The sequence below is a fragment of the Schistocerca serialis genome, chromosome 4, assembly GCF_023864345.2.
Source record: "Schistocerca serialis cubense isolate TAMUIC-IGC-003099 chromosome 4, iqSchSeri2.2, whole genome shotgun sequence".
In the NCBI taxonomy this organism is placed as follows: Eukaryota; Metazoa; Arthropoda; class Insecta; order Orthoptera; family Acrididae; genus Schistocerca; species Schistocerca serialis.
Genome location: NC_064641.1, coordinates 42844881 through 42989059, shown reverse-complemented (window position 1 = coordinate 42989059; position 144179 = coordinate 42844881). Strand labels below are relative to the sequence as shown.

General features: G+C 40.7%; 1 protein-coding gene across 1 annotated transcript; it reads right to left on the bottom strand.

Annotated features, from left to right (window-relative positions):
- Positions 1-48250: 48250 nt before the first annotated feature.
- LOC126474113 (nucleolar protein 11) lies at positions 48251-126375 on the bottom strand. Its single transcript, XM_050101539.1, has 9 exons — positions 126057-126375; positions 112954-113118; positions 112635-112853; positions 87089-87233; positions 86833-87000; positions 74838-75195; positions 69561-69754; positions 60274-60605; positions 48251-48443 (listed from the first exon to the last, which is right to left on the bottom strand). The coding sequence occupies exons 1-9, from the start codon at positions 126186-126188 to the stop codon at positions 48318-48320; spliced, it is 1839 nt and encodes a 612-aa protein (XP_049957496.1). The 5' UTR covers positions 126189-126375; the 3' UTR covers positions 48251-48317.
- Positions 126376-144179: the final 17804 nt, after the last annotated feature.

Below are 144179 nucleotides of genomic sequence, written 5' to 3'. Positions count from 1 at the left end.
AAAAGAAATTTTGCAGCATTCTTTCCATCGAATTAAAAAGAATCCAACTCATTTTGTGCACCGGTATAATGTGAATAAAATTAAATCCCAACGTTTCAACATCTGAATATATGTTTGGAAGGTATACTGCACAGATGTAATATGTTTATATACCATCAGCTGCTGAACAAACTTGATTGAAATAAGCTTCTAGTTTTTTTTTTTCTTTATTGTTATTTTGCACCTCATACAAGGTGGGCTGGCAGCGGAAAATCTTACTCCGCTCTTCAGCCACAAGCAGTACAATAAAAGAGAAAATCAATGATGACAGATAAGTAACAGACTGGTGGTTCAAAGACAATAGGTACAATAATTAAAAACATGAAGCCATTCACACTCGACGAAAAAACAAGAAAACTATCGGCACTGTGCACAAACACTGATGATTTAGAAGGCACATGCGAACGAAGGAGCGTGGGCGGCGAAAAACACTAAATCACAAATATGACGGCACATACACTAAACTGATGGCGATGATCTCTGGCACGCGAATTTCCACTTAATGTGTGCGAGTCCGGGGACCTGCCAAGAGAGGAAGAAGGTGGTAGGGGAGGGAGAGGGGAGAGCAGAGATGCTAATGAGAGGGGAGATGAGGGGAGGAATGAAGGTATGGAGGTGGGGGAAGCCCGGGGGAGGAGGGGGGAGGAAGGGAGGGGTGAGGGAAGGGAGAGAGAGGGGAGAGAGGGTGCCCTGAGGAAAAAAAACACAGGAAGTGGGAGGGTAGGATCATAGTTGATAGGAGAGGTAGATGGAGGGGAGGAGGGCATCATCAGGGAGGGGAAGCTGGCGGAAGCCACCTTGGGAGAGGGTAAGGAGAATGGAGAGATGGAGAGCAGGTGGGATGTGGAAATACAGGCACAGCAACGGACAGGGGTGGGAGAGGATGTGAGAGATAAGCGGGTGAGGAGTATCAGGTTTACGGGAGGTGTAGAGGATCCGTATCCATTCGAGGAAAAGGAGGAGGTGGAGGGAACGGGATAAGGTCGTACAGGATCCACGTGGAGAAGGGGAGACGGATGTGATAGGCGAGGTGAAGAGCATGGTGTTCGAGGATTTGAAGGGATTTGTAAAAGATAGGAGGAGTAGAGATCCAGGCAGGGTGGGCATAGCAGAGGATAGGGCGGATGAGGGATTTATAAGTGTGGAGGATGGTGGAGGGGTCCAGATCCCATGTATGGCCAGAAAGGAGCTTGAGGAGACGGAGTCGGGAGGGTGCCTTGGCTTGGATTGTCCGCAGATGCGGGGTTCAGGAGAGGCGACAGTCAAGGGTGATGCTTCTAGTTTCAGACCACGTGGACCATATTCTCTTACCGGACGAAACTTCGTTGAAGCATCTGGCTTTGTAATGCATTAAACACATTAATTTTGACTTAAATCGGCCATCATCAATATACAGTGTGGTTAAAATTAAACTATAGATTCTTGAGCCAGTGTAGACTGAAAGATATTTGCAGTATAGATGTCCAACTTTACAATAATGATGCTCAGACTCAGCGCTACAGTATTTGTGTTGTTAGTTGCGTTAGTCTCATGGCTTGCCGTGAGGTGTCGGTACTGGACAAGGCGAGTAGAACTTTATTCGTAAAGCTGTTTTACGAAAACAACAGCAATAGTGCTGCTGCTCGTCGCGAATATCGACGCATGAAAGGAATACGGTGAGGTCTTCTTTCCACGCCGGGATTGGAGACCATGATTCGGGAGTTCGAATCAACTGGCGATTGGTGGTTGCTCCCGGGAGAGGCTGGCGGTTAGTTGCGCCACAATTTGTTGAAGAAGTTACTATCGTCATGGCTGAGAATGTTGGACGCAGTGTGCGATCTCCACGCAGTTCCAAGCAGTTCACGATTTGTGTCACAACAGCTGAACATTCCACGGTCCACCTTTGTTTCCCGGCAGCAGTATAGCAATCTATAGCGCGGTTCCAGGCTGTCGCGGATGTGGTTGATCGTCGTCTTGAGCAACGTTTGTAACCTGAAACGTACACAAGATATGCAATTAACAAATGTTATAATCTCATGTGGAAATCAAAATCTATTCCTTTCAATGGTTTATTTGTAATTTCTCGTCTGCATGGCCTCTCGAATGATTCCACAAAGTTTCACTGTCCTACGATACCTCGTTTTTTCATGAGGCCCTCTCAAGTAGCGAAAGTTTAATTATAACTGCCCTGTACAAACAGAAGAATGGTCACCAAAAGCCGAAAAGCCATCAAGAAGCTAGGAGAGTATTAGTGTTTGGTCGAAACTGTGATCCCTATCAACTTACTTCAAGGACGAAATAAGAATATTCACGCTGATATCTGCCGAAAGTGGGACAATTGCTGTTAAATCCGACAGACGTCATTAACCGTGGGCTGGATAAGTACTGTCCACGAAACTTAATTAAAGAAGGCCATAAACCCACTTGATTTAGTGGTACCATTTGGAAACTACTGTAACACAGAGGCTACTATATTGTCGCTACAAAAGAGACTGCAGGTAAACAGATAGAAAAAAGCTGGTAGCAACTCGTGTATCCGGAAAAAGTGCCACGCACGAAGCCTACAATAACTTTCGCAGTAAAATATCGGCGAAAGATCCAGCAAAAAATCCTAGGGAGTTTTGATCAGCCATAAAACCAATGAATATATCCAAACCCACCATGATATCTCTAAAATCTCTCGTGGATCTGTCTGGATTTGAAACTGAAGACAGAAGTTAGTAATCTTAAACTCCACATTTAAAAATGTATTTGCGCAAGAGAATGAAAATGTTTCAAATGAAATGGCGAAATACAAGTACCCTATTCACCAAAGAGTATTCATGTATGATTCATACGTGCGTATAGAATCAGTGTATGCAGTAAAGAGAGTATTTCAAGAGGTATCTCCTAATGTTAAGGTTCCTAATCAGAGTACGATTCGTCGATCGATAAATAAATTTCGCAAAACTGGAAGCATTCTTGCCAGGAAACATAGATAACCATGTACAGTACTCCCAGAAGAAACTCTGGATAACACTGGGCATGCTCGGAAAAAGTATACTAGAAAATCAGTTCTACGCCTTTCCCAGCAAATGGTGATTTCTTACGGCTCTGTTCAAATGGCTACAAAGTTACTGAAGTTACACCCCTGCAAAACAGTTGCAGTGCAAGAACTTGTGCATAGCGGAGAAACTGACCCTCACCTAACTTTCTTCTCACACGAATTGCGGTTCCACGTAAGTGGATACGTTAATTCACAAAATACCGTTATTGGAGTTCTGAAAAGCCTAACATAATACACGAGGCACCCCTGTATGCTCAAAACGTAACAGATCCTGTTTTTTTTTTTTTTTTTTTTCAGGAAACCACCGTGAAGGATATGTGGAGAACATTTTGCGCCCTTCTTTCTGGCCAGTTAACTGAGAGAAAAAAAGCTTCTGTGACTTTTCAGCAGGACATTGCAACGACACGTACAGCCAACTTCTCATCGCAGGAAATTCGTGACGTGTTACAAGAAACAGTTATCACTAACAACTTACAGCCTCCTCGTTCCCCCGATTTAACCTTCTGTTTTATCTCTGGAGGACATTAAAAGAGATATCAAATCGACACATTTTAGATTAACTTAAAACTGACATTCGTCAAGAAATTCCTGTCATCTCTCAGAGGGAATTGCAGAGTGGAATGAGCAGTTAGCGAAGTAGGTGTCAGAAATGTTTGAACAACGAAGGGAAGCAGAGTCTCCTTGCTTAATATAAGTGAGTAATTTTCTTTTCTTTTTAACTGTTTATGTTATGTACGTTAGAAGTAACTGACGCGACAAACCGTACTACATTTTCTGCAGACCTTCTGTCATCCGCCCTGAGAGACGCTGCAGCCGGCCTCGTCGGCCCGCCGTACATCACAAATGCGGTTGCTTTGACGACTTATCGCCCTGTAGATTCAAGTGAACAGATAGATTTCGTCTTTCTAGATTTCTGTACGGCATTCAAAACTGTATCAAATCGTCAATTACTGACCATGACAAGATCATACGGAGTATCTTCACAAATATGTGATTGGCTCGAGGAATGTTTGGCTAATATGACCCACTGCGTTATACTGGACGGCGAATGTTCCATACAAACGAAAGTAACATCGAGTGTACCCCAAGGAAGCGTAACAGGGCCTCTACTGATTTCAGTATACGTAAACGATTTATCAGACCGGGTTGTGAGCACCATAAAAATGTTCGCTGATAATCATTGTCACCATTTCCTCTCTCACTGAAGACACTACAGAAAAGATAGGGTCTGTTTTCAACCAGAAGGTCCAAAATATTTCTTTCCTGTGTGAGTTGTAAGACTAGTTGTTCGAGATAATCGTCTGGCAAAAATGGTTCAAATGGCTCTGCGCACTATGGGACTTAACATCTGAGGTCATCAGTCCCCTAGAACTTAGATCTACTTAAACCCAACTAACCTAAATATATCACACACATCGATGCCCGATGCAGGATTCGAACCTGCAACCGTAGCAGTCGTGCGGTTACGGACTGATGCGCCTAGGACCGCTCGGCCACACCGGCCGGCAATCGTCAGGCAACGTTTTCATTAAAATTTCGCAAATGTGTTTGTGCTCACCGCCAGTAACATATTCGTATCGTTTGCAGTCTGTACTGTGTAACTGACCTACTAGTACCGTATGTTCAGAATATTTTCGTGCTATCAGGTTTGGCTATTACTAAATGACTGTACAAATGACACCTCTGAATCTGGTGGACGGTAAAAATATCCGATTATTAATCTAAGTCGACCGACACCGGTTACTCTTGACCACATTAGTTCGTAGTCGGATTCATTTTGGACCTCATCAGACCTAATGCTTCTGCTTGTCTCCTCCTCATCCTCGTAATCCTCCTCCACCTCCTCTCCCCTCTACAGAATCTAATATCATTCCGACATACGTTTCACGCGTTGTTGAAAATTTGCCTACTATCTAATTCGTGTTTCCACCAATTATTAGTTTCTAGTATGATGTGCGGACATTATCGACTAATATTGTGAGATGCTCACTCCCCGCATTTACTATTCGGACTGTTGGATCAATTGGTCTATCTTATGATGGTTTTGCCTATTCGAGGGCTCTAAATTTCGTTTATTGTATTTAAAAAGAAATCAAGTGAATTTCAAATGTAGTTTGCCACAAGACTGACCATTTCCAATGTATAGTACACTTTGACCTACATAGGGCGTGGTTGCGTAGGGGAGGTCTATGAATCTATAGCCGACCTCGTCACAGAACCGAGAAAACCTATGGTTTAGACCTTCCACTTGGCTCCAGACAAGGGGCCCCAATCCGCCCTCAAACGACGCTGTTAAGAGACCTCACGATTAAGGCTCCGCCAGTCTCCGGAAAGAACTGAGAATGCATCAGACGTTGTTGGTGCCGCCGTGAGCTACTATCTACAGCAGATTGCAACCTGTGCTCTCATTTGTTTCAGAGATGGCCTCTTCCACCTTGCGGACAATTCTTTTCGGAGTACACACCAAGTGCTCATTCGCTTCGTTTCCCTCTCGTTTCCCTAAGCGAGACCATTGTAGGGACCCTATTACACGCTGCACCTGACAAGGGTGACCCATCGCACCCCCCTCAGATTTAGTTAAGTTGGCACAGTGGATAGGCCTTGAAAAACTGAACATAGATCAATCGAGAAAACAGGAAGAAGTTGTGTGGAACTATGAAAAAATAGGCAAAATATATATACTGAGTAGTCCATGGAAAGATAGGCAACTTCAACGGCGGTTTTAGCTCAGGAGCGCCGTGGTCCCGTGGTTAGCGTGAGCAGCTGCGGAGCGAGAGGTCCTTGGTTCAAGTCTTCTCTCGAGTGAAAAGTTTAACTTTTTATTTTCGGACAATTATTATCTGACAAACTCTTATGTTTTCATCACTTTTTGGGAGTGATTATCACATACACAAGAAAACCTAAATCAGGCAAGGTAGAAGAATCTTTTTACCCATTCGCCAAGTGTGCAAGCTAGGTGGGTCGACAACATATTCCTGTCATGTGATGCACATGCCGTCACCAGTGTCGTATAGAATATATCAGACGTGTTTTCCTGTGGAGGAATCGGTTGACCTATGACCTTGCGATCACATGTTTTCGGTTCCCATTGGAGATGTACGTCCTTTCGTCTACTAATCGCACGGTTTTGCGGTGCGGTCGCAAAACACAGACACTAAACTTATTGCGGTAAACAGAGACGTCAATGAACGAACGGACAGATCATAACTTCGCGAAAATAAAAAAATTAAAATTTTCAACCGAGGCAATACTTGAAACAAGGATCCCTCGATCTGGAGCTGCTCACTCTAACCACGGGACCACGGCGCTTCTGACCTCAGACCCTCCTCTATGTTACTTATCTTACACATGGACTTTCAGTTTGTATATTTTGCTTATTTTTTTCATAGTTACACACAACTTCTTCCTGTTTTTTCGATTGCTCTATGTTCAGTTTTTCAAGGGCTATCCACTGTGCCAACTTATAACTAAATCTGAGGGGGGTGCGATAGGGAGGTTCCCTTGTGAGGTGTACACCGCCGCAGCAGCGCCCCAAGCGTACATGTTTGGAACTGTAGACTGGTTCACGTCAACCTATTACACGAAAAACGCAGGATATTCACGCGACGAATCCACGCATGCGAACTACACTGCAATAACGCACTAAACTGGTAGGAGAATGTCTGACTTCTTGTAAAGTTCTTCACTCGAATTAACAACTTCTGAGAGCTCAAAGTTCCTATTTACTAAGTAATTGTTGTCTTACGTAGCTTTCAAAAAATTATGTTACTACTCTTCTGAATTACAGGCTCAGTTGTTCGTTTTATATTATGTCACTTGTTTCCACGATGATACTTTACCCAGATTTACGTTTATACAGCATTTCGCACATGGAGGACAGAGTTGTTGCTGGAGTTTCTGTCCTGGCAGTGTTTGTAGCCCGGCTTAGAACTACGATGACGACGAAAACGCTGACGTTGTTAGTTTCGACTCTGACTGGGAAGAACGGAAGATGGCAGGGGTTTATTTCCAACTAATGAAGGAATTGAGGTCCGAAGATCCGAAGAAATTTCAGAATTTCATGAGAGTGTCTTGACAAGCTACTGTTGACGATACAGGAAGGAATTTGCTTTAGTGACACAGTAATGTAACAGGCAATTTCACCTTGTTGGAAGTAAGAATTAAACCATTTGTTATCGATTTTGCGAGCAGATTCTGTCGCCGACTATATCCAGTTTCACCTTCCTAGCACGCTGAAATAAAGCAAAAGATGCAATCAAATTAAATGTGACCATCCGTCAGTTAAAGTGTTACGTATGCAAGTCGAAAAGCAGTTGTTAAGTTGTATACATATTTACTCCGTTTAGAGCTTGTTTGATACATGCCACTTCTATAATATGAAACAGTCAGAACAAAGAACGCTTTTCGCAAACAGCTTGCAATTCGCAGCAGCCATTTTAAGCTAGTCGACAATGGCCGACACAGCTTGCAACTATTCACGAACAGCGGCCAACTCCTTCATCACCATCTCGCAACCCCCACAGGAGCTACCCGTGTCTACACACGAAGTTAGCTCTTTCGAGTTACTATTTGCAACAATGGCAGAAGTGAAAGTGAATTAGACAACAGTAGAGCTTATGGCGACGTGGAGTGACATTAAGAAATCAACCCACGCAAACGCTAATGCTCTAAAAAATGCTCAGACAGGAATAAAAAGGTAATAAACACTATTCAACACAAACAAATAAACAAATACTGCTGCTTTCTTTACAGAACCACCTAAGATACAGGGTTTAAGTTAAACTATGCGCATAAACAGGTAAGCTGCTGTTTCTGGATCTGTTCTCAACTCGGCGGCTGGAGCTTTGCCTTCATCACAGTTCCTCTAAAATTGATGGACTGGAGTAAATGTTCAAAGTTCATCTTTTAATTAGGGTTCCGGTGACTATCGCTTCAACCAAACATAAATTCTGTCCTCGATTTCTTGACGACCATTTTGTCTCTAGCAGCTATAATTGTTAACCATTTGAGTACCAGAGGTTTCTGCCTAAAACCACCATTTCATTAAAACATTTTTAAATACCAGTGCCTTTCGCCTGAAACTACCAATGCTATTGCAAAACAGAGACATCTAGTGCTACACTGAGGTCCTTTACGAATGTCGTGCACTGTAGCAGTCACTTAAAGTGTTCAGAGCAAGAGTCGGCATGGAGACTGTGTAACGTGGCTATAATTTCGAACTTTACAAGGACTCATCTACCTACTTACAATCGTAATTAGGTATCATTTGATAGGTTGTACATCATATTTATCAATATTTAAAGAAGACTGACATTGTCAAGTACACCTTGTAAATACACTCCTGGAAATTGAAATAAGAACACCGTGAATTCATTGTCCCAGGAAGGGGAAACTTTATTGACACATTCCTGGGGTCAGATACATCACATGATCACACTGACAGAACCACAGGCACATAGACACAGGCAACAGAGCATGCACAATGTCGGCACTAGTACAGTGTATATCCACCTTTCGCAGCAATGCAGGCTGCTATTCTCCCATGGAGACGATCGTAGAGATGCTGGATGTAGTCCTGTGGAACGGCTTGCCATGCCACTTCCACCTGGCGCCTCAGTTGGACCAGCGTTCGTGCTGGACGTGCAGACCGCGTGAGACGACGCTTCATCCAGTACCAAACATGCTCAATGGGGGACAGATCCGGAGATCTTGCTGGCCAGGGTAGTTGACTTACACCTTCTAGAGCACGTTGGGTGGCACGGGATACATGCGGACGTGCATTGTCCTGTTCGAACAGCAAGTTCCCTTGCCGGTCTAGGAATGGTAGAACGATGGGTTCGATGACGGTTTGGATGTACCGTGCACTATTCAGTGTCCCCTCGACGATCACCAGTGGTGTACGGCCAGTGTAGGAGATCGCTCCCCACACCATGATGCCGGGTGTTGGCCCTGTGTGCCTCGGTCGTATGCAGTCCTGATTGTGGCGCTCACCTGCACGGCGCCAAACACGCATACGACCATCATTGACACCAAGGCAGAAGCGACTCTCATCGCTGAAGACGACACGTCTCCATTCGTCCCTCCATTCACGCCTGTCGCGACACCACTGGAGGCGGGTTGCACGATGTTGGGGCGTGAACGGAAGACGGCCTAATGGTGTGCGGGACCGTAGCCCAGCTTCATGGAGACGGTTGCGAATGGTCCTCGCCGATACCCCAGGAGCAACAGTGTCCCTAATTTGCTGGGAAGTGGCGGTGTGGTCCCCTACGGCACTGTGTAGGATCCTACGGTCTTGGCGTGCATCCGTGCGTCGCTGCGGTCCGGTCCCAGGTCGACGGGCACGTGCACCTTCCGCCGGCCACTGGCGACAACATCGATGTACTGTGGAGACCTCACGCCCCACGTGTTGAGCAATTCGGCGGTACGTCCACCCGGCCTCCCGCATGCCCACTATACGCCCTCGCTCAAAGTCCGTCAACTGCACATACGGTTCACGTCCACGCTGTCGCGGCATGCTACCAGTGTTAAAGACTGCGATGGAGCTCCGTATGCCACGGCAAACTGGCTGACACTGACGGCGGCGGTGCACAAATGCTGCGCAGCTAGCGCCATTCGACGGCCAACACCGCGGTTCCTGGTGTGTCCGATGTGCCGTGCGTGTGATCATTGCTTGTACAGCCCTCTCGCAGTGTCCGGTGCAAGTATGGTGGGTCTGACACACCGGTGTCAATGTGTTCTTTTTTCCATTTCCAGGAGTGTAGTTGTTAACGCTTCTTGCATGAAAGGTGATGGGTTATCTTTATTATCAAAACGGCGTAATCAATGATTGCTTATACGAGCAGAGGTTGAAACGCCAGTGCAAACGAAATGGCAGGCATATTTAAGGCCCTGTGTGGAAAAGCCTGCACAGGTTGAGTGACAGGAAATGGCCGATGTGAGATCCCGGCTGCATAAAAAACACAGGAAATAGCCCGGGGCACTTGAGCGTTGAAGCACAAGAGAGCGGCGGCCGACCGGTATCCTAACGAAAATTAACGGGTATAAGTATTTCCTCGCAAACTTTCCATGCTGGACGACAGAAGACTAAAATATGGTTGGTCGGTGTTCGGAGAATCTGTAGAGAGGAAGAGTATTCCGTGATTTAGAGAATATCATTCGCCTTCTGCAGTTATGAGGGAGGGAGCTGCGCTTTGCTGGGAAGCCAGCGGTGAAGAGAAAGAGGTCTTCCGTTTTGAGTGCCCGTGTTTGACGGTCGCTCAGTATCAGCTTTTGTTAGTACAGACGGACTTGATGCCTTTGATCTCAGGAGATTTTATAGTTGGTGAACGGTTAGGCAGTGTACTGTTGCGAATTTACACGATTCTGGACTTCGCCTCCAGGAAGGGAGTCGTCGTTAAGTACGCGGCGTTCAGTGAATGAGAGCACTTCTTCTGTCTATACTTACGCTGAGACGTTATCTGAATTCCGTCCTTGTGGCTGGGAGTTTGCGTTTCTCATCTGTTGAACACAGAGAGAAGAAAGTATTAGATTATCTAGTCAGAGGACCGCTTTCTGCCATCCTAGTGTTTGAATAAGTTCGTTTTATATATTTTGTGGCTGGAGTTCGTCGGTCATTGCAGACGTGTACGAGAACCATCACTTCAACGCACCGGACGCAGTACATATGGTGGTATTGCTAATCGCTTTGGCTTATTACGGCTATAAAGCTAAATAACTGTGATCAAGTATCTCTATTTCCACTCAGGTTGCACACCACTGTAGATCATCTTTGAAAGTAGTGTCTTCTAGTATTTGATACCTAGATGATGTGAGTCGTCTTGCGTTATTTATATTAGCTCGCGTAGCCATAAAAAGGGCAGATTTGGGCAATTTATTAGTAATATTAGTTAGGAAATTCATTTGTATCTCTTCATGTCCACTGGACATTAATAAATATATATTTGTGATATATAAAGGGGTTTCAATCTACAATAAATGTATAAGCAGAAACAATATTTATCATTCTGTAGTTACTAGTTCCCTTATTCATTTATGTTTTATGTTGTAATTTATATGTTAAAGAGTAAGAAGGAGGAAATAATATCACCCCAAAATCTTCATTTTCGCGCTCAGTATTTTCCATTGCGCACTTTCATTTTTACACCCGCCTGGAGTAGCATCTTGGATCTGTGGAACCTGATTGCAAGAGATTTTTATGCGTGCTTCTTTAGTACTGATCACATTGACGAGGTCACTGACAGTGAAAGTAAATGTAAGTGAAATTATTATAATGTAAATTTGAATTTGTACCACTGGTTTTATGGGTGGTTTCGAAATGAAGCCACTCGAATAGAAAGTATGTACAATATAAATTTATTAAACTACAAGCCAATTTTTGGTTGTTATTTAAGACTATGCATTCTTGGAAGTTTAGAGGTGTGGGATTGTGTCTAGGAAAAATGCGAAATTGCTTTCAAATATATCTCATGAAATAGTGCGTCCCAGTGGTTCCAAAGTGAATCCACAACCTCAAAACATTTCCCTGCGTCCGTAGTTCACCATGATGGTAAACGTTAATTTTGTGAAAATTTTTGAAACTATGGTCCAAAGTGAAACCACTTCCTTAAAATAACTGAGTGTTTTGTTTTTGCCAATTCCTTTTGGATTTGTTGTTTAATATGATGATAAACGCCAGTTTTGTGAAAAATTTAAATTTTTATATGATTAGGGCTCAAAGGGTTAATCCCTCTCTCCTCACAAGGTGAAATTTGAGGAGATGGTGTAGGATGATGTGATAGAAGATTTATCAATAAATTCCTGTCGATTTGGCAGTGAAATGTGGAATGCAACTAATACAGTGTGAATAGTACTGGTGGAGAAGCAATTGCACCCCTGTCCTTAATAACTTGTGCAAGTAATGGAGCCAAATGACTTTGCACCGAGAATAAAATTATTTTCAAGGATTATATTAAAATGTAAACACTGAGACTAGTGGTCGCCACTTTCAATGGTTACTATGAGCTTAAATTGTTGTTATGGTACAGAAGTTTCTTATGTCAACAAAAACTAAAGACTGATTTATGGTCATTCATTGCTTATCACAAAGTATTCAGTTTAAGATCATCTATATAATTTTGATCGTAAACATTTTGAACTCCATCAGTGTCAGTGATCTTACCTTACTTGGAGTATGAAGAAGTAAATAACAGCACTTGTTTGTGCTTAATGGATTGGATAGCTCCGAAACGGTGGCGGTGGGTTTACACGTAATAAACTGCACAAAGCAGGTGTTTCCAAGCGCTTAAAACAACTCTACCCGATTTACAAGCGATAGACCATTACATGAGAACTTAAAATAAAGCAGAATTAAAAACTCAAAGTCGACACATTATTAACAATTAAACAAAATACGAATGGAGTCTAAATTAACAGTGGTGTTGGCGGGAGCATTATTAGCACAGACTTCCACTTAAATTTCAAGTAATTACGACTGGAGCACCATCTCTAAAAGGTAAAAAAGTTGGGACACTTCATTATCTGTTGAAATGTTAGTTCCCTCGCCAGTTGGTGGAACGAATTTATTCTTCAGTCTCTACACGAAATACGACAGTATTTCCTCCGAGACTGCATATCGGCATTGAACAACGTTTAATTAAACCAATATTGACAATTTCGATTGTACAATGGTGGGTTGATAAGCCTAATAAATTTCCATGAAGGATGGAACATTTTTGTTGTGTCTTCATAGTGGGTAAGCTTGATTATTCCAAGGATCGTATAAAGATTTCAACAGCGTGCAGTGCATCGTTGACAGCCGTCTGAATTGGTCATTGTGTTGACTGCGATTGAAAATGCAGAAAACCGAGCTTCGTCCTTCAGTAAAACATTTTTATGAAGAATCCGACTGCAGGACAAATCAAAACAGAATTTGTTGAAGGTCAGCGGACTCTGCACCATCATTGAAGACCATTTACGTTTGGATTAATGAATTTAAACGTGTTCGAACAAGTACCGAAGACGAAGCGCACTCCAGCCGTCCAGTTGACGTCACTACAAAGGAAACAATTGAGAAAATCCACGTCATGGTAATGCAAGACCGCCGAGTATAAATTCTTGAGATTGCTGAGACTACGTTTCTCAACAGAGCGAGTGTATAGTATTCTGTACGGCGAATTCGCTATGGAGAAGATGCGTGTGAGATGGGTATCTCGACTGCTCACAGTCGACCAAAAACGCATCCGGCAAAGCATTTCAAGACAATGTCCAGCGAAGTTTAATCGCAATCCGGAAGTTGTTTTACTCCGGTATGTGAGTTTTGATGAAACCTGGATCAATCATAACGCACCAGAGTTAAAATGGTAGTCAAAACAATGGAAAAAGGCTGGTGAAAGCGCACCGGAGAAGGCAAAGACCATTATATCAGGTGGTAAGGTGGTGGCCATATTTTTTTCGGATTCTCAAGGAATAATCTTCATAGACTACTTTGAAAAAGGTAGAACCATATGGACCCTATTCTGCTTCGTTGCTGGTTCGTTTGAAACTTGCTTTCGCTCTAAAAAGAGTAAGGATGGCACGCAAAAAAGTGCTCTTTCACCAGGGTAATGCACCATCCCAAACATGAGCGGTAAAATTGGCAAAAGTACATGAATTGGGCTTTGAATTGGTTTACTAACCACCCAATTCACCAGCTTAACCCAAGTGATTTCTACTTATCCTCTAAGCTGGTACATTGGCTTGCTGGGAATAGATTTTCATCAAATGAGGAAGTGATAGCTGCAGTCAACGAGAATTTTTCCGAGTTTAATAGAACTTATTTTTCCGATGAGATGGAAAATATGGGGAAACGTTGGACCAAATGCTTATGCCTAAAAGGAGACTACGTCGAAAAGTAAGGTTACGAACCCTCGTACAGCCATTTCCAAGCAATCAAGTCATGGACTCATGTCATACGATATCCAAATAACAATCAGAACACATGACCGTGTGACATGTCACGAAACTGGTAAACATGTAAGGAAGGGCGCCCTCCGAAACAGTAAAGAAAGTGACGTGAAACACGACGTGCAGCTACATTACAATGATGTAGCATGTGTGTGACACGGTGCCAAGAGAAGCATTTTAGGGTTATTGATGTGGCACCGTGTGTACTTCAAACGTGGTGTTCTGACTGACTTCAGTTAATTAATGTTAATCAACGAAGCCTAAAAGACTGTTATATACAGCATTACTGGTATGCTAATGTGTACCGAAATTGTGCTTTGAAATTGCTTAATATGTATCCCGAAATATTAGAGTCATTGTAGAGACAGAACAGGAAGGTGTGTAGAAAGACTGAACCATCAATTTCGAAAAAGGACACCACCTTCAGAGTTACAGTGAATGCAAGGAGCGGTTACCATACTGGATGAGGAAGGTCTGTAGAATATTCTAGTTAGTGTCGAAGTTCTGAATTTTGGAAACTTCAATAAATTGTGACGTGATTAATGGTTCAAATGGCTCTAAGCACTGTGGGATTTAACATCTGAGGTCATCAGTCCACTAGACTTAGAACTACGTAAACCTAACCAACCTAAGGACATCACACGCATCCATGCCCGATGCAGGATTCGAACCTGCGACCGTAGCAGCCGCGTGGTTCCGGACTGAAGCGCCTAGAACCGCTCGATCACAGCGGCCGGCTGACGTAATTAAAATCAATTTGATAGTTCAAGCATTTTGTGTATTAGATCCATAACTTCGTACATATTCATGATTACGTATATTCTAAGTCATCTGTAAAACAGAATGTAGACCAGTATATTGAGAACTCACATCGGAATCAAGGAAAGCAACAGACACTTACAATTAATGCTATGTAGTTGTGAAACTGCCTATGTAGCTTCGTTCTTAGCCCAAGTGGACCATCGCCCTGGCAGCAAAAAGTATGTATGTAGGTAACTACACGCCAAAAGGGCATGATATTGCATTACATCCACTAATTAGCATAGATACTTGCAGAATACTTTACAGGAAGCCATGTTATGTATTTAGTTTCTTTCTCTTCCACAAGTAAAGTGAATGAATTTCACTTACTATACCTATCCCTGAAATTTCACTTGCAATCTTCTCCCACTCTTTATCTTGAGCGTTCCCTTCGCTGTATTCAGCACTACTGTGATCGTAAGTACATTCTAAGACAAAAAAAAAAACGACGTGCCACGAAGGAATTATCCGAATGGGACGGAAATCAGTATATGTGATGTGCGTGTACAGACAAACGAATGATTACAATTTCAGAAAAATTGGATGGTTTATTCAGGAGAAAGAGCTTCATGAACCGAACAAGTCAGTGATGCGTTCGTTCACCCCTGGCCCTTATGCAAGCGGTTATTCGGCTTGCCATTGATTGACAGAGTTGTTGGATGTCCTCCTGAGGGATATCATGCCAGATTCTGTCCAATTGGTGCGTTAAATCGACAAAGTTCCTAGCTGGTTGGACAGCCCTGCCCATAATGGTCCAAACGTCGTCAATTGAGAAGAGATTCGGAGACCAACCAAGGTTGGGTTCGGCAAGCACGAAGGCAAGCAGTAGAAACTCTCGCCTTGTGCCAGCGGGCATTGTCATGCTGAAATGTAAGCCTAGGACGGCTTGTCATGAGAGGCAGCAAAACGGGATGTAGAACGTCGTTGACGTACCGCTGTGCTGCAAGGGTGCCGCCGTGATATTAAATGGCACACTAGACAGTCACTTCTGGCTGTCAGGTCGTATGGCAGGTAACAGTCAGGTTATCATCCGACAGCTGTCTGGGCCATCTCCAGACACGTTTTCACTGGTCATCGGAACTCAGTTCAAAGGGGGACTCATCACTGTAGACAGTTCTATTCCAGTCAACGAGATTCCAGGTCTAAGACGTGTCTGGAGCGCCCTGGAGAGCAGTAGGATACCAACCTGACTGTCGCTCGCCGTATGACCCACAAATAGCAATGATGGCCTGGGGTGAAATTTCTTTTCGTAGCAGGACCCCTTTGATTGTCATTCGTGACACCCTTACAGCACAGCCGTACGTCGACAACATTCTACGATACATTTTGCTGCCCCTCATGGCAAGCCTTCCTAGGCTTATATTCCAGCACGATAATGCCCACCCGCAAACGGAGAGAGTTTGTACTGCTTGTCTTCGTACTTGCCAAACCCTACCTTGGCCAGCAAAGTCACCAGAGCTCTCCTCAATGGAGATCGTTTTGAGCATTACGGGCACGGCCCTCCAATTCGCTCGGCATTCTGACGACCTAAGGCGCCAAATCGACAAAGTTTGGCATAATATCCCTCAGGAAGACATTCAACAACTCTAATAATCAATGCTAAGCTGAATAACTGCTTCCATAAGGAGCAGAGGTGGAACAAGCAATGTTGACTTCCTCAATTTGTGAAGCTCTTTCTTTTCAATAAAAGATGTAATTTTTCTGAAATTGTGCATCACATCTACCAATTTCCGTCGCATTCGGATAATTCTTTCGAGGTGCGTTGGTTTTCGGTTTTTTTTTTCGGGTATATGTGGGTATTTCTCCACAAGACCAACAAAGTGAATATTGAACTGAGGATCGTCTCTCATTTTCCTGTATACAGAAACAATTGCACAAACCAAAGCATAAACGATAGTAAACTGCAGGGGTGATTCTAGAAATCGGTCAAGGGAGGGGCTAATGGGGGGGGGGGGGGGGGTAGGGGATTTGGGGGAATGGAATATCGCTTAAGAAAAGCAGAGTGGGGGTCTTCCAACCGACAAATTGGTAAAATTTGGTTTTGCTTAAAGTAATTTCTGGTAACCGTTTTGGAGTTCAGGGTAAAAAATGTGTATTCATAAATAATAAGTTAAATGATATTTATTGGTTTAGATAGGAAGCTATTTGATGCTGTTGTTCTTTTGTTAAAATGTGTTCGAAATACATTGCAACCCATATTACTACATAATTATAAAAAAAATACGAATCTTTTGGGGTAATATATTCACTGATTTCTGAAGTCATTTTATCCAGTGTAATATGATAATCCATTCGGGTGGAGGGCTATAGCCCCCATAGCCAGCCCCTTGCCATCGCCCCTGGTAAACTGTCACTAGCACAGAGATGGCAGTTGGCAATAGCCAAGCACGCTCCATTCATTTGGTACTGGCGATCCATGCCTTACGATTCGGTTAAATGGCGTCAGTCCTACAGGCCGATCTCTGTGAGACAGTGTCCAACCGCAGTTGCATTACGTTACAAATCTAGCGCCACGCCATGTGTCGTATCAGTTGCCACGTCACTCGAGTGGGCGCCCTGACTAACGACAACTGAGCACAACAATTGTTCTCACTTGTGCTGATGAACAAACAATCGTTGCCAGAGCGCTAGAAAAACCATATTCAAATATGCTGCTTGCAGTGCTTCCAACAAGTGTTGAAGTGTGTGTATGGCGAAATGTTCACACACCAAATACTATGAACAAGGTTATCGTAACATACGTTCAGTTGGGTTCAGATCTGAATAACTTCGGAATCAGAGAAGTACTCTGAAGTTTCGACCACGCTCTTCCAGCCATTTATGAACACAGGGTTTGTTACGTTCCTGGAGACTCCCAAACTCCCCGGATGTAGCATGAGTGAAGTTTATTTCCAACTGTGCACTGGTTATAAAATCAATCTAAGATGGTTTCCACATAGATTAATGTTCCTAGCATATGCCACAAAATAAAACTCCAGACCACAACGATGCTACATCGCCTTTTGTTATTATATGCATCATTCTGAAGCATTCAGTCTTTAAATTCTCTTGTGTGTGACTCGTTCAGAGAGCATCCAGTAGTGTACTAGATACATACTCCACAAATCACTATGGAGTGCATTGCGGAGGGTACGTCCTACTGTACAATTATTCCATTCACGCATAGATCACGGGACGGATGCTCTCGAAATTTTCTGAGTATATTTTCTGGGATATGAGGGCTGTCCAGAAAGTAAGCTACGATCGGTCGCGAAATGGAAACGACTATGAAAATCCGATAAAGCTTTGCAAAGATGTGTTGGGCAGTGTCTCTGACTCTAGGTAGAATTATGTCGCTCTTTTCATCCCTGAGCTCTTAGTGAGCACGTAAAGATGTTATAGAAAATAGTGTTTCCCGCCAAGTACGAGGGCCTGGTGAGAATTTTCCCCTGAAGCTATGCAACCAACATTACATAACTGTCGTGCGGTTTCTTCTTCAAGACAATTCTCAGCCTCATTCTGCAGGGGAAATGAAGATGTTCCTGCATCGTTTCAATTGGAAATGTTTGGTTACCCACAATACAGCCTGTAATTGTCTTCCACTGAGTTTCATCTCTGCTCAAACGAACCGCTGGCTATGAAGACAACATTTTGGCACAGACAACGAGCTTTAGGCCAGCGAAGAGAATTGGCGGAAAGCACTGGCGGCTGCCTTCTATGATGAGGGTATTGGAAAGTTGGTCAACGCTACGACGAATGTCTGAGTCAGAACGGCGACTACGTAGAGAAGTAGCTGAAAGCTGTAGCTAACTGTTACAAATGAAACGTTTCTGATTTTCACTTTGATTTTCATTTCGCGATCAATCGTAACTTACTTTCTGGACAGCCCTCGTAGTTTGTGTCTGACTTCAAACGCCTGTCAGTCCTTCTTGGTGTTGGCCCCGTATACTTGAACAACATTCTAGGATGGTTCGTACTAGTGTATTGTACGCAGTCCCCTTCCTAGACTAAATGCAGCTTTGTTTTCTAAATCTACATCTACGTAGATACTCTGCAAATCACACTTAAGTGCCAGGCAGAGGACTCATCGAACCACCTTCACAGTAATCCATTATTCCACTCTTGAATAGTGCGCGGAAAGAACGAACACCTACATCTTTTCGTGGGAGCTCCGATTTCTCTTATTTTTTAGGATGATCGTTTCTCCCCATGTAAGTCAGCGTCAACGAGATATTTCCGCATTCGGAGGAGAAAGTTGGTGACTGAAATTTCATGAGAAGATCCCGCAGTAACGAGAACGCCTTTGTTTTAATATTATCCACCCCAAATCCTGTATCATGTCCGTGACATTCTCTTCCCTATTTCTTGATAATACAAAATGTACTGCTCTTCTTTTAACTTTCTCAATGTACTTCATTAAACCTATCTGGTAAGGGTCCCACACCGTGTGGCAATATTCCAAAAGAAGATGGACAAACGTAGTGTATGCAGTGTCTTTTGAAGATCTGTTGTATCTTCTAAATGTTCTGTCAATAAAACGCAATCTTTGGTTCACCTTCCTCATAACATTTTCTATGTTTCTTTCCAATTTAAGTGGTTGTTAATAGTAACTCGTAGGTATTTAGTTGAATTTACGGCTTTTAGATTTCACTGGTTTACCGCGTAACCAACGTTTAACGGATTCTTTTAGGATTCGTGTGGATGACCTCATACTTTTCTCTATTTGGAGTCAATTGCCAATTTTCGTACCATACAGATATCTTTTCTAAATCTTTTGCAGTTCGTTTTGATCTTCTGACGAACCACAGTCTTCCGTCTGCTTTACACGCAACAGAGTCCATGTGATCGTTCCATTTCATATTGTTACACCCTTGCATTTGTATTAGTTGACTGGTTCCAAGTATGACTCATTGATATTACGGTCATAAGATACCTCTGAAGTGCACAATTTTACATACCACTTTTGAACACTTTAAGCAAGTTATCAGCCACTGCACCACTTTGAAATCTTATCAATATCTGATTGGATATTTGTACAGCCTCTTTCAGAAGGTACTTCATCGTCATTCTTGTCTGCAAAAAGTCTGAGGCTCTGTTATTATTAATTGTAATGTACTGACGGTAGCACAGCCAGGATGGGGAAGGTGTAGGCACATTTATTTGGTCCAAGCCTTGTTGACACAAACTTGGATGTATAACAATAATTTGTTATACATCCAAGTTAATACAATTAACAGTTTAAAGGAAATTTTAGCAATAGAAAAATCTTTCTTTTTTTAAAAAAACATTCTCCAGAAGAACATGCAGCCCCACCCTGAAACATTACATAAAGGTACTGTTAGTAAAAGGTATGCAGATCTTCAAAACAACTTACAAATAAACAATTTAACACATCACTCACAAAACTACACGAATTATTTCACACATACAGTCTATTACGAGCTCAACAGTCATTCCTGCCAGCTGTGTGATACCTAGATTTGATTCATACAGAATAAACACAGCTCGAAAGAATGATCTTCCAACATACTATAAAACAACTTTATAATAAAAGATGACTGCCCCTTTTTTCCATTCAGATTTCTGAATAACAGTTTTTGTACTAACAAGCTACAGTTGCTGCCTCTTACTTTCTACACACAGACAAACACATCTGTCAATAAATGAATGATTAACGAGGTGGCAATTCAGAGCTAGCAACTTCTTGTAACAACTGATTCTCAAATGCTGCCACGAAAAACATTCTACAAAACAGAATCACACAAATTAAAGTTCCACTCACTACCAAAATCCAACAAATCACACAATATAAATAATGGTCACTTCGTAACAATGGAACTGAAAAGGAATTGTGCCTCTCACTCACAACAGTCCTTTTAAGTGCATACACAACACAGCTCAAAATCTATATCCCAAGCAGTATTAGTAGAATTAGGGAATTTGCAATTTAAACGCACCAAGTTTAACAAGATGTAATGTAATAATAAGTTGGACAGAACTTAGCCAGGTGACGAGAACCACACCAATGCAGTTTCCTGTTACCACGAGTGCTAGTAGCAACAAATAACAGCTGGTCATGGAGAACCACGCTAAGCAAGCGAGCATTCCGACCTCCCCACATACTCGCAAACAGCCATCTTGCCGCAGTCCTCAACGGCAGGCACCAGTTGACTCCCAGTCCCTTCCGTCCTGTCGCCATCCGACGACCAGCCGACCGATCGACCAATGGCCTTCCGTTTGCGACCCCGGCGCGTACTTGCACCGTGCGGACCTGCCTGCTGCTGACTGCCAACTCGTCCAACCGCCTAGTAAAGCCGAACCCGACTCAGTGCACAACCCAACAGCGACTGAGACTTACAGCCGACCGAGTAACATGCGAGTGTCTGCCTTCTGACTGACTGTCGGCTCACTGCACCGACTCCCACACCGAGCGACTAACCGACTGACCAGACTCGCCGAGACTGACTGACTGGTCCTCTCGCCATGTCCCGACCGAGCCGTCCTCCAAAACTGTTGCTTCGCGCACCAGCGCCAACAGCGCTCAGCGATCACGCCCCCTATCGTTGTGGCGAAAACAAGTGAATAATCTCGCGGGTGCATCAAATGATTGCCCGCAAGGTCATTAATATAGAAAATGAACAGAAAAGGTCCCAACACACTTCAGTACAAAGCAGTAACAAACAATTTCAAGTCTTCTCCAAAACTTTGTGATGGATTAAAACTGTATTCTAGACCACAACACAAACCCAGCCAATTACATTTCAGGAGCAATGCTCTGACCAATTGAATTTTCCAAGCATGAGTCATGACTGCTTCAGTCCTTCAGCTCCATTCTGTTTATGCACCACTACTAGCGTAGGTTCAGAGAGCATCCACCTGCTTCAAAATCCCATATGCAATACGGTTTGCAGTACTGTGTGATATATTCACCCACTTACTGCTAAGCCTCGGCTGCAATACTTGTAATGCTTACACTACATTACTTAAAAACTAATGGAGCTGCAACATTACCTATTGTGTGTCTTGGCACCACTTTCAGCTAACCCATCTTGACTTATCAAGCACCAGCAGGTGATTGTGAGTGCAGTTGCATCTCTTAGCATTTAAATCTAACAGAAAGGAGATGGTACAAGGAAGGGTAGAAACTTCGTAAACTTGGTAATATACGTTTATATTCATTTATTATTTAACTGAATACGATTTTCCTAAAATGTAAAGTAACTACCATTCTATTTAAAGTCTTTAAGTATGGAAGCTGTAAATACTGTGGGCTGTCACTTATTGTCACAAATTTTATTTAAATGGGTAAAAAAAAAAAGCATCATCATCAAGCCTCCATATCTTTTATATTCTCTCACTGAGTCGCTGCCATTCAGATTTAAATGAAAGTTACAGCTGAGAAAAGAATGTATTATTAGCTGTGTCCACAGTGCACCCACTCATAAACAAAATTCATGACCATTTGTTCCAGCCGCTCAGCTATCACACCCTATGGAAACCATAGTAGAGGAGTAGTGTATGTTCCGAGCCAAAGTGCTCATGTCAGCATCAACATTCAAGGAATCGGTGACATCAGCATCCTCGGAAGCACTGATGTCAGCATCCAGTGCTCAGGCTGTCATACACTTATACACTGAGGAGCGAGAGAAACTGGTACTGCTGCCTAATATGGTCTACAGCTCCCACGAGCACGCAGAAGTGCCGCAACACGATGCGGCATGGTCTCGACTAATGTCTCAAGTTGTGCTGGAGGGAATTGATACTTTTAATCCTGCGAGGCTGTCGATAAATCCGTAAGAATACGAGGGAGTGGAGATACCTTCTGAACAGTAGGTTGCAAGGCATCCCAAAAATGAATAATATTCATGTCTGGGGAGTTTGATGGCCAGTGGAAGTGTTTAAACTCAGAAGAGTTTTCCTGGAGCCACTGTGTAGCTATTCTGGACCTGTGGGGTGTTACGATGTCCTGCAGGAATTTCCCGAGGCCGTTGGAATGCACAATGGACATGAATAAATGCAGGTAATCAGCCGGGATGCTTACGTGCATAGACGTGTCAGGGATCTCATACCACTCCAACTGCACGCGCCCCACACCATTGCAGAGCCTACACCAGCTTGAACAGTCCCAGCTTGAACAGTCGTGAATTTGTCTCGATGCCCGTACATGTCCATCCGCTCAACACAATTTGAAACGAGACTCGGCTGATCAGGCAACATGTTTCCATTCATCAACAGTCCAGTGTCGGTGTTGATGGGCCCAGGTGAGGCGTAAACCTTCGTGTCGTGCAGTCATCAAGGGTTCACAAGTGGGTGTTCAGCTCTGAAAGCCCATATTGATGATGTTTCGTTGAATGGTTTGCACGCTGACACTTGTTGATGGCCCAGCATTGAAATGTGCAGCAATTTGTGGAAGGGTTACACTTCAGTCACGTTGAATGATTCTTATCAGTCGTCATTGGTCCCATTCTTGCGGGATCTTTTTCCAGCCGCAGCGATGCTTTGCCGGGTTCCTGATGTTCATGGTACACTCATGAAATGGTCGTATGCGAAAATCCCCACTACATCACTACCTCGGAGATGCTGTGTCCCATTGCTCTTGTACCGACTATAACGCCAAGTTGAAACTCACTTAAATCTTGATAATCTGATGTTGTAGCAGCAGTAACTGATCTAACAACTGTGCCATACACTTGTTTATATAGGCGTTGCCGACCGCAGCACTGTATTCTGCCTGTTTGCATATCTCTTTATTTTAATACGCATACCTTCATCAGTTTCTTTGGCGCATCAGTGTACTTTGCTGAAACCAGCATTAGTATTGCTGGAACTCTGATATTATTGCATCCAGGCAGTTGAGCCACGGTCATGACATCATCATATCACTGCCCTATAAAAGTCACCTCTACAGAGAATATCCAGCCACATGTGGCGCCACCTCCCCCCCCCCCCCCCCACCTCCACCACAACATCTCCATGTCACGGGAGTGCGCTAATTAATTTGCGAGTGGTTCTGTTTAAACAGGCCAATGGCATTAAATATGTGTGAATCACTGTGAGACCTCAGGGCGCTAATGGCGTGCAAATTCAGCCTCCCAGCCTTCGAGCAATTTTAATTTTCACAATTTGACTGCATGAGTGCCTCATTTTCTGTCTGACTTTGTTAAGCATGAAGCGCTGCCAGCAGCAGCAGCTATCAGCTGGGACGAAGAAGTCTGGCAGTAAATATTTTTCAATTCTTGGTGGTTATTATTAGCAAAGGCCATCAGTCTGGATGCGCATGTCACAAACGTCCAACACACCATGAGGGTAACAGATAATGTTGTACTACTTCCACGCGTGATAAAGAACTATTGCATGTATATTTTACAGACACAATGACCTATTGTGATAAATTAATAACGTTTGGACAAACTCTGTATGCGTTACTTACGTTTTGTCGTTATTATTAATTATTATGATGTGGTGCTGGAGCAGGACACGGATGTGTTCTGAAATGAACTATTGCTCATCAGCGGCAGCCACCCTGACCACAGGATGTCTTCCCAGCCTTTCAGACTTGTTGTTTGACTGTGCAGTGGCACAGTCTCATCAGCAACTGTTCACAGCTCAAAGAGCCCCTAATCCAATAATGGCAGAAATGCTCTACCAGGACACAGAGGTGTTACACGACCTACTATTGCCTGAGACACAGCTAAGCCTTCTGCGTCAAGTTTATTTGGATGGTCAAGCAGTCAGGAGGAATACAGCATGTCACTGCCCTGTAAAAGTCACCCCTGCAGCGCATACCCAGCCACCTGCGGCTGACAAAGATTGGTTGTTACTGTCATTGTCAGCGGTAACTCAATATAGCCCAAAACTGTTTTTATTTTCAGCCCTATCAATCAATAACAGCACACACACTTGCAATTGAACTTGGAGCAGGAAGTATTGTAACTGTCAACTGTAGCACATTTTTCATTTGGTAGGAAATTCGTAGTATTGGTTATACACTTGGCAGTTTAGTAGGATGACAAATCTAGAAATTCGTAAATTAGCTGCACAACTGGTAAACTGGATAGGTTACCAAATCTAAAAAATGATAAAAATTGGTTATCAAATTGGCAGTTTGGAATGATGCCAAATCTGCAAATTGGTATGTTCTATATAATTGGTAAACTGGCGCCATGGCTATGTACACACCTCACATGCTCCCCAACTGCACCACATATACACCATGCACATGCCTCAATGACGCCACAGATACATCATGTTTACATTGTACATACACCACACATACTCCACACTTATGCCGTACATACGTCATACATATGCCATGGTAAGATACTTTGACAGTGTAAAATAATGATGTCACAATACTGTCCGCAAGAAAAGGTTTTTCTAGTGGCACTCAAGCTGGAAATTGGTAAAATTGGCTATAAAATTGGCTGTTTGGTAGGGAACCACATTGGAAATTATTAAAACTGGCAGAAGAGAGCAAAACGCAAATGTACCAGCCAAAAAAGAATTGGCATATATGTAAATGTAGAATGTACATAATTAAAAGTCCATATTCAAAACGCTGTAGTAAGAAAACCACCGTTCAGAATGACATCAAATTTGAACAGGAATTTATTGACACGGATGGAAACGTCATGAAACAAAACAATTCACCAATAATTTGACCAGTAGATGGCGCTGTAAGCATCAGAACATTCACACCAACAGACGTGCCATAAATGGCTTGTAACAAACCCGGGGATAAAGTGATATATTTGTTCTGCTCAAGTACTTTCTAAACACAGGAAGAGGGGGGTTGAATAATTAATGACTGTCTACGTAAGCACACGTACCTGGTTTTCCCATAGAGGCTGCTCTCATCTCCTTGCACTGCCTATGTCGATGGTCCTTAATAATTATTATCTAAAATGGTGCAGAGCCACTAAACCACACACAGTGCCAACTTAGTCTGGTAGAATCCAGTATATTCCGTTAAACACACACACAGGGTTGGGCTGCACTGTTCACAATTAACATTACTCCACAACTGACGTAGCCAGTATCTGCATTCCACTCACGCAAATTTTCTGATGAACTTGGGTTATTGTTTATACCATTCAAATAGTTGCAACACAGAACACACAAGAAATTCACTGTTCAGAAGGTGTTTCGTAAGTCAATGCAGACCACAGTTCTTCCTGTCGGTATTAAAAAATTCCTTTATTCATTACACGAGCATGTGCATGACCAAACTGCAAAGCAGATGTTTCAAATAGTCAGTGCGTAATATCCGAAATGAGGAATTACCTATGCCCGTGATATTCAGATAGTCCAACCACGCCGGCCGAGGTGGCCGAGCGGTTCTAGGCGCTTCAATCCAGAACCGCGCGACTGCTACGGTCGCAGGTTCGTATCCTGCCTCGGGCATGGATGCGTGTGATGTCCTTAAGTTAGTTAGGTTTAAGTAGTTCTAAGTTCTAGGGGACTGATGACCTCAGATGTTAAGTCCCATAGTGCTCAGAACCATTTTTTAGTCCAACCACACATGTTGCTTTCACTTAGAGCTTGCAATTAGAGTCAGTCCAGTCTACGTTATCTTCCCATAACCACCCCGATATGGTTGGTTATTGACCTCCCAACATGACAAATGAGAACGCAAAATTGTCATCTTTTAGATAAACGTTAATACTAAGTGGTGAAAGCTGATATGAAATGTACAACCTGCTTGACAAACATTTCTGATTACATCACAATAGCTTAAGAAATGCCTGGTGCAGTCACGGCATCAACACAGCACGAAGCCCACACCCCATGGCAACCAAGCTCCGAGTCTTCATGCACTCCACCCTCGGGAGAGAGGCGATTATAGGTAAGTCAGTGATACAACAATATGCTTGCACTCCCACACAGAAATGTTTTCGAATCCTGGAAGAGAACTGCAAAAAAAAAAAAAAAAACAAGAAAAGAAGTCCTTCCAAGAGTGGGTTTGGAGTGGGTGGAATACCCCTCCCTCGAGTACTGCCGTGGTTAAATGATGACGACATAGCGACACCATGACACCTAAACTAAACATCAAGAAACATAATATCACAATACATACGAAGGAAATCAAATTCATGTATCAGCCCGCCTAAAGTGCATCCCGTTACAACAGGGCATAATTACAAGCAAAAAGACAAAGAAAGCAAACACAATGGAATACAATATTATTTAAGTTACTGGAAAAGAAATTACGGATGCATAAACGCTTTGTAAGATGTAGTCATCTAATACATCTTTGAAACTGAACAGGAAGAAAAAGTTATACACTTACACAACAGCACTTGGCCATCCACACAAGAAAACTTCCACTATTCAAAGAACTGCACCATTGGGGCATTTGCTAGAGGGAAAGGTGGGGAGGGGTTGATGCACTGCAGTGCTGTCAGCTGTCACAGCATACAATTCTCACAACACACAGCCATCAGATTGCTATCATTACCTGGCAATAGCACGTCCACATCGTACATAAAACAAGTGTAACAGTACACTATCAGTACTAACTTACTCCTAAGCTACTCATGAGACATACAGCTTATACCTACCACTAGTAGCCATAGCACCGTACTCAAATAATATCAAACAAAAACACATGAACTCAAGAAGCATTAGAAAACTTGAAGTGGGCTTGTGCATACTGAAAATATTGTGCTTATCAGAAATACGCCTTTTCTTTATCAAAACCCAATAGTAATTAATCTATACTGAGAAAACTTACTAATAAAATTAAAACACCACCAATCTGTCTCTCTCTCAAAGAAAAAGACACACGGAACAGACATAATTAAATACACAATACATAGATAGAATATCAGATTACTCTGTATGTTAAAACTAATCACTGTTACCCACTATATCACTCTATTTGAGTGTCCTCACATATCTCTAAACACACAAAGGAAATATCACTAAACTGTTCACACAAGAACCAATAAACTTCTACATACCAATAAAAGGCTGTCATGTCCATAAGTAGCCAACTACATGATTACATACATTCCAGAATTAACTCACTTTACATGACCCAGAAACATATTTGTCGCTAATACTGATCGCAATGGTATGGTTTGATGTTCATCATGTGCTGTTTACCCTTACATTTACCAGATTTCATATCTTCCAACTATACAGTATTTGGACACTCAGTGTCTTTACACTCAATGTCTTTACGATATGGACCCTTGTATTCACAATGAAAGCTCTGTATCTCTTCATTCACCTTGGTTGAACCCATATGAGTTATAATTAACACTGGATCCCCTATCTCAAATTTCATAGGTCACATTATCGTACCATGGCACTCCTTTCTCTGTTGAACATTCTCACACAAATGGCTCTCAGCACTATGCGACTTAACATCTGAGGTCATCAGTCCCCTAGAACTTAGAACTACTTAAACCTAACTAACCTAAGAACAACACAAACATCCATGCCCGAGGCAGGATTCGAACCTGGCGACCGTAGCAGTCGCTCGGTTTCGGACTGAAGCGCCTAGAACCGCTCGGCCACTGCGGCCGGCGAACATTCTCACACAACCCTTCCATGGCCAACTCATAATTTTCATCCCATGTTCGATCTGCGGCTGGAGAGTTACTCAAAATCTCCGAAAATGTACTTTCAGGCAGCTGGTTAAATATAATTTCGCATGGGGTGAATACTGCTGCATGAGGCATTTACATTTTCATGTGTACTCCGTAATTCGCAAATTAAGTACCTGAAAGAGTGTTCATCAAACCACTTTTAAGCTGCTTCTCCACCGTCCAACTCTCGAACAAAGCGCTGGAAAAACAAACCCTTCGATCTCTATGCAAGCTTTGATTTCTCTTATTTCATTATGATGATTATTTCTCTCTGTGTAGGTGGGCGCTAACAAAATATTTTCACACTCGAGGAGAAGGCTGGTGATTGAGTTTCATGAGAAGATCCTGCTGCAGCAAAAAAATGCCTTTGTTTTAATCACTGCCATCCCAGTTCGTGTATCATATCCATGCCACTCTCTCCCCTATTTCGTGAGAACACAAAAACAGCCGCCCTTCTTTGTTTTTGATATCGTCTGTCAATCCTATCTGCACAGCAATACTCTAGAAGATGGCACGCTGTTAATCACTCCCTCAATGCCGGCCGGGGTGCCCGAGTGGTTCTAGGTGCTATAGTCTGGAACCGCGCGACCGCTACGGTCGCAGGTTCGAATCCTGCCTCGGGCATGGATGTGTGTGATGTCCTTAGGTTAGTTAGGTTTAACTAGTTCTAAGTTCTAGGGGACTGATGACCTCAGAAGTTAAGTCCCATAGTGCTCAGAGCCATATGAAACATTTTTGAAATCCCTCAAAGTCTTCTATGTATTCCTTCCACTTACTGAGCTTGTGCAGGTAATATGTACGAATTGCGACATCACCATTCCATTTTTCTCCATTTTTGTACCACAAATAATGAGTTGTTATACTGACTGGTCGATCGTTCGATGATTTTCATGCTGAACATCTTGATTACCTCCTCCACTGCTTCACCTCGACTGCGGGACCACATTTGACCATATGAAAAATGTTTAATGTTCTCTCACCTACAGTTTACACTGTGCACTCTTTATCACCCCTGGATCACTCGAGAAAACTTGCTTATGCCTCTTCAGAAGCTCATTCAAACTGCCTATCTCCAATCTCAAAAAAAAATGCAAATGGCTCTGAGCACGATGGGACTTAACTTCTTAGGTCATTAGTCCCGTAGAACTTAGAACTACTTAAACTTAACTAACCTAAGGACATCACACACATCCATTCCCGAGGCAGGATTCGAACCTGCGACTGCAGCGGTCGCGCGGCTCCAGACTGTAGCGCCTAGAACCGCTCGGCCACTCCGGCCGGCTCCAATCTCAACAAGAAGTTCAAGATCCACTGTATCAGCCTTGCCTTCCTATCTCCATTGCTTCTTACATAGTAGTGTAGTAGTGTCGAGTCTGTCTTTGTAATACTCCGTGTTGTGAACTGCAAATCAGTTAAACAACATAACTCAGTAGTTCTTCTATCTTCCCTAACATTAATTCTTCCTTCAAGGTCGGTAACTGATTCCTTTCCTTTCTGTTACACTTCTACACTACCTCTCTCAAAATTCAAGCAAGCGAGCTTCCTGCTCCATTAACCAATCAACACAGGAAACTATGTGCAATGCTAACCCTGTCTCACAAGTGCCAATACATTATGAAATTCACCATTAAGCCTCATTGTGACTAAGATTTACTCCATAATTACTTTGCTTTTTGCATTCGTAGCACTCGCAGTGCATATTCTAAGCACTGGAAAATTTGGTATCTCTCTTCCCTGCTCTAACAATTTCGTGTAGCTTCAGGCACACAGAATAGACATGGCTTCCTGCGCCGACCACATCTATCCAGGCTCCAAAAATATCTGCTTCTACTACAGACTGTATAATTTCATTATACTCATTATCACCTACCCACATTAAATCATCAATTATGCCAGTTTTGGTGCCTCCCTTGCATACTGACATGACTGCTGGCCGTATGTCATTTATTCCCGGCCGGGCCACATCAGGAATATCGCCTAGTTTACCGTACTTCCATCACACCGCATCATGTCATGGTCATTGTTTACATTTTATCCCCTGTCAACTCACTCGATCTCCTCAATTGTTACGCACTCAATGTTCCAGTAGCCATAACCGCCACGTTGTCCTCAGTAGCCTCTGCGACCTCAAAAACTGCGTTCAAATCTTCGTCATTCTCTCGATTCCAACGCTGGCCATTACACAATTTATCATTGCGCGATCACATACTAGTTTCTTTCGCCGTTCCATCTATCACGTTTACCTTCTTCTGTGACTTGTTGTTCATACAACATATCTAGTCGTCCTCAGGCTGACGTTATCACGTCTACATCATCCTTAGCAATCGCCAGTAATTTCTCTTGAATTGCTACGGTAGTTTACACATGAATAATTATACTATTCCCTCTGTCTTCATCGGTCAGTCTAAGTACATGTTTCTTACTTAATAATACTGAAATAACTTCTTTAGGTGCTAGTAACGCCCTTTATCAAACCTTCTACCTTGATGTAAGCTGTTTGGAATATTATTATTCTTTCGTGGAGACCAGTACTGTTTTAAAAATTCCTTTTTGAAGTCCTCATACTTATCGCACTTACGTCCAATCTTCATCTCCAGGTACCATATTCGCCCTCCATTCTCGATGCAACGAGGCGTATCTTCCGCTGTTCATCCCGTAGATCAGGTAGCACACCTTTAAATTGGTCTAAATAGTTTCTCGAATGCCATTTTCTGTTTGAATCAAAACGTCTAAAATTCCCAATACTAAGGAAGACCTCGTCATTTTTGCACACTAACTATGCTGCATCTTGTTATGCCTCCGCTGCATAATAACGTCTTCATTTTTGACCTGTTGCTCAACCAGTGATTGTGACTTACTTACATCATTGCATACTTGTTCTACATGATGCACGTAAGCATCTTGTTTCAGCACAACGGCTTGCACCTTATGTTTATACTCCTGCACTTCCCCATCCAGTCTCTCAAAATGTTCGTCGTAAGCTGCAACCTTCCCTCTAAGCTACTGATTTACTGCACTGTCTTCAGATTCGACCTTCTCAGAACGTTTTGAATAATCTTCGACCCGCTGATCTGCGCGAGCTATAAATGCGTCTATCTTTTGATTATGCTCATCACCCATCTTCTTTAATAACTGTAAGATTCTGTTCCATTTGCTTACTATTCTCTCCTATTTTCTTAGCAGTCTCTTCAAATTCCTTCTTCAGCATTTCCATCAGTATTGCGAACATGTCAGGCTCACACCTACATTCATCTCGTCTAGGTGTACCCAGAATAGATGACCGTTATTCACCTGGACTCTTCATCCGACAACAAACTACCGTCTCCTGTACAAGAATCTTTCAACATCTATCTGCTTGATGTTTCGCCCCTATCGGATTATTTTCGTCTGACAAATCTACATCTACGTCCATGATCATCGCAGCTGCATTGATTTCATTATCTGACATTCTGAACTAAAACATGTCACATGAACAAGAAAATAAAATATAATTGGAAAACTAAATCACAGTAACCCTCTTGCAGCCTGCCCGGTTAGCTGTGCGATCTAACGCAATGCTTCCCGCGCGGGAAGGCGTCCCGGTCCCCGACACGAACCTGCCCGGCGGATTAGTGTCGAGGTCCGGTGTGCCGGCCAGCCCGTGGATGGTTTTTAAGGTGGTTTTCCATCTGCCTCGGCGAATGCGGTCTGGTTCCCCTTATTCCGCCTCAGTTATACTATGTCAGCGATTGATGCACAAACACTTTCTCCACGTACGCGTACACCATAATTACTCTACCACGCAAACATTAGGGTTACTCTCGTCTGGTGTGAGACGTTCCCGGGGGGTCCACTGGAGGCCGAACTGCACAATAACACTGGGTTCGGGGTGGAGCGGCGGTGGGGTGAGTGGACTGCTGTAGCCTGTTGTGGGGTTGTGCACCACTGAGGGCTACGGCAGGGACGAAGCCTCTCCGTCGTTTCTAGGTCCCCATTTCCATAAAATACAATACAACCCTCTTGACAGTACAAAAACAGAACAAGTCAGTTTTCAAAGCTGTAACTGTTCAACGCCGCATTTTGTGCTGAGAAGTTGGTTGGTTGGTTTAAAGGGGGTGGGGGGTGGGGTGGGGGGGGGGGGGACGGGGGGGGTGGGGGGGAAGGGACCAAACTGCTAGGTCATCGGTCCGGCAGAGAAGCACTCCAGATATACACAGAATCAAGTGACCCAGAAATTTAGCTATATCTACACAATGTACTCAATTCTGATTTCGCATTGTGTTAACAGATTAGTGTGGGCTACTACGTAGAGACTGGGCAACGACATTTACATCAATGTACTGACTGACAAGTCTGCAGCTCGTGGTATCACGGTAGCGTTCTCGCTTCCCGAGCACTGGGTCCCGGGTTCGATTCCCGGCGGAGTCAGGGATTTTTCCTGCCTCGAGATGACTGGGTGTTGTTGTGTTCGTCTTCATCGTCATCTTTCAACCTCATTACGGTCGGAGGAAGGCAATGGCAAACCACCTCCACTAGGACCTTGCCTAATAAGGCGGCGTGGGTTTCCCGCGTCGCTCCCCTACGCTCTGTAAAGAAGTATGGGACTCATCATCATCATCACTGACTGACAAATGTCAAGACACAACATCAGTATTATAAGTTGCCTCAACTATATTCAATTATCACTATTTTGCATTTTACTGAAATTACCTAAATAAGGTCTGCATTGCCTCTCAGTTACGCTCCGGTGCTTCAATAGTGCGAGGGAGTCCGCCCCCGGTAGCTGAGTGGTCAGCGCGACAAACTGTCAATCCAATGGGCCCGGGTTCGATTCCCAGCTGGGTCTGAGATTTTCTCCGCTCAGGGACTGGGTGTTGTGTCGTCCTAATCATCATCATTTCATCCCCATCGACGCGCAAGTCGCCGAAGTGGCGTCAAATCGAAAGACTTGCACCAGGCGAACGGTTTACCCGACGGGAGGCCCTCGTCACACGACATTTCATTTCAGTGCGAGGGATTGCACCACTGTGTAACATTTCCATTGTTGTCTTCTCAGCAGCCTGTGCAACCCTGACAATGCACCAGCTCCAGACGTCGCCGTGTTGATCAGTACTGACACCCGCTGGCCGTTCAGCAAAATGCAGCAGCGTAGTTGTTTGCCTTGGCCGTAGATGCTCTCCTTTCGCAGATGACGCAGCACACAGTAGCAGACTTCTTCTCAAACACAGGTTCATTGCACTGTTCTCTTAACACACGAGTAGGATCACTGTTACTTGAACTCCTTAGTTTGCACCATGCTCAGTCTGTCTGACGACACACAACAATCCGAAATTGTTCACTGTTTGAATTCATTGTTTAAAGTTCTTCACAGTTTCAGTTTAAATAATGTGCATCTTATCAAAATTGAAATGGTTCAAATGGCTCTGAGCACTATGGTACTTCATATCTGATGTCATCAGTCCCCTAGAACTTAGAACTACTTAAACCTAATTAACCTAAGGACATCACACACGTCCATGCCCGAGGCAGGAGTCGAACCTGCGACCGTAGCGGTCTCGCTGTTACAGACTGAAGCGCCTAGAACCGCTCGGCCACACCGGGTGGCATGGCATTTTATCACCGAAGACTGTGAGTCCTGTCATGGTCACCATGTAATGCACCCAGGGATAAACCGATATACTTGTTCTGCAGAAACACAGGAACAGGGGAGGGTTGAATAATTACTGACTGTGTGCACAAACATCACACACCTGTTTTTCCCACAGAGGTTGTTCCCATCTCCTTGCACTGCCTGTTTCTATGGTGCGTAGTAATTATTATCCAGCACGGTGCAGAGCCACTCACACAAACAATACCAACTCAGTCTGATAGAATTCAGTATATTCTGTCAAACAAACATGCAGGTTTTGGCTGCAGTGTTCAGTTATTATTACTCCACAGCCGACGAAGACAGTATTTGCATTCCAATCATGCAATTTGTTGTGAAGTCCAAATGGTCCAAATGGCTCTGAGCACTATGGGACTTAACTTCTGAGGTCATCAGTCCCCTAGAACTTAGAACTACTTAAACCTAACTAACCTAAGGTCATAACAAACATCCATGCCCGAGGCAGGATTCGAACCTGCGACGGTAGCGGTCTCGCTGTTACAGACTGAAGCGCCTAGAACCGCTTGGCCACACCGGGTGGCATGGCATTTTATCACCGAAGACTGTGAGTCCTGTCATGGTCACCATGTAATGCACCCAGGGATAAACTGATATACTTGTGCTGCAGAAACACAGGAACAGAGGAGGGTTTAATAATTACTGACTGTGTGCACAAACATCACACACCCGTTTTTCCCACAGAGGTTGTTCCCATCTCTGTGCACTGCCTGTTTCTATGGTGCGTAGTAATTATTATCCAGCACGGTGCAGAGCCACTCACACAAACAATACCAACTCAGTCTGATAGAATTCAGTATATTCTGTCAAACAAACATGCAGGTTTTGGCTGCAGTATTATTACTCCACAGCCGACGAAGACAGTATTTGCATTCCAATCATGCAAATTGTTGTGAAGTCCAAATGGTCCAAATGGCTCTGAGCACTATGGGACTTAACTTCTGAGGTCATCAGTCCCCTAGAACTTAGAACTACTTAAACCTAACTAACCTAAGGTCATAACAAACATCCATGCCCGAGGCAGGATTCGAACCTGCGACGGTAGCGGTCGCGCGGTTCCAGACTGTAGCGCCTAGAACCGCTCGGCCACTCCGACCGGCGTGTTGTGAAGTACTAACGTTATTGTTGAAGTAATATTATACCATTTACATACTTGCAACACAAAACACACCTGAAATTCACTGTCCAAAAGGTGTTCTATAAGTCGATGCAAACCATAGTTCTTCCAGTCAGTACTAAGCAATTACTTCATTCATTACACAAGCATGTGCATGATTGAATCGTGATGCAGATGTTTCAAATAGTCAGTGTGCAATATTCAAAATGAGAAAGTACCTACGCTGGTGAAATTCAGACAGCCCAATCATACATGTTACTTTCACGTAGAACTCGTAGTTAAAGTCAGTCCAGCCCAAGTTATCTTCCTGAAACCATCCCAATGCGTTGATTATCGACCTCCCAACTCAACACAAAAGAACGAAAATCGTCAACTCTGGATAAACGTTAATATTGAGGGGAGAACACTGATATGAGATGTACAACCTGGCGCAAACATTTTTAATTACATCACAATAACTTGGGAAATGCATGAGGCAGCCACAGTAACAACAGGGCAACCAAGCCATGACTCTTCATAAGCTCTACCTCGTCAGAGAGGTGACTATCGATATACCGGTGGTACAGCAGTATGCTTACATGCTGTTCCTCAATCTCCGTCCGAGACGCCCAAGGTGACTGTCTCCATGAAGGATCTTGTGCTGCTGGTAAAGCTCGTTTACAAGAACGGTAACTGTGCACCAGTAGTCCTGCAGAAGTTCTGGAGATTTAAGGGTATGAAAAAAGGAATTGATGTCATGTCTGGAGAAAATGTTTACAAAATTCAAAATGACACGTTTTTATTAAGTACAACGTGGTAGGGGGAGGAAATCAGCTGATCCGGCGTTCGTCGAAGATGTGGCCACAGCATTGCAGGAGTGGTTGAATGGAGGTGTGCAGACATGCAGTGCAAGGGAAATTCCCCGAACGTTGAAGGGGGCCTGGAGCCATGGAGCATTAAATCCTTTGAAACCTCCTGCGTTGCTGTCTGTACAAAATAAATATGCAGAGTTGCAGAATGTGGCAGCAGAAAACTTGCATGCACATCAGCTGGATTTGGATTGTTTTGGGGGGAAGGGGACCAGACAACGAGGTCATCGGGCTCATCGGATTAGGGAAGGACGGGGAAGGAAGTCGGCCGTGCCCTTTCAAAGGAACCATCCCGGTATTTGCCTGGAGTGATTTAGGGAAATCACGGAAAACCTAAATCAGGATGGCCGGACGCGGGATTGAACCGTCGTCCTCCCGAATGCGAGTCCAGTGTGCTAACCACTGCGCCACCTCGCTCGGTACATCAGCTGGTACCACTTCATTCTGCAAAGGTGACTGTGTGGTGCGGGTTGAGGGTATCGTTTATCATAGAGCCACATTTTTTCGAGGAGACGAGTCCTGCGGATACTGTTACCTCCACCGCTACTGGTAAAAACCATAGTGAGCATTCACATGCGCAAAACAGATTTTGTGTTGTCAACACGAATTGCCGGCCTGGTCACGTGTTCTCGGGACGTTGTGTGTTTGTCCGTATAGCGCCCTGTATACTTCGAATGTCACTACATCCCTAGTACAGATGGATTCTTTCGTACGTGTTGTGGATTATTTATATATGTTCCGCAGACATTTTAACAGTATCCATTTGATACCGGGAATAAATCAGCTATGTAACTTTTAAGGGCATGTGATATTGCATTCTGCTTCTTTGCGATAGGTGTCACAGGTCAGATGCACTCGATTTTTGGTAGTTTTCGGTATGATACGGCACTTTATAGTATTACAGAGCCTGACGTACATTTTTGCAGTGATAGTCTTGCAAAACGACTTGACAGTAAGCTAGTACTTTTGCAAGTGTCCGAAAAACACCGAATTTGCCACACATTAGCGATTATATCACTGCTAATTCGTCCTGTTTTTCTGCTATTTCTGCGTATTTATTTTCTCGTTTTTGCGACCTAAAGCACAATTTTTCTTACTGGTGACACTTTGAAGTGTTTATTTAACGCATTTTACGTACTTGGTCCCAGTTTATTAAATAAATAGTAGACTGAGTAAGAAGGGGGAAAAAAGGAGATCGGAGAATAAATGTACTGTAAAGCAAATACAGTTGGTCATGTAACAGTCAACCCATATAACACCATAATGGGAAGTAGAAAGTGACACAAATGAAAGAGTTTGGGGACATGTTTACTAATATTTTACGCTTCTTAATCAAATGGTGAAGAAAATAAATTGAAGGCAAAATACACCAAAGAAGATGAATGTGTACTTTGATTAGCTACACTATTGTGTTTTTTTATTTGATTTGTGAAGAAAACGTATTTAAGCTGAATGCAGAAATTGGTAGTAGGTGCTGTGGAAAATTAAAAATAGTTGGTACAGCATCTACCTTCAGCCACACACGTCCAAATTTTTCTCTGTCTAAACATTCCTCTTCAAAGTGTTTTGAACATACTTCGGAATATTTTGTGGGGACAAAATTACTCCTCCTTATTTCCTGGAGCCACATCTTTGCTCGTTGTTCATCCTTCGGGAAACTAAAATATAAATCACACATAATCATTCTCCATGTCCTAAACACGCTTAACATGGTCTCCTACTGTAGCTTTATAGTAAACAAAAAGGTTTGGACACACATATTATACGAAGACAATTACAGACTCCCACTCTATTGAATTTATCTGTCTCCCGTCTTTCAAATCTATATACATAATCGACAAGTCACTGATGAATGCATGGAGGATAGTATTTGCTGAAACAACTAACCATTCTCTTTCCTGTTCCACTAGCAAATTTACGAGAGGAAGCGATTGTTTGTAAGTTTTTGTACGAGCCGTAATATCTATTACATAGTCATAAAATCGTAGAAATATAGGTCTACAGAATCAAGCCTTAATTATAATGCGTCTCGAAATTTTTAAACATAGTACACATGAAAAGTTACTATCCCTCCTTTCACATGTTTTTCTTTGCATCCGTAGCAACAACAGTAATTCACCATAGCTATTACACTATCAACAAACGGTGAAAACACAACAAAAACTCTTGATATTATAAACTTCAAACTCTGCGGAAAGCACACACGCACAGCGAAGTCCCGAAAACACGTGACAATCCTGATTTAATGTTGACAACATGCGCAGAACGCAATGCTCACTCCAGAGATATTTACTCTATGGTAAAAACTATAAGTCTTTTGCATACCAACATCACTCCAAGCCTAGAGCAGTGTTGATATGTGTGTAAAACTATGTTTATGCAGGATCACACTCCTGTTCAAACTGTGCAGCAAGTGAAGAGGCTGCTGCAGAGGCATCTTGGAAATGCCAGAATTATCAGCCGTACCCCGCTCCCCCCCCCCCCCCCCCCCCCCTACAGTCTGGCCGTCCAGATCACCCAACCTTAATCTGTGTGACTTCTGGCTGTGGGGTTATCTGAAGGATGTTGAATTCAGTGCTCCAATTACGAATGTAGCTGAACTGAAGCCATCCATTGCGCAACGCATTCTGAACGTGACGCCAAAACACTCTGACCCGTTGTGGAACCTGCTGTTTCTCGACTTCAACATGTGGCAGAAAACAGTGGGCAACATACTGAACACATCTTTTGCCAGTCTCTCGACAATTAGAAACCAATGTCATTTTGTTTTTTGTGTCGTGTTTGGCCCCAAGACAGTTAAAAACCGATCTCATTTTGCTTTTTATGCGGTTTTTGACTTCAGGACGATTAAAAACCGATTTTTGTCATCCGATGTGGTACAGTCTTGTCATGGAGGATGGGTTTACCTAACAAGCAGTGCCAGAACTGTTGACTGACGAACTTGTGCAGTCATGTACATTGAGTAGTACGGATCACATAATTTCCAGCTCAAACAATAGCCATCGTATTGCGATTTATCTGTCATTTTTAGCCAACCCCATTTACATAAGACATTTACGATGTCATTCTCAGTAGTGGTTCTGTTTCTACAGCGTTTTGAAACTGGAACTTTCGTTAAATACTCCCTTTATATCTGTTTTGGCAGATGCGTATTTACAACAAATGTTTGAGTGCTGTGCGCTGAAAACCGCTGGCGTCAACAGGTGCTGTAGTGAGAGACAAATTAAAAACATGGCGAGGTGAGATACTTTGACACTGTAGTGTGTGTGACATCTTAATATACTCCGCAAATTTGCGGTAAATATTAATGTATGATGATTAGACATTAAACTGTGTGTAAATTCCACAAAAAAATGTTAATGTGTATGTCTGTGTCAAACATGGAGGTAAAAAAAGGAGGGAGATGGCAATACAGACTTACGCTGAACGTTGTTTTGAAGCCAGAGTGGGCGCGGACTGCCGCCGTTTTAAGTAGCCCAAAACATTATTAGACTACTGTTCACGCTTGCTGCTTGTTCATTATTTCTGTCGTGTGTGCACAACAACTATTTTAAACACTAAAAATTATAGAGCTTACGTGAATAACATAGTGTCAGGAAGAAATTTCGAATGTTTTTGTGTTCTTCAATGCGTATTTGCTCTAGTAATACGAGATATTTGGCCTCGTTAACGTAAATTATTTTTTGTTGCTACATTTCGGATAACCATAAACAGAAGAAAGTGATGTGGAAAGCATACTTTCGTAATCCACTTTTACTGTCTTTGTGTCAATAGCCAGGCCCGGATCTATCGGGGTGCAAACCATGGTATCTGCTCAGGCAGCAATTTTGGGAGGGCACCAAACTCATATTTTTGTAGAAAAAACCTTGTTTCACAAAGTGTCTAGCATCCTGCGCAAGTTGGTCAATCGATTATTCACATTATTTTGAAACGCGTCCCTGTTGGTTTCCGAACATTTTTGAATATGTTCTAAGATGATTTCTGAACGAATCATACGCTGATTTTTGAATGCGTGCGTAGTGTACGCGATGTCTCTGCCAGGGCAATCCCCTTCGCATCTAGAAACAGAAAACTTCCTGCAGACAAAAGGTGACGGTGCTATACGCGTTGAGCAGAATAAATCCAAACGGCTGAATGCCAATTGCGGTTCGTTTATGTTGTTGATTGGGTGTGCGAATGATCAGTGTTGTTATAATTATTAGCAATATCTATATTCATACTACCAGAGTGGAAATAACAGGTAAGAAAGATTACATATTACCTTCTCGGTGTAAAAAATTACATATTACCTTCGAGGTGTAAAAGATTACGTATTACCTTCTCGGTGTATCCCAGGAAATGAAATTTTGACAGAAAATTTTTGCCAGATCGCTACACAAGTAGCGGCCAGTTGCACAGGCCCTGGTTAGCAAACGCTTAAGTTCTCTACCCAGAATAGCGCGGGAAACATGTTTTACGAACACGTAATAACGCCTAACCGGAGAATAAACGCGGGATAACTAAACTGGTGATTCTGGCAGGCTTAGTGAACTTAACTGGAAAATAAGTTTTGTGAAAGGCAGGAATAGTCACAGAATTAGTGACGACAAGATTTTTTGCTAGAACAATGAAGGAGAAGAAATGGGGGCATCGCACAAATTATATGGAAGAATACGACGAGTCCAAATTTATATGAAAATTTAATACTAGTTTTCCATCTGATGCATGAGAAACTAGAGCATATGAATGAAATGTGAAACTACTCCCTACGATAAAACTTTTTGCATGTAGTACAACTAATAGGTATTTTATATTGGTACTTCGTGAATTATATTCTGTCGTTTTATTTATGTAAATGAGGTAGATAGAAATGACCATTTATGCCAAAACAGTCTCGCTTATTTGGCGTGTGTTTCAACTCCTGCAATATTAGTAAGGCTTACTTCGTTTTATCTAGCAGACAGTGACAAAATGGACGTAATCAAATAGAGAAACCGCGTCAGTCTTGGGTGCTGTTCGTATTAACAGCTGTTTCAGTATTAGACAACGACATTTTGATTTTTCGTGTAGCAAAAAGTTTGACGAATTTAGATGAGGTAACAGAAAGGAAAGCACGCCGTGTAAAGCTGCAGCAAGATTAGAGAGAAAAAAGTGCTGGGACCTAAGGATTTAAGAAATGTGTACAGTCTTGCTTGTCTCTTGCCTTTACTGGTTTCATGTTTCCTACATTTAATTGTATGTCACACAAAAGAGAAAGTTATTAACTAATAAGCGACAAAGTGTGCAAATTTTCTGACGAGTTATTTTCTGTCAGTCACAAATAATTCCACCCAGTGTTAATTGAGTTTTTTAAGGGGGGGAGGATGTCAAACCGGCCGACTGGAAACAGGAGAGTCACCACAGGCCATTTTAATTTCCACTGTCCTTGATATAGACTTGATGGCTACCATTACAAAATATACGCGTTTGAATTCCACAAAGCGAAATACAGTGATGTGCGGAAGACCAAATAACATGTCTTACATTCCCTCCAACATATATGTTTTATATATCAAACAGTTCAGAACGATGTGCCATGCAAAATGAACATATCTTTCGGAAATATCGTAGACCCTGGGCTGTCTATAGCAAGTGAAACTGGAGCTCCAAAACCAACGCTTGTTTGCTTAGTGGCATCGGTACTGCTTCTTGTTAGTTATACACTACTGGCCATTGAAATTGCTACACCACGAAGATGACGTGCTACAGACGCGAAATTTAACCGACAGGAAGAAGATGCTGTGATATGCAAATGATTAGCTTTTCAGAGAATTCACACAAGGTTGGCGCCGGTGGCGACACCTACAACGTGCTGACATGAGGAAAGTTTCCAACCGATTTCTCACACACAAACAGCAGTTGACCGGCGTAGCCTGTTGTTGTGATGCCTCGTGTAAGGAGGAGAAATGCGTACCATCACGTTTCCGACTTTGATAAAGGTCGGATTGTAGCCTATAGCGATTGCGGTTTATCGTATCGCGACATTGCCGCTCGCGTTTTGTGAGATCCAATGACTGTTGGCAGAACATGGAATCGGTGGGTTCAGGAGGGTAATACGGAAAGCCGTCCTGGATCCCAACGGCCTCGTATCACTAGCAGTCGAGATGACGGGCATCTTATCCGCATGGCTGTAACGGACCGTGCAGCCACGTCTCGATCCCTCAGTCAACAGATGGGAACGTTTGCAAGACAACAACCATCTGCACGAACAGTTCGATGCCGTTTGCAGCAGCATGGACTATCAACTCGGAGACCATGGCTGCGGTTACCCTTGCCGCTGCATCACAGACAGGAGCGCCTGCGATGGTGTACTGAACGACGAATCTGGGTGCACGAATGGCAAAACGTCATGTTTTCGGATGAATCCAGGTTCTGTTTACAGCGTCATGATGGTCGCATCCGTGTTTGGCGACAACGCGGTGAACGAACATTGGAAGCGTGTATTCGTGATCGCCGTACTGGCGTATCACCCGGCGTGATGGTATGGGGTGCCATTGGTTACGCGTCTCGGTCACCTCTTGTTCGCAGTGACGGCACTTTGAACAGTGGACGTTACATTTGAGTTGTGTTACGACCCGTGGCTCTATCCTTCATTCGATCCCTGCGAAGCCCTAGAAATTCAAATGGCTCTGAGCACTATGGGACTCAACTGCTGTGGTCATCAGTCCCCTAGAACTTAGAACTACTTAAACCTAACTAACTTACGGACATCACACACATCCATGCCCGAGACAGGTTCCGAACCTGCGACCGTAGCGGTCGTGCGGTTCCAGACTGTAGCGCCTTTAACCGCTCGGCCACTCCGGCCGGCGCGAAGCCCTAGAATAATGCACGACCGCGTGTTGCAGGTCCTGTACGGGCCTTTCTGGATACAGAAAATGTTCGACTGCTGCCCTGGCCAGTACATTCTCCAGATCTCTCACCAATTGAAAACGTCTGGTCAATGGTGGGCGAGCTACTGGATCGTCACAATACGCCAGTCACTACTCTTGATGAACTGTGGTATCGTGTTGAAGCTGCATGGGCAGCTGTACCTGTACACGCCATCCAAGCTCTGTTTGACTTAATGCCCAGGCGTAGCAAGCGGGATCTATGCACCCAAATTGCGTGAAAACGTAATCACATGTCAGTTCTAGTATAATTTATTTGTCCAATAACTACCCGTTCATCATTTGTATTTCTTCCTGGTGTAGCAATTTTAATGGCCAGTAGTGTATTTTCAGCTTTCAACTCGTATGCACGACATTTTTAGTGTTCACGTTTGCAAAAACTTATCAAGTGTTCTTTGCTAGCTTCTACACATGTGCATTGAGGAAAGAAGCAAGCCACTCTATCGTATGCTGTGCATGTCAACAAAGTGAATGATTATGGAAATGCCGAAGAAAAAGAACTGCATAGAGGTATACCTCCATGCAAAATGGAGTTCTTGTTTTATTAGACTGTCAACGCATTAGTCTCGCAGTGGTTCACCCATTTTATCACTCTGAAATCTTACCTGTCGTTGTTGTTGTGGTCTTCAGTCCTCAGACTGGTTTGATGCAGCTCTCCATGCTGCTCTATCCTGTGCAAGCTTCTTCGTCTCCCAGTACCTACTGCAACCTACATCCTTCTGAATCTGCTTAGTGTACTCATCTCTTGGTCTCCCTCTACGATTTTTACCCTCCACGCTTCCCTCCAATACTAAATTGGTGATCCCTTGATGCCTCAGAACATGCCCTACCAACCGATCCCTTCTTCTAGTCAAGTTGAGCCACAAACTCCACTTCTCCCCAATCCTACTCAATACCTCCTCATTAGTTATCTGATTTTCCCCTCTAATCTTCAGCATTCTTCTGTAGCTTCTATTCTTTCAGAAACGACTTCCTGACACTTAAATCTATACTCGATGCTAACAAATTTCTTTTCTTCTGAAACGCTTTCCTTGCCATTGCCAGTCTGCATTTTATATCCTCTCTACTTCGAACATCATCAGTTATTTTGCTCCCCAAATAGCAAATCTCATTTACTACTTTTAAGTGTCTCATTTCCTAACCTAATTCCCTCAGCATCACTCGACTTAATTTGACTACATTCTACTATCCTCGTTTTGCTTTTGTTGATGTTCATCTTGTATCCTCCTTTCAAGACACTTTCCATTCCGTTCAACTGCTCTTCCAGGACCTTTGCTGTCTCCGTCAGAATTACGATGTCATCGGCAAACCTCAAAGTTTTTATTTGTTCTCCATGGATTTTAGTTCCTACTCTGAATTTTTCTTTTGTTTCCTTTACTGCTTGTTCAATATACAGATTGAATAACATCGAGGATAGGCTACAAACCTGCCTCACTCCCTTCCCAACCGCTGCTTCTCTTTCATGCCCCTTGACTCTTATTACTGCCATCTGGTTTCTATACAAATTGTAAATAGCCTGCGATTGCCTCCCTGTATTTGATCCCTGCCACCTTCAGAATTTGAAAGAGAGTATTCCAGTCAACATCGTCAAAAGCTTTCTCTAAGTCTACAAATGCTAGAAACGTAGGTTTGCCTTCCCTTAATCTATCTTCTAAGATAAGTCGTAGGGTTAGTATTGCCTCAAGTGTTCCAACATTTCTACGGAATCCGAACTGATCTGCCCTGAGGTCGGCTCCTACGAGTTTTTCCATTTGTCTGTAAAGAATGTGTGTTAGTATTTTGCACCCGTGACTTATTAAACTGATCGTTCGGTAATTTTCACATCTGTCAACACCTGCTTTCTTTGGGATTGGAATAATTATATTATTCTTGAAGTCTGAGGGTATTTCGTCTGTCTTATACGTCTTGCTCACCAGATGGTAGAGTTTTGACAGGATTGACTCTCCCAAGGCTGTCAGTAGTTCTAATGGAATGTTGCTACTCCCGGGGCCTTGTTTCGACTTAGGTCTTTCAGTGCTCTCTCTTCACGCAGCAGCATATCTTCCATTTCATCTTCATCTACATCCTCTTCCCTTTCCATAATATTGTCCTCAAGGACATCGCCCTTGTGGAGACCCTATATATATACTCCTTCCACCTTTCTGCTTTCCCTTCTTAGAATTGGGTTTCCATCTGAGCTCTTGATATTTATACAAGTGGCTCTCTTTTCTCCAAAGGTCTCTTTAATTTTCCTGTAGGCAGTATCTATCTTGCCCCTAGTGTGATAAGCCTCTACATCCTTACATTTGTCCTCTAGCCGTCCCTGCTTAGCCATTTTGCACTTCATGTCAATCTCATTTTGGAGACGTTTGTATTCCTTTTTTCCTGCTTCATTTACTGCATTTTTGTATTTTCTCCATTCGTCAATTAAATTCAATATCTCTTCTGTTACCCAAGGATTTCTATTAGCCCTAGTCTTTTTACGTACTTGATCCTCTGCTGCCTTCACTACTTCATCCCTCAAAGCTACCCATTCTTCTTCTACTGTATTTCTTTCCGCCATTCCTGTCAATTGTTCCCTTATGCCCTCCCTGAAACTCTGTACAACCTCTGGTCTAGTCAGTTTATCCAGGTCCCATCTCCATAAATTACCCCCTTTTTGCAGTTTCTTTAGTTTTAATCTACAGTTCATAACCAATAGATTGTGGTCAGAGATCACATCTGCCCCTGGAAATGTCTTACAATTTAAAACCTGGTTCCTAAATCTCTGTCTTACCATTATATAATCTATCTGAAACCTGTCAGTATCTCCAGGGTTCTTCCATGTATACAACCTTCTTTCATGATTCTTGAACCAAGTGTTAGCTATGATTAAGTTATGCTCTGTACAAAATTCTACCAGGCGGCTTTCTCTTTCATTTCTTACCCCTATTCCATATTCCCCTACTACATTTCCTTCTCTTCCTTTTCCTACTCTCGAATTCTAGTCACCCATGACTATTAAATTTTCACCTTCCTTCACTATCTGAATAATTTCTTTTATCTCATACATTTCTTCAATTTCTTCGTCATCTGCTGAGCTAGTTGGCATATAAACTTGTACTACTGTGGTAGGCGTGGGCATCGTGTCTATCTTGGCCACAATAATGCGTTCACTATGCTGTTTGTAGTAGCTTACCCGCACTCCTATTTTTTTTTTCATTATTAAACCTACTCCTGCATTACCCCTATTTGATTTTGTATTTGTAACCCTGTATTCACCTGGCCAGAAGTCTTGTTCCTCCTGCCACTGAACTTCACTGATTCCCACTATATCTAACTTTAACCTATCCATTTCCCTTTTTAAATTTTCTGACCTACCTGCCCGATTAAGGGATCTGATATTCCACGCTCCGATCCGTAGAATGCCAGTTTTCTTTCTCCTGGTAACAATATCCTCCTGAGTAGTCCCTGCCGGAAGGTCCAAATGGGGGACTATTTTACCTCCGGTATATTTTACCCAAGAGGACGCCATCATCATTTAACCATACAGTAAAGCTGCATGCCCTCGTGAAAAATTACGGCTTTAGTTCCCCTTGCTTTGAGCCGTTCACAGTACCATCACAGTGAGGCTGTTTTGATTAGTGTTACAAGGCCAGATAAGTCAATCATCCAGACTGTTGGCCCTGCAACTACTGAAAAGGCTGCTGCCCTTCTTCAGGAACCATATGTTTGTCTGGCCTCTAAACAGATACCCCTAAATTGTGGTTGCACCTATGGTATATCTGTCTGTATCACTGAGGCACGCAAGCCTCCCCACTAACGGCAAGGTCCATGATTCATGGGGGGTTCTGGGATTACAACTCAATTCTGTAGTATGCCCTTTCCAACTGAATTTATTATTATGGGATTACAACTCGATAATAAATTTAGTTGGGAAGGGCATACTACAGAATTGCTGAAGCGGCTAAACACGCTTGTATTTACAATGTGAATGACGTCAAATGTAGAAGGCATAAATATTTTAAAAACTTTGCATACTTTCATTCAATTACACCATATGGCATCATATTTTGGGGTAACTTGTCAAACCAAGCAAAAGTTTTCAGAGAGCATAGTGTGTAATTATCTTAACAGGGACTGTTAGACAATTTTACATAAAAATGTCTGTTACATTTCAGTTCTGACATCACTTGGTCACATCAGTCAAGATTAGGTATTTTGTGTACGATTGCATAACTATATTTCATTCTGATAGTGTATTAATTCTGTAAATATTAGCCAGTTCCAGGTTACTGTAATGTATTCACATATCTTGACAATTTCCTGACAAATTATTATATTCACACATTCTATGTTTTTTTTATGTTATACTTTCCGGTATGTTCCACACCCACAAGAATCGTTTCATTTTTGGGTCCACAGAACGAAAACTGAATCTAATCTACTTGAATAGCTCACTCTGCGCATAGCACAGTTGTGACATGATGCATTACACTTGTTCGGCCTATGACTAGAAACATTAGACACAGAAATAAGAACAGCATTGGTTGGCTTACCTATAAGGCCTTTTGGTATATCTTCTCATTCCTCCTCATACTCATCCCTTGCACTTACATTATTAGCTTGGAATGAACCTTTTCTGTGCACTGTCTACTTCATCACTCAAAAGCAGACATGTTGGACTTGTATATATTTAGGCAATTGTTTTAGGTTTCTTAACTTCCAAACATCACAATAACTACGACCACTAAGCGCAAGCTATGATGTGAGATTGTACGCTGCAGAGGAATTGAAGCTTTCAACCAAATAGTTTATTTATGATTGTGTGATAAAGATGATGAATCTGACATTTTTCTTTCCAATATTTTTCAGCAGAAACAATAATTTTTACCAAAGACTAATTTCAGCAACACGTACACTTCTGCATTATTTGCATAAAAATATTTGTATAGAGAGCAATGCAAAAATCAATGCACATTGACAGTGTTTCCCTTCCCCTCCTGCCTGCCTCACATGGACCCCTCCTAACCCCTGCAGACACGCCCATGTCACCTGGAAATACTTGTTCCTGCAGGACAGGCTACGCAGTAACCACTTGGAGCCTAAGAAGCAGTTGTGATTGGCTGGCACCTGGCCCCTACCATTCAACTCGCTGAAATGTTAATCACAGAGTAATTTTAATCAGCTTATGATAAATATAATTCTAAATCTCAGAATAATCTTTCTACTCAACTTTACCAAAACGCACAACTATACATGCTTGTTCATTTATACATCAAGCTAGTATAGCATTTTCCTATTAATCAAATGAGTTCCTTTCTTTATATGTATAAATTTCTTACCAATCAAATAATGGAAAATCTTATACCCTCTAGGGGTGTGGGACTATATCACTGAGTAATGAAGGCACATAGAACTTCTAAGGTCTTTTAATCACACAAACACAGTCAATTTTAACATTTATTTTCAACTACGATACATTAATACAGGCGAAGTGTTTCAATTGAATATGCTTTGTTACTACACTGTCGCTTTTTCAATGGTTTTCCTGCTTTCAGCCTATGGAGAATTGCTGCTGATGTCTCAAGATCCTTCATGCAGCTCAACTGTAACATAATACATATAGAGAGTTTAGTTTGTAATAAAATGATTTCTTTAATCAATTACAGTTAACAGCTATTTGCTTCAACTAAAATACATGATACTGACAATGATCAATAATAATAAACAGCAACATTATGGGAGACAACTGGTTCAACAATTCTTTTACTGGAAGGTGGGGCAGGTACAAAACACAATAGCTGAAGTACAGAAGCTCAGTTGGTGGAAAGGAGGATAAGGAAGTTCCAACTACTAAAAAGAGATATTAGGGGGACCAAAACGTAATGTCTTTTTTTCTGCATAAAATTCAAACAGATAAAGTGCTAACAAGTTTTTTATTTTTAATCAGTTATTTAATCACTCTCATTATGAATAACTTTTTGCCATCTAGTATGCAAATTTTCAATTCCAGATCAATAAAAATCCATTAGTTTTTGAAAAAAGTATCTGAAGATAGCATTTTGGGCATTCATCACATTTCACATTTTTTGTCACTTATAAAATATTGTTGCTAATGGAATAAATGAAAACCCAATGGCCCAAAACTGGGCAAATGTGGTAGGCAAGGCAAAACTTCCCCACCCAGTTCATTAATTTTTTCCAGGACTCGTCCTGCACAGTGAGCTCTTGCATTATTATGCTGCAAAATAATGCCTTTTCTGTTGACAACTGATGGGTACTTTTAATTAAAGACTGATTTACTCAATCCAGTTGTTCACAGTAAAGGTCTACATCACCGTTGGTCCAGGTTTCAGCACCTCAAGATGAACCATCAAGTGAATAATCCACCAAATGCACAAAAGTGCCTCTTGAGGTGTAAACTCTGTTTCGCTGCGCTTTGTGGTGGTTCATTCACATACTACCACTGCCTTTTGCATTTTGTATGATCACAGAAGACCCATTTTTCCATCACCAGTGATCAAACAATGAGAAAAAAATGCTTATGTGATTTTCCACATGAGCAATATGTTGTACATGGTGCATCGGTTAGTTTTGGTAGTCTTTACCAATCTGCTGCAAATGTTCTTGGATGGTCAACCAAGGCTGCCTCCACTTCTGCTCATAACATGTTACTGTTTAATGCTGTTGACCTTTCTGATCGATACAAGCCTGAAAGGTCAACATTACCAGACTTGAACTTCGAAAATCACCTCAAATGCACTTGAATAAACATCATAAATGTTTTTGTTTGCCTGTTCTTTACTACCCTTATGAAACTAAAAAACATACAATGCTACATATGTACCTCTTCTGGTGTTTGGCTGGCCATTTCACCATAAATTGCAAAAAAAAAAATAAAAAATTAAGACTCAATTATTTATACATAAAAAGTCACTCTAACTTTAAAATGTCTTTGGCATGACTTTGAAGTACACAATGAGCAGATAAATGACACACAAATATTGACAAGTGCACAAACAATATTACTTTCTGGTCCACCTAACAAAAGATGCACAGAGTACTAGTAAAAAGTTCTTGGGAACTGATGGATAAATAACACAAGTTTAAATCTGGAAAAATCTACAGTGCAAATAGAAATGGTTAGTGTAAGCACCTGTAAAAAAATTATGAAAAGGCTAAAACAGAGACAAAAAGGTAATAAACATGAAGATGAAACCAAACAGTGAAACAGGAATTGACAAGATGGGAAGGATAAAGACAATGGCAAGTTACTAGTTTAGCATCCTCAGACAATAAAATCCAGGATGGAATATCAACAATATAAGGAAAAGATAGATTGCTACTTACTGTAAAGATGAGATGCTGAGCTGCAGACAGGCACAATAAAAAGACATTTACACATCACCTTTCAGCCAAAGCCTTTTTCAGAAAAGGAAAAACACACACAAATTCATTCACACAAGCAACCACAACTCATGAACACATGACCACCATCTTCCGCAGCTCAGACTGGAACGTTACTGTCAAATAGAACAGAAGCAGCAATCTGGAGAGAGTGGAGAAGGGATAGCACGGTACGGGTGGTGGAGGAGGGGGGATGCCATCTGGTGGAGTATGCAAGGACTAGAGTGCCAACAGGTGCAGTGTCGGGAGACTGTGAAGTGGGGAGCATGGAGACAAAAAAAAAAAAAAAAGAGGGGGGGGGGGGGGGGGGGGGTAAGGGGTGAGATGGGTCGGTGCGTTGGCATTGAAGCACTGAAGCCAGGACAGTGGAGAACACAAATTATCCTATACTCAGCCTAAAGTAACCTACTGTCCCTACACACTCCACCCAACAGTTTCCACCCCTCTCTGGCCTATCACCTTGCTCACTCACCGACAATGCACCCCCCACCCCCCCCCCCCACTCCTGTTCGCAACATTGCTCTTGTTAGCAGTCTAGTCCTTGCTATCCCTTCCCCTTCCGTTTCCATGGCCCCTCCAGACTGCTGCTTCCATTCCACATGACAACTACATTCTGGTCTGAGATGGCAGTCACTTTGTGTGTGTGTGTGTGTGTGTGTGTGTGTGTGTGTGTGTGTGTGTGTGTGTGTGTGTGCGCGCGCGTGCTTGCTTGTGCAAATGTGGAGCACTAGCTCAGCTTAATGTAGCAAGTTGAAATCTAATCCATCTGTTACATTTTCTGCTCCCAAGAATAACTAAAATTTTTTACTGTTTTATTCTATATCTTATGCAGTTGTACACATAATAGTTCATCTCTGCGGGAATATGTAAAATTGTTATTTACCTAAAAGATCAGTTACAATTATATTTCAATTGTTTATATTTATCTTCCAGATTCTGATGATGCACTTAGTTTAACTATAAGTCTGAATAATTAAAAGATATAGGTAACTGAAGTTCCGGCAATGTCAAATAATAGTAAAGCCCTGTGAGCAAGCCGGCCGGGGTGGCCGAGCGGTTCTAGACACTACAGTCTGGAATCGCGTGACCGCTACGGTCGCAGGTTCGAATCCTGCCTTGGACATGGATGTGCGTGATGTCCTTAGGTTAGTTAGGTTTAAGTAGTTCTAAGTTCTAGGGGACTGATGACCTCAGAAGTTAAGTCCCATAGTTCTCAGAGCCATTTGAACCATTTTTGAACTGCGAGCAAATAAGGAGCAGAGGAGATAATGTAACCATTCATTCAAAAGCAGACATTCCAAACTTTCTGAGAACATATTTGGAATTATCTGCAATTAATTATGAAATAATTGACACAACTGAAATAATTCTGACCCCCCTACCCCAATATTTCAATTATCTATTTTGCCTTGACGGCTGCAAGATTAGGAACTTTTAACAATAAACTTTATTGCTTTATTGTCTGCCCCCAGTAGCTGAATGGCCAGAGTGATGGATTGTCAGTCCTCTGGGCCCGGGTTCGATTCCCGGCTGGGTCAGTGATTTTTCTCCGCCCAGGGACTGGGTGTTGTGCTGTCATCATCATCATCCTATCATCCATATCAACTGTAGGTCACCGAAGTGGTGACAAATTGAAAGACCGGTACCCAGCAAACGGCCTGCCAACGGGGGGCCCTAGCCATAGGATTAAATAAATAAATAAATTGCTTTATTTTTTATGAATCAGATAATAAATCTCACTAATCAATTCAGTCAGTAATTAAGATTTCAAATAATTTAGAATCATAAAAGTTTTGTTTCAAGATGGATGCCATACTTGTAATGAATGGATTTCAGATGACACATAATAATAATAATATTCCATGTACATTCGTGAATTATTAATCTGAAACATTTTCCATAAATCAAAAAATACTTAAGTCTTAAGAGTCCATGGAAAATAGCAAAATCTAACCCAGCCAAATTTCAAAGCATTAAATAGTTTTATAATTCACATCATGTTCTTACGTCTGTCTTTAAATGGCCACCCCTACCCCAAAATCAGCAGTTTGCAGCCAAACGGTACACGTATAACATCTCTCTGTCACTTTGTGTCAGAGTCTGTGACTAACAAATTAGTGCTGGTTAAAGTGAAATTCTGCACCAAAATATTATAGGTGTGACAAAGATGTTTGTAAACAGACTGAGACCAAGTAATATCTTTATGTCTTAAAATCTTGGGAGAGCTACTAAATACACAGCTTGAAAGTATTATGATCTACTAATTGTGTTCATTGGACATTGTTGTTAATGCTGGTGATAATACTCCAAGTTATTTTGTGTGCAATTTACTTTCATGTGTCTGTCACTGTACATCACACCACTGACTTTAACCAATACTGTGATGGTGTTTAATGATTGGGTGATTCTTCTTCCATATGTATTTCCAAAGGAAGAGATCCGCATGCCTATAGCTGTATAAATTGTAAAACTGGAACTAGCCATCAACTACAGTATACTGCAAATTATTTTGGATGCGCCAATTTTAAAATTCAGTTCCATGATACTTTTTTCAGTACAGCAACATATGAGACCTAAAAGTTCATCAGAACTGAGTAGAACCTCTAACCAAAGCAGACCATCACATGCTGGATAAGAAAGGAAAAATAAAGCAGCTTTGTCCTTGTCAAAGGAACAGACCTCCTAACATGATTTAGGGAAATCACGGAAAACCTACATCTGAATGGCCAGACAGAATTTTAACTTCACTCCTCCCACACAAGAATTCAATGTTTTAAGCACTGCGCTTCCTTGTTTAGTAAATGAAAAGATGAGAAGGATAAAGAATTACTGTAATTTGGTAGCAAGTTGATGGTGAAAGTCAAGTGCATAATTTTTATTTTTAAAATATTCTGATTTTCAAAATTACAAACTGTTTTGTTGGCACAGAGTATCTGCCGAAAAGTTAACATTACACCTATTCTAAACCTATACCATTTATTGATTGTGCACATTTTGATAATACAAGGAGAAATAAGACAAACAAAAAGAAATAGTTTAAATCATTTTTTTTGTCTTCACTTCCTTCTTTGCTTACTACCCAAGACAGTGGCATCTCTATTTTCTAGACCAGGACCAGCAACAATTATGGCACTGTGTGTCTACTGCAGACAAGTTGGCAAGGTGTTAAGTTTTGTGTAGTCAGTGGGATTATACTTTCACATAAACAATGACAGGCGAGCAAAGAGCCAATGAATTTCTAGCACTGAAATTGAAACCATTCTCTTCTTCGCTATTGTCACAAATATTTCACTGTTTTTCTGAATACCTCACGAATTAACAGGCTGTGATTAGGTTGTGACCTAATAGCACAGCAATATTTGTGGCCAAAGGAACAAGTAGTAATTAAATTTATGATCTTTGTTGTTACAGATACTTGGCTATTACTTATAAAATTTTTGTGATTTCCGAGGTTGAGGCTGCAGTGAGAATGAGAACACAACTGCTTTTTTCTGAATACATAGCAAACACAGCTGCTTTTTCCTGAATACATAGCAGATTTCACATCTATATTGACATGAGAATGTGATATATTCCTTTGTCTCTTGCTTTCAAACATGTCTGCCCGTTGCTCCCTCATTGGCTGCCTAGAACCTTCAGCTGACAAACCTCCTTTGTTTCCATTATATCTCATGGTGCGTGTTGACAACACTGCTGCACAACACACACAAATATGCCACTGGGCCTTAACTATACTTTTACCTCTCCTTTAGAAATAAGGTCCGCAGCTCATGGTCTTGCGGTTGCGTTCTCGCTTCCCGAGCACGGGGTCCCGGGTTCGATTCCCTGCGGGGTCAGGGATTTTCACCCACCTCGAGATGACTGGGTGTTTGTGTTGTCCTCATCATTTCATCATCCTTCATGCAAGTGGAAGATTGGACTGAGAAACGGTTGGGAATTTGTACGGGCGCTGATAACCGCGCAGTTGAGCACCCCACAATCCAATAATCACCACCACCACCACCACCACCACCACCACCTTTTAGAAATAAGTACTATTTTGAGTATTTGTCTAATTTCAAAGTCAGTTCAATTCCAATTGCAAATGGATTCAGGCAAACTTCAGTTCAAAGTTGGTAGAAGTACATAAAACGCCGAGGTACATGGTATACATTCCCATGGTTGGTAGCACACACGAAATCTGCTGCCCGCTTACCATTCCCCTTCCCACACTCATTCTAATTCCCCCTCCAACCCTTACAAATTCTTCAAAATAAATCTGCACATGACTCCAACTGGCAAAGCAGGATGACCCCTATATTGGTCTTTTACACAGTGTATAAACATTGACCTCAGCAGCAATAATTCAATCTGTGAATCTAAGACAAGTCTCTATTTTTGAATGATGAGTTGAAGAAAAAGCGTTGCCTTATAATAGAGAAAATACAATAAATTCATGCAATGAGACAAGTACCAAATTTCCTGCTATTATGTTCAATACTAAATTTAACAGTCGTGTATTGGGTACTCCAAGTGTAGATCATTTGAGTGTGAGGTTAGTGTTGGCCATGCCAATACAGAACGCTAGACAAACTTTCACATCTACTCATACACAATTTCTGTAGTCTCACAAGTTGCCTCCTCTTGAATGCGAGTGTTGGTCAGTTGTGAGGCTACAAAACCACCAATCAGATTTTATGACGGGACCATGGTGTACGTAAACATCCTCATGGATCTTACAGAACTTGAAAAGCATATATCTAAGACTAAATGAGTTGAAGATGTTGCTGTGGAAGCAAATGAACTTTTTTTTTTTTTTTTTTATAAAATCCAATTAATTTCAATTTAGAGCTGTCTTCAGTAATATGAACAACATCCCAAGAATATTCTGGTGGTCTACCGTTTAATTTGAGTTGAGCTGTTGTTATTCTAGACTCTTTGTTACATGTAAGCTCATTTAAGAAGTTACTGACTGTGGTTTATTTAATAAGTGTACTGTATTCTGCGTAGTCCAATGTGTAGGGGAAAGGGTTACACAGTCAAGAAATTCTGGAAACTATCAAAATTACGAAGTTCAGGTTCATCACAAGTACATACAGTAAATGCGTCATTCATGGATCACAACTAAACTGAAAGTTTCCAGTCACCGCACTTCAAGAAAGCAACATTCATTTAGTGAAAAATGCCGGCAGAAAGGGGGAGGCTTCATGCGCATTTCTGGTGTGTCTACAAACACATCATTTCTATACAGATTGACACCCAGACCAGCAACTGAAGGCGGGGTGCCCTGATGCCGTACATCAGGTACAAAAATCACAACCACTCTTTAGAAATTTGAATATCTGCTCTTAGGGCCCTCAACAATTTTGAATTTTTAACTATATCTTTTGCTACTCCTGATTCAAAATTCAGAGTAACTAATCCTGCATTCCATTACTTGTAGATATTTTATTTCTCTCTCCTTTTTTGGGTTTAGTTTCAAAAAGTTACAGCCTTTTTTTCTCACATGGTATTAATGTTAATTGTACAGCTTTTCATTTCACAATAATGATATAAATATCACCATATTTTATAAAAGTTATCATATTTACAAGATGGAAGTAAATAACAGGAGATCCAACCACTGTTCATCAGGATACAAGATGTGCAATAAATGGTGACTGAGACACATTATTTGGTTCAAGTCACTGCTTCTTGGATTGCAAAATGCCCCCAGTCAAAGAAAAATCATATCCACTTACACCAAGGTAATTTAATAATTCACAAAGTGGCAAAAATGCCAACATTTTGCCAAAAGAAACAGATGTGAGTGCTATCTTATCGATCCTACCAGCATGACCTAATACCATGTGGCTTCTTCCTGTTCTCAATAAGCACAGAAAATGACTGGGCTTTTTATTTGAAAAGCTTTCAGCAACCTACATCAATGTGCTGAACGACATTCCACCTGGGAAGATTTTGCAGGTTGTTAAAAAAAAAAAAAAAAAAAAAAAAAAAAGCAAAAGATTCCACAGAAGGGATCTTGAAAAGAAAAGAAAATGTAGATTGCAAAAGGCAAATATAAGGAGCATTAAAAAAAAACAAGCCAGAGGCATAATTACAGAAGCCAGTACCTTTATGTTAGAAGTACTGACCCTGGCTGTTGAGACACTTATTCCACTATGACACAAGGCAGTGAATGGCCATCTCATAAAATTCCTAGGGCTGTGATGATAACCAGTTCCGCATGTACAGCTGGACGTCATCGTCTGAGATGAATTGGAAAGGTTATGCTGACGTTCTTCTTTGATCCAGATGGCCCCCTTCTGATTCACTTCCTGCACCATGGGACAACAGTGAATGCCAGCGTTACTCACAAACCCTGACCACCCTTCGCCAAGCGATAAAATCAAAATGACCAATCATTCTGCTCCACGACAATGCAAAGCCAGATATGGCCAACATAGTCATGTCACTCATGCAGAAATTCAAACGGAAGGTTCTCGGCCACCCTCCATACAGTCTGGATCTCTCTCCCTATGGTTACGCCATTTTTCATCCCCTAAAAAAGGCTCTGGGGGGGGGGGGGGGGGGCAAACGATTCTACTCGGACAACGACGTCCAGCTGTATGTGCGGAACTGGTTAACCTTGCAGCCCCAGAAATTTTATGAGACAGCCATTCACCACCTTGTGTCACAGTGGGACAAGTGTTGTAACCACGACTGTTGCAGTCATGGGGTGGCTGTGAACAAAAGCACGCGGGACCGAACAGGAGCGGCCCGCGAACAGACTAGACAGACGAACGGGAAAGGATGGACACGAACAACGACAGATGACCGAGCAAGACACCAAGAAAAACAACACATAAGAAGTAACAGGGTCACAATCAAAAGCCTCATGAAATCAACAACGTCCACTTGTACATGCAAACAAGCAAAGTAAACACGATGTCTGTAAGCGAGATATCAAGAGACTCACGCGAATATCAAACTGCCTCCCTGAGTGAGAGGCAGGCGCTTAAATACCAGATAAGGTACGTCGCTATTGGCCACTGGGACCACGTGCTCCACTGTGGTGTCCTCACATTATACGTGGGCCAGGAGCGTGCGCAGCCACGGCTTACAGCGCGATGGCTGCAGAGACCTCTAGTGGTAATCTAGGTCCACGTCATCTGGCGCAGATTTGAAACCCACGGCACTCGGTACCAGAACAAGTGTCTCAACAGCCGAGACACAGCCAGGGTCAATACTTCTTACATACAGCTACTGGTTTCTGTAATTATGCCTTTGGCTTGTTTCTTTATGAACACCCCTAATACTTTCACTTCAAAATCTGTACCGTATTTACTCGAATCTAAGTCGCACTCGAATCTAAGCCGCACGTGAAAAATGAGACTTGAAATCAAGGAAAAAAAAATTTTTCCAAATCTAAGCCGCACCTGAAATTTGAGACTCGAAATTCAAGGGGGAGAGAAAAGTTTTAGGCCACACCTCGAAATCGAAACAAAGTTGGTCCATTGTAATATGAGAGACAATTTAGGTCGAATGAATGACAATACAGCTACAGTAGTTTGGTTCGAGTCGTAAGCTTAGCAGTTAAGCTTTACCAGGTCGGCATTGCTATGCGTCAGGCGATCCGACCGTATTTATACGGGTACCCTTCCTTTTTCACGTGCTTCGTCTGGTTTGAATTGATTTCCTTATTTTTCTTTGATCTGATAAGTGCCGTTCTCTATGTTATAAGTGTTTACGTCACTCTAAGCTGAAAATGTATTATTGTACTGTGTCATGCATTGTTTATCGCATTCTGTTAATGAGTGTTAACGGCCTGTCGCCGCTCGCGGCATGGCTTGCTGTTGTGCGCGCAACCATGGCTTAAAAGAGGAATCTTCTCATTAGCGAAACAATGGCAAGAGACTGCTATTTGTTGTTACTTACACTGCTGCTTTCTTTGATAATGATCAACAAGAACCAAATAATAGACTGCGTATGATAGATGATGTTCTGAACTAGAGTTTAGCGAAAAATTTTCTCCGTTTGAAAATCTTTGCAGACGCCTCTTCAGTACATTACATTCTGCACAGGAATTAGTCATCGTAGATTTAAAAATCTAGTCAATTGCCGTGCTTCATTTCTGACTGTGTCACTATTAGGCATAAGAATAATACGAATATAAACATGACATATGTATATTATTCCGTGTTTGCTGTTGTCTCACTCACTCTAGTTTCGTAGTTTATTAGGCAGACAGGATTTAAATGAGGTAGCAGCAAACACGAAAGAATACATGGCAAAATGTTTATATTCGTATTATTCTTATGGTGCAGAGAATACTGCATGTGATTCACAATTCATAAAATTCCTGTTAGCAACGATCTCTTCTCACAGGTTGGAAAAAATTCAGAACGTGGAGTTGGCCATATTGATAAACATCCCAAACAGTCCTTCCAGTCGGATTTTCGTAGTACATTGAAATGCTGCTACATTCGAAGATGAACAATACGGAATTTGTATTTACTACGTTGGATAATGTATGAAAAATGCGGTGGTCGAAACTCGGGGCAGAGAAAACGCTCGTCTTCCACCTTTTTTTAATTTATTTACTGATGCAGAGGTTTTGGTGCCAGTATTTATCTTTGTGCCTGCAAAGCATGCCTGTATAGTGCTACATATATTCTACGGCAGAAGTTTGTTGTGGCGGCACCTACCAACATTTTTCAGAACTTCCGCTTACTTTGCACTCGATTCTAAGCCGCAGGCGGTTTTTTGGATTACAAAAACCGGAAAAAAAAGTGCGGCTTAGATTCGAGTAGATACGGTAATCCCTACCTTAGCAAAACCCCATCTTATTATAGCTGAAATATCCATGGACACTACAGCTCATACCAGCACTAGTTCTCAGCAACACCTTCACAGGTAGGAACACCTGCCGGGTCTAGCCCAAAAATTAACCTTCCAGGCCATAACCTCCCACAATTCTGACCTCCCCTCTATCACTGTTAACCAGGCCGAAGTGGTAGTGTCCTCTTTATTCATTATCTTTCCCAACAACCTATCCATCTTGAATAATATTAAGGTCTATCTTCATCCTATTCCTCTTCTAATAACATTCCAATAGATCAAACCATTATCAATGATGTAGGTGTGGCAGTGTGAGGTAAATCAGTTGTCATGCAATACCTGCTGTTGCCAACTTTAAACTCGGCTTTTCCTGTGCCCCTCTGCTCTTCCTCCCCTATCCTTTGTTTCAGACATTCTTCACTCTTCCCATCCTAGCCTCTGTTAATTGTATTTTTAACCCCTTCTTTTACCTCCTGTTCCTTCCTTGCTACCCCCTCCCCTTTTCTCTTCTTCTTCATTCCTCCTCTTCCCCTCAACCATTCCAAAATATTCTTTCTTCCAGGACCCTGTGTTTGTGTTCCCCTCTCCCCCAGTTACCTCCAATTTCGCAGCCCTCTTCAAATCTTATTATTCCCACTGTTCCTACCTTCCCACCTTCCTCAATCTGAAACACTACTTACAGTCATGATGCAGCATCACAAATAAGTCTTGACACTGATTAACTTCCATTTAAATTACTTAACTGATCAAAGATATTTGTGACTTTAATGAACAAAGTAACTATAGTGGAAGTTGCACTGCATGAATACTAGAGAATAGTAACACATCATTTTTCTTTAATTTGGAAAAAATGGGTCAAATAAAACAGAAATGTGTATGTTTGTACTTTCAAAGATTTTGCTCTGAAAAAGGAATTGGAATTCCACAGTTCTAAAAGCAATTAACTTCAAATCTGCCTAATCACAATCAATACTTCATCTAACAGTCAAGTGCTGGTATACCATCATCATAATCCTGTTCAAAGCCTAAGAGCCACTTAATTATGCATGTATGGGTGCATGAAGTATACACAAGATCAAATATCTTTTCAGTTGATCTAATACTGTATAATATACAACTCAAAATGATACAGTCACGCACATCAGATATGAGCCAACCATTTTGCTACTGCTACATTATGCATTATTTGCTCAAAGTCTCATGAATTAGACAAACAGCTACTGGACTCACATTTCCAATGACAACCTGATGGAAGGCGGCAAGTAACTGGGCAACCTGGTTGTCTCTGCTGAGCAGCAGCTGCTGATAGTGGGCATCAAGCACTGTGCACGACCAGTTCAGCAGCCGAACATCAGTCACGTCTTGCTGCAGCTGGTAAACTAAATGACGCAGCAAGAGTAGCACCTCATCCAGTGGAAGTGTGCGCAGATGTGCTGTCAGTTTTGCATCACTCACATGAGCATTCAGAGCTAATTGCAAGAGATGTGCCCTACCAGGAGGACTTAACGGCTTTATCTTCATAATTTTGTTGGTTCCAATGTCTGCCTCATCATCCAGAACACCTGCAGCAACATTAAAAAAAAAAGGACATGAGCAATTCGTCGAAAGAGCTAGTTACAAATGCAAATTCCATTGGCATATACGATTCAGTGTATTTATAGAATAATAATTATTGGAAGCTACACAAAAGCAATTACAATGTATTTCTCAGTTTCAAAATGCAAGCCATGTAGCAAAAGTTGCATTTACAATACTGAATACAGGAAACAGTGAACCAGATTCTGAACACAATTAGGCACATTTATTTTCACAGTCAAGAAATGGAAACAGAAAGAGCCACCCATGTAATGAGTCCAATCAGAATCATACACATACATAATATATCAATCAATATTATGAAGAGAAAAGTTGTTATTCACCACATAGCAGAGATGCTGAGTCACAGATAGGCACAACAAAAACACTCTGACAATCAAAGCTTTCGGCCATTAAGGACTCTGTCAACAATAGATGACACGTGTGTGTGTGTGTGTGTGTGTGTGTGTGTGTGTGTGTGTGTGTGTGTGTGTGTGTGTGCGCACACACACACACACACACACACACACACACACACACACACACACACACACAGAGAGAGAGAGAGAGAGAGAGAGAGAGAGAGAGAGAGAGAGAGAGTCACGCAAACACTACTCGTGCACACAAATGCAGTCTCAGGCAACTGAAACCACAGCGAGAGCAGCAGCATCAGTGCATGATGAAAGTGGTGAGTGGGTGGGGGTAAGGAGGAGGCTGGGATGGGGAGGGGGAGGGATATATGGTGGGGGTGGCGGACAGTAAAGTGCTGCAGGGGAGAGGTGGGGAGGGGCGGAAGGGGAGTAGTGGAAAAGGAGAGAAATAAAAAGACTCCGATGTGCCTTGCTGTGCTCTACAGTTTTATGTTATTTTTGTGAGATATAAAAATGCTACAGTGCTCATTTTTGGAACACTTAGTGTAGTAGTTGTTACAAATCGAGTTACATGCCAAATCCATGGATTTCACATGCCTATTTACATACCTAAGCAGACTTTGGTATTAACTGTGTGTCTGAATAAAATTGTGTGTGTCAGATAAATTCACTTTGTAAAATTTGGTTCAATAACTTTACATAAAACTTAAAATTTGTTTTTCGTGTCAACTGTATCAATACTCATGAACAATTCAGGATATATTGTGTATTTTTGTATGGTGAATGCAGTGAAAGACATATTTTGTGGTACAGCATCAGTTGTAATCTACATCTGAGCTTTGTATAGTTTTAATGGTAGTATCCCAGTTTAAACAATAAATAAAGATTATAAATCATCCACTCCAAGTTTCAGTGTGCAGTTATGTGGATAATGCATACTTTTGAACATTTTTGAAACATACAAATATTGTGCATAAAATATTTCATAGTAAATCAGTAGTTGTGATTTCAAGTTACTGTAGCACATTAACGAAGCAAGGTAGGCTTATCCTACTCACTCTTATACCACTCCTACGCCAAAATTACTTTCTTTTTCCTTTTCTCATCTCTTTTCACTAGAAGAACACACATGATGGTTACATGAAATAACTTATTTCTTACTCAACCAGCATTTCATTGAATTTCATTGTTCATTGTTTGATTTACTGATTGCAGATGACAATAGTATATTTAGTTCTGAAGGAACAATTCAGGAAGGGTCTGTGATCCTGAGGGGCATACATGACTATAGAGGCACACTAGTTGCTAGGGATAACAATAAATAATGGGCCATTTTGGAAAAGCCACATGAGCTGGTTCAGGGATATTATTCCTAAAAGAACTACAGTACAACAGGGGGCCCCTCACTCATGGTGGAGCCTTTGAACACAATGTTTCGCTGACTGCTGGTTTTCAGTGTTGCTACAGATGGAGGCAAATGGAAAGAGTCACCACAGTTCTAATGGAAACATTTTATTTAAAGAAATATTCTTGGTTTTCAATGATTACAAACTACCTGCATGTCAAATTTCAGTGCTGCTTAGAAACTGTTTGTTTTGAGATTGACATAGCTCACTTAAAAGCCCACTTTCTCCAATTTTCAGTAAGCTTTCTTTTTTTTCCAAAAAAATAATATTTCAGAAGTTATACATATGCAAAATTTTTGTGCCATCGTTGGGTACAACAATTTTCTGTTTCTAAAACTGTATACTTTCACTTACTTAACCAGTCAGTTTGTTAATTATTCAAATTAGGAGCCTTAAAAAACATTTTAGAGAATTCTTAGCGAACCTTGGGAATCCCCACGCACATTAAAACATCTCTCTCATAAATGGTACCTATTATTTTTTATTTTCTAATTAAATAGCTATTGGTTAGTCAATCTTACTTCACTGGCTACTGCAACATTGTCACTTCTACTTTCCCGTCTTTTATGTTAACATTTTAAAATGGAATAGCTTAGTATTTTACCAATCTGTTGTTTTATGTAATATGCATGTCTATAGATAGGTTTGCGCACATAGCTTTAGTTAGTCTCCAGTTGGTATTGAGCCACTACAGTCACTACATCAGTATTTGGTAGTTAAAAATGTTTGTGGTTTATGGGCATTCAACAGTGGTTACCATCAGTTAAATGTGTACCATATTTATCTGAATATAAGACAACCTCCCCCCCCCCTTTTTTCAAGAGGCTCCTTCAGAAATTTTTATTTGTAACATGTTCTGAGTACTCAAAATTACAAACTGTTTTACCAATATAAAGTATCTGCCTAAAAAAGTTAACACTGTACCTATTCTAAACTAATGTCATTTATTGACTGTCTACATTTTGATAACACAAGGAGAATAAAATATGCAAAAATGGTCTACATCAATTTTTACCTTCGCCCTTTTCTAACTACAGTGTGCCATGGTGCGATGGTGCATGCAGAAAAAAGGAAGGCATCCAGAGAATATTGCACAATGGAAGTTTATTCAGCAGGAAAGCATGCAAGAAAACATGAACAATGGAAAACAGAATCTCTATGACATAAAGTAAGAGATTGTCCTGATCTAACAGAATAACTGCCACTAATTCAATAAAGTTCCAGGAAGGCACGAGAGAAAGCACACAGTCTGGGATCACACATTACTCAGCTGCAGTCAGGGTCAGAAATGGTCATGATCAAAATCGTTGGTTGCACTGCCACTGTTTTGGTGCCACTGCATTGCATCAGTGACTCATCACTGTACTTGGAATCACAGTTGAGTTCAGACTCAGCATCAGACTGCCGGAGAGCTGCAGGCAGTTGTCTTATAGACACCACCTGAAATGTGGATACCAGGAAGTGTTCAGCACAATGTAGCTTTGTAGATGTGAGATAATGCCAGCTGTGTTTGGTGATCATAGTGCCCTCATTACCACAGCAGTTGTTACAGCACAGTGGAACTGCGTCAGCTGCAGGCATCTGGCAGGGTGGCTGCCCACAGAGTGATGCTATGTGGCATGTGTGCAGTGCCGTCAGGCACCAGCTATACAACGCATTCCTCTTGCTTTTGGAGGGAGATGGTGAAGCCATCTCAACACGTAGACCATGGTAGAGGCAACAGCCACAGCACTTACTATCTAATTCAGTACTCTGTGGCATCCCTATTTTTAATCACCATCATCATCTTCATTTGTAAGCATACTGGAATTCCTACTCATCCCACAGTATGCCATTTTCTGAGGCATCCACAACATTGGCTATGCAGCACTTTCTACATCCTTTCATTTGGAGTGAAGGCATCGTCTCCTTGGTGAAGCAACTCATTGTAAAGTTGTCTGTCATAGGTGAGCCTTAAAAGGTCTATTCAAAACAACATCCATTACTTGAAGTTGTGAGGTAATGCCGACAGAAATTATTACCTGGTCTGTGTTGTTCTTTGCTAAAAGATCTTTAACTTGCTGGGTGAGATGTCCCATCAACAAATCTAACATCAAAATTTTCCTTCTATTAAGCAAAGGGCCTGGTTTTCTCTTCCATACAATCTTCAAACAATTTAACATCAAGTCTTGTCATGCATCCCTTCTTTCCTTGGCATCTAAATATAAGTCCTGCTGGCATTTTTTTTCTTTCTTTCTACATTGTTTCCCTGCGAAGAATCATATATGGCAAGCTTCCTCCCAACTGCTAGTGCCCTCAGCCTTCTCACTGTGAGAACTTCTTATAGGAATACTTAATTTCCTTCATGTTGACAGCAATATTTGAAGCATATCAAAATAAACTGGTGTCAGACTGGCCCACGTGGCCTAGCTAACAGTCATGCCATGTTTTTAGATGTATGGGCTGAAGTTAAAAATTTAAAGTACTGTCATGATCTACTTCTTAAGGGAATTAATCTTACATTAATGGTTTAGCATGATAAGTCAAATATTAATTCATAAAATCAAATATTAAACTTGGAACTTTGTACATTCATCCAGTATTTGACAATGAGACCACTTAGTTACTTCCAACAACCATTACACATAATATCACACCTTTTCAAAACTTTTCCTCTTACACCATCCACAGAATACATTTTTGCTGTTCATGCAGTAAACCTTCAGCACCAGTTATGACATTCTAATTTCTACTTCCTCACTACCAGCTCTATTCACAACATGATTTGCAAATGATATACATATTCCACTGAATGTACCTGCAAAATTATCACACCAAATGGTACAAAGTTAAGGAAATATGACATCATAAACGTGAGCTCACAATTCTTCAAATAAGCAGATGTGGCGGACTGGGGGGGGGGGGGGGGGGTTACTGGTATGAGGCTGATATGCAATATGTTTTTCATCAAACTCTACGGGAAATCACTGAGCTAGAGCTGTTCTGCATTGTAACATAAGCTCCACTCTCTTCACCATCCTCATTGATCAGCCAGTACTTGCTTTGAATTCCATAACGCATGCTGTTGTTGTGGTCTTCAGCCCTGAGACTGGTTTGATGCAGTTCTCCATGCTACTCTATCCTGTGCAAGCTTCTTCATCTCCCAGTACCTACTGCAGCCTACATCCTTCTGAATCTGCTTAGTGTATTCATCTCTTGGTCTCCCTCTACAATTTTTACCCTCCACGCTGCCCTCCATTACTAAATTGGTAATCCCTTGATGCCTCAGAATATGCCCTACCAACCGATCCCTTCTTCTAATCAGGTTGTGCCACAAACTCCTCTTCTCTCCAATTCTATTCAATACCTCTTCATTAGTTATGTGATCCACCCATCTAATCTTCAGCATTCTTCTGTAGCATCACATTTCAAAAGCTTCTATTCTCTTCTTGTCTAAACTATTTATCGCCCATGTTTCACTTCCATACATGGGCACACTCCATACAAATACTTTTGCATGCAGTCAGAAAATTCCTCTGTATCTCCAGTGCCATAACTGTTCTAGGGTGAGTGATTTTCTCCTGACAGCTGATGTTTTACAACATCTGTTGGTAAGGAACTTCTGGAACTTCTTACAGCAAGGGGCACCTTGCAGGAGCACTACTAGTGGGAGCAGAGCATGGCCAATGAAGAGGCCAGCATTCTGCTCCTGACTCTGACATGCCGAAAGGGTTACATATTAAAGAATTCAGTGGTGCACTTTGGAACTCATGCAGGCATGTGTCAGTCCTTTGGGGGGAGGGGGGGGGGGTGTTGAGCTAGCCCTCTGTGATGTAGCTTGTGTGTTTTAAAGTGGTTAACATTTTGCAGGTCAGGAGTTGGTGATCCTCCATAGTCAGCTAGGTGCTTTTCCTGTATGGAAAGTCTACAATGTGTTTGAAAATGTGTACTCACGCAAAAAGCATGAAATTCTGCTGAAGCACTTTATGATTTTTGTAGCAAATGTTGGGGTTAAGTGAGTGTGTACATGTTCAGTAGAAAGAAGCATCATAGCACGGTGGGGAGCCATTAGCTAGTTGGAGACACTTTTGGATAAAAGGAAGAGATTTGGCTAGGTTTAACTGAATTACATGTGTTTGCTTGGAAATTTCAGCTTGGTATTTCTGTGATCTTTTCTGCTGATTTTTAACTAAACTCTTTGTTTTGTTGTGGTACAGGTTATTGGTGGAAGTTGCTAGGAGGGAGTTAGAGGCAGTGTATGAACTGTTAGCACTGTACATACTCCAGTCCAGTGGTCAGGTCCGGGCAGCTTCCACAGATATATATACACCCTGTGCCCTAATGTCCCATCCATTCGAAAAGGCACCAGAAAATCCAGTTCATGCTTGAAGTAGAGGATAATGGTGGAATTCCATTCCTAGACATGGAAGTATACAAGACAATGGATGTCACATGTGGCACAGAGTATACCAGAAGCCAACATATACGAACAAGTACTTACACGACCAATCCAATCACACCAAGCACAAAAGAACTGTCATCCATTCCCTGACTACCTGCATGCAGCACCTATGTGATCCACACAATGTTAACACCTGAGCTCAAAAGGCTGTGAACATGTATCTACCTTCTAGGTAAATACATGAAATTAATTCACAGTTGCGAATATGGACAACCATCAACTGTATAGTGGAACAATGACAATGGAAATCCAGTTCGGACTGGAAAACAAACATGGATTTCCCACTTATTGCAAATAGCTGGCTTACCATTAAGCTATCTGAGCACGACTCACGCCAAATTACATGGCTGACAACATATGGAATTTGGGGTCTGGCCATGAGTTGTGCTTGGATAGTCTAAGGGTAACGTGACCGCTCTTGATAAGCAGGAAATCCGGGTTCGAGTCCCAGTCCGGCATGGATTTTTATTGTCTTTGTTCAATTATACAGCTGATGGTTGTCCATATTTGCAACTGTGAATTAATTTCATATATTTCAAAGCAGCTGTGGTCGCTGCAGTGCCTGTTCCAGTAACACTGCATCATAATTTGGAATAACACTGACACTATAATATCCTATTCTTAGTAAATGGCTACAACTCTAAATCAATTCACACAGCCAAGGAAATAAACAAATGAATGCAAGATGGGCAGGGAATCATCAAACTGCAGCCAGCATTGTGCTTACCCTATGTGAAGAATGTCTCTAACCAGACTGGTAAATACCTCTGTTGTGTTGGTGTCTAATCAGCAGCCACAAGATCCAGGATGTGTTAAGCTCCACCAAGGACAAGGTAGATGTTCTGCACACTGCAGATGTGTACAAGGTGGAATAGGAGTGTGGAGAAGTATACACTGGTGAAACCAGCAGGCCAGCAGCAACATGCATACGGGAGCACAAGCACTATATGTGACTTGGGCAGCACAACGAATCTATAGAGGCTCAATGCCAGCAAATTGTGGCAGGGAAATAAAATTTAATGAAACCTGTGTACTTGCCAAGCACCCAGGGATGGTGCAATGCAACATCTGAGACACCACTGAAAAATTGAAACATCCTTAAAACACCAATAGAGAGGACAGAGTCAGGCTTGCCCCATCCTGGTTGCCAGCCATTAGAGCCCAATAGGCCACAAAAACAAAACGAAATGTGAGTGTTACTATCAAGTAACTGCTGCTGCACACCCTACACCCAACAGGAGGAAAACATGGCTTCAAACCTCATTCGTTGAGGACTACCAATATAGGACACACTGTAAGAAGTAACAGACAACAGCAGATTCTTACTCATTCCATCACAAGGTTAATTTAAGGGGTGGCCAGATGCCCTTCCTGCCGCCACCCCATACCCCCGGGACGGAATTAGTGCACCCCAACTGTCTGTGTCTAGTGTAATCCATGGAATAGTGCGAAAGTGTTCAGATGTCTGTGAGCTGGGTAACTGAGGCGGGACATGGGGACCAGCCCAGTATTCACCTATGGGATGTGGAAAACTGCCTAAAAACCACATCCAGGCTGGCTGGCACACCGGCCTCCGTCGTTAAGCTGCTGGACGGATTCGATACGGGACTGGTGCGCCTACCCGAGTCCAGGAAGCAGCGCATTAGCGCTCTCGGCTAACCTGGTGGGTACTCATGCCATCATAGTAACCTATTACAATACGTTTCTCTCTCCTTCCATCACAAGAGATTGCTTACATCAATGTTTTTTAAAAATTATGGCCCAATGTCATCCTCATCCTCAGTGAGCAGACACGGCAAAATATAAGTTACTCTGGACACAAAAATACACCAAGAAGGAGGGCACTGTAACCATGGCCAAAATGTTTGTTTCACCAGTAATACATTTTTAAAGTGTAATAAGGTAACATACCCAGAAAACTTTTATGTCAACTGATTCTGACCATGGAAGTCTTCACAATTATAAAAAAAATTATTATTACTATGTGTAAATCGGTAGACAAAATACAAGTCATTGGAACTGGAGGTGCCTTCATTCAACAGAAGAGGAAAACTGTTGTGTGAAATGATAATACTGATGGAATAAGTAAAAAGAAGTAACACAAGTGATCAGGTGAAGAAAGACAAGCAACAGAAGAGGACAAGAGAGAAGTCAATAAGAGATGGCAACAACTGAAAAATAAAAATATATCACGACTGTGATATGTAAAATATTTGATACGATAGTACAGGAATTTTTGTCATGTCACATGCAGGAGTTGGTAAGTCAGCTAATTGGTTTTAATATGTTATGCATTTCCTATAGCAAAATATGTGAATATGCACTGCCATCTTAGATTGCAAATGGGTGTCCTCCAACCTGTAAATACAGTTCTATTATAAAGATCTAGGGATTAGTTTCATGGCTCAAAACTGGATTACAACGGCAGTCTTTTGCATTTATAACATACTTTACTGTCAGGGCTTGACAATGCAGACTGTTAATGGATTAATTAATTAGTCAATGGTGTACACTATCTGGATTTAGCTACCTGTGGATTGGAGCATCTGAGCATTTTCTCCAGTAAAGATTAGAAAATTGCTGCTCTAACAATCAATGTGCATTTCATCTCAACAGGATCACACTTAGACAAGTACTTAATCACTATGAAATATTAATTCATCTTCCAATTTAATTGTGACAACACAAAATTATACTAAATGAATGCATAACTGTGAACTTTACCATTCATTAAAAATGACGTGTCCCCATCAACAGCTGGCACACCAGAATCGAAAACTGTATCATTTGCTGACAGGCAGAACGATAATACTTGCACAAGGCCATCTTCTGGTAAGTCTGTGAGGTGTCTTAAGCACCATTCTAGGCTTTTAACATCTTTCTTCTGTATCAGATTAGGCAGAATTTCACAAAATATTCTGGAAACAAAATCAAACATTATGCTTAAACAACTCTGTTGTCCAGTGTAATGACAATGAGCAGAACATTCTCTTTAACTTCTCATATCATGCAGTAGTATGAAACCAACAGCACTCCAGACATTAAAAATCAGAAATAAATCATAACAGCACAGGCTTTACTGTAAAATAGTACAACTATTAGCTTTTAATCTATTACCCACTAATGAAGAGATTGTTTCAAAATAATGGAAACACTTGTACTTCACAACACTGCATGTTTGTGAAGTAATATCAATGATAACTGCTGTTGTGTGACCAGCATTTGTTGTTGCACATGAAGAAGCAGATGTGCAGCATTGTAGGTAGTATATTACATAGGTGTCCTCGCAGCTGGACAGCCGTGTGATGTACAACGGGAGATCTCTGACTTGTGCAGTAATACTTACAAGGGAAACTTCCCATTGCAACCCCATCAGATTTAGTCTTAAGATGGCCCAGTGGATGGCCTGTCAAAAACTGAGCACAGATCAAGCATGAAAACAGGAAGAAGGTGTACTTAACTGTGGAAAAGGAAGCAAAATTGAAACACTGAACAGTCCAAGCCGAAGATGTGCGACATCTAGTGAATTCGAATAGCCATGGCGTCATGGTTCTGTGGTCGGGCTGTTGGACTGCAAGGCGGGAGACCCGTGTTCAAATCTCACTTGTGCCCCATTTTCTTCTTCTTCTTCTTCTTCTTCTTCTTCTCAAAATCGTGAACTGTCCATCTACTCAGTGATGTGTCTGTTTACTGTATTCAAATTTGTGTCTGCATCGTGGTGTAACATCCATTTGCAACAGCGATGTGCAAGGAAGGGGCCTCCAGACGTATGTAGCTCCTATTTGTTCTGCACAAGTACCGCAAGTTACGACTCCTACGTTCTATTTTGAAAGTTTTGGCTCTTGAATTCCTTTGTAACATAATTCACATCCATATATTTGTTGTTTTTATTTCTGTGAGAGGTCTATGCAGCATCTCATCTGCTCTCACTTTTCATCACATTTCCTTGCAACAGTAGTACATTCTTATGACATGACTATATTCTATAACCAATGCGTAGTACGACAATTACCAAGACTACAGAAGGAGAAGAGAAACAGTAATGACCGACAAAAAGCTCATAATTTTGTGAAAACAAAGGTGCATCAGGAAGATCTGAGCATAGATCTCCCACTTTGCAGTCGAACAACATGACCACACAACCACAACACTATGGTTCTTGGACTTTGATCGATGTTGTACATCTTAAGCTTGGATCATTTACTGTTTCTACTTTGCTTCTTTTCTCACAGTCCAGTACACCTTCTTCCTATTTCATGCTCGATCTGTGTTCCATTTTTGACAGGCTATCCAATGGGCTATTGCACCACTAAACCTGATGGAGGTGCGATGGGGAGTTTCCCTTGTCAGCACTGCCCATATATTAAGAGCAACAATGTAAAATGTAAAGGTACCACAGGTGGCCTGTATCAATACACGGTTACAGTTTGACATAATATTCACATACAGACCATCAGGTATGGGCATATCCTGAGGCAGACAAATATGTGCCGTACAATTGGTAATAGTCCTTTGTAAGGAACCATCCTAGACTTTACATGAAGTGGTTTAGCAATACTCCGAAAAACTACAGCAGTGTAGCTGGACAGGAATTTGAATACTGTTTCCTGCAAATACGAGTTCAGAGCCTTAAGCATGCTATCTTCCAAGTCTCAGTGAATAGAATCATTTAACTTTAACAAGGACTGCCAAAAAGAACTGTAGATTAGATAAGATGAGGGTTTAGTACTCAACTGATGACTAGGTCATTTGGAATGGAGCACAGCCTCAGGCTGCATATATTGGAACAGGAATTCATCCATGACCTCTCCAACGGAACCATCCCTGTATTCAGTTTAAGTGATTTAGGAAAAACACAGAAAACCTAAACCTGAGTGGTCAACAGTGACTGGAATCCTATTCATCCTGAATGCAAACATTGCACACTTCACTCGGTAATGAGATTATGTGAAATCTGTCAGCATCAGCAGTAATGACTTCCTGCAATTGACGTCTGACATATGCCTTAGAAGCTGAACAACTGCAATAAGACAGTGATCTCAAAATTTCTGATTCCCAGTAGAATATGATAACAACATACACGTGACAGTGGAACAGCGCATATAACAATCACTGGAAGAAAAAAAATTTCTCTTTTTTCCTCAAACATCTTTGAACACAGTTGTACCATCCTCAGTGGGTATTCTGTATTTAATCATGTTCCATTTGGACTTACAACGTTTATGAGGTATCTTCATTACTGTCATCCTCAGCTCTTTAGAATTACTGCAGCTTCTCTGCAGCCTTTTCCTTTTTTCCCATGGCTGATGAGTAGTGACTAGTACCTAAATATCTATGCAGTTACTCCCTTCCACATTTGTTTTTCCATTACATATATTTCTCTGTTAACTGAGTTTCTTCAGACGGAAAACATAGTAACATTTTGTACTGCATAGTTTTTTTTGTTTCTTTTTAATTACAAACAATGAGCTTTTTGATAATTTAAAAAATGGCCACTTTCCATTCATAACAGGCACAAAAAAGCTTCTGCAAATGACAGACTGTAACAATAATATCATCATCCCAATAATACCTTATACATTGATTTTACTGAAAGTCAAAAGCAGCCCACTGTTATGAATATTACTTTTTATTTTTTAGACAACTAATGTATACCACTCTAAACTATAAAGTTTTCATTCAATTTTCAATACTATCTCCATTTCACTGCATACATTTTTCCCATTCTTCTCCAAGTCTGTAAATTCCTTTGCAATAGAAGTCATTTCTGGCTAATCAAAGATAGTCATGCACAGCTTTCTTGGAGACCTCCAGTGTCTCACGGCACTGGATATGCTGGTGTTCTTTCACAAAACCAAAAAGATGGTAGTTGGAGACTGCCATGCTATGGCTGCAGGGTGGAGAAGACAAATGCTCGAATTCCTATTTTTCTCCACAGTGACATAAGCAGTGTGTTTCCAAACATTGTGCTGCTGGACAATCTTCTTCCCAAGGTTTCATTGTGGAATACTTAGATGTGTCTGGATGTAAAGACAGCATTTATGGTTTGTCTAAGTCAAACAGCCAGAATGTAATCTTCTGCATCCAGGATGACCTCCCCATAACTTTCCCAGCATATCACACTGTCCCTGCTCTCTTTGCTGATGGTGAATCCTCATGGTGCCATTCTGCACTTTGTCACTTTGTTTCAGGTTCAGAACAATGGAATCAGTTTTCATCACCTGTCTCAATATTCATCCAAAATCATCTCCTACATTTCAAAATCTCCTCAGAACACATTGGGTGAAGGTTTGTATCCGAGATTTTCAGTCTTCAGTCAGTAGAAGTAGGATTCACCTGGTAGAAACTTCTTGATAAACCAAAGTTTCAAATTTTCTTAAATTGCAGTCTCACTCACAGTGACGTAACTGATTAGGTTACGAACTCATCAACTCTTTTACTGTTGTCTACTGTGAAGGCAGTTCAAGGATGACTGCTATAGGTCTCATATAATATGCTTTTGTTCCCGTCTTTGAGATGTTTCACCCAACTCCTAATCCTACTGGCACACAAGAGCATTTCTCCAAAACCACACTGAACTCTGGGATGAATCTGAGCTGCAGATTTTTCTTCTTCAACAGGGAATTCAATGCAGCACATAGTAGAAATGAAACACAGATAAGCTGTTTTGTAAAGATAGCCTGTAGCCAAAAGATAGAAGTTAATACTACGTTACTTTGCCAACACTTAGTGCAAACTTTGTAAATGGCACAACTATAATTAAACATGTTGGGACCTCTACTACACAGTAAATGGTTACTCTTACTCCTTCCATTATTTGGAATATACTACTACTACTACTACTACTAATAATAATAATAATAATAATAATAATAATAATAATAATAATAATATCATGATGTTAAAACACTTATTTACACAATTAAATATCACAATGAAATACAAATATTATATTACAACACTTTTGATTAATGCTTTAAAAAATCAAGCATATTTTATGTTGCTTCAGGATCACAAAAGACTTCTTCCTTAACAATTCCATATGCTATTGTACAATACAAGGACAGTGATATAATGCCACCCAAACCTTTCGCACTACAAACACCAATTCTTACAGCCTTTTCAAGGTCATAGTTTAAAATAATCTCCATCAATGTGAAAACTGTATCACCATCCAAACAGAAACTGCAATGAAACCTATGCACTCAACATGTCACAATTCTGCTGTACAAGTAGCAAATAGAAGTAGTGAAATTCATTAAACAACATTATATGCAATGCTCCGAGAGACCTCACCATAAACATGAAAATGTCATCTTTGTCTGATCTGATTTTCCGATTCTATTTAAGGCCTCCACAGAAGATTTCTCTTATATCAGGAAAATGGACAGATTTGTTTGTTTTAATGAAACTATACTTCTCAGTGTCAGGAGCATAATCCAGCATTTAAGGGCATATAAATGAACTAATGGATCATTTTACATAGGTTCATTTATGTGAGCTGCTTGCAGTAACATTCTTGCAAGTATTGAAAGATGATATAGGAACAAAGCTGTTTTAAGTAACAAAAGCTGAAAGTCACCAAATTTCAAAGGCTGAAAAGTGGGTCATTGTGAATATTCAATATGGCTCTGTTACTTACGTTAAACAAGTTATCGTCATTGCCCCTTTTGATCGACATCATATATTTCTATGCCACAGAAAATAATCATTCTGACATATGATATATTAAACTATTCGCGAAAAATCTCAACAGGTGCACAACAATGTATACTCTAGGAGATTAAGTAATTGGGAAAACATTTTGACTTTTATTCTTGAATCACAAACAGTTCTGCAGTAGAGTACACTGGTGCTAGCTATTCTAATTGGAGACCTTAATTTCCTTCCCATGTTTCACACAAATACAACTGGCAATAAGTAAACAATAAAAATAATCACTGACTATGTATATCATTTCAGATATTATCATAAAAATGCACAGCATCCTGTACAACTTACAGTGCCTGTGGCCAGCCATCTGATGCAACACCTTCCAGCCTTTCACGTATGTGATTCGGTGCCGTGGAGAAGATATTCTGTGCTGAACCCACACTGGAGCCAGTATCACTGGTGGTGCCCCAGTCAGCCACAATAGCTGGCCGCAATCCAGCTTCAGAAAGAAGAGGCCGTGAAGTGCCTAGTAAGGCAGCGAGGCGTTCATCTCCTATGTGAAATGGCACTACCACCAGGCTAAGGCCAACAGGGAGAAGCAGTGCCGACTGCACACGCCACACCTGTGGCCGCGGGCTGAAGAGTTTGAAGTGCAGTCTTGATTTTACCAGTCGGAACTGCAAATTCAGCACCAGCATAAAGGCACCTAATGAAAATAAGAAAAACAAGCACCCAAATTCAGTGCATAGCAATGGTGATGTACATTTGTTCAGTTTTTCCCCCTTAACTGGGCAAACTGAAATACTGTATGTCCCAAAAAATATCCAGTGGTGAAACTTATAATGCTAACAAAAATCTTAAGGTTGTAAAACAGGTAACATCAACCTGGAAAAGTTTGCACTGACCCAACCTCTGCATCTGCATTCTCTTTTACAGCATATTCCTAAACTCAACATTAGTTCTATCAGGCAGTACCAAGCCTTAGTAACCGAAATAAATAACTCATTTATTCAATGAAAGTAACTGAAAAGCACTGCTTTGCGATACCCGAATTTGACTAAAATCTCACTAGAAAAGCATATATACTGGCTCCAGTATCATTAACTGACAACCAATATGTTTTCATAAAATCTGAAACTGTAATCTGAAGGCACAGAAAACGGTATGTTTCTGCGTTGACAAAAAAAACAAACAATTGTTGTTCAAAAAGCTTAAGGGAGCGCACTACATCTACATCTACATCCATACTCCACAAGCCACCTGACGGTGTGTGGCGGAGGGTAACTTGAGTACCTCTATCGGTTCTCCCTTCTATTCCATTCTCGTATTGTTCGTGGAAAGAAGGATTGTCGGTATGCCTCTGTGTGGGCTCTAATCTCTCTGATTTTATCCTCATGGTCTCTTCGCGAGATATACGTAGGAGGGAGCAATATACTGCTTGACTCTTCGGTGAAAGTATGTTCTCGAAACTTTGACAAAAGCCCGTACCGAGCTACTGAGCGTCTCTCCTGCAGAGTCTTCCACTGGAGTTTATCTATCATCTCCGTAACGCTTTCGCGATTACTAAATGATCCTGTAACGAAGCGCGCTGCTCTCCGTTGGATCTTCTCTATATCTTCTATCAACCCTATCTGGTACGGATCCCACACTGCTGAGCAATATTCAAGCAGTGGGCGAACAAGCGTACTGTAACCTACTTCCTTTGTTTTCGGATTGCATTTCCTTAGGATTCTTCCAATGAATCTCAGTCTGGCATCTGCTTTACCGACGATCAACTTTATATGATCATTCCATTTTAAATCACTCCTAATGCGTACTCCTAGATAATTTATGGTATTAACTGCTTCCAGTTGCTGACCTGCTATTTTGTAGCTAAATGATAAAGGATCTATCTTTCTGTGTATTCGCAGCACATTACACTTGTCTACATTGAGATTCAATTGCCATTCCCTGCACCATGCGTCAATTCGCTGCAGATCCTCCTGCATTTCAGTACAATTTTCCATTGTTACAACATCTCGATACACCACAGCATCATCCGCAAAAAGCCTCAGTGAACTTCCGATGTCATCCACAAGGGCATTTATGTATATTGTGAATAGCAACGGTCCTATGACACTCCCCTGCGGCACACCTGAAATCACTCTTACTTCGGAAGACTTCTCTCCATTGAGAATGACATGCTGCGTCCTGTTATCTAGGAACTCCTCAATCCAATCACACAATTGGTCTGATAGTCCATATGCTCTTACTTTGTTCATTAAACGACTGTGGGGAACTGCATCGAACGCCTTGCGGAAGTCAAGAAACACGGCATCTACCTGTGAACCCGTATCTATGGCCCTCTGAGTCTCGTGGATGAATAGCGCGAGCTGGGTTTCACATGACCATCTTTTTCGAAACCCATGCTGATTCCTACAGAGTAGATTTCTAGTCTCCAGAAAAGTCATTATACTCGAACACAATACGTGTTCCAAAATTCTACAACTATCGACGTTAGAGATATAGCTAGAGATATACATCTGCTCGACGTCCCTTCTTGAAAACAGGGATGACCTGTGCCCTTTTCCAATCCTTTGGAACGCTACGCTCTTCTAGAGACCTACGGTACACCACTGCAAGAAGGGGGGCAAGTTCCTTCGTGTACTCTGTGTAAAATTGAACTGGTATCCCATCAGGTCCAGAGGCCTTTCCTCTTTTGAGCGATTTTAATTGTTTCTCTATCCCTCTGTCGTCTATTTCGATATCTACCATTTTGTCATCCATACGACAATCTAGAGAAGGAACTACAGTGCAATCTTCCTCTGTGAAACAACTTTGGAAAAAGACATTTAGTATTTCGGCCTTTAGTCTGTCATCCTCTGTTTCAGTACCATTTTGGTCACAGAGTGTCTGGACATTTTGTTTTGATCCACCTACCGCTTTGACATAAGACCAAAATTTCTTAGGATTTTCTGCCAAGTCAGTACATAGAACTTTACTTTCGAATTCATTGAACGCCTCTCGCATAGCCCTCCTCACACTACATTTCGCTTCGCGTAATTTTTGTTTGTCTGCAAGGCTTTGGCTATGTTTATGTTTGCTGTGAAGTTCCCTTTGCTTCCGCAGCAGTTTTCTAACTCGGTTGTTGTACCACGGTGGCTCTTTTCCATCTCTTACGATCTTGCTTGGCACATACTCATCTAACACATTATGTACGACGGTTTTGAAGTTTGTCCACTGATCCTCAACACTATCTGTACTTGAGACAAAACTTTTGTGTTGAGCCAACAGGTACTCTGAAATCTGCTTTTTGTCACTTTTTCTAAACAGAAAAATCTTCCTACCCTTTTTAATATTCCTATTTACGGCTGAAATCATCGATGCCGTAACCGCTTTATGATCGCTGATTCCCTGTTCTGCGTTAACTTTTTCAAATAGTTCGGGTCTGTTTGTCACCAGAACTGTTTAACTGCTCAAGGTAGTTTTCAGATAAAGCACTTAAAAAAATTTCACTGGATTCTTTGTCCCTGCCACCCGTTATGAACGTCTGAGTCTCCCAGTCTATATCCGGCAAATTAAAATCTCCACCAAGAACTATAACATGGTGGGGAAATCTACTCGAAATATTTTCCAAATTATCCTTCAGGTGCTCAGCCACAACAGCTGCTGAGCCAGGGGGCCTATAGAGACATCCAATTACCATGTCTGAGCCTGTTTTAACCGTGACCTTCACCCAAATCATTTCACATTTCGGATCTCCGTCAATTTCCTTCGATACTATTGCACTTCTTATCGCTATAAACACGCCTCCCCCTTCACTGTACAGCCTGTCTCTGCGGTATACATTCCAATCTGAGTTTAGGATTTCATTACTATTTACATCTGGTTTCAGCCAACTTTCTGTCCCTAGTACTATATGGGCGTTGTGACCATTTATTAATGAGAGCAGTTCTGGGACCTTTCTGTAGACGCTCCTGCAGTTTACTATTAGCACATTAATATTGTGATGTCTTCAACAACTGCCAATATTTTGAGAGGTACGCAGAGAGAGGGGGCAAGAGGAGATGGACAGACAGATGGATGAGAAGGAGACGGACAAATAGAGGGGACGGGTGTGGGAAGTGTATATGCAGATGGAAGATGCAGATGATTGGAAAAGAAACATGGTGAGAGGAGACAGATGGAAGTGGAAGGGATTTGGAGAGGCAGGTGGAAGAGGGACAGGTTGTGAGGAGGTAGGTGGAAGGGGGGACATTGTGAGGAGGCAGTTAGAGAATGCACTGGGTGTGAGGAGGCAGGTGGAAGATGTACTGGGTGTGAGGAGGCAGGTGGAAGATGTACTGGGTGTGAGGACCCAGGTGGAAGAGGGATTGTGTGTGAGGAAGCGGTTGGAAGAGGGAAAGGGGTGTAGCAGGAGGAAAGAAGATTGGGGAGAGATTTAAATTTATCCAGATTATTCTGCTGAAACTATTTCAACAAGCTCTGATATAAACATGATATTATTTGAAGACAAAAAGTGTGGAAGTAAGACATCCCTACTCCACCTATGGATAGGGTGAGAAGGGAGGGATACATAAATATCTTCTACTACATGAATGAGCACTTCAGCGATTTTTTGTCAGTGTGTTTCCTCATGGTTAAATGCCAAATATACGTTTAACATCCTGTGTGGAATCGTATGGTGTACTTATGTGTGCATATATGTGGTGGTGGTGTGTGTGTGTGTGTGTGTGTGTGTGTGTGTGTGTGTGTGTGTGTGTGTGCGTGTGTGTGTGTGTGTAATACAGGCTGCAGGGCGCTATGAATAATCTTGATGTTCCGTAATCAACCTCATGGAGAAAGCTTTCAGAGAGAAGCATGTCATGTGCTGACTTGGGCACGTTTGCCCAAGAGATTACAGCAGCAGAGAGGGCTGCTTTGTATTCACTCCACATGTATCCTGATATTGTTAGTTTATTCAAGGACAAGGGCTATGCTACATTTGTGTAGGACAAGCAGGATTAGGTAGGTAGGTAGTTAGTGTTTAACGTCCCGTCGACAACGAGGTCATTGGAGACGGAGCGCAAGCTCGGGTTAGGGAAGGATTGGGAAGGAAATCGGCCGTGCCCTTTCAAAGGAACCATCCCGGCATTTGCCTGAAACGATTTAGGGAAATCACGGAAAACCTAAATCAGGATGGTTGGAGACGGGATTGAACCGTCGTCCTCCCGAATGAAGCAGGATTACATACAAAAGATGCAGTGTTTACTATCCAATCCAGCATATTGTAAACTCAGAGCGGATCCAACAAAGGGCTGAGAGGAAGACTAATAACATCCTGAATAAACATTCCATGTTGAAAGAGATTATCCCCCGCAGTTGGTGCTCCAAAATAATGTGTAGCAAAACGCATTGCTATTCTGTTGAACACACTTGTAGGCCAGTGTGTATATCACATTAAGAATGCAGCGGCTTTCTTATGTCAATTAGAGGGACTGTGTTTGAAAGAGTCTGATATTTCAGTGAGTTTCGATGGAGTCTCCCCACTCACATTCCTCTCTCTCATTCATTAAGTGAGGTTAGGTTCAGTGTTGAATTAACTAACTTAGTTCAACATATGTTGACTTCCTTTTCTTTTTATCCAATGACCTGTTCTATAAACAGACAGATGGAGTTGTGATGGAGAGCCCTTCGTCACCTATTATTACTGAGCTGTTTATGTGAGATTTCGAGGAACGTGCCTTGGAGTCAGTGGCTTTGAAACCTGTTGCTTTTTTAGCTATGTAGATGATACTTTTGTTGTTTGGGCTCACGGAAGTGAGAATTTAAACAACTTTTGAGAACATCTTAATTCAGTCCACCTAAATATTCACTTCCTTGATGGAAGTGGAAAAGGATGGCTACCTTCCACTCCTTGATGAAAAGGTTGATGGTACATTGGGACGTGCTGTTTACAGGAAGCAACTCTCACTGATTTGGACGTTTAGGCTGATAATTGTCAGCAGTTGGCTCAGCATGGAGGTGTACTTCATACCTTAAAACACAGGGCCCATGCCATCTCAGACCCTGAAAGTTTCTCAGCTGAGTTGGCCCACTTCGAAATCACCTTTCACCTGAAAGGTTACAGTGAAAGCCACAGATCAGCTGAATGTTGTGCTGTGGACCAAACACAAATCGAGTGAGTGATGAAAAAAATAATGAGGCCACAGCCTCACGTACGTTTCATTTCCAACAGGAGTGGTTGTATTCGTAGAAAATTGATGTGAAGTGTATTTTTCAAACACTATCTAAGATAAGGGTCCCCTTTAGGGTCTGTAAAGGGTGATGTTGGTTTGAATACGGCAGGTGTCTACTGAATCCCTTGAAGTTGTAACATATCATACACTGGTTAGACCATCAGGACTGTGGAGGACTGCTGGTGAGCCTAAGCATCACACACGCTTACAACAATGAAGCAAATCTGCTATTGCAGAATATTGCCTTGGCACCAGCCATCCTAAGTAATATAACAAGACGGACAATCCGGCATGTACTTCCAGCTGTTGTGACACCAGTTTATGCAGACTTTTGCTTGAATCCTGGTCGAATTCTCCCCCCCCCCCCCCCCTCCGCCCTCCAATCAAACAACAGAGGGACAGAATTAATGCTACTTTATCACCTGTTACAATTAAAATTCACTATCAATGATTTTCAACATTTGTCATCTAAAGTTGTGTGGCGACCCTTTTAATGGTGCCTATGTTGTCTTTCTGCATGTGTCCTGCTTATCGAAGATTTAAATTTTCTTGCATAACACTCTCTCACTGCATTTGTGCCTTAAAAATGGCGGGGTGTACACCTGTAAAAATATCAGCGATCGTCAAAGACTTCACCCACCTGTATTCACAAAAGTTATTTGAATATTTTATATGTGGGAGAAACTGAAGTTTCACAATATGATTATTTGCAAACTAGTGTGTTCATAATTTCTCATTAAAGTTTGAAGTGATTGCATTGGTACTATAATAAAATGACAGAATCTTCATGAACAAATTTTCAAGTGCTGTGGCACATCAGTCTTATATGGGAGTTCTCTCCCCACTCCAATGGTATAGCAGCAGCTAACATGCTACAGCACACTGTAAATAACACTCTAAAATTATCCCATTTCTCTTCAAATTAAGCCACAAATCAAACTAAAATTACACCATTTCTCTTCGAGGGCAAGCCACGAATCACACTAAAGGTATGCCATTTCTCCTCAAATACATGCTGGTATGCAAATAAAATGGACAAAAACATGTTTTGTAGTGCTCTCTCCAATATGACTAGAAACCAGTATGCTATGGTCAAGTGCTGAAATGATCATGAGCCACACTACGATGAACTCAGAGAAGGAATCCAGCTGTCTGTTTTCCACTGGGCATGCTCTGATATGGTGTCGTCCCTTCCAGTCCTACGACTACTAAGTTGCTCACAGCACAAGAGTGGTATTTCTCTTTGAAATTCCATGTAACACATTGTGAAAGCATAGAAATATCAAGCTGTCAAACCAACAAGACAACATTTGTGGACAAGAGCAAATAGAAAAAAACATATTTAAAAATGCTGAAATTTTAATATGTAAAGCATAGTTTTCTATTGCAGAATCACAAAAATCACTTGACAGTGGGCTAGAAGGCTGAAACTATTCATGAACAAACAAAATTAATACAGCAAAAGTGAGAAATGCCACCACCTTTTAGTATGAAAGTGTTTTCTGTAGGTTATCTACTATAGAGGCACTTTTGCAGTAGATCTTTGGAGGAGAAAGTGAGATTTAAGGAGACAGATAGGTTTTTTTCTGGATCTAAAGCTAAAAAAAGGAGGAAATGGGATGAGACTCACTGACCTGGCTCAAGCTATGTGACTAGAAGCGGGTAGATTACCCTTTCAAGTTCGTAGAATGTACACTTGAGTGATCCACAGGAACAGGTAAAAAGCTCTCTAAGGATCTACATATATAGCACAAGGGATATTTGAGCAGCATATCTCATAATGGTGTGGCAACTAAGCATTTAAGACAACAGACTCACAATTTTGTGGCCCGAATTATATTCACAATGGTTTATTTCTTTTTTCTATTTCTCGAAGTGTTACACAATTATAAAATTAAATATATTTAAAAGTTCAATTGATATACGTATTATTAATAAACTGAATTTAGTTACAATTACTACCCTTGCAAATTAAAAGCCTATAGACAACCACATATGTAAAATCAGTAAGTGGGTCAAAATCATCTATTCATTCTCTCAGTGACCACACAAGAGAGAGAAGGCCAACATACTGAATTCGGTCTTCCAAAGTTGTTTCACCGTGGAAGATCGTAACACTGTCCCTCCTTCCAATCGTCGTACGAACATCGAAATAGCAGATACTGAGATAACCAATCGCAGAATTGAAAAGCAGCTACAATCGCTTACTAGTGGAAAGGCTAGAGGACCAGATGAAATACCTATAAGATTCTGTAAAGATTATGCAAAAGAACTTGTTCCCCTTCTAGCAGTAATTTATCGTAGATCATTTGAGCAACGAAAGGTATCTAATGAATGGAAAAAAGCACAGGTCATTCCCGTTTTTAAGAAATGTCATAAGACAGATCCACACAATAACAGACCTATATCGTTGACATCAATCTGTTGTAGAATTATGGAACATGTTTCACGCTCAAGAATTATGGCATTTTTGGATACTGAACATCTTCTCTATAAAAGTAAACATGAATTCTGCAAACAGAGATCCTGCAAAACTCAGCTCGCTTTGTTCCTCTACGAGATCCACAGCACAGTGGACAACAGCGCTCAGGTTGATGCCACGTTCCTTGATTTCAGTAAGGCATTTGACACCATCCCGCATTGCCCTTTAATGAAAAAAATACGAGCTTACAGAGTACCCGAGCAGACCTGCGATTGGATTCAAGACTTTCTTGCAGATAGAATGCAGCAAATCACTCTTAATGTAACTAAATCAACAGATGTAAAGGTAATATCCAGAGTACCACAGGGAAGTGTGTTTACAATACATACAAATGATCTAGTAGAAAGCATCAGATGCTCTTTAAGGCTATTCACAGATGACGCAGTTGTCTATACCAAAGTAGCAACGCCAGAAGATAGTGAGAATTTGCAGAAGACCTGCAGAGGATTGATGAATAGTGCAGACTCTGGCAACTGGCATTGAACATAAATAAATGTAACATACTGCGCATAAATAGGAAAATAAATCCACTACTGTACAGCTACACTACTGATGATAAACAACCGGAGACAGCGTCTGCTGTAAAATATATAGGCATAACTATCCAGAGCGACCTTAAGTGGAATGACCCTATAAAACAGGTAGTGGGAAAAGCAGACACCAGACTCAGATTCATTGGAAGAATCTTAAGGAAATGGAACTCGTCCATGAAAGAAGTGGCTTATAAGGCGCTTGTTTGCCCAATTCTTCAGTATTGTTCACCTATCTGGGATCCCTCTCACGTAGGACTGATAGAGGAGATAGAGAAGATCCAGCAAAGAGCGGCACATTTCGTCACGGGATTGTTTACCTGGCGAGAGAGCATTACAGAGATGCTACACAAACTCCACTGGCAGACATTACAAGAGAGGCATTGGGAATCATGGAGAGCTTTACTATTGAAATTTCAGGACAGCACTTTTCAGGAGCAGTTGGACAACATATTACTTCCCTCCACATACATCTCGCATATTGACAACGAGGAGAAAATTCAAGAAATTAGAGCCAATATAGAGCTTTACCGACAATCATTCTTCTCACTCACTATTTGCGAGTGGAACAGGGTTGGAGGGATCAGATAGTGGCACCGAAAGCACCCTCTGCCACACACCATTAGGTGGCTTGTGGAGTATGATGTAGATGTAGATGTAGTAGCACATCGGTAAAATTTTGCACAAGCCACCACTGTGTTGGTGTCATCAGAATTTATGAAGCATGTAACCCATGTAAATGATTGTCATTTTTATACTCTTAATTACCATAATTCATAATTACCCTAACAGAAATACATGCAACAATAAACATATTTACCCTGTTTCTCAGTTACAAACAACTATTATTACACTGGGGTGCACTGTGAGTACATATTCTGAAATTCCTCATCACGATCTGGAATATGGTATGCTGTAAGTTATCACAATTCATCGTGGTCAAAAGTTATTAACTTTCAAAGTTTTCAGTCATTTGCTAACTGCTCCATCTTGCAAAAAGTGCACATGCAAATAAGTTTGTGCATGTCAAAATTTTCTGCACCCACATTGTTTGATAAAATGCCCCAACAAGCACTACATCTCTAATACTTGCTGTACAAACAGCATACATCAAAAGTATAAAGGGCATTTTGCCCGCACCTCTCTCTGTGGTTACCCAGTTCAAAAACTCTTCTTGCTAACAATGTGCAGGAAGGGTCAAAGCATGTGCTGTCTGCTAGACCAGCTTTGGAACCACATTACCTGAGCATTTGCTGTCTAAACAATCTATAGGAGTCATATGCCCATGATACTCAGCACTACTGCCCTAATCTATTATGCAAACAGTAGCACATTACATGCTGTATTCATTCGAGGAGATAAATGTAAAAGTATGTGTATGCATATGGAAAGAAACTAAGTGGGTACTATAAAATTTGACAGGGTCATTCTCAAATTTCAGGAGCTTACAAAGTTGCAATATTAATTTTCCATTACCAATAAGTCAATACCAATAAGTCAAACCAGTTCATATCCATTGGAGATGACAGCACAATATAAAAATAAAAGTAGAACAACATGATACATAATGACATACATGTCAGACATGCCAGCCTAAATACGGGACTACAGGAAGGGCAATTTTATTTTGCTGTTACAGTAAACATCAGAAAGATTCTAAAGCCCAGGTTTGGTGTGAGTTTTGTAGTTTATTCAAGGAAAACTCTCAGTTCTTGTCTGTCAACTTATACTGAAATGATTAATGACATGCAAGTATCTTTTTAAAAATTTATCTTTCTGTTTTAAGTGTACTCATTAGGCTTACAGCTCTTTTCGTGTCCTGTCCTTTCTCCTTCAAGAATTAATAATCATAAAAATGATCTATGATCCAAAGCATTCCCAACAGTTATTTCTGCTGCCTCTCCTTTGTACTTTTGAAGAGTGCCTGATTAGTAACTCGGATGAAAGTATAAAGCAACTAACCTTACAGTAACACCAAAAATGACTTGGATGAAATTGAACTCGGAAATCTGCATCATATAAATGTTAATGCCAGATTATATCACTGTCAAATAGGACCCTCTTTGCATGGTGAAATTTCATGTACCAAGCCAATTTCAGCTGCAACTGTCAGTTCACAACCTAGTGGCATTACAAAACAACACTCTTATTTTGCACAAATACGAGTTTTAAAAAAGTAAATAATAAAGAATTTGTTATTAACACAAAATGTGTGTAAAGCTCCAGCAATGTCTCTTCAATTTAGTTTCAGACTAATTTTTGCAATTATTGGACCCAAGTATGGAAGGTTTACAAGGGAACACACTTCGTTACAAAATAGACCTGACCGTGTGCTTAATGCAAATACTTCACTCTTATATGTTTCAAATATTTAAGTTTTCAGATAAAGAATGGGAAATGTCACACAGAAGTAATAACAGCACAAGTCAAATAACTTTGTTTATAGTCCCTTTAGCACGTAACACATTTCCCTAACAATGGCAAAAAGCATCCAGTCTCAAGCAAAATTATGCTTGTTTCACATTCACAATGAAGTAACCATTGCTACAGTGTGTTTCAACTCTAAAAACAAGTAGTCATTAACCATAACAGCCTTTTTATTTTATGTTTTGATATCAATGTGTTTCTCCATCAAAATTACTGATTAATAAACACAACACTGTTTCAACCATAAATCTCGTAACTAATCCTATGTGCCTTTCTGTGAAATAGCTCAATTACTCAAACACTTTTCTTCTACAGACTGATGTAACACATTCAACTATTAATAACAATTTCTACCAAAATTCTTCATACTGATTGACCTGCAACATGGCCGCATGCGATACCAAGACAGCATGCGACCACTTACACTGGGGCACAGAACTCCAAGACAATGCACCATCAATGAAAAGGCACACTAAGCTCCGAAAGTTCCAGACGGCAGCAATAGGTACAAAGTATATTATTGACATATTACAACATTAAAGATAGAAGTACTCATAACAAATGTCAAGTAAATATGTGACTATGTCGCTCTTAACACGCTGAAGCTCGAATTTTTTTTTTTTTTTTTTTTTTTTTTTTTTTTTTTTTTTTTTTTTTTTTTTTTTTTTTGTAATGTTAAGTTAAGAAATTATCGGCTAAACACAAACCTTCTTCACTAGGATCTGCACCATACAACATTAAATATGTTCTACTCAGTGCCTTCAGCACAACTGGATTCTTGGTGTTGACACATGAGACTGCTTGCACAAAATTTCCGGGAGACTTTATGTCTGAGGTATGGAAGATGTTCAGTGAGAATAGTTTGCCATCACTCCCTGAAAACCCAAATGTTCATTTGTTCAAGCCTTTCAATAAAAACAGTGGAACTGGTATTTATATCTTAAAACATGTCCAAATACTCACATAAAGTGAAAATGTGGCAGGAAGATGAATCCTGGACAACTGTAAAGCCTTTTAAGGTTATGTCAGGTTCATCCCTATTTAAGTTTACTTTTTGTATTTCATTCCTGGATCCAACAACAGGTATCACATACAAAAATACACCATTCTGCAACAAGAATAAGCACTAAGGGAACAAACTCTTCTGCTACGGCACTGTTGTACAAAACATTCTCGGACTTCTTGCTGTGGCAATTCAGGGTAAATACAGTCTACTACCCTGAATTAATGTGGCCAGAAGTCCAAGGATCTTTTATACAAGAATAAGTACTAGCACAGTTTAATTGTGTTCGTATATGTTACTCTTGTTATTTCAGAGATACAGATGTACAATAGAACTAAAATGCATAAGAACTGTCTAGATCGCCTTGTGCTTTGTACCACAGACAATATGACAAACAATTTATTATGATATGGAACGAGTCAGTATGTAACAAATCTGATATATCAGACACATCTTCCAAGTGCATGTGTGACAACTAAAAGGACATTTATAGTTATACTTACCAGTTTTCATCATATGATAGTGATAAATTAACTTCCCCCCCCCCCCTCTCTCTCTCTCTCTCTCTCTCTCTCTCTCTCTCTCTCTCTCTCTCTCTCTCTCTCTCTCACTCTCTCTCTCTCCCCCCCCCCCCCCTACTCTTTGCACAATACTGAAGCTGATCATTGGTTAACATGTGTAATTTTTCCTTACAGTAGCATACTTGTGAAAGTTCCAGTTACTTCTAGACAATCAATGATTGTTGACAGCAACAGAATAAATGTACTGTGAAGATGATGTCGGCATATGCAGCTACATAAAGAATTCCACAATGGACACCATGCATTACAAACTATACTGATGTGACAAAGTCATGGGATAGCAATATGCACATATACAGATGTTCGTAATATCACATACAGAAGGGTATAAAAGGGCAATGCATTGGCAGAGCTATCACTGTACTCAAGACTCAGGTCATTCATGTGAAAAGGTTTCCGATGTGATTATGGCTGCATGAGGGAATTAACAGACATTGAACACAGAACGGTAGTTGGAGATAGACACATAAACATTCCATTTAGGAAATTGTTGGGGAATTCAATATCCGAGATACACAGTTGTGACGGTTCACCTTCTTTATTTCTTCGTTTGTTGTCCCCAGTGTCGACACACTGCGTTGTGATACCGGCTGAAAAATGGGGTGTGGTAGTACAACACTGACTACTTTAAATAATGTAGCCGACAGGTACATAGTTGCATTTCACAGCAGTTTACTTTCACTGTTCACAACCTACCCCCCCCCCCCCCCCCCCAAATAATACACAGTTATATATGCCCAGTGCACTATGGTTTTAACTTTCCATAAGCCTCATTAATAGTTTGCTGGCAAACCTCCACATACTGCTACAGTAGTTTACTATTGAACATCTACGAGCAGTAAAAACCTAACCACAAAGTTCACAGTTCTTGAAGAATAGAAAGGTACATATGGAGCAGACACTGTCATTGTTTTAACACAAGGCCTAATTGTGTTACACTTATTTCACAGATGCATTGTTGTTGATTCAACCAATACAGGTTCCTCGTCTGATACAGGGCCGTTAACTGACTGTCTCTGGACCAAAAATCGTGCTCTTATATACCCTCACAATAATAGGTGCTGAAACTACACATTGCTCGAAATTAAACTCACAGAATTTACAATTAAAACTTAAGTCATTTGATTAACTGAATAGATCAGAAAATTGCTTTTTTTTAACAGTTTTTTCTACAACATGAGTTAGGCTGAATTATTGTTTAAATGACGCAATTAACATATATCGTTACACAAATAATACCTTTGACAAACTGTCAATTACTTTGGAATTAATTAAGGGCTGGCTTTGCTAACATATTTTCGAATAGAGCCAAATAGAACCTTAAAGAGTAGCATTAGTTGTTCCTCCAAATGTTTATAATTAGTACAGAATTTATATTTGTTTATGCATCAACAACAGAATTTAAGATAGGAAAGAATTACTGATTTCGTCCTTTAATGAAAGTATAAAGTAGGAATAGTCAAAATAAATTAGGAAATCAATTACATACATAAAACTAAGCACAAAATTAGATCTTGTATTACATTCTTGAAAACTGAGGGCCAATCCTCCTCTTTTATGAAAATGCAGATTATACTCACGTATGTTAATGGCAATCAGTCAAAATTGATAAAAACGAATTTAAGGAGGCAGATGGCAAAACAAGAGGGTAAGTAAACATATACCTACTTGCTTTGTCACACAGTGTCAAGTGTCCCCAGAAAACCACATCTGATGCATTATCTTTCACCAAGGGCAATACTCTCCTTCAAATTCTGAAGGTGGCAGGGGTAAAATACAGGGAGCGAAAAGCTATTTACATACAATTTGTACAGAAATCAGATGGCAGTTATAAGAGTCGAGGGACATGAAAGGGAAGAAGTGGTTGGGAAGGGAGGGAGACACAGTTGTAGCCTCTCCCCAATGTTATTCAATCTGTATATTGAGCAAGCAGTGAAGGAAACAAAAGAAAAATTCAGAGCAGGTATTAAAAGCCATGGAGAAGAAATAAAAACTTTGAGGTTCGCCGATGACATCGTAATTCTGTCAGAGACAGCAAAGGACTTGGAAGAACAGTTGAATGGAATGGATAGTGTCTTGAAAGGAGGATGTAAGATGAACATCAACAAAAGCAAAACGAGGATAATGGAATGTGGTCGAATTAAGTCAGGTGATGCTGAGGGAATTAGATTAGGAAATGAGACACTTAAAGTAGTAAAGGAGTTTTGCTATTTGGGGAGCAAAATAACTGATGATGGTCGAAGTAGAGAGGATATAAAATGTAGACTGGCAATGGCAAGGAAAGCATTTCTGAAGAAGAGAAATTTGTTAACATCGAATATAGATGTAAGTGTCAGGAAGTCATTTCTGAAAGTATTTGTATGGAGTGTAGCCATGTATGGAAGTGAAACATGGACGATAAATAGTTTGGACAAGAAGAGAATAGAAGCTTTTGAAATGTGGTGCTACAGAAGAATGATGAAGAATATATGGGTAGATCACATAACTAATGAGGAAGTATTGAATAGGATTAGGGAGAAGAGAAGTTTGTGGCACAACTTGACTAGAAGAAGGAATAGGTTGGTAGGACATGTTCTGAGGCATCAAGGGATCACCAATTTAGTACTGGAGGGCAGTGTGGAGGGTAAAAATTGTAGAAGGAGACCAAGAGATGAATACACTAAGCAGATTCAGAAGGATGTAGGTTGCAGTAGGTACTGGGAGATAAAGAAACTTGCACAGGATAGAGTAGCATGGAGAGCTGCATCAAACCAGTCTCAGGACCGAAGACGACAACAACAACAACAACAACAACAACAACAATGCAATGGCTGATGGCCTCCACTTAATGATTGAAAGCAGAGGCATTCAGAGAGAGTTGACAGTGCTAACAGACAAGCAGCACAGTGTGAAATAAAAGTAGAAATCAATGTGGGAGTTATGATGAACAAATCCATTAGGACAGTATGGCAAAATTTGGCATTAATGAGCTATGGCAGCAGATGAGCGAGATGAGTGCCATTGCTAACAGCATGACATCGCCTGCAGTGCTTCTCTTGGGCTCTTGACCATATCGGCTGGACCCTAGAATGGAATGGTCAGATGAGTCCTGATTTCAGTTGGCAAGAGCTGAAGGTAGGGTTCGAGTATGGCTGCAGACCACACAAAGCCACTGACCCAACTTGTCAACAAGGCACTCTGCAAGTAGAGGGTGGGCAACAATGATGTGGGCTGTGTTTACATGAAATGGACTGGGTCTTGGTTATGTTTTGCTACTCTGAGACCATCTGCAGCCATTGATGGGCTTTGTGTTTCCAAACAACAATGGTATTTTTATAGATGACGATGTGCTATGTCACCGGGCCAAAATTGTTCGCAATTGATTTGAAGAACATTCTGGACACATCAAGCGAATGATTTGGCCATCCCGATCGCCCAACATGAAACCCATCGAACATGGATGGGACATAATCGAGAGGTCAGTTCATGGACAAAATCCTGCAACGGCAGCACCTTTGAAATTATGGATGGCTATGGAGGCAACATGGCTCAGTATTTCTGCAGGGGACTTTCAACAACTGCCATATTAAATTGCTGCACTATGCCAGGCAAAAGGAGTTCTGACAGGATACTAGGAGGTATCCCATGACTTTAGTCACCTCAGTGTGTTACCTGTCATTGACAAATAAACACATTCTTCCACAATAATTTTTGTTTTTGTTTTTGTTTTAAAACATTCAGGCATAACTTTTTTTTGTTAATACTTTCTACACTGTCACACAGTTACACATCTGTGTAATATAGCACTACAAATCAATAACAACTAAGTTGTATTCATGTATTTTAATAATATTAATGATAATTTGAAATGCGCACTCATCCATTCACTCCACAAAAAAGGGGGCAAAACTGAACCAAATAATTACAGGGGTATCTCACTCGTGCCGGTCACACATAAAATCCTATCAAAAGTTCTCATGAAGAGATTAGAAGAACAAGCTGACCCACACATAGGAGAATACCAGGCTGGTTTCGCAAGGGACGATCATGCATAGAACAGATCTGGAATCTGTAAATGATTCTCCAGATGAGAAACACCAAAACACAGTGGTCCCTTTTGTAGATTTTAAAAAGGCCTATGACTCAATAGACAGAGTAGCGCTCTGCAACGCGCTGGAAGAATTCAGCACTGACAGAAAGACAAGAGCAATCATTAGGCAAACATCAACTGTCACAGTCTCCAAGGTTAAATTTATGGGGGATATCTCTGAACAATTTGAAATCCAAACTGGAGTGGGACAGGGTGACAGACTTTCACCATTACTCTTTAATATCATTCTTGAAAAAATTAATAATAGATTCAATGTGAAGTGTTTAGCTTTTGCAGATGACCTTGCAATCCTCACAAATAATAGAAAAGAAGCCACTAACGCCATAGAGAAGTTACGCAAAATTGCACAAAGAACTGGCCTGCAAATTTCGTATGAGAAAACCCAGTACATAGAAAGAATGCCACAAGACAAATTGCCTATTGTGACAACCCATGGGAAAATTGTACAAGTACCACATTTTAAGTACCTGGGAGAAATCATCCAGCCATCAGGGATCAAACTAAAGGCCAATGAGGAAAGAATAAAAAAACTACAGAAAGCATATAAACTCACGTGGAACTATTATAACAAAACGTCCATATCCATTAATGCAAAATTCAGGCACTACAACACTGTCATACTTCCGGTGGCCTGTATGCATATGAAACAACACAAATAGGTGGGCAAACTAAAATCAAAGGAATAGGGAAACCTGAAAGGAAAATTCTCAGGAAAATTTTTGGCTCGATACAAAAGAGCAAGGAATTTGGAAGAAGAGACCAACATCAGAATTATATAAATACACAGAGAAGATTACGGATACAATAAGGAAAAGAAGAATACAGTTCTACGGACATATCCACAGGATGAATGAAAACAGAATTTCAAAGCGAATTCTTAAAGTCATCAACTCAGGCAGGGGAAAAACAAAATCGATAAAAGAAGTTGAAGAGGACCTCAGACAAGCACACATAACAGTAAACAATGCAGAAAATAGAACTGAATTCAGGAACATCATCAAAAAACATAAATTTGACACCACAACACCGAAGAGACCAGGATGCAAATGGACAACGGAGCAAAAGAAACACAGTGAACACACAAAGAAAATTTGGGCTCAGAAAAAACATAAACAATCATCATAGAGGAATTCACGCTCTCTTTAAATGGGAATAATCGAAAATAATAATAATAATAATAATAATAATCTCTTCAAGTGGTATTATTTTCAGTTTCCTAGTACTTGAAATGAGATGGGTAATGTGTTATGAATGTCTGTTGTTATGGACCATCCTACAAACTTTAGCCCTCATTGAAAGTGCAATATTTCCTAAATACCACTTGTTTTAATAAATAACAACAATGACAATTATAGTTAAGTGGGCATTCCATATTCTTATAAGTGATAACAGGAATATTAGTCCACAATACACCAATCCATTTAAACAGCCCCTTTCATCTCTAAAATCTTCTGGCATCCATGTTGGAAAAGTCACTAACCTTAAACATTTTGTAATACCTATATACTTTTGAGTTCAAGTTCTTATCAATGCACATACTCAAACTTCTGAGTTTTTAATTTAAATTGTCACATAAGCTGCATCACTTGAAGCAGGCTGTATTTTGCAAAAAGTAAACTTTGTCCCATATCACGCGCTAAGTGATGATTAAAAGTGACACTTTATTTTGAGCAACTTAATTAACACATATTGCAGTTAACTGAGCACAGGGCTCATTTTGAATGGAAATAACTAACTTTATATGTTTATTATACATTTGAAATGCTATCTGTAGGCCTAATTTTTGCAGCTCATAAATAATGAAAATTTGTGTAGTGTACAGTGTGTCAATTGGTTTGCAACTGTTTTTGGGCACAATTTTGTTTCTCAATGTGTAACAAATGTGAATGTTACCGTAGGGTATTCAGTCAGGAAGTGGTGAAGATTGTGGCTTGGAGTTCCAGTGGGGTAATTGTAGAGGGGAATTGAATGGGAAACTCAAAGCTCTCTCATGGAACTGTTGGCTCTGTTAAAAAGACAAGAGAATCGTAGAGCAGAAAGCACAGATTTTTGCCTTTCAGGTTGAAGGGAGGAAAAAGTCTGTGGGAACTGGGGAAATGTAAGTAGTAATGGGCAAAAGGGTGAACAGTTATTCTGCTTCTTCATTTGCATTTGAGATCCCACAATCTAATAAATTTGTTGTGTCGCCTGAAATGGTAGGAGAAGAGCCTCTCATCGAACTGTAGGTTGTAGTAGACTTTTAGCAGAAAACTGAGTGTCAATGAAAAAGAGATTATGGAAAAAAAGTCTTGCTGCTAGGTAGCTGATATGATGCAGGCATTTAAGACAGATGATACAGGACAAATCAGAAGCAAGATACCAGGTCACAAGTATTTTGAAACCAATAGCAAGCCGTAGCTTGTCTCTGTACCCCTCCCTGTATCCTTCTTCATCTCCACCTCCTTCATCCGTCTCCCTCTCCCCTCTCCCTCTTTCTATATCTCTTATACGCTCTATCATCAGAACTCCTTTCATCTAGCTGTGCAGCCGCTGAATCATCTGTCGAAAGATCTGCCTCACATTATCCTGTTACCCTTTCCTTGCCTCACGATCGTTTCCCACCCCCACCCCACCTCAAACTGCCCACACAAGTTCTCTCAATAACTGATAACAATCAGTCTTGCTGTGGTAGTGATCATTTGGGTATCCATGAAAGTGAATGTGTATACTTTTTGTACAAAAAGAGCAAGAGCTTGAAAGCTACTATGAACACTGTTTTCTGTTACATGTATCTATGCATCATACATCAGCCCACTATAGGTGGGAGATTCTTTTACATATTGTTCCATGTACGTGTAGATCCAGGAATTTCCATTATTTTTGACAATACAGATGTATCTCTCACTTCTCCTTAATTAATAAATAATTAATAAAGTTACATATTCTCTCAAAAGTAAAAGCTCATCTGGATTTGATAGTATTTTTAACAGAGTACTAAAGTGTTTCCCGCACAACAACTATTGTCATTTCTAAAATATGTACTGCATCACTAACTCAGAGCATTTTTCCAGTGAAACTGAAATATACTATTGTTAAAGCTGCATCTATAAAAAATGAAATAGGACAGCGTCAGTAACTACCAACTGGTTTCACTACTGCCATCATTTCCCAAAAATTCTGAGAAGGTTATATCATCTACCTGAGCAGCAATAATATCCTTAGCGAATCACTGTTTCAATTTCAGAACAGTTGATCAACTGGGAATGCCAGTTATATATACGAGGTTTGTTCAAAAAATTTCACAACATTCAGAATTTCGTGCCAATGGTGTGTTGAAGCAAAATGTGGTTGGTGTGGTGTCACCGCCAGACACCACACTTGCTACGTGGTAGTTTTAAATCGGCCGCGGTCCATTAGTACATGTCGGACCCGTGTGTCGCCACTGTGTGATCGCAGACCGAGCGCCACCACAAGGCAGGTCTCGAGATACGGACTAGCACTCGCCCCAGTTGTACGGACGACTTTGCTAGCGACTACATGGACGAAGCATTGCTCATTAGCCGAGCCAATAGTTAGAATAGCCTTCAGCTAAGTCAATGGCTACGACCTAGTAAGGCGCCATTAGTAACATTGCATGTATCTAAAGAGTCTCACTTGTATCGCCACAATCTCCCGATGTACCAAAAGGATGGATTAAAGTTAAGTATTCCAGAAGCTACGTACTTTTCATTATGGCATTCATTACGTATCCTGTTTCAGACCTCACGCCCATCTGTGCGAGCTTAGCGCGTGCCTTTCGGCTTCCTCTCATTGTGTCTAGGCTGTCTTGTCTAGACACAACAGTTGGCAACCCTATAAAAGCCTGTGTGTAATGTGTAACTGCTGGAAGTTTCATTGTTGTATGTCTGTTAGTTATTGTTCAGTGCTGTATTGGGTAGAACATTGTGTCGCACAGTTTGTGAATTTCAAAATGCCAGAAGCAGAGGAGCAATGCGTCTGCATTAAATTTTGTGTGAAACTCAAGAAAATCTTTACAGTGACACACCAAATGATGCAGGAACCCTACAGTGATGAGTGATTAAGCCATACTCAGTGTTAGGAGTGGTTCACATGGCTTGAAAATGGCAGGATGGAAGTTAAAGATGACCCTCATTCAGAACACCCTCCGACAACTATCGACGATGCTCGTGTCAGGAACATCAATGAAATTGAGCATGCCAGTCGGAGATTGACTCTCCTAAAGATTACAGAAGAATGTAACATTTCAGTTGGATCATGTCATGAAATCCTGACACAGCATCTTGGAATGCATTGTGTTGTCGCCAAGTCTGTCCCATGGCTCATGAGTCAGGACGAGAACGACCTTCGCCTTGCAATCTGAGAAGAGCTTTTGGATCGCGCAAATGAGAGTGAGATGTTTCTTAAGAGAATTATAACCAGAGGTGAGATGTGTGTCCATAGGTCTGACGTTGAGACCAAGGTTCAGTCTTCACAATAGATCGGGAGAGGTTCTCCAAGACCAGAAAAAGCTAATCAGCTTAAGTTAAATGTCAATGCCATGCTGATAGTTTTATTTGACTTTGAAAGATTAGTTCATCACGAGTTCTTGCCACAGGGACAAATTGTTAATCAATGGTACTATCAGGACATGTTGCGATGCATGTGAGAAAATGTGAGAACGGAAGGGCCTGAAATGTGGTGAGACAGTTTGTAGCTCTTACATGACAATAAGGCACCTGTACATTCATCGCTTTTGGTGCATGACTACAGCACAAAAAATTAAATCACTGTGCTGCCTCATCCTCTGTACTCTCCAGACCTGACCCGTGTGGACTTCTTTTATTCTGAAAGTTGAAAACCACACTGAAAGGACAAAGATTTGCAACTCTTGATGAGATAAAAGAAAGCTCGCAGATGGCTTTTTGCACAATCCAGCTATAGATGTACCAAGACTGCTTCCAGAAGTGGAGACAGCATTGGGAGCAGAGTATCAAATGTCAAGAACAGTATTTCGAAGGACACCATGCACAATAAGTAAAAGGTAAATGTAGAAAAATTTTGTGGACAAAGTTCCAGAATTTTTTGAACAGACCTCATATATTCACCACATTTTAGAAACATTCCACAAGGTTCAATCTCAGACACAGGAGCACATGGGTGCATTTAATGTACATTAAAAATAGATTAAGCTGTCAGACAGGCCTTCATCAGATGCAGAAAAACACTCACGTGCGCGCGCGCATCCACCCACCCACCCATCCGCCCATCCGCCCATCCGCCCGCCCACACACACACACACACACACACACACACACACACACACACACACACACACACACAGAGAGAGAGAGAGAGAGAGAGAGAGAGAGAGGCCAAACAGAACTGGTTCCATTTGCAGATGACATTGATAATTTATTGTACTAAATCCAAGTAGGCATAGAGGAACAGAAGAAATGACAAACAATGTTCAAAAAAGTATTAGAGAATGTTTTTCTGCAAATGATTTCAAAAAGATGTGACATGCACATATAATGGTATTATGTCCATGACATAACAACATACACATGGAGCAGAAGTAATAACTATGGTGAAAAACTCAAAATTTTAGGTGTGTATTTTGTTGATAACTTAATAAGGAAAAACCACATTCTTGAACTCTTAGAACAACTCAGTTCAGCCACATTTGCACTTTCAATCATTGCAAATCTTGGAAACTGATAAATTGTTATGTTAACATATTTCACATAGAATAACATTATGGAAAAACTCAAGTTTAAGAAATTTAGTTTTCATTGTACAAAAAGCTGAAGGCATAATATTGGCATTCATCCATGATTATTTTGTGGACATCTGTTTAAGGAATTAGGTATTTTTGACTACTGCTTCACAGTGTATGGGTACTCTCTCATGAAGTTTGTTGAAAATAACTCACTACATTTGAAAAGGAACAATGATGTACTTAGCTACAAAGCAGAAGAAAAAATTACATTCATTATTCCACATTAAGGTAGACTTTAGCCCAAAAAGGGTCCACTACTCTGCTACCAAAGTTTTAAATCACCTGTTCAATAACATAAAATGTCTGGCAGACACTGGAGTTAAATTTGAAAACTGAAAAAGTTTCTCCTTGACATTTATTTACATGATTTGTATACAGTGGTGAGTACAAATTACTAATTTACAGCTGAAAAAAAAAACACACCTTGTAAATGGTCAGCATGTAGCCATACTGTTGAGACTGTAAGATGCACCCTTTTCTTTGAAAAATTGCCTCCAAAATTCAAGTGCATCTTACTCAAAATTAATATAAAATTTCCAGTGTTTGATTTAAATTCCCGGTGGTCTTAAATATAGCCATATATTCAATGCCACGGGAAACCTATCTCTATTTGGCAACACTGGACTGAAACAGCAACAGCAGTGCACCAATGTGACAAACATGAGTTTTGCAGGGATCCACAAGCTTGCTAACAATGTCTCCTTCCCGCCTCAACAACACACACCCAGAACACTGTCTAGCCTGTGGTGCATCATTACAGTCTACGGTGCCAGTGAACTTGAACTGAAAGTGATATCAGGGCTGCCACATGAAATTCCCTGATATTTCCCTGAGTTCCAGACAAGTTTTAGCATTTTTCCCTGACAAATTTTGAGATCTCAAGGGTAACTTAAGACATAAATTGGCAATCTGTCTTTGCAGCTACAGTACAAGAAACAATAGTGCAAACGAGGAAATATCTAAAAAAAAAAAAACTCGCAAGCAGATGGCGTTTCCTGATATGACCAAAAATCTTAAGTACTAACATCAAAATCTTTTGCAAATAACTGCTTTTAGATGGAGAAAGCAAGTCAAATAGTATATGTGCTTCATTAAGACCACCGATGTTATTTTATTTCAATAAAACATAACACATTTGGTGACAAAAATAAGCATTTCCTTGGAGTCCCAAGACAAATTTAAAATACCTTCACTGATTTCAGAAAAAAATTAGGCCTCTTGAAAGAATTGTATAAGGTGGGGAAGAATTGTGTAAACAAACACTGTAGGTGACTGCCAATAAAATGTTGGTTCTACTATGTTCGTTATTGTCAGTTATTACCCACTGTATTATATCTATTATTTTATAAGTATTTTATGATTTTTCTTTCAAGAACTATATGAGTACACAGCGTACAAACTGCCAGCGACTAACACAATTTTCTTCTTCTTATCATCCATACTTTCTAACATATAAACTACATTTTAAGTGCCAAAATGTGCTAGAACAAATAAAATGTCTATAAAACGCCTTGAGGTGAGACGGTCGCAATTCCTGAAATCCACTGCCGATGGCCTCTGGCCTGCTGAGGACCACCACAGTCCTGGGTCCATGGATGAACCATGAAAATCCGCTGCCTTACCATACACAGACAGACCCAGCCTGTGGGCAGATCAGTGAGACTAGTTCTGACAGGTAGGGCCTGCACATTAGTGGGAACTGAATGGCTTCAGACTGGCAGACCTGATTCATTACAGACAATTGTAGAAATGGCCTGCAGTTTTGGCCCATTCTGGAAATCCATTTGTGTGACCAGCTACTCACTAGCCACAGATAGCATGTTGATGAAATGAGAAGAAAGTGATTGATGCATGCAACAGATAACTTTTTCAAATACTCTTGAGACTCAATAATAATGAAGATGGGTAACAACTCACCATAAAGATGGTTGCTGAGCTGCAGACAGGCACACAGAAAAGACAATCACACTCCCACAACTAAATTTTCAGCGATAGCTTTTGTCAGAAAACCAGAACACACACACATTCACACAATCACTCAGACACAACTCATGCACACGACCGCCGTCTCCAGCCCCTGCATCTACAGTCTCCGAGAATCAGATCCAAACAAACCACTCCTCACGCCTCCCAGCCTGTCATCGGCATCCGTTGGGCTAGTGACAAGAAGTAGTGGCAACACTGACTGCAAGCTGAGGGGAGTGGTAGGAAGACGAGAAGCAGCAATAATGAGGGAGTAGGGAAGTGGCGCACGTACTCAGCTGCATCCAGCCAATGACAATGTATGACACCTCACTAAACAAACCATTTCATCTACTGAGACAAAAACAAGGTTTATGCAGTGCTTTTTCAAATTTCCGTGATATTTCCCTGATTTCCCTGACGTGTTTGAAATTCCCTGTTTCCAGAACCTGTGGCAAACCCTGGATTTAGGTTTTTGATAACAGTAAGTTTTTGTTGGTAGCTAGTTTCGTAATGGGAAAAAATAAATGGTAATCATATGAGGGCTATAATTGAAAGTAATAGCATACACAGAAGTAGTTGGAAACAGAGCAACTGATCAGCGTTTCGGCCTTCCACCAACAGGAAAAAAAAAAAAATTCACAATTGGCGGTCTAGTAAAGAAGAACTGAAAAAAAAGAGGAAGACTAAATGTGCAAACAGAGGACTGAAAGAAAACTAGAAGATGACTATTTTCAGGGATTTGAAAGGTCAGTTCAGTTTTATAGATTAAGAATTCTTTTCGTCTTGCTTTGCAATCTAATAATAAAAATAGAAAAAATGTTATTTTTTTAAAAAACTGCTTAAAAATTACGATGTGTCCTACAGTCTGTAGCATCTTAGAGTCCATAAAATATGGTACATATGAATATAAAGTGACTCATTCCATACAACTTCTGACACTTTCTTGGACGACAAGAGACAGTGCTTTGTTGGGTTGCACGGCTCACATGTCTCTTCCAGTTGACTCATATGTTGTGTGTGCAGCTGATCCTCTACTTTGGGTCATCAGATACATTGCTCTCACTGTTTAATTCTTCTCCGAAGACTGTGTCAGGTTAAAGGGAATAATATTAACCAGCTCTCTATTCTTGAAATAAATCATGTACTTGTAGAATCTTTTCAGTTCAACAACAATATATTTTCAATTCTCATCTCCAAAGTAACAATTATTCTGTACAAGCTCCAGCAAGCTAACTGCTTCCAAGATAAACATCAGAATCGACAAAACAGCCATACAATTACATAAGTGCTGCCTCATACAGAGCCAAGACATGAAGTAAGAGTCTCTATACAATACACACTTCATATGTCTCTGTAACAATCCTCATGACACCACAAACCACAGAACATTATACAAACACTTTTTGACTTTTTTATGTAAATTCCAAGGCACTGCTGGTAACCACTTGTCAGGGCTGCTCATCTGATGCAGCTCCTGGGTTCTCGTGACAGCTGTCCCTCCTACACACACAGACGAGTGTGGTGCAGTAAAAAGGCTCTCTCACCCTCATCTTTAAATTTCGGGTGTTCGAGATGGTGGAAAGCCAAGCGTTCCTAGAATTTACCCCGAAATCCTCGAATCACTACATTTTCCTCCCTTAGCTCGAACACGCAATATTTTACACATATTCATCATGTACATTAATATCTATCACAACACTAATTTATATTTCAATCAATATACAATATATCTCTTTTAGTCCTTGTGTACTTAATACTTAGATTTTCCTTTTCTTGTTTTTGTTCGTTTCGACAATAACTATCTGAGAATTTCACCCGATGTTGGAGTTAGTACTTTTACATCTAGGAATTGTGCTGACAGCATTTTTGATTTCCAATCACAAACTCCAGGTGGCAAAGACTTTTGATTGCCTCATCCTTTAGTATAATTCTCTAAACTACCTTTTCTTTAGTACTTAACAGTCTCGTTTCCTACAGTAACTTGTAGTCTGGAGGAAACTCTAGAGAAAAAAAATGAACGTGTTCTTTCTGACACTCTTAACTCCTAATAACGCTGCCGATGTAAAGAATCCAAACTTATCAGAATAATCTCTATAAAACTGTGTGACTTCTGTCATGATACTGTCCTTCCCTTTAGGCACAGTACCTATACTTTATCTCCGGGTTGATCCTATGGACGCACTACCTCTTTCCGCTTTGGTAGGTACGCCTCTTTCTTATTCCTATATTCTATGGTACAGGTCAATCCCCTTCTTGGTGCCCCTGCCCGCACAGTATAGGTCAGCCTCTCTTCGGTCTGCCTATCTGCCTTTTTCTTCATTTAATAAAAGCTGGGTGCGCCCCGCTTATCCTTTGTGAGTAGGCCCCATGGTTCATTGCCCTAGTATACATATTTATGTGTACTGTCGCTAAATATTACCTGGCAAAATTCAGTTCTACTTCACACTTCACTCTTACCTCTGGGTACCTTATTTGATGTCCTAGCGTCCTCCATAACTACTCAACTTCTACGCTTTCAGCAGACCTCATATTACATATAATTCAATATATCATACCTTTCTTTATTCTATACTTCCCCTACAAACCATTAGAATAAATATTCAACTGATATTCCTAAATAATCACCACCATTAGTTCCTCCCTGGCTTATGCTCATTAGTTCTTCCTTAGTTTCTGCTCTCCTTCATTTCTCACACTTCCTTGTGCGATGTAGAACTGTCTCTGTTCTTATATCTACGTATAAATATATAAGAAGTGACAAAAGATAAAAAAAAAAGGGACGATGCAGAACCGTCATATATCAACCATACAATATATGCATCTACTCAAATGTACATATGTCTTTATTGCTCTCCATCCCTTGGCAGTTCTGACATCGCTTCAGGTTTCTAGCCCATAATTTTCATGTTTGCGTCTAAGTGTTCAAATGGTTCAAATGGCCATGAGTACTATGGGAATTAACATCTGAGGTCATCAGTCCCCTGTCTAAGTGTAATCTTGTGTGTATGTCGATGTGTGTGTGTGCAGCCTGATTCTTCGGCCTACTTATGTGAAATAAGTTGAAGGTTAAGGAAACCACGGAGAACGAGAAGGACTTCAGCAATAGAAGTATATGCATATGGAAAAAGGGAAAGATAGACCAGTACTCAGATGACAAGTAAGAAAGGAAAAAATAGAGATGGTTCCTAAGATTGAAGGAGAAAAAGAAGATAGCCTCAAAGACAGGAAAACCCTTCCCACCCCCTTCCCCCAGATCCCTACTTCGCCAGTACATGAGTGAGACGCCGGAGGAGGAATGATGTTAAACATCTCCTGCAGAACGAACATTCTCACCTTCACCTTTGAAGCCCCCGAAGAAAAATTTTAGCTACATCTATAGAACGGCAAATGGTGAAGAATCAGTCACACTTGTTCATGAGGGTTATCTGAAAGGTGTGGTGTGTGTGTGTGTGTGTGTGTGTGTGTGTGTGTGTAGTGTAAGTCATGTCATTACCCACATTACCCACCCCTTTCAAGATTGATACAAACCCTCCCAACTACACCACATCTCATAAAAGGTATAAATGTTCTATAAAAATAGAAAATTATACACTACAATAAGATAGTTATTTCATTAGTCACCTCATATTATATTATTCTTAAATCTAATATTCTATTCTGTTCATTCAGTCTTAAAGTCACTCTGTTTACATAGTACCATCACATTACACATTCTACCAGAATATTATTCTGTTCATTTCATTTCATTTTACGTTTACAGATCACTGTTTATTCGTGATTCTCTTAAATTAGTCACAATCTTCTTGTAGTCGTATTTGGTCACTTAAATACTAACATGATAGGATAGTTTAAGAGGTTATGAATAGATTACAGAATAGTTGAAGATTTGAAGAGAATTAGATGTAGGAAAACTAATGTGGAAGCAACACCGAAAACAATTCAGGAACCGACGGTCGTCACTCTGCCCGTTAACACAGAATGTTAACGTCCCTGGGGAACAGATGTGACTCCGCTTGGATCCCATGGATCTGACATTAACCTCACTTGAGCAAGAGCAAACCAGTACTTCTCTTTACATTTTGAGTGAAAGTCTCCCAACAGAAAAACAATCACCACTTTACTAGGTAACACAACATCAGATAAAGTTATTCTGTTTCCAACTTTGTCATGGACAAGTTTGAATTTCTTGCACAAGTTGTCTATAACCTTGTTAGTATCATTCTGTTTGGAAAAAGCAACAGTTGCAACGTTTACGGAGATTATACTCTCAGTAATTTCTCGATCTATAATTCGCTCAAATGGTTCTGCCAGATTACTTACATTTATAATGTCAAAGTTGACTATTTTTTCTTTGAAATTTTGTTCTACATTATTTACTTGCATGTTGACGCATGCAATTTGTGATTGGACTATAGGAATCAGCTTATCCTGTTTCTCAACACTCTCTTTCAGGGTGCACAATCTCTGCTTTACAGCATCAAATGTAACATTGGATACACGCTGAAATGATCCTAATTTTTCAACAAGTTCCATTTTTATATTATTACATTTACCTTCAATGTCAAATTCTAATATTTTAGTTAAATCCTGAAATTGCTCATTCTTTCTTTGGTTAAACTCAGCGAGTAGTTGTTCAATATGAGTATTCAAAGAACTGGTTTGTTCACTCTTTAAATCCAATTTCAGATTTTGTACCTTATTATTTAGAGTCAAATTCAGTCTTTAACAAAACTATATTAGCTGCTTGACTGTTCAAGATTCCGCTTTGGCTACTTAAAACATCACTCTGAGCTTCTAATTTTGATGTTCAATTGTGTATTTACTGAATCTAACTTAAGACTTTGATCACTTAGTTCTTGTCTTAAAGAAGAATTTTGAGCATTTAAATCTGCTCTTTGAGCATCTAACTTAGCATTTAGTTCTTTTCTTAATGAAGCATTCTGATCACTTAGTTCTTTCCTTAAAGCCGCTGAATCTGCTCTCTGGGCTTTAAGTAAATTCACTACCTCAGACCAGTCTGGTGCCTCCTTACTCACTGTCGTAACCATGGCTAGTTCTGAAGTTTCCCCAGTTTTTTTAATGCTATCCATATCCCTATTGATTTTCGACCTAGTGATCATCTAAAACAACTTCACATCTAAATGTACTAGCTACAGTAATATAGTCTTTGAACAGTTTCTTTTTTTTCCCCCTACTCAAACAATTATTGTTGTTCGCTCACCCAGTGTAGAGTTTTATGCTGCGGTGAATAGCACAGGTGCCGGCAGTGTCGAACGTTGGTTGCGGTGTCGATGTCGGCGAGTGGACACGAAGTCAGCAACGGTGAACAGCAGCCGTTGCAGTCAACGTCGGTGGCTGGTTACTGCGTCGACGTCAGTGGCTGGTTACTGCGTGTGTGAGAATTGCTTCCTCCCCACGTCCAAATCATCTTAATTGAAAAGTTGACATCTTCTCTCCATTCTTTTGACATTATTACCTTCTACCGTCTTATGTTATGTTGCTTTCACAAATTTCTTCCTTTGGTCCAGTAGACACAACGCAATTACTCGAAACAGTTTCTCAGTCTTGTTATGCCTGGTTGCTATGGCAACTCAAGTATCTTCTTCCCGTTTTTGGCTTACAATTTCCCTTTCTCTTTAAGTCCTCTCACTTGGTCGCCATGTTCTAACGCTTTCTTGAATGACAAGAGACAGTGCTGTGTTGGGTTGCGCAGCTCACGTCTCTTCCAGTTGACTCATACACTTGCGCGCAGCCGATCCTCTTCTTTAGGTAATCAGCTAAGTCGCTCTCACTGTTTAATTCTTCTCCAAAGACTGTATCAGGTTAAAGGGAATAATATTAACCAACTCTCTATTCTTGAAATCATAGAATTCATGGAACATATTTTGTGTTCAGACATAATGACCTTTCTAGACTCTGAGAAGCTCATCAGCAGAAACCAGCAAGGTTTTAGGAAACAGCGGTCATGTGAGACACATCTGGCCCTCTTTGTGCACGATAATGGCTCCCAGGTTGATGCCATATTTCCCGATTTTCGAAAGGCGTTTGACTCAGTTCTGCACTGTCACTTTATCCAAAAAGTGCGCACTTACAGTCTATCTGATGGCATATGCAGTTGGATAGAAAGTTTTCTAACAAACAGGGAGCAGTATATCGTCCTGAATGGGGTGACTTCAACAGAAACAAGCATAACTTCAGGTGTGCCCCAGGGCAGCGTAATAGGTCCGTTGCTTTCTACGATTTACATAAACAATGAGGTTGATGGTATTGACAGCAGCATTAGACTGTTTGCCGATGATGCTGTAGTCTACAGGAAAGTAGCATCACACGAAAGTTGTGAACAAATCAATGAGGATTTGCAGAAAACACACGCGTGGTGTAATGACTGGTAGTTATCTCTCAATATTAGTAAGTGTAACCTACTGCGCATAACAAGGCAAAAATCCCCATTAATGTATGAGTACAAAATTAATGCCCAGTCTTTGGAAGCGCTGACATCCTTCAAGTATCTTGGTGTGACTATTCAAAATGATCTCAAATGGAATGATCCAGATTACACAAGTAATGGGTAAGGCGAAATCTAGATTGTGGTTTATTGGTAGAATCCTGAACCGATGCAGTCCTTCAATAAAGGAAATAGCTTACGATATGTTAGTTTGTCCAGTCTTAGAGTATTGTTTGTCTGTATGGGACACTTACCAGATGGGTCTGGTTCAAGAGATTGAGAAGGTCCAAAGAAGAGCGGCAAGATTCTTGACAGGTGCATTTAGCCATCGTGAGAGCGTTACATATCGCATAGAAAGTTTGAAGTGGGACACACTTTCAATTACATGGCGCACTAAATGGAAGGGGCTGCTCACTAAATTCCGAAATCCGACCTTCACCGAGGATGTAGAGCATATATTATTACCACCAACTTTCAAATCGCACAATGACCACTATTCAAAGATAAGGGAAATTAGAGCTCGTACTGAGGCGTTCAGACAGTTGTTTTTCCCCTCACGCAATCCGCGAGTGAAACATTCATGTACTCTAGAATATTTTCGGTTCAACAATATATTTTCAGCTCTCATCTCCAAAGTAATAATTATTCCGTACAAGCTCCAGCAAGCCAACTGGTTCCAAGATAAACGTAAGAATCGACAAACCACCCATACAATTATATACATGCTGCCTCATACAGAGCCAAGACATGAAGTAAGAGTCTCTATACAATACACACTTCATCTGTCTCTGTAACAATCCTCATGACACCACAAACCACGGTACGTTATACAAACACTCTTTGACTTTTTGATGTAAATTCCAAGGCGCTACTGGTAACCACCTGTCGGGGCCGCTCATCTGACGCAGCTCCTGGCTTCTCGTGACAGCTGTCCCTCCTGCACACACAGATATGTGTGGCGCAGTAAAAAGGCTCTCTCACCCTCGTCATTAAAATATCGGGTGTTCGAGATGGTGGAGAGCCATGTGTTTCTAGAATTTACCCCGAAATTCTCGAAGCATTACAAACTGATGATTAACTGTACAAATGATCCCAGTAACATTAAAATAAACTAAATGGAACATTTGCTAAACTGTATTTATTTAGTTACTTATTATCTTCTCTCGTACATTACTACTGCAATGAAGGTCAGTTCTTGTGCTGTACAGGAAAAATGCAGTGTGTCATATGCCAGTTTAGTTGTACTACTTTTACAGAGAATCAATCAACAATTTTTTAACACAAAGGTTTCCTTACAATGTTTATTCAGTAGATATGACCCCATTCTGAACATGCTGATTCACTAGGCATAATCCTGAAGTTTCTTACTGTAGCTCTTTGTATTTGATTGGTTTTTCAGAATCAAAAGTAGTTCTGAGATACATACCTAAATTTCAGTTTATGTAGAAAAAAATGGAAAATAACAGGAGCTTTTGAAGTGATGTGCTACAAAGGGATCCAATTTTGTTCACAGGCACCTAACATTAGCCTGAATTTGAGTATCTGCATGGTTCAGACAGAAGATATCAAGTTATGAAACTTAAGGAACAACTTAATTGCTGTATTTCATTCACGTTTTATTCTTAATATATTGAGAAGCAGGTTACCTGACTATGTTTTCTGCAACTGACGTAAACCTATTCATGGAACTACAGGGTACATTCAACATTCATTATGCAAATGCACACTATCGCACATGACTGTCAGCATTCAGGAGCAAGTGATTAATAATAAAAAGACTTCTTAAAAATACATTCAGTACATATAATTACCTTTACAATGAACTGTCTGTTCACCTTAGGGTCTCTAACCATTAACGAATCACAACATAATGCCTCAACATATTCACTATGTGATCAAAAGTGTCCAGACACCTGGCTGAAAATGACTTACAAGTTCGTGGCGCCCTCCATCGGTGATGCTCGAATTCATTATGGTGTTTAGCCTTGATGTCAACTTCCACTATCAAATGCATATGTTCAATCAGGTGCTGGAAGGTTTTTTTGGGGAATGGCAGCCCATTCTTCACAGAGTGCTGCACTGAGGAGAGGTATCGATGACAATCGGTGAGGCCTGGCACGAAGTCGCCGTTCCAAAACATCCCAAAGGTGTTCTATAGCATTCAGGTCAAGACTCTGTGCAGGCAAGTCCATTACAGGGATGTTATTGTCATGTAACCACTCTACCACAGGTCGTGCATTACGAACAGGTGCTTGATCATGTTGAAAGATGCTATCACCATCCCCGAACTGCTTTTCAACAGTGGCAAGCAAGAAGGTGTTTAAAACATCAATGTAGGTCTGTGCCACGATAGTGCCATGCAACACAGAAAGGGGTGCAAACCCCCTCCTTGAAAAGCATAACCTCACCATAACACCATCGCCTCCGAATTTTACTGTTGGCACTACACACGCTGGCAGATGATGTTCAATGGGCATTCGATATGCCCATTCCCTGCCAATGGATTGCCACACTGTGTACCACGATTCGTCACTGCACACAATGTTTTACCACTGTTCAATCGTCCAATGTTTACACTCCTTACACCAAGCGAGGCGTTCGGCATTTACCGGCATGATGTTTGGCTTATGAGCAGCTGCTCGACCATGAAATCCAAGTTTTCTCACCTCCCACCTAACTGTCATAGTACTTGCTGTGGATCCTGATGCAGTTTGGAATTCCTGTGTGATGGTCAAGACACATGTCTGCCTATTACGCATTACGAGCCTCTTCTGTCGGTCATCAGATGAGGTCAACCTGCACACTTCTGTGCTGTACGTGTCCCTTCACATTTCCACTTCTCTATCACATTGGAAACAGTGGACCTAGGGATATTTAGGAGTGTGGAAATCTCGCATACAGACGTATGACACAAGTGACATCCAATCACCTGACCACGTTTGAAGTCTATGAGTTCAGCAGAGTACGCCATTCTCTCTCTCTCACGATGACTAATGACTACTGAGGTTGCTAATTTGGAGTACTTGGCAGTAGGTGGCAGCACAATGCACCTAATATGCAAAAATGCATGTTTTGGGGGGTGTCCAGATGCTTCTGATCACATATTGTATGAGCCTGTAAAAGCTAAATGAAAATGGATTTTTCTTCATCCAAAGCCAATTGTGCATCCTTTGACAGTTACTTACAAGGAGCGGTCCCAGAAGTAGAATTGACTTTTTGAAATAATCTATATGGTGATGTATGTTAAGGTCCATGGAATCACTCCCTGCAGCCATTCACCATGGTGGGCCCTCATTAGCGAGTAATCAATGAAAAAAAAAAATTCAAAATTTCACTACAAATAGTAACAATTTACAGACCAGTTGTATATGGCAATGGTTAAGGTAATGACCTCACATGTAGAAGATTGTGGTTTCACACTTTGTTATGCACTTTGAAATTCTTTATTTTTAAATCTTTATCGAAATTATTTTTATCTTTATTTTTACTCGATTAATTGGTTTAAATGCAATTTTTTTCATTCCCTTGTCACCACATGTAAGTCATTGTATGAAATATATCAACTGCTTTCATTTTTCTTCGTATCAGCCTTTTTCCACTTGGAATGCCTATTAATGGGATTTCAATTATTGTTAACTTTGACTTAAAGTCTTCCATTTCATCATTTTAAATTTTTGTCCATGTAACTGCATTCATTACTTCTATTTCCCATTTTGCTTGAAATTTGTTTTACTTATAGTCCCCATTTTCCTTTAAAACACCATCCAAGTTATTTTGTCCATAGTACAATAAGAATTTATATTTTAAATGTTTGTATGACCATTGCAATCCAACAAGACGTACATCTTGTAAAGAAGAATACACTCTTGATACCACTGCACAGTAGATTATTTTGTCTTTTGTTTTTTAATCGACAGATCGGCATTTTCAAATGTTTAAACATTAAGACAGATAAATAAAAGTAATTAAATTCACATGCATAAGTATTCCAAGTGAAAAATAAATATAAGAAGAAAAAATAAGAGCAATTGAAGAAGTTAATAAGTTGATTACAACGATGTGACAAGGAAATACAAATTTAAAAAAATTGTTTGTAAACCAATTAATTGCATAAAAATAGTGACCAAAGTCATTTTGACAAAGATTTTTAAAAAAATAAAAAAGTTTCCATTGCTTGACGAGATTCAAACCATCCACCCGAGTCAGTAACTTAAATACTATAGTACTTTTTTTTTTCTTCAACCAGTCCATAAGTGGTTACTACACTCCTGGAAATTGAAATAAGAACACCGTGAATTCATTGTCCCAGGAAGGGGAAACTTTATTGACACATTCCTGGGGTCAGATACATCACATGATCACACTGACAGAACCACAGGCACATAGACACAGGCAACAGAGCATGCACAATGTCAGCACTAGTACAGTGTATATCCACCTTTCGCAGCAATGCAGGCTGCTATTCTCTCATGCAGACGATCGTAGAGATGCTGGATGTAGTCCTGTGGAACGGCTTGCCATGCCATTTCCACCTGGCGCCTCAGTTGGACCAGCGTTCGTGCTGGACGTGCAGACCGCGTGAGACGACGCTTCATCCAGTCCCAAACATGCTCAATGGGGGACAGATCCGGAGATCTTGCTGGCCAGGGTAGTTGACTTACACCTTCTAGAGCACGTTGGGTGGCACGGGATACATGCGGACGTGCATTGTCCTGTTGGAACAGCAAGTTCCCTTGCCGGTCTAGGAATGGTAGAACGATGGGTTCGATGACGGTTTGGATGTACCGTCCACTATTCAGTGTCCCCTCGACGATCACCAGTGGTGTTCGGCCAGTGTAGGAGATCGTTCCCCACACCATGATGCCAGGTGTTGGCCCTGTGTGCCTCGGTCGTATGCAGTCCTGATTGTGGCGCTCACCTGCACGGCACCAAACAAGCATACGACCATCGTTGGCACCAAGGCAGAAGCGACTCTCATCGCTGAAGACGACACGTCACCATTCGTCCCTCCATTCACGCCTGTCGCGACACCACTGGAGGCGGGCTGCACGATGTTGGGGCGTGAGCGGAAGACGGCCTAACGGTGTGCGGGACCGTAGCCCAGCTTCATGGAGACGGTTGCGAATGGTCCTCGCCGATACCCCAGGAGCAACAGTGTCCCTAATTTGCTGGGAAGTGGCGGTGCAGTCCCCTACGGCACTGCGTAGGATCCTACGGTCTTGGCGTGCATCCGTGCGTCGCTGCGGTCCGGTCCCAGGTCGACGGGCACGTGCACCTTCCGCCGACCACTGGCGACAACATCGATGTACTGTGGAGACCTCACGCCCCACGTGTTGAGCAATTCGGCGGTACGTCCACCCGGCCTCCCGCATGCCCACTATACGCCCTCGCTCAAAGTCCGTCAACTGCACATACGGTTCACGTCCACGCTGTCGCGGCATGCTACCAGTGTTAAAGACTGCGATGGAGCTCCGTATGCCACGGCAAACTGGCTGACACTGACGGCGGCGGTGCACAAATGCTGCGCAGCTAGCGCCATTCGACGGCCAACACCGCGGTTCCTGGTGTGTCCGCTGTGCCGTGCGTGTGATCATTGCTTGTACAGCCCTCTCGCAGTGTCCGGAGCAAGTATGGTGGGTCTGACACACCGGTGTCAATGTGTTCTTTTTTCCATTTCCAGGAGTGTATTTTTAATGTTAAACAGCATCATGTGAAATTCCAATTTTTTATTTTTTATTTTTTTTTCTGATTATCCGCAAACGAGTGTCCACCAGGATGAATGGCTCGAACATGTGATTTCTTGGATCTTAACCTAAGACATCATATAGAGTATTTTTAAAAAAATCAATCCCACCCACTGCAGTTAATTTATTTTCTTTTTCATTTTTCTTAAATCATCATATGATATCCTAATGAGACACTAAAATCCAAGCCCCTGGATCTGGAGTGTGGCAAATACTCACTAGTTACAGTCCTTTGTGAAATCTTTCGGAGTGCTCATCATGACTCACTGAAATATCAACATGCAATGCCTAGAAAGTTTACTTTACCTCTCCTTTGGATTTCTGAGAAGGTGCATTGCTCTTCCTTCTGTTATTTGATGAACTAAGAAACTGGCCTTGCTGCATTTAATCAGTGTTTCACTTACTTCTGACTTATTTCTTCTGTATTATGATTTTAGTTTTAGTGGTGGGCACAAGCAAACCAGAAATCTATAACTTAGAACTCCAGAAACATAGAATGCCACACACTGGCAAATCATAATTTTTCAAGTATTTCCTGATTATATTTTTTTGACTAGGGTTACTTTCTTACCTGGCCTTATTTTAGGTATGTGCAACAGTAACTTTGTAAAATTCAGAAGTGCATGTCAGATTTCCTAGTTCTAGCCAAAGGCAGAAAGTATTCAAACAACACATGGAAAAAAGGTTCAGATTCCATAATATCTAATCCACTCTAATAACACTCAACAGTTAAAATGCTACATTTCACTTCAGATCAGTGCTGAAATGAATTAATATGTTATATTTTTTTCCAAATCTGTAATAGTTAGCCTTAGTTTCCCAAAATCATAACACCAGCATCCCATCATTTTTGTACAAGGAGACTATTTTGCTCTAAGATTCAATCACACTTCAAATTAACTATATTACTATGACTGTCATACCTTTGAGTTACGTGCTAAAAAAGTGACGTAATTTCTTCCTTCAGAGGATATAATATAGGAATCTTCAATTTCTTCATCTGATGCCAAAACTGGCTTTTGGGTGTCTTCTTTCCTTTTTTGCAAAACAGCATCTAATGGTAACACACGACCATTTTTGAAAAGAACAATGGGAGGTTTTTCTTCAGAAGATGACAAAATGCAGTTTATGGGTTCCTGAAACTAAGTTGAAAAACATTTAAACATTAGTGTTTTATACCTTACACTTACAGTATTACTAAAATGAGTACCAAATTAAGAAAAGAAATTTTAATGACCCTACCTTTGTTTTATTTGCTTTATCCAACCTATCATCATTCTCTGTCCACGTCCGGATTTGGTTATAGTGAAACACACCCACATACTGTTTGTTTGCTTTGTCGTATATTACAGGTGATGTCAGTCTGCTTTTTGTGCTCCAGCTACCAATCTGCTTCTGATCTTGCAACTGCAAAAGAACAACAGTCATAAAAGTAACCATTCTAGCAGTAACAGTAGGAAGAGCAATAATGCTGACAGTAGTGACCAATTTATTTTTTAACTCATGTTGGCAGTATCATTATGATGACATGTTGTTAGATGTAGAAAAATATCTGAAAAACATGTCATACTTGTTCAGTCTCAATGATTACTGAAACAAATCAAATGCGTGAAACTAACTGACAAAATCTGGGTTTCAATACAATTCACTGTCCTGACAGATCTTTTATTTCATAGTTTGTCAGATGCACTACGAATTCTGATTCAAAGAAGTGGTCCCCCCCCGCCTCCCCCCTTGCTGTTATAAATACATGCTGACATGCTGAGTTAGTCTTTCATGTTAGGCCTATTAGTTGATTTCTTCTTCTGAGTGTTTCGAACAGGCCTACTTTGGATCATGCTTGTTCAACTGTTGGGCTTTAATATTTGCCCAGTACCGTCACACCCACTGCCGATGTAACTCCTTCCTTTCTTCTGGTCAGGGAGTACCTTCCCTTCGGCTTTTCCTGAAACGCTCGGGCTTTCTTCAGGGTACGTCTCACAGACTATCTGTTCTTGAGATCAGTTATTCCCAATTCTTTAATGTCCTTTACAGTTTCTGTCAGCCAAGTGGTGTGAACCTTCTTCTTTTGCCAGAAGGTGAACAGACGGTCGGTCAATCTGTTTGGAGGCAATCTTGCAAAATGACTATAGAGAGCTACCCTTCTTTTTCTAGCACAGTCACAGACCCTCTCAATATGTTCATAGAGCTCTCAGTTATGTCACCTTCTGAATTCCCATCTTCTTCTACTGGGCCTAGGATCTTCCTGAGGATTCTCCTCTCTCTGACTTCCAATTTCTCCATCAGACCTCTCCAGTTCATGGAAAGACATTCCGTGGCATACAGGGCTTCTGGTCATATGACTGATGTGTAGTGCTTAGGTTTCAGGTTGCGTGACAGGCCTTTTTTAGTTGTAGGTTTTCTCAGTCAGTCGATAGGCTGGTTCCAACTTGTTGACTCTCATGGATAATGTTTTTTCTGATAGGTTGGGTTCAATGCATTCACAGAAGTGCTTAAACTTCTCAGTCTTTTGATGTTTCCCTGGTCTAGTAACATCTCTCTGTTAGCTTCTTTGATGTTGGTGAAGAACTCTGTTTTCTCCAGCGACACTTGAACACCCACTTTGGCTGCCTGTTTTCTGAGGCAGTTTACCTGCATTGTTGTCATTTCAAGAGAATCAGCAGTCAGTGCCATGTCATCTGCAAAAGCCAGGCAATCTACAATCAGCCATTAGTTCTTACAGCCCAGGTAGACACCACTCTGAGAACCCAAATTGGTCAGTTCCTTGCACCATTCTCTCACAACCTTTTCAAGGTTGACTTATTATATGAAGAAAGCCAGAAAAAATACGGAGTGGTAGCATTGAGTTGGGTGTCCTTACACTCCCCGAGGCTTTTATATGTCTACCTTCCACCTATCTTTTATAATTGGCCCTTCAAGCATTATTCTTAGCTTTTAGAACCAAGTAATCCCTCCCCAATGGGTAATACTTTACAGAAGTGTATTACAGTGGCTGCCTTTTTGCATGTTAATGTATTACCTGATCGAGTCCTGAGCAACCAGCCCATCCTCTCCAACTTCCATTAACAAATTCGTCTTCTTTGCCCTATATAAACCTGTGGTTCCAAAAGATAGCATTACTGGTTTTTGTTTAATTTTTTTATGTACTTTTATGTGCTGTACTGGGCACTGCACCTTCTGAAGGTAAGAACAGAAGAGGGCATCTTTCTCGTGTATGAGCCAAGGTGGTTCTTATCCTCCTTTAATCTAGTGTGTGTAACAAATTTCTCATTGGAATTTCCCTTTTATACCGTTATTATTTTGTTTCTCTTTCAAATTCATAATCTGGAAAAAAGAAAACATTTAATCTCTGCCAGTATACCAATTTGTTAACTTTGGTTTATGATCCTATTGTAAGCCTGGACTATTAGCCATGGCACTTTCCTTTAAGGGAAGCTGTAACTATGAGGACACACCTTCGAGATGAGCAGTCAGCCACAAATTGTTAAGCGCTCAGCTGGGACACTCACCTGTAATTGCTTTTCTCGAAATTTCCATGTCACAGCTGTAGGTAGTACAACTGAAATGTAGGTTTTAGCTTGTAACTAAGGAAGAGAATAGAGGTTGGCTATTGAAATACGTCATCTAGCATGCTTCTTACAGGGGGAGGGCATGAATTGGGAATGAGGCTTGGTTGGCTTGTAGTTACCTAAAGGGTGTTACCCTGCAAGCAGTGGTAAAACACACTGACCAGCCAAAACGATTTAACCCTTTTAGTGCCAAATACGATCTGATCGTGATCCAGATTTTCGGCAAAAAATGCCAGTAACGATCTGATCGTGATGCCTTTCTCATTCATTTTTTCCGCGCTTGAAGGCAAAGTTGTTAGTATTTCCTAGCAAATGAGAAAGGCATCACGATCAGATCGTTACTGGCATTTTTCGCCGAAAATCTGGATCACGATCAGATCGTATTTGGCACTAAAAGGGTTAAAATTTCACCCACACTTTATACAGGGTGTAGCACTTATCTTGACCACCCTAAATAACTGTTTGTCCGGATGCAAATTACAAAATGTTTCAAGCAAATGTTCTTTAGCCATCAAGGGAACATCAATCAGCATGATTGCCTTTGTTGTAGCTTTGTTATTAACAAAGATATGAACAGCGGTATGACTTGTTTAAATGGCACCCTGTATTTTTTATTCGGTAATTCATTTCCTCTCTTAAAGACCTATTCAAAAATGTTTTACTCTGGATTCCATGCTACAGCCAACTCTCCCATGTCATCCCCTACTACAGCACAACTATATCAACACCTTTTGTTGTGGTCTTCAGTCCTAACACTGCTTTGCTGCAGCTCACCACATGCAAGCATCTTCTCCAAGTAACTACTGCAACCAACATACATTTGAACCTGCTTACTGTATTCATCCCTTGGTCTCCCTCTACAGTTTTATTCCTCACACTTGCCTCCAATACTAAAATGATTCCTTGATGTCTCAGAAAGTGCAGTATTAACTGATCCTTTTCTTTTTTTACTAAAGTTGTGCCATAATTACTTTTTTCTCCCCAATTTTTTCCATACTTATTCATTAGTTACACAATTTGGATGTGGGAACACTTTTCTGACAAAGGTGGGATGGACATGCACATCAGAAGAAGGCACTGGTGAGGATAAAATAACTTTTTAATAATTTCTTTACTAATACATCCACCATGTGACTGGTCGGAAGTGGCTTACAAATGTCTGCTTGTGCCTGTGTACGTGCGGATGGATGTGTGTGTGTGTGTGCGCGCGCGCGAGAGTGTATACCTGTCCTTTTTTCCCCCAAAGGTAAATCTTTCCGCTCCCGGGATTGGAATGACTCCTTACCCTCTCCCTTAAAACCCACATCCTTTTGTCTTTCCCTCTCCTTCCCTCTTTCCTGATGAAGCAACCGTTGGTTGCGAAAGCTTGAATTTTGTGTGTATGTTTGTGTGTCTATCGACCTGCCAGCGCTTTCGTTTGGTAAGTCACATTATATATATATAATAGAGGGAAACATTCCACGTGGGAAAAATTATATATAAAAACAAAGATGAGGTGACTTACCGAACGAAAGCGCTGGCAGGTCGATATATATATATATATATATATATATATATATATATATGTGTGTGTGCAGTCATGTGTGTGTGTGTGTGTGTGTGTGCTGCTCACACACATGACTGCAGTCTCAGGCAACTGAAACCACCAGAATAGCATGGAGAGCTGCATCAAACGAGTCTTCGGATGTGTGAGAGAACCAGCTATCACCATGATTTAACTCCAGTCAGAACTTTGTTTGTAGGGTAATATACAGCTTCATATGTGTACAGAATCCTTTACATATAAACCAAAATGAGAGGTCATTAACAAGGTCTGCATTCTTTAAATGATTATTACTAAAAATTCTGGAACGCAGCCTTGTGTGTTTAACTGATTGTAAATGAAGATAAAGAGTGGTACCATCATGGTAGCATAAAATTTTAATACTCTGTTGGTTCTTTAGGAACCTAGAGAGATATATAATATCAATCAGTTTTTACCAATAGCCTGTTGCTAATGTATACAATGTCTGTTTTGACAAATGTTAAGGACCTGCCTTTGATAAATTACTGTTAAGTATAATTTTTTCTGGCACTGTAAGGCTAAATAAATCGAAAGAGGAGGAGTCATTCCATGTGAAGTCAACCCAGCTGCCAACTTGACCATCTCCAATTTTCATTAAATTTGGTGTTCACTACACATGAGGAGAGAATGAAAAATACCCAATTTCAGAACTGTAGCACAAGTATGACAAAGGAATGAGCACCCAAATTTCTAAAAATGTGTGCAAAATTCGAAAAACACTGCTCACAAAAAAAGACTGTAATTTCTGTTCTAATAGAGACAGAATCATGGATCAGGCAATTTTGGAAATGGCTAAGAAAAGACTGCAAATGATATACAACTTGGCCATGTCAAAAAAAAAAAAAAAAAACCACACACACATAATTAAGGTCAGTGACCTTGAATATCTCAAAACGTATCACCTTCAAAATTTCTGAGAAAGATGTACTTGTTTCTTCATTGTTACACTAAACATAGTGAAAAATCAAGTTGGGATGTCATCTGGATTAGGACATGTGAGTTAATACTTAAAGCTATGTGACACAATAAAGCAACAGAAATTTAATGCAAACTGAAACAAAATGTTATAAGTACTGAAAAACATGTAAACTTTTAAAAAGATGATGTAATAGCAATGCACAGTATGGCAATATGAAGAGGCCAATTGCAAGTATTTGTAATACGCAAGGTAACAGCACGATCTCTGACCTTCAATGACACAAAACATGATACAACCATCCTAGACAAATGTATGGAATGCATGGAAAAAACATTCAAATATCACAACCAAATGCAATGACAAATGCATCAGAAGCAGTAACCAAGCCTCAACACTGAGAAGCAAGATATAACACTTTTGAGCATCTTCTCGTAAAAGGGCATACATGTGACATGTTGCTGTACTCCCATCAACCTTTGTAAAAATGTCTATCTTGTCCACAGTAAAGACGTCAGGTTTCTTGGGGTACACAATGAAGGTGAAGAGCCATGACTATGTAGGGAGCTTTTGTAACCCCACTGGTACATTCATTAACATTAAAAACACATCCAAGCCAGCAGCAACCATCATACAAACATACAGCAAACACAGTGATATCAACAGGGTATGAGTATTGTGGGTCTGTGTCAGATACTCATTTTTGATGTATGGTGAAGTGGAGAAAACTTTCATTTGGATTTTTTTTATGGACAGTGGAAATAACACAGTGCAACTAGTGGGTACCAAAAATAGTGCAAATCTGTGCTAATGACTCTTGAAAGAGAGGAGCGTCCTCATCATATTCCCTGTTAGTTTTATTATGAAAGTGATACACTGTAATGTTCTTGGAACATCATTCAAAAAGCTACCTGGGTGTCATCATCTGAGAGGTGTAGATGCACTGCAGACTGGCATGGGAAGCAAGTCTCTCAGTGGTACCCCAATACCACCACATGGTCCTCTGCCATATGATGTAGCAAGGAAATGACACTCTAAACAGACACTGAAATCACTCTGATGAAAGATAAGTTAAGCAATGGCATTGTAAAAGATGAACACACACTGTCATGTTTAAGGCATTCTGATTTGTTAACAAATGAAATGTGATCAACTGCATAGGTTTCTGGATGTCATTATAAACTACAAATGGGTGAAGAGAGGTCTGTGCATTGTTCCAGTGAACCCCCTTAAACCTCATCCTGTATAATTCTCTGCAAAATCACAAACAACAATGTATTCATTGTCACAAGTGTCCCTTTCAGATTGAAAAGACTGTTGGACAGCTATGAAGCTGCAGGAGCTTTTTTGAATTCTTCAGTGAGGTTTCCCAAGAAGCCTTCCACAAAACAGACATGTTTGGAGAGATGTTTGGTCTGTAGGTGTCCAAAGTTTGTATGTTATTTCATCAGTTCCATTTTCAACGAACAAGTCCTATAGATTATATAATGAAAGATTGTGCACTTGGGCAGTTCTCACATTTTGACATATAACATTTTGGCTGTGCAGGATTACAAATGCTCTCGGACAGACAGTGTTTGTATGCATTAAGGTGACAGTTGGCATCACCTGTCCAACATGAGCTTCACATTTTCATGAATACTGCAAAGACGCACACTATAGGTACTGGTTGCACCAGCCAGAACACCGTTCTTGGGTTGTAACTGGCAAACTTTGGATAATGCTACTTTCAGCTTTAACTGTGGATGCCCTGATAAAAATCATTAGGTTTTCCTACACCAGTCATTTTTGTTTATGAACCCTGGAACCATGTCCCTTGACAGAAACAAAATCCTTCTTCTCAGGCACATAGCGGCTTATATCCACTTTGTTGTAAAATTCTATGTGAAAGTCCACAAAATGTTCACTTAGGTCTTGGATTAGGAGTTCCTAAGATACTACATTCTTTGACCAATTATTAAATAGTTTGAGGCTTCAAATTCATTTTCAATCATTCGGATGCTCCCACTTTTCGGAAGAAGCATCAATATTTGGTTCTTCTCACTGTTTGAAGTGCTATTACTAAATTATTCTTTCAGTTGTGTTATACATTGAAGCACCAATGAAACTGGTATAGGCAAGCATGTTCAAATACAGAGATATGTAAACAGGCAGAATACGGCGCTGTGGTTGGCAACGCCTATATACGGCAACAAGTGTCTGGCGCAGTTGATCCATCGGTTCCTGCTGCTACTATGGCAGGTTTTTCACGATTTAAGTGAATTTGAACATGGTGTTATAATTGGTGCATAAGGTTGTGATGAAGTGGAGATTTTCCCATGTGACCATTTCACGAGTGTACCGTGATTATCAGGAATTCGGCAAAACATCAAATCTCCAACATCTCTGTGGCTGGTAAAAGCTCCTGCAAGAACAGGACCAACAATGACTGAAGAGAATCATTCAGTATGACAGAAGTGCAACCCTTCCGCAAATTGCTGTAGATTTCAATGCTGGACGATCAGCTAGGGGCAGAGTGTGAACCATTCAACAAAACTTCATCGATATGGGCTTTCAGAGCTAAGGCCCATTCATGTACTTCATGACTGCTCGGCACGAAGCTTTACACCTCGCCTGGGCCCGTCGACACCGACATTGGACTGTTGATGACTGGAAACATGTTGCCTAGTCAGACTAGTCTCATTTCAAATTGTATACAGCGGATGGATGTGTACAGGTAGGGAGACAACCTCATGAATCCATGGATCCTGCATGTCAGCAGGGGACTATTCAAGCTGGTGGAGCTCTGTAATGGTGTGGGACATGTGCAGTTAGGGTGATATGGGACCCCCGATACCTCTAGATATGACTCTGACAGGTGCCATGTACATAACTGTAAGCATACTGCCTGATCACTCACATCCATTAATGTCCACTGTGCATTCCAATGGATTTGGTCAATTCCAGCAACACAATGTGACACCCCACATCTCCACAATTGCTACAGAATGGCTCCAAGAACACTGTTCTGAGTTTAAACACTTCCGCTGGCTACCAATCTCCCTCGACATGAACATTATTGAGAATATCTGGGATGTCTTGCAACGATCTGTTCAGAAGAGATCTACATCCCCTCATACTCTTACAGATTTATGGACAGCCCTGCAGGATTCATGGTGTCAGTTCCCTCCAGCACTACTTCAGACATAAGTCGAGTCCATGCCATGTCATGTTGCAGCACTTCTGTGTGGTCACTGGGGCCCTACACAAGATTAGGTAGGTGTACCAGTTTCCTTGCCTCTTCAATGGGATTTCAGATTCCATAACATTGTTTCACCCTCTGCTTTTTCTCGTATTTATTTCGAAATACTTCAGACACTTTCTCGACCTTATTCTCTGGATATGTTTTCTCTTTGTCTCTTCTTTTCCTCTGGTGACTCACTAATGATACCAGACTATCAGTTAATTCAACTACATCAACATCATGGTCAATAGATGTGTGTGAGGAGTTATGCTGAGTTGTGATTCCTATATCTTTCCACATAGTAGGTTCAGCCACAAGCCCTTGTTTGTGTGTCAATTTTTTCCTGCACCTATCACACATTTTGTGGTCTGTCATTACGCCACCAATCATATCAAAATTTGTACTTGGCATATTACAAGTGCTTCCTATTGGCCTGTTCATTTTGCTACCTTACTGTTCATTGCTATCACACAATCTTTTTTAAAAGTTAACATATTTTTCAGTACTTTAAGTTATTCTGTTGCAGTTTGCATTCAATTTTTATTGCTTTATTGTGTCATACTACTGAAGAAATAAATTAATATCTCCAAATCCAAATGTCATCCTAACTTGATTTTTTACTATGTTGTGTGATGTAATATGAAGGCGCAAATATATTTTTTCAGACATTTTGTAGGTGATATGTTCCGAGTTATTCAAGGTCACTGACATTGATTATGTACATTATTTGAATACGGTAATGTTGGATACCTTTTTAAAGTTTGTTCTTAGCCATTTCCAAAATTATCTGAAAGTGCTTCTATTTCTCTTAGAACAGACATTACAGCCATTTCTGTATGCAATGTTTGTCACATTTTCCACACATTTTTAGACCTTTGGGGGGCCATTACTTTTGTCATACTTGTGCTACTGATAAACCAGATATATGTACAGTATTTAACAATCATTTCTGACCATTGCTGGTGAATTAAATAAAAATTTAGTTTCTACAGGGAATCATAACTTTCTTGGCAAATGCCTTTCTGAGATAGATGTCTGAAATACTCCTCTGCGATACAGACAAGGGGGAGACTGAGTCAATAATTAAATCACTGAAGACTAAAGACTCACAGTTACGATGGAGTGCCTATCGGAATATTTAAGTACTGTGCTGCACATGTTAGCCCTGTATTTAGCCATATCTGTAATTTTTCCTTTAGGATGGTCAGTTTCCTGATTAAAGTACTCAGTAGTAAAACTGCTCTATAAAAAGGGAGAAAGAGATAATGTAGACAATTTTAGACCATTTCTATGCCATCAGTGTTTGCTAAAATTATTGAAAAGACTGTGTATGTAAGGATAATTGATCATTTTATATCACACGATCTGCTATCAAATGTACAGTTTGGCTTTAGAAGTTGTTTAACAACTGAAAATGCTATATTTTCTCTTCTCTGCAAGGTACTGGATGGGTTAAACAAAAGGTTTCAAATGCTAGGCAGATTTTTTTGATTTAACTAAGGCGTTTGATTGTGTTAATCACTAAATATTGCTTCAGAAGTTGGACCATTATGGAATATGGGGAGCAGCTCACAATTGGTTCACCTCTTACTTTAGGAACAGACAGTAAAAGGTAGTTATTCACAATATTGAGAATGGCTGTGAGGTGGGGTCTGAGTGGGGTATGGTCAAATGGGGGGGGGGGGGGGGGGGGGTGTCCCAGGGATCAGTGTTGGGGCCACTTCTGTTCCTCATTTATGTAAATTATATGACCTCTAGTATTACGGGTAACTCTAAAATATTTCTGTTTGCTGATGACACAAGCTTGGTAGTAAAGGATGTTGTGTGCAACATTGGCTCACTTTCAAATAGTGCAGTACATGACCTAAGTTAATGGCTTGTAGAAAATAAACTAAAGCTAAATCACAGTAAGACTCAGTTTTTACAGCTTCTAACACATAATTCAACAAAACCTGACATCTTAATTTCACAGAATGGGCATATGATTAGTGAAACTTACAGTTCAAATTTCTAGGTGTTCAGATAGATAGTAAACTGTCGTAGAAAGCCCACCTTCAGGATCTTGTCCAAAGATTTAATGCTGCCATTTTTACTATTCAACAGTATCTGAAATGGGTGATTGTTCGACACGAACATTAGTCTACTTTGCTTATTTTCATTAGCTTATGTCATATATATATATAAACAAAGATGATGTGACTTACCAAACGAAAGCGCTGGCACGTCGATAGACACACAAACAAACACAAACACACACACAAAATTCAAGCTTTCGCAACAAACTGTTGCCTCATCAGGAAAGAGGGAAGGAGAGGGAAAGACGAAAGGATGTGGGTTTTAAGGGAGAGGGTAAGGAGTCATTCCAATCCCGGGAGCGGAAAGACTTACCTTAGGGGGAAAAAAGGACGGGTATACACTCGCGCACACACACACACATATCGATCCACACATATACAGACACAAGCAGACATATTTAAAGACCTGTCTGCTTGTGTCTGTATATGTGTGGATGGATATGTGTGTGTGTGTGTGTGTGTGCGAGTGTATACCCGTCCTTTTGGTGGACAAGATAGCTGAGACACCCTGTATATTCCTTACTGTCACTTCTTGTTCACAATATTAGCTTATTCCCAAGAATAAGCAGCTTTCACACAGTTAATAGTCGGCACAAATCAAAACCCGTATTTGGATCGGACTTCCTTAACCACCTTGAGCAGAATGGTGTGCAGTGTACTTCTGCATCCATTTTCAATAAGCTACCACTCAAATTCAAAAATCTTAGCAGTAATACACACGCTTTCAAATCAAAACTGAAGAGTTTCCTCACGTGTCACTCCTTCTATTCTGTCGAGGAATTTCTTGAAAAATTAAGCTGATTCTTGTTGTATTGTGACTGTGTTTACTTAAACTTATGGACTGACTTTTTTCAGGTTCATAAGCATTTTATTTTTATCCGTTATTACTTTTAAACTGTAATTTCATGTACTGACACGTTCCATGACCTTGGAGGTTTGCTTCTCAGTTTGGTCCTATGGAATTTGACATGTAAATAAATAAATACAAATCTGAAAAATGCCATTTTTCATTCTCTCCTCATATGCAATGAGTACACATTTGATAAAAATCAGAGATTGTCAGCTGTGTTGATTTAACATAGAATGATCCTATTCTTTCAGTTTGCTTCCGCACAGGCCAGAAAAATTGTACCTAATAGTAATTTATGAAATGCAGCTCGTCAAAATGTATCAAAATAAGTGTTGTGTACAGTACGTAGTAGGCCCTAGTCAAAAAAGATTGACATTACATATCTCCCTAGGTTCGTAAACGAACATTGAGGTTAATGCTTTCAATACATCATCATTTCTGTTGTAGGTGGCTGAGAATGCTGTTTTATTTGCCTTTCTGTTATTGTTTCACATTTCTTTGTTTTATGAAATTCCTTTTGATTACGTGAACCAAAGCTACTTGATAATGGTACATGTAACTACCTAATTCACAAAAAATTAATTTGAAAAAAAAAAAAAAAAGAAAGAAAGAAATATGTAAAATGAAAGTAACAAAACATGAAAACAAATTAATTTGTCATATGAATAAGTAATGTTTTACAACAATGGATGACAGTGGTTCTATTCATATAGGCCTAAAGTATGATACAGCATGTTTGGTGGAACATTGGTTTTAGACTGTTTAAAACAGATGAAGATGACAAAACATCAAGAAAGTTTACTGTGACAGTCTATCTACACATACGGAAATTAATGACACTACGTAAAGGGCGCAGTCATTTAAAGGAAAAATACATACCTATGCACAGACAAGAAGAGAATAGAAGCTTTCGAAATGTGGTGCTACAGAAGAATGCTGAAGATTAGATGGGTAGATCACATAACTAATGAGGAGGTATTGAATAGAATTGGGGAGGAGTTTGTGGCACAACTTGACAAGAAGAAGGGACCGATTGGTAGGACATGTTCTGAGGCATCAAGGGATCACAAATTCAGCGTGGAGGGTAAAAATCGTAGAGGGAGACCAAGAGATGAATACACTAAGCAGATTCAGAAGGATGTAGGTTGCACTAAGTACTGGGAGATGAAGAAGCTTGCACAGGATAGAGTAGCATGGAGAGCTGTATCAAACCAGTCTCAGGACTGAAGACAACAACAACAACAACAACAACAACACCATGCACAACAAACTATGAAAATGTGAAGCATCTGCTCTGCTTCTTTATGGGTCAGCTTTGTTTGGCTTTTATTTCTGTTTTGAGTAGGCACTAACACTTCAGGTCTTGAAAGCAACATGACCCATCAGTACATACTTTGAGATGCAATCTCATATGCTACGTATTTTGCGCATGTGATGGTTCTGTTTGTAGCTATACAATATACAATGGCAACTGTACGATGTTATTCATATGTGTACTGTTCATAGTATTCTACCACCACACACTCAGTTTAACAACAGAACTGTACAAGACAGCATTTAATTCATGCCTATATGTTATACACTTGTTGACAATTCGCAGGCACTCATTTCTAGTTCCATGTCAAGACAGACAGAAGTGCACAGACATAACTATGCAGTAAATGTCATCTTTTAGGCTACTAGGCTGTTATTAAACTGAGAACATACATTTGGTAGGGACTGAACTTCTGCTTAATGTTGAGTCATATGAAACTTAACATTGATATCAAATACAATATGTAAACTGGTGTTTAGTACAGTACACGATTGCCATTCAAACGATAAACGTAATTCTGCTTTCCACTATAAGAAGGCAGTTCAGCACACTCCCACGTAAAATTGCTTGTCAGGTTCCGGTACGAAACAGACGGTGTCAAGGAAGGAAGACAGGGCTTAAAGTCCAGTCGATTAAGAGGTCATTAGTGGCGGAATACAAATTACGTTTGGTATAAGAAACCGGCATTGCTCTTTCGAAGGGAACATCTAGTAAGAAGTATTTGTCTGTTGACTTACCAAGTAAAAATTAAACCATCAGGAAAGTGTGAACATAAAACAATGCTAGATTCGAATCACTTTGGTTTCTCAACCATTGTGTTTCACAGTACTTACCTTATATCTTATAACGATATTTCTCCCAAGTGTCACAAGCACAGTACCGGGCTGGGAATCGTCTGTTACACCAAGTAAACTACTTTCGTCAATCAGTGGGCAAAGCCCATACGCAACACCTAATTTTGCCATTAATCACATACTCTACACTCACAATACGTAAACAAACCCACCGTGTGCACCGTGGTTTACATTCAGTAAACACTTAAATAATATCTTACGATGCTCTGCGCAAAGTTTCTTGCTAAATGGGCATGGCTGCCAATGGCTAGGCAGTGAATTTAAGCCGGGTTCACACATGCAACTAGTGGATTTCTGTAGTTGCGCCGTTCACAAGGACGCCCCAAATTCTGCGTAGTAGCACAGCTTTCCACATGGCGTCAACAGAAATCTTATGGGTGATTATTAATGTTATGGTGCAGCTTATAGCATTAGATTTATGGAGAAATTTAATATATATCGAAAGGATAAGGAAATAGAGGTGGCATATTTGTTGCAGTTGACAAGACACTCAGATCCACCGAGAAATAAACTGAAGCTGCATGTGAGACTGTTTGGGCGAGACTCAGTATCAAGAGCGGGCATAAAATGATAACTGGATATTTCTATAGCCCACCAGACTCATCTCCTGATGTAAACGAAAAATTTTAAGAAAACTGCAATCCACTTGTACGCAAGTTCCCCAATCATACCGTAATCATCGGTGGAAACATCAGTCATCCAACACTTAATTGGGAAAATGACAGTTTTGTTAATGGTCGGTGTATTAAGAAGTTTTGCTATTGGTCGTAGTATTAAGACATCCTGTAAAAAATGTTACTCAATGCCTTTTCTGAAAATTATCCAGAAAAGACAGGAACCCCACCGACGATGAAAAAATATTGGATCTATGTCAACAAACAGAGCTGATATATTTGAGGGTGTCCACAATGAATATGGGTATCTGTGCAGCTGTTGTGACAACAATGATTACCAAAGTACGAAAGACAACTAAAATAAGCAGAAATATACATATATTCAGTGAACTAGATAAAAAAAATCAGTAATGTCAATGAGGAACTTAAACTTTCAGCACAGGACAGGATCATGTAGAGGAACTATGGCTCAGGTTTAAAAGATTCGTTGGCCATGCTTTGGATAGAAATGTACTCAATGGAACTTCTAAACAGAGATTACTGTATAATAGACGGAAATCGAAGTGTAGAGCCATAGATAGAGAGTGATGTCGAATGAAACGTATTTGACTGTCAAGAGAGCAATGCGTGATGCCTTAAGTGACTACCACAGCAGAATATTGTCAAATGATATTTCACAAAACCCCAGCAAATAAGCCACGAACAGAAATTGAGGGTAGCGAAGCAAAGGCTGAAATTATTAACTCCGCTTTCAATGATCCTTTACAAAGAAAAGCCAGGAGAACTGTCCCAACTTAATCCTCGAACCACTGAAAAGGTGAATAAAATAAGTATTAGTACCTATCAGTGGCGTTGCGAAACTGTTAAAACTGATCAAAGCTCCAGGGCCCAATGAAATCCCTATCAGACTCTATATTGAATTTGAGGCTGAGTTATAGCCCCTCTTCTAACTATAATCTATCATAGACCACTTGAACAAAAAACCGTGCCTAGGTCTTGGAAAAAAGCACACATCACACCCGTCTACAAGAAGGGTAGTAGAAGTGATCCACAAAACTATTGTCCATGATCCTTGCCATCAATTTGTTGTAGAATCTTAAAACATATTCTGAGCTCAAATATAATGTGGTATCTTGAACAGAATGGCCTCCTCAATACCAGTCAGCATAGATTCCAAAAACATTAATCACGTGAAAGCTACCTCGCACTTTTCTCACATGACACACTGAAGCTTTGGATCAAGGCATTCAGGTAGCTGCAGTATTTCTCGATAACAGAAATTATTGTCAAAAGTACGATCATATGGGGTATCAAGTGAAATCTGTAATTGGATTGAGGACTTTTTGGTAGGGAGGACGCAGCATATTATCTTGGATCGAGAGTCATTGTCAGATGTAGAAGTAACTTCGAGAGTGCCCCATGGATGTGTGCTGGGACTCTCGCTGTTCATGTTGCATATCAATCATCCCGCAGTCAATATTAATTGTAACTTCAGGTATTTTGTAGATGACACAGTAATCTGTGATGAAGTACTGTCTGAAAGAAGCTGCACAAATATTCAGTTAGATCTTGGTAAGATTTAAAAGTGGTGCAAAGATTGCCAATTTTCTTTAAATGTTCAGAAATGTAAGATTGTGCACTTCAACAAACAAACAAAGCAAGAGCCCATACTGCTTTATCTATTACCGAGTATCTGGACAGACATTCTGTTATTGCCATCGGACATCCACCATATTCGCCCGACCTTTCGCCTTGCTATTTTCCCTTGTTTACGCGAGTGAAATGGCGACTGAAAGAAAAGCTTCATTAAAATACCGCAGACATCCAATGGGCTGTGACAAATAAGCTCACAAGCATCACAGTTGAAAATTTCACTGCTTGCTTCAAAGATCTGCAGAAACGTTGGCAACTGTGTATAGACAACAAAGAGGACTACTTTCACAGGAGCTAGGGTCATTACTTGGTAAGGGAAACTTTCAATCTTTTTAAAACCTGTTCTGGAACTTTTCTGACAAAAGGAGTATTAAAAAGAGAAGCAGCTGTGTGGACATCAAGAGATTAGATGGAAAACCAGTACTAAACATAGAAGGTAAAGCTGGAAGGTTGAAGGAGTATATAGAGGGTATATATAAGGGAAATGAACTTGAAGGCAATATTATACAAATGGAAGGGAACGTAGATGAAGATGAGATGGGAGATATGATGCTGCAAGAAAAATTTGACAGAGTACTGAAAGACCTAAATCGAAATAAGGCCGTAGATTGGACAATGTCCCATCAGAACTTCTTCGCTCTGCGACCAAATACAGCGCTATATGGACATCGGAATTTGCACAGCAACGTTGTGTGGTTTAATTCATCACCCAACCTGTCACCGTTCCACAACCAGAATAGGGTTTACTGTCTTTAAACGTATTTACCACAATCATGGCATTACTGATGACAGTTCAAAGTTCGTCACTTTACTGTGTCACCTCGGAGAGCATGCAGACCTTATTAGTGATGTTACATTCTCACCCCCAGCTATCAACAAATACGACGTGGTGAAGACTGTTCTCATGCAACGTCTTACCCGAACATCAGAAGAGCAACGACATCGAACTATCTCTGACAAACATTTAGACAGTTAATTGATGTGACACTAATGCCATACCACACTTTGTCGACTGTACGATTGTAAAATTAACTTCTCAGTTACAATTAGCAGTGATCAGCTGTGCCTTTGTAAGGTTACAGGCCATGACTCAAGGCAGCCAGCAACCAAACAGTACCAAGCGCTCAGAGACAGCTCTGAGGATGATATGTCATTCTCACCCATGTGAGTAACGACCTTCACCCAGCTAACAAATACGACTAGCTGGCAGGTATACTTTACCTGCTGACAAAAAGATGTGAACACACCAATGATGATTTCAAGTACATTCCGGTGATAAAGCTCATAACTGCACAGCTCCCTGCAACCACCGAAAAAGGAAGGCTGGTCCACAATTGGGGACCAGACAGTCACAAGAAGTCATGTCACCTGCCACCTCAACATGTAAGTCAATCTCGCTGCACATAACCCTTGTACAACAGACTCTAGATCTTGGCCCACACTTCTAGTTAATATTTTCTCGTCCACACAGAATCGGAGGTTAGCATTATTCCAGGTTTTGCACCCCCAGCAGGAAAAAATTTATCTCCCTTCCAGCTCTGTACAGCAAATTCTACATACATCATATCTAAGGGACCACACCTCAAACACTGGACTTTGGTTTTCTCTTGGAAATTTTCATTGCTGATGTTAACGAACCACTATTGGGAGCTGACTTTCTACGACACCTTCAGTTATCTCCTAATTTGCCTTTTGGAACTCTTTTGCCTCACAGAGGGAACGTTCTTTCACAGTATTTACCTGTGTTCCACCATCCACGAAACAACCAGTGACTACAGAACTCAGCTACAAAACTGTCATTTCAGTTGACACATGCAATTACTATCGATAGATAATTCAAGACTGCCTCTCATTGGTTCTGGAACTACAACATACTACTCAGCAATATTTTCATATATGACAGGAACCAATCCGCCTGATTAAAGTAAACCTCACAATATGTGAAAAAATTCGCTCATAAGCAGATGAGCTCACTACCACGCATATATATCTGGAACAGCTCACTCAGAAACATCCTCACCATCTCACCATCCTGCTTCTCTCTTCACAAATGAGCTAGAGGATTCGGGACAGACTCTAGCAGACACTCACACACCACTGTAGCAGCTTGCAATAGCTTTATCAACGACTGTACAGGTCACTCAAGTGCATTCTTCTTCTGGTGTCCGTACACCTGCAGTATATGTTTTCCACACTTTACATAATCTCCATGAGCGTTCCAACAGAGCATGACCAGTAATGGTACAGTTCATAAAATAAACTCCACACTGGGTCTGCCAGTCCGGCCTTGGGCCTCATCCACTCAGCCCATACCCAAGAATAACAGCACTTTTAGACTGTGCAACGACTATTAGGCGCTCAACTCCCACATAATACCCTTTCCCAAATATTCAGGTGTTTGTACTTTATTTGGCAGGTGCTTCAGTTTTTAGTGTATTCGGTAGTAAGAATGCATATTTAATAGATCCATATGAACCTCATGATGTGCCATAGACGGCTATCATCACCCTTTTCAGACTGTATGAATTTCTTTATATACCGTATGGTCTTACAACCGCAGCACAAACTGGCAAAGATTTATAGACAGTGGAATTTTTAAATCCCCCTTCTGCTACATTTACTTGGATGACACTTAAGTTTTCTCTACTTCGTGAGAACAGCATGAAGACCATCTGAAACTAATTTTCGACACTTTACGCAAACTTGGCATCATCATCATCATCATCAGTGATTATAAATGTTGGCTGAGTCAGTCTCAAGTTACCTTTTTTTGGTCATTTGGTTTCCTGCAATGGCACACAGCCTACATCTCCATGTGCTGAGTTCATTCATCATCTGCCATGACCACAGATCTTTCATGATTTACGCCAGTTCCTTAGCATAATAAACTTTTATCGTAGACACCAGCCTAATGGAACTGCCACAAAGACAGCTTTTACAGACGCACTAGCAGGCAAACACACCCCAGGCAACAAGCATTTGACAAAATTAAAGACGGTCTTTCCAAGGATATTACACTGGCTCACTCAATATCCATTGTCAACTCACTATCAGCACAGACATGAGCAATTTTGTGACTGGTGCTGTCTTCCAACAGTCAATAGCAGGAACACAATGACCACTGTGTTTCTTCTCAATAAAGCCGACAGACTCATAACATAACTGGCCAGCCTAAGATAAAGAACTGTTGGATATGTTTTTATCAATGTGGTACTTTGAAGATGACATTGAGGGCGGACTTCTGGAAGTTTATAGCCACCATCACCTCCTAGTGGATGCTATTCGAAATCCCGCAAAAGATTGTAGTCCTCAGTACTTTCGCCATCTGGACTTCACAGCTTGGAATTCACAATAGATGTCCAAAAAGTGCATGGTGTAGACAGTTTTGTAGCTGATTTCGTTTCGCAAGTAAATACTCTTTCAATAGGTACTGAATCTGATAAACTTGCAACAGTTACATGAACTTCTGCATAGCAACACAATGGCATTGTGCACAGAAAGCCAGGACGTCCCTGTTCTTCAAAACAAGTACTATGTGATGTCTCTCAAAGCCACCTTCATCAACTGGTACCACGCATCACAAGATGAGCCATATTCAATAAACCACATGGACTTCCACATCTTGGAATTCATGCCATAACCAAGTTTGTCACTGACCACTTAGTCAGGCCAAATGTCGAGGAAAACTGTAAATGATGGATGCAGGCATGCACTGCCTGTCAGGATGGCATGCACAGCCACGAGTCGATGGATACTCTATTCCTAAGGGCCGTTTTCAGCACGTCCATTTAGATCTTATTGGGCTCCTCCCCAATTCAAATGGATATTGATATATCCTTTCAGCGATTGACAGAGTAACACGTTGGATTGAGACTACACCAATTTTGAAAGAGCTGCAAAAGCATTTATCAGCCAATGGATTTCTGATTTCGGATGCTAACCATAAAAACAACAGAACAAGGCACTTTCGAGTCAGCACTTTTTACTGAACTTCGTCATGTATGCAGTGCTTTCGCACAAAAACAACTTACCATCCACAAAGGAATGGTCTTATAGACCGCTGGTACCATACTTTAGAAACTGCTCTCATGTGCCAAGAAGGGAAATGGACAGAGACGTCCTCCCATGGGTTCTTCTATATGTGTGCATGACTTATCAAGATAATCTCTCTGCAACTCCTTTGCAGAGAAACCCTCTCTCTTCTAGCGGATTTCATGGAACCTTCGCAACTGCCTACATGCAATGTATTGCTGCAACTTATCTGCAAAATCAAATGCATACCCAAAGATACCATCACCACAGGTGCATAGACCCCAGAAAATCTTGGCCTGTAAAGCTCTCCAGGACAGTGACAACATAAAGCTGCGCTAAGATACTGTTCAACTGGCACTAAACCCACCCCACTCAGGTCCTCACAAAGTAATTAGATGGATGAGAGGCGACAATATCTTTGACATTCTGATGCACGGTAGACCAACCATTGTTACAGTCAACAGACTTAAAATGGCATCACCGTGCATGACACTACTGAGACGCCTAGCAACAAAAGTAATCACACATATGATACTCCACGTGTTAACCTAGATGACAATGTAATTATAGTGTGAAGAGATCTCAGACTAGTGAACAACTTTCTTCTCATGGAAGGACAACAAGATCGGCAATGCGTCCATGATGGTACAGAAACATTCTCCCAACAATACCAGCTCTGGTTGGAGATCAATCTGGGTTCCATCACTTACCCATATTCTATGAATAGATTTCTCACAATCATAGCTGCTAAAGGACACCCGCAGCCCTAACTTCTGTCATCAGAAAAAGACACACCCACTGCACTGACCCCGCGACCCCTCTCGCCTCAGCCTCCACCACCAGCCTTCACTCTCTTTTTCGCCGACTTCATCGGCTACCATTTCAACTCACGCAGTACCACCTATTTTGACCCACCTCTTTTGACTACTACAAGCCATGCCTCCGCTACCTTCTTATTGCAGTGAGAAATGGTTCATGCATGCCTCTGCTTCTGCAGTCAGTCATACCACTAGTGGTCGTGCACACCTGTGTGAAGTTGAACACCAGAATCCTCCACACGCCCCCCCCCCCCCCCCCTCGCGCCCCCTGAGTGTTCCAAGGAGGAAATTCTTTGAACAGCACTGCAGCTCTTCTGTAGCAACAATCTCTGACTCAGTCAGCTCTATATTGTGCTGTGTATGCTTGTGTTTTCTATATATCTCCATCAGTTAATAAAGCGTAGATATTTGGAATTTGTGATCTGCTTTATGCCATCTGGGGTATCTCTACGTACAAGGTCCGTTAAAAAAAATTCTGGAACTTTGTCCACAACATTTGTATACACTTATCTTTCACATATTATGCATGGTCTTTTCCGAAACAGATACGTTGTTCCCAATGGCGTTTCCACTTCCGGAAGCAGTCTTGGTATGCTCTTGCTGGATTGAGCAAAGCGCCGCCTGCGAATTTTTTTTATATCGTCTATAGTTGCAAATCTTCGTCCTTTCAGTGAGGCTTTCAACTCTGGAAATAAAAAAAAATTTCCACAGGTGCCAGGCCTAGTGAGTATGGAGGATTAGGCAGCACAGTGATTTCGCTTTTTGTGCAACAGTCACGCACTAAAAGGGATGAATGTGCGAGTGCATTATCGTGATGGAAGAGCACATTTTCTTGCATGCACCGCAACACATCCCGATAGTACCATTGATTGACAGTTTGTCACTGTGGCACGAATTCATGATGAACCAATCCTTCAAAGTCAAAGAAAAGTATCAGCATGGCTTTGACATTTGACCTGACTTGAAGAGCTTTCCCCAACCCTTGGTCTCGACATCATAACCGTAGATCCATATCTCATCACCAGTTATGATTCTCTTAAGGAACATCTCGTTCTCATTTGCGCGATGCAAAAGCTCTTCACAGATTGTGAGGTGAAGGTCTTTTAGGTCTTGAGTCATGAGTGGTGGGACGACCTTAAAGCAACAAGATACATTCCAAGATGTTGTGTCAGGATTTCATGATGATCCAACCGAAATGTTACATTCTTCTGCAGTCTCTCAGACAGTCAGGCTTCAATTGGCATCTATGGTTTTGTTGACATCCTTGACAAGAGCGTCATCAGTAGACGTAGCAGAGCGTCCTGAACGAGGGTCATCTTTTAACTTGTGTCCAGCAGTTTGTGAACTGTGTGAATCATTCCGAGTATGGCTTAAGCACTCATCACTGTAGGCTTTCTGTATCATTTGGCGTGTCGCTGTAAATGTTTTCTTGAGTACACGCAAAATTTAAAGCAGATTCGTTGTTCCTCTAACACTGCCATCTCGAATTTCGCAAAACTGTGCAACACAATGTTCTACTCAATACAGCACTGAACAATAAGTAACACACATACAACAATGAAACTTCCGGCAGTCACACATTAAACACAGGCGTGAGCAGAGATGCCAACCGCATTTCACTCCAACACATCATTGGCGCGAAATTGCGGATGCTCCGGAATTTTAGGAACAGACCTCGTATATTTTCACTACATCTGTAATTATCCTTTGCTGAGAATCAGAATGAAACAAACTCGAAGTCAAATAACAACTCTCCCTTTTTATCAGAAGCACAAAGTGACCCAGTAAGGCCAATTCATACTTGCCGTCACGTCACAACAAGACATTCTACAGTGGATTTCAAATGGCGGTATTCGCATATTCACTAATGTTATAATAGTAAACATGGTGTTTTTGTGTCTTCTTAATCTTTATTTTATTATTTTGCTTTGTTTTCGTGCCAAATTGCAAATGTTCTATGGCCACATTATATTTTACAATTGATTGTTCTTCCATAAGCGAGATCAGATATCTGAAAGCGAAAAATTATTTAGGTTCTACAATAACAGGACAGAGTTGACGCCTACTGTGTGTAAATAAGAATGAACTTGATGAACCAGTTTTCATTAAGCAACATTTTCAGGTAAGAAGCTCTAAAAAAGGGGAAATATACACTTTTTATGACGACGTACTTACATATATATATATATATATATATATATATATATATATATATATATATATATATATATATATATATATATATATATATATATATATGCTTGACGTGTTTGTGCATATATCTTTTCGCTATCAAAAAGATATTTATGTTTTGAAATGTTGTTTCTCTTCTTACTAGACAAAATGGATCAACAACATACGTTATGAAATTTGCTTTAGCCGCTAATAAGCTTTATCATTGTTAATTCCTCAATTCCGAACTGTCATGGAAATAAAAGAAAGAAAGGTGATGGCGCTATAGACTTTCGCTGTACATTGTTTTAAAGTAGGCGGGGCCAGCCGGTACCGTACATAGCTGACGATTGTTTCTTGTCCACTATTTCCTTCGTGTGCACACAACAACTTTGTTAAATACTAAAAATTACAGCGCTTGCATGAATAACATAATTCCATGAAGGTAATTTCGAATGTATTTCTGTTCTTAAATGTGTATTTGCTCTAGTTATGCGACACTTTTTCCCTCGTTAGTTTTACTTGCTTTTTCTTGATATATTTCGAATAACCAAGAGGAGAAAGACGCGTTTGAAAAGCATGCTTTCGTAATCCATTTATTTCCATTTTTCTTTTATTTGTTTCGACTGCAAATGAAGCTGAAACTCCGAAACCAGTGCTCGTTTACTTACTGGTACTGCTTTTTGTTCGTTACAGTTTCAGCTTTCGACTCGTATTCACAATATTTCTAATGTTCCTGTTTGCAAAAAAACTTACCTATGTGTTCTTAGCTTGTCCATAGACGTGTGGCATGAGGAAAGAAGCAAGGCATGCTTCCCTATCTTGTGCATCTCAACGAAATTCCGCTACGGCAGCCGGAGCAAGGGCATCTCTGCTGCTGGGTGTCGCTACCGCTGTCTGGAGACGACTTCAGTGGGCGTGTGCACCTAGCAAACTTGGCCTGTTTGCTGTCATCACAGTGAAAGCAAATTGTCCTGCCAGTGTGCGTGAACCATGCGCAAAGGAAGACGCGGAAAGCAGAACAGGACAATTGAGACCAGAGACGCATCGGTGACGTACTTGAGGGTCGACTGAGAGTAAAATCATGGAAGACGAACCAGGCGTCTCCGATAGTCTCCAGCTCATAGGCGACACCCCCGCCATCTCCAAAGAAGAAGGGTAGACGATATGTTATCACACAGCCATAGAGCAGACCATCTACGATAGAGATGTTCCGACTCCACCTCTTCTTCCAGTATCGGCGGGATGAATGGTTGGACTTCCTCGGTACACTCGAAGGCGCTGTGAAGGGAGGAATCAGCTCCAAATATGTGGACAATGACGATGTTGTAGAGATTCGATCTGAACTCTGGGCCGACTAACAGACTCTCAAGTCTTTTCTTGGCCTATACATAGTTCCAGCAGTGGAGAAGATGCAACAAAAGAAGAAATGGTAGCAATCAAGGTGCTCCACAAGGGGGCCACCACGGCTGTGTAATGAAAACACAGTCTGCAGAGGGCTTCAGAGTGCTGGGTTCGGAGATGTGGCCATATGGGTACACAACAAAACCAACAAAAAGAAGCTGCAGCTCTTCATCTTGGCTGTAGACATAGCTGAGAACCAGCAAAGAAGAAAGGAAACCAAACAAGTCTCTGTGCTGAACAAGCTCACAGGCTTCAATGTGTAAGTGGAGTCTCTCCTGGCGAGATACTGCCACAATGCTGTTCTCCTCTTGCTTCTCTCGCTTTATTTGTGAGGTTTGCCTTGTGGTTGTCATGCATCATAGTTCTTCTCAGGTGAGGCTGCTCACCTAGATTGTGTCGCAGTGCAGTAGCAAGCTTGCCAGTCTTGCTTGTCCATGGAAGGCCAACGACCAACCGACATGTGCCCAATGCTGGGGACCACATATCGCAAGCTGTCCTGGCTGTTGAATCTTTGCTGGCTGCAAAAACGCCAGCGACCTGCTATAGAAGAAGATGACATCCTAGGCGAGCTCAGCAGACGTTGGACAAGCCAAGAGGAGAGGCCGAAGGAGGCGAGAACATGGCAAGAAAGCGACTTCACCTCGAGAGCAGAACAGAAGTGAAGCAGAAGCAGCCTCTGCTCTTGCACAGCTGGCTAACCCCACCATTAGTAAGAGAGATGGGGAGGGAGGGTTGAGGCTGTCTGCGTGTGGCAGAACAGAAGCAGTCAGCACTGGACTGCTGCCATGAAGACCAAACCACAGTGGGAGAAGGTGGTGCAACAACCAACTGCAAGCAAGACGTATGGAGCACTGACTTTGATGCAAGAAGTTGTAACCCAGTTCCAAATGGTGCTCCACGTGAATATGGAAGCCACCTGTCGCCTGCTACGGGGGACCTTCAGCAACCAGCCACAAAGGGAGGCGGAAGCCACTCAGACCAGTGAGCATGCAGCCACAACGATGTCCACGCAAATGGGGGACCACCCAGTATGCCAAATAAAATCACAGGTGGCCCAGACGACCATGCTGAAGACCCAATTCAAGATGGTTGCCAATCATGCCATCCAGATGATAGATATCGCCTGCAAGACCATGCAAAAGGAACAGGTGACACAACCAAAGTGAGCAGCCTCACCTGAGAACAACTACGAGGCATGACAATCACCAAGGTAAACCTCACAAATGATGCAAGAGAAGCAAGGAGAGAAAAACACCGTTAACCTCAAGAGGAGGCAAGTTGCCGAGAAAGCTGGACAAACAGTTTATGCTACAAAGAGAGGACACATTGTAATACAAATAGAACTCAAGCCAACCTACTCCAGAAGATGTCATTAGCTTCCTGCAAAAGACATTTCCTAAACATAACAGCTTTAAGCTGAGAAGCTTGATACCAAGGGGCTTAATAACAATTTCGAAGTTAGTGTTGTCATTGAGCTAAGAGATAAAGTAATGAATAGCGCTATATGGCCCAAAAATGTTATGTTAAAGCATTTTTTTATTCCGAAAATATCCCTGTGAAATAGGCTCCTCTATGATAAACAGTTACCAGGAGTAACTGAGTGAAAGCAGATCATACACCACACAGAAAATCACTGCTATAGTTATAAGCAGTACCACTGTATAATGTCTTAGGACTAAACTTGATGTGCTGTCTTTCTTTATAGAAGAAGTGAAGCCAGATGTGCTGCATCTATGTGAAAAACTGGTAAGTACATGGTACAAAACAACTGCTTACTTTGGTGCTGTAACTATATATATGCCAACAGCAAATTCAGTATTAAAGAAACTGATTTGAAAAGCTACTCTTTAGACCTAGATTTAGAGTTGACGTCTTTGGAGTTCATAGATCTTAATATAATTGTTATTTCAGGATACCATTCTAGAAATGGCAACTTCGAAATTTTTCTTAATCAAATGGAATCTTGGCTGCACTGCTTAATGTGCTAGAAATCAAAAATTGCATTGTGTGGTGATTTCAGGGTAAACTTTGGTGAAGAGAGCACTAGGGAGAGAGAATTTATGAAACTAGTAGCGAGTTATTGGCTATTTTTAGTGTGGTGGGTAATGATATTATGGCAAAATAATAAATTTAACACCACTTTATCATAGTAATATATTCATTCACTTTGTAGTCACAAAACGTAACAACACAGAACAGAACTACTGATATATCGAACCACCACACAGCCCCCCCCCCCCCCCCCCTCTGGGAGTGCGGAGCACGGTGTAGGAGAAAAAGAAGAAGGGAATTGTATTGAGAAGGGAGTGGGATCTGAATAGGAGGGGAAGGGAGGGACTGTGAACGGTCACATACAGACAGAATGACAACTGAATGGCATCCTCGTCGATGAAATCTCGAATGGTGCTGTTGACAAAATTTTCGGGTAAATGAATAGCTCGGCCAAGCTTGAGGTTAACATCCTTAGATTTACATACATGAGAAGGTGCACAAAAACAAACAAATAGTCATTATGACATTGCACTGAGATGACGTCCACAAGGAATGCCTGTAATATATCTGGCTTTGCAGCCATCATATTCAGGTACAAGAAGTTCTTCTTAGAACGGTTGGGAAGGCAGCAGTTGCAAGATGATGTTATGTGGTGTGGGGTACTGATCACAGATGGTTTGTTCGGTACGGGTATCATGAGAAAGACCGCCTAAATTGTGGTCCCTCTCCGTGGCTGGCTGCTGCATTTGGAAGTTGTGCGCCAAAATGACGATCTCCTGTTATTAATACTGCTACTAGTAGTAGTAGCTTTATTCAGCCATAGATCTCTTTTTACATGGATATAGGACATGTCTACGTATTTAAAAATTTAGGTCAATTTTAAATAAGCTAATTCGTATACACATATATTTACAGACTTCTAGTTACAGACAATCATTAAATTTACTCCAGGCTTACAATACTTTTTTTACAAATAACTTATTAAATAATGTAATGCCACATTGTTCACTCGTATCTCACTATCAGTCACTGCACACAATACACACATTGTTTCACAACATTTCACTCACTACACACACACACACACACACACACACACACACACACACACACACTGGTGATCTCTGAGCCATTTTCTGTACTGCAACTTCCCATTTGCTATCCTGAAAAACTGAGTCAGCATCCCTCCATAATGAGTGAGATGTTGAGCTCAGAAAGAGGAAGAGGTGTAGTATTGTGCTATGTATAGCTTGGGGGGTAAGTATTTCTAGAAAGGAAAAAGAAGGAAAAAACAAAGTAAGGCTGTTATGTGGAATGTTGGATATTTTATTATCATTATTATTAGTATTTATTTGTATAACATTTTTTATCAAACCCCTGCTCTGTTTTAGCTAAGTAATCCTTCAATGTATAAAATGTATTGCATAACAGGTACTTTTTAGCTGCCTTTTTAAAGAAGTGTATTTTGGCAATTTCTTTAATCTCTTTTGGTAATTTATTGTACAGTTTTATTCCTTGGTAGAAAATGCTATTTTGAGTTGTATGTTTATTTTTTCTTGGTAAATGTAAGTTGAGTCTGTCTCTTGTTGCATGGTCATGGACAGAGCTGTTTGTGCAGTAATTACCAATGTTATTTTTGATGTGTACAACTGGATGGTAAATGTATTCACATGGAGCAGTTAAAATCCCCAGGGTTCTGAACAGATCTTTACAATGAGCTCGACTATCCTTTTTGGTTATTATTCTTATGGCTCTTTTCTGGAGTTTGAAAAATGTGTTCATATTTTGTGCATTTGTTCCCCAAAAAAGAATTCCATAGCTAAGAATTGAGTGTAAATATGAATAATATGTAACTAAAAGACACTGCATGTTACACACTGATGATAGGATTCTAAGTGCATAACATGCTAATGACATTCTGTTTGCAACTACCTTTGTGTGTTCACACCACTTCAATTGAGAATCAATATTCATTCCTAGATATTTTGCATTTGTTACACAGTCTATAGTGGTGCCATCTACATTTAATTTAACATTGTCATTTTTCCTCTTCAAACTGAAATTCATGGCATTAGTTTTCTTTATGTTCAACGTCACTTTATTTCTTATTGACCAACCATAAACTTCCTTGAGAGTTTCATTTGCTTTTTCTGCAAGGAGTTCTCTTGAAACTTCCTGGCAGATTAAAACTGTGTGCCGGACCGAGTCTCTAACGTGGGGCCTTTGCCTTTCGTGGGCAAGTGCTGTACCAACGAAAGGCAAAGGTCCCGAGTTTGAGTCTCGGTCCGGCACACAGTTTTAATCTGCCAGGAAGTTTCATATCAGCGCACACTCCGCTGCAGGGTGAAAATCTCATTCTGGAAGGAATTCTCTTGTTTTCTCAGTGACTATAATATTGCTGTCATCAGCGAAGAGGTTTTTTTCACCATGAGTAACACTACTGGGGAAGACATTGATGTATATCAGGAACAGTATTGGTCCTAATATGCTACCTTGCCGAACCCCTATATTAATGTATTTTGGTTCTGATAAGTGTTTTACTAAATGTTTGGACAAACTAAAGGGTGTATTTAGTTGTATCTCATATTTAAAGTATCTCTCAATAGCATGCTATCATTCCATTATTTCACAAGTATTAATAACCAGCAGAATAATAAACAACTGCAAAACAAATGGGCAGACAAAGCACTTTGGTGATCTACGGATTGCACCTAACTTGGATGGCAGACAAAGTGGTTCGGCTTTGAGATCAGAGCTGGTTCAGCAGTCTCTGGGGGCAGACATGTTGTGTACTGCAGTATCAGTTACGACTTAACTTTCAATGTCTAGTTTGTGACTAGAGCTGGTTTGGCAGTGTCAGAGGACAGACATGTTGTTTGCCGTGGTCAGTGTTAGTTAAGACTTTATTAGCAATCTATAGTTGTGTGGTACATATAGTTGAAAACAGTGTGACAGTAATTATGGCGATAAGCAATTTATTAATTTGTTGAAGAAACGAAATTATTTGTGACTCTAAAGTGGAATGTAATTGTGCAGTTTCTCATGTTCTGCTAATAAGAAGTGAGTGGCATCCCATAAAAACAAAGTGATTGGAAACATAATCATTTCTTAAATAACAGTTTCTCGATGAGAGTATCTTACAACCTCAACATAATGGATTCACGATGTATGTGCTGTTTTCTGCACAGGGGACAACAACTATAGAAGACTGCAGGTTGGTGAACTTTTATTAGAGCTTATGCATTTCACTCAGGGTAGCGGAAGCAAATAGGCACGTCACATGTACTGGAATCTTAGTACAAGTGAGATCAGTGGCACGTCATCTGCGACAACACGGAGGAGGTATCAAAAAGAGAAATACTTTTTACAAAAGGGATTTATCATACATATGAATAAATGTCACTTCTCTCTAACTCTCTCTTTTTTAACTTGGTGTACATAGCCTCCCTGGTGCAGATAATCTTTGAAGTCGCAGTTCGTGGACATTATGAGGCTAGATTTTATTAGCGAGAACTGTAAACTGTAACCCACCAGTGAAATGTGTAAGGTCTGTGATTCATGTGGACTGTAAATGACCAGAGGACTGCATCAGAACTGTGATAAGTAGGCTTTAAACTGTGTTTGAACTGGTTTAAACTTTATTTTGAACTATAATAACTGATGCTGCAAAATCAAATTTTCATTTACAATGAAAGTAGTATCGGTGTAAAGCAGGAATGGAATGTGCAAAAATGCAATGAGAATAAAAGTTAGCATTGTGTGTGCGGACCATGGGATTATGTTATTAATCATCACTTCATGATTCTTCATACTACGAGGTGGCGCAATGTGCAGGGCAGCATCAGATAGTCGTATATAACAGGTGCGACGGCAGCGCAGCCAGTGGTGCAGCTCACAGTTACAAGAATCAGCGGCAGTACGTCGAGGAAGAAAAAAGGTGTAAAGTGTAAGTACACCTACATATAGCTGTCGTAGATTTGTAATTGGGGAAAGGGAAATAAAATACGCTCTGAGAAGTGGAGAAGGAGTTCAGTCTCACAGTAGTAGTAATGAAATGGTAGGACGGATACAGATAAATGGTGGTGAAGTCAGATATGGGTTTGGTGATATGTCGAAAGTAGTCACAAATAACCAACGTGAAAATGTAAATTCAAACTTTGGTGATAAGTCCCGAACAGCGAATTCAGTAACCAATGATCACACTGAGAATTCTGAAGTAGCCACGAATTATTTTATGAAAATGTAGAGTTAACCAATAATGAGGGCAGTGGAAACGTTGATTTAGTGGCAAACAATGACTATGTAAACCCAGGATTTGTGGTACCTAGCCAAAACGAAACAATTCATTGGAATGGCGATACCAGAGGTAATGGCTATGACATTGACATTACTAATGAGCCAATAGATGAGCTACATACATTAAGTCATGGTACAGAATCAGCTGACATATTACCAACTCAGGATGATGATCAAGATATGATGTCCATAAAAATATTAATTTTGCAAGAACAAAAAAAAGGAATAAAAAAAACACAAAATAAAATAGAGAAACTGGATAAGCAATTAAGTAAAACACTAAAATGAAATAAGAAGGAATTAAGAATAAAACAGATAAAGGGTTACAAGAAAATAAGGAGGAGTTAAGCAATAAAATAGATAAGGGGTTAGAAGAAGTCAGTGTAGCAATAGCTGAAATCAACAATAAATTCAGTGCTATGGAACAAAAGGTTACAAATCTTGAAGGTAAAACTGGGGGATGTTGCAAGAAAATGGATTGTAAAACAAAAGATTAGGGTAAAATGTTGGAAGTCTGTAAGTCAGACAAAAATCAAATGGTTGACCATGAAATCAAAAAATTAAATAAGAATTAGCAGGATCAAAATGGGATGACAGAAACAACAGTTAATGAAGTTTGTATTGTAAGAAAAGAGCAAAGCAAAGCTATCAAAGCATGTCAGGATAACCACACAATACTATGAAATAATTTACAAAGTATCAAAAATGACCATGAAACGTTTAGTTGTAATATTTCACACGTAGAATCCTCTTGTAAAGGCAACACAAATGCTATTAAGGGAAAATTAAGAGAACTGGAGCAGAAAGTACTCCCTGAGATGCAAGACAAAATAGAAAATAAAGTTAAGCAAAAAGTAGAAATTTGGTGTGAACAAGAAGGAAAGAAAGGTGTTGTCTTTTTAAGTGACATGGGAAATGCACTAATGCTTATAAATTCCAACATTTCTCTAGTAAGGGAACTAAACGCCCTGTAGCCTTCGTTAGGCAGTTTGATGGCATCATTCCTGAAAACATGAAAGAACAGCAAAAAATTAAATTCGTGGCCAGTAGGTTAGAAGGAGAAGCAATATCGTGGGGAACTGGGATCAGTAACAGATGTAAAATATATAAAGAATTCATGC

Coding starts and splice junctions, on each gene's coding strand:
- LOC126474113 (XM_050101539.1), bottom strand. CDS start 126,188: ATGGCAAAATTAGGTGTTGCGTATGGGCTTTGCCCACTGATTGACGAA. Junction 113,119..126,056: donor ATATCGTTATAAGATATAAG/GTAAGTACTGTG, acceptor GTTCTTTTGCAG/TTGCAAGATCAGAAGCAGAT. Junction 60,606..69,560: donor CACGTCATTTTTAATGAATG/GTAAAGTTCACA, acceptor ATGTTGCTGCAG/GTGTTCTGGATGATGAGGCA.